The sequence below is a fragment of the Lampetra fluviatilis genome, chromosome 30 (genome assembly GCF_964198595.1).
Source record: "Lampetra fluviatilis chromosome 30, kcLamFluv1.1, whole genome shotgun sequence".
NCBI lineage: Eukaryota > Metazoa > Chordata > Hyperoartia > Petromyzontiformes > Petromyzontidae > Lampetra > Lampetra fluviatilis.
The window spans coordinates 11,314,068-11,435,162 of record NC_136304.1 but is presented as its reverse complement, the minus strand read 5'-3'; the positions used below and the strand labels follow the sequence as shown (position 1 = coordinate 11,435,162).

Below are 121,095 nucleotides of genomic sequence, written 5' to 3'. Positions count from 1 at the left end.
GACGATTGCTTGTGTTGCGATCGAAACGTCCTAGTTTTTTGTTATTTTTGTTATTTTCTATGAACCTATCTACGTGACTTTACCGAAAAACCCAAGAATATGCTCCTAAATCCCCAAAAAAACTAAAATCATTCTCTTTTCCTCAAACAAAAATCCAGTTTCATTCTCGTCACCTGTTACGAAAATCAGAAACAACATGATTGAACAATCGGAGTGCTTCAAATACTTGGGTTTACTGATTGGTTTGAAACATATTGAAACTATATATTCATCACATTTCAAAGATAATCAATAAAAATAGAGTTTGTATACAGAAACAATTTTTTTCCCATTCGACTGCACCTGGAAATTGTTGAAGCTACCATTCTACAACTTTGACGATGTGACGCTGCTTGCAGATCAGCTACTAATAAAACACCAAATAGACTAAACCCGTTTTATTATTCTGCTCATCGATTAACATTATATGTACCATACAGTAGAGGTCACCATTGTGACCTCTACTTGTTTTTTGTTATTTTTGTTATTTTCTATGAATCTATCTATGTGACTTTCCGAAAGACCCAAGAATATGAATTCCTGCAGTCACGAAAGCTTTAAGTCACGATCCTCTCTCTCGATTGTGCACCACTCCGCCCACCCGCCTACCGCCTGGTGCCACCGAGTAACCACATCACGATTTGGTTGTCTATTTTATTTTTAAATCGCATTGACAGAGACACATGGTGGGAAGAGAGTGGGATGTGTCCCATCGTGGGTTTTGTGCACGCACAATGCACTGGTTGCAGTTTCTATCACCCGCATACAACAACATCCAGTTTATAAATAGAGCCTCGAACGTGCAACCTGATCCACGTATCGTGAGCATAATCGATTTTAACCAATGAAGGGATGCTCTCGTATCGATGAGATGCAACTGTCAAGTAGCCATTCTAAAGCTCGTTTGGTTTTACATTGTTATTTTCTTTACGTTCGTTGACCCAGGGAAGTCTCACTGAGGCTCAGTTCCCTCCCTTTCAGGAGGGTCCTGCCAAGTTGTTGCGATGTTGCAGCTGCTGCGTAATCCCAATTGACTGATTGCCAGCATTGAGATATTTGGCCCAATACCAGTTGCATTGTGTTGTTTTTCTCTTAGCTTTGGGAGGAAATTGGAAAATCCAGAAGAAACCCACGCAGCACAGGGGGTAACATACACACTCCACAAAAAGTGTCGCCCGAGTCGAGGATCGAACCCAGCCTCTTCTCGCTGTGAGGCACGAGTGTTCATCACTGCGCGCACGTTGTTTGGTCGTGTGGGAGGAGGGGGCCTCGTGGTGGCACTGTAATGGGTGGCTTTGTGTGGGGAGCGGTGCTGTAGCAGTTCGCGTGCGCCGCTACGAACCCGGCGATCCGAGTTCGATTCTCGCTCACGGCCAAAAGATCAGTGACGATTATCTGAACCGGTTATGGGCCTCCCCTAGGTCGACTCGGCCTCAAATGAGTGCCTGGTGCGGTGTGTGAACATTGCCACTGGGGAGACAAAGACGGTCGGGCGTGGTGCTAGCCACCCACCCCCTCGTGTACCGTTCCAGCCATCATAGGTGCTCGCTAACAGCAGTTGGCGCAACAGTCGCTTGAGGCTATAGGGGGGATCTTTGTCTGTCTTGTGTACGTGAGTGAGGAGCTGCCTATCTTTTCTTGAGGTGATATCCTTGTAGTGGATATGCATAGTGAGGTGACTCTGATGCACCACACTCACGTCCTACACACACCACAAATCAGCTCCGGCAGGTGACAGAAGGATTCAGCAAGAGTGCGGTGTACGGAACAGCATGCGTTTTCAGTGTGCAGGGAGAGTGAACAAATTTAGAGTAGGGATGGCCACACAGAAGGCACTTGATTTAACCGAGGCTTGAGCTGATTAATTAGTTTATAAATAACAATGTTTATTGTACAAAAAGCCCGCTCCGTGTACAAATAATATTGACACGATAATAAATAAATGATTTCAACACAGTTTAACACGTAGGCTTTCGCGACCAATATTATTCATAATAAAGGTATTTTGGGTAAGATCGCGTAAATATAAATGTGCCATTAACCTACCACCACCCAACACAGCCAATTAGTAAGGTGTGTTACGTAAAAAAATGTCAATTAGTTACTTCAGCACAACGGTGTGTTTGAGAGTAAACCCACAACATTTACAATTGGAGTACGACGTTTTGCTGGAGTGTACAACCAGCATCTTCAGGTGATTTGCAATAATTGTCAATAAGTCTTCCAGTTTTCAGTCTTAAATAGAGCAAGGTGATGTCATCACTGTGAGCCTATCAGGTGCGAAAATCAAATTGTAAATGTTGTGGGTTTACTCTCCAACACACCGGCGTGCTGAACTAGTGACTAATTGGCACGTTTTGTTTACGTGACGAAGTCCTCTGTAAGTCTTCATCGTATCTCACGGTTCTGAAATGCGACAATCCGCTGAGCACCTACACACGAGTCGACTCCATCGCTCCACCTCCTCGGTGGACGTCCTCTCAGATGCGTTCCATTTCCCGGCCGCCACTCCGTTACTATTCTCGACCGCCGGACCATCATCTCTTGTAGCCGTCAACAATAGAAGACTTACCCGTTTTGTCTCTTGACGAGTTTTTTGACGCGTGGCGACCGCGAAGTTATACCCATGGCAGGCACCTCGTGGTGATGCGATCCTCTCTGACCCCCCCCCTCCATCGCAACTGTCACGGTGCGCAGTGCACGGGGCTACAGGTTCAAAGAGGAGGAGATCGAGATTGCGAGTGTCCGTCGCATTAACAAGCTGCTGAGGCCCTCCACCAACAGGTGGAGAGGTGGGCGCCGTCACTCGCCGCCCGTCGCCTTTCCTCCAGCGGCGGTGGCGGCGGCCGGGCACCCAGCGAGGTGTCGGCTTTTGCCACGGCTCGGCAAGTGCGTTTGCCCGGGTCGCCCGGGGTAGCCGGCACTTTATTCTGCTTGTCCTGTCGCCGTCTCTTTGCTGCTGACTTGCAGGACGTGCAGATGTGGCTGAAGCAATATCGACGGCGACTGGGGGTGGTGGTTGTAGCGACGCGTGTCGTGATGCGTGCTTGCAAGCGAACGAGCGATCGCTGGGGCCCCTCTGGGGCCGTCCATAAATGACGTCACGCGATTTTGGACGATTTTTGACACCCCCCCCAATCGTCACACAACGTCACAAAAAGTCAGACCCACCCCTCAAATATGACGTCACAAAGCTCTGCCCCCCCCCCAAAATAAAACATACTTCAAATCGCTTTAAACTATTTTCATTGTAGTGCGTATTTAATGTGCCGCTGCACTCTGATGTTGTAGGAGAAAACATTTATTAAAAAGTCTATTTAATTAAGTAGAACGTGTTGTCTATATTTATTTAAAGTTGCGCATTTTGATGTGACGTCACACTTCTCAAACCCCCCCCCTCGTCACACATCGTCACAAATGTCTGATCCCCCCCCCCAGGTGCGTGACGTCATTTATGGACGGCCCCTCTGTGCACGCGATGCCTTTCTGCAGACCAAGGAGGACCTCCTGGACGACGTTCTCAGCGGGGAGATGGCGCGACGGCGTCTGCCAAGATCGCCTCCAGGATGACCTCAGGTGTGTACCGACGACGCCCTCCGTCATCGTCGCAACACAAACCTGGACGGGCGCGACGGCGTCGTGCGCCGGTGGTGTACAGTGCACGTGCCGGGGCAATGTCGGTGCGCCAGGCAACAGGGGTATCATGGTGCCGCTGTGTGTGTCGAGATGGTCATGAGGAATTAATCTTTCATCGTAATTACTGTTAAATGTAAAAACATAAGGAATCGGGAAAAATATTTACTTTTACATACTGATTCCCGGTGATCTGATTACAGCAGCGTGTACGGCTGTATTTACATGATTACAGCACGTGATGCGCTAATCTGATTACACTGACCATTACAGTAGCGTGTCCCTGGTCGGTGGTGGTGACGCACGTAGCCTGTACTCCAGAACGTTGGAGGCAGCGAGGGGTGGTGGATCAGAGGGAAAATGTCATGAAAATCCCTTCCTGTGGGCATCGATGAGGAGCCGTACACTGGCTTGCCAGGAGAAGGGCAGTGTACAGCAAGATTAGACTTCACCTGTTCTATCTGTATGGGATGGAGCACTTCACCCTCCCATGCTTGGATCTTTTACGGATCCTCCATTTTTCTCCCACATGTAAGCACTAATTTATTTACCGATAACACCTTAATGTATAAAGGATCGCAGAGCTTGGGGTGGAATTTGGCGCCAGCTGACCGGATGGCTGCTGCCTTCCCGCTCATCTGTGGATCCTTGCACCTCTCAGTTGTCCTCTCTCTACGAGAGTGAGCGAATACTGTGCGATGCCACATTCCAAGTTTACATGATTATTATGTTATTATTATTACTTCCAACACACCTGCCCCACTTCTGTTTGGAGCAGAGGTCACTGAAATTGATATCTGAGGTAGCTCCGTGCCACCTACTTCTGTGGCCTATGCTGTTCTAACATGAAGGGGTCCGCACCGCTCTGCGAGATGCGTTGTGGATTCCTCGTATTGTGAGGACATGTGCCGGTAGCAGTCGGGGATGACCCTGGCTGGGCGGTGCGCATTTAAAACCGGGCGTCGCCGCTCCACTCTGTGTCCACTAGACGCGAAGTTCCACATCGCGCTGCCGTCCATCGCCAAGTCGTTTGACTTCATGAAGGAGCTGCAGAAGGAGATCCGGGAGACATGAGTACCCGAGTTATTCCTCCGTGCTCTCTGCCTGCGTTTGTGATTCTTTCCGACGCTTAAGATTGACCTCGGTGCTCAAAATCGAGTGTTGGGGGGTGGGGGGATTAGGGGTCATGGTAACTCTTGTAAAGACATTCAAAACGTAAATAATCCAAATTAAATTTCAATACAAAGTTATGTCGGTCGTTGCCCGCGGCGCTGTGCCTTGACTAGCGATGCTTTGTGATGTCGCACACACCATGGCGGTCTTCCCCTCTATTAGCATTGGGCAGCCATAAATTACCGAGTGACATCCACTTCAGTGCTCACAACACGAGCCTCGAGTCTCGTGCGTTATTTGTTTGCACATTGTTTGCAAATTTTAAATGCAATGTTTAGGCCGGTGGACCGAACGAGGCTGTGCCAATGAGTCGGCGGGTGTGTGTCGGCACACGGCTTATGGTCCACTCGGGGTGCGTGCCTGTCGGGCTCCGTCCACAGCTGGAGTAGCTGTCGAGTCGACACGCTGGCAGCTCACACTGGCTGCGGCACCCACATTGGCAGGGTTCAATGGGTCAGGCTCAGTCTGCCGCAGTGTGCATGGAGGCCACGTCGCCAGATAGCGCTCGCAGCTCGTCCGCTGGGTGGCAGCACGTCACCCCATTTGGCACCAGGCACGGTTGTTCGTGCATCATGCTCGACCCACGCTGGAGGGTGCTCGGGGCTGCCGAGTCAGCACGCTCGTGGTTAGCTCTTAGCTGCTGAGCTGCACGTTCGCAGATTATCTGCACTTCCGGGTCGATCAGCAGTCAAAATAGTCTGTGGCCACGTTGCTCCTCATTGCTTGTCAGCAGTAGCTTGCTTCGCGCGAGCACCCTTGGTGCCCCTCCCTCCCACAGGAGGGCTCCTGCTGTGCGCCGCCCAGCACTGCTCCTCGCTCACTATCCAAAACTCATAAAAACTTTTATCATCAGAATATCAGTCACTTGGACAACGTAACTTTTCCAGCCTATAGCTTGGACAAATTTTCATGCATTCCCGATATTAGTGTATCACAGTATTATGTGAAAATGTATTCGCACACCTATTAGCTTCTCACAACTCTTACAGTGAGGGAAAAAAGTATTTGATCCCCTGCTGATTTTGTACGTTTGCCCACTGACAAAGAAATGATCAGTCTATAATTTTAATGGTAGGTTTATTTGAACAGTGAGAGACAGAATAACAACAAAATCCAGAAAAACGCATGTCAAAATTTTTATGAATTTAATGAAAATGTTATTAATTGATTTGCATTTTAATGAGGGAAATAAGTATTTGACCCCTCTGCAAAACATGACTTAGTACTTGGTGACAAAACCCTTGTTGGCAATCACAGAGGTCAGACCTTTATTGTAGTTGGCCACCATGTTTGCACACATCTCAGGAGGGATTTTGTCCCACTCCTCTTTGCAGATCTTCTCCAAGTCATTAAGGTTTTGAGGCTGACGTTTGGCAACTCGAACCTTCAGCTCCCTCCACAGATTTTCTATGGGATTAAGGTCTGGAGACTGGCTAGGCCACTACAGGACCTTAATGTGCTTCTTCTTGAGCCACTCCTTTGTTGCCTTGGCCGTGTGTTTTGGGTCATTGTCATGCTGGAATACCCACCCACGACCCATTTTCAATGCCCTGGCTGAGGGAAGGAGGTTCTCACCCAAGATTTGACGGTACATGGCCCCGTCCATCGTTCCTTTGATGCGGTGAAGTTGTCCTGTCCCCTTAGCAGAAAAACACCCCCAAAGCATAATGTTTCCACCTCCATGTTTGACGGTGGAGATGGTGTTCTTGGGGTCATAGGAAGCATTCCTCCTCCTCCAAACACGGCGAGTTGAGTTGATGCCAAAGAGCTCCATTTTGGTCTCATCTGACCACAATACTTTCAACCAGTTGTCCTCTGAATCATTCAGATGTTCATTGGCAAACTTCAGACGGGCATGTATATGTGCTTTCTTGAGCAGGGGGACCTTGCGGGCGCTGCAGGATTTCAGTCCTTCACGGCGTAGTGTGTTACCAACTGTTTTCTTGGTGACTATGGTCCCAGCTGCCTTGAGATCATTGACAAGATCCTCCCGTGTAGTTCTGGGCTGATTCATCACCGTTCTCATGATCATTGCAACTCCACGAGGTGAGATCTTGCATAGAGCCCCAACTGTTGTCACCTTCTCACCAAGCTGCTTGGCGATGGTCTTGTAGCCCATTCCAGCCTTGTGTAGGTCTACAATCTTGTCCCTGACATCCTTGGAGAGTTCTTTGGTCTTGGCCATGGTGGAGAGTTTGTAATCTGATTGATTGATTGCTTCTGTGAACAGATGTCTTTTATACAGGTAACAAGCTGAGATTAGTAGCACTCCCTTTAAAAGTGTGCTCCTAATCTCAGCTCGTTACCTGTATAAAAGACACCTGGGAGCCAGAAATCTTTCTGATTGAGAGGGGTTCAAATACTTATTTCCCTCATTAAAATGCAAATCAATTTATAACACTTTTTGACATGCGTTTTTCTGGATTTTGTTGTTGTTATTCTGTCTCTCACTGTTCAAATAAACCTACCATTAAAATTATAGACTGATCATTTCTTTGTCAGTGGACAAACGTACAAAATCAGCAGGGGATCAAATACTTTTTTTCCCTCACTGTAGGTGCTCTATGGTGTAGTTGAGGACTCCTAGGGTAACTGTGACCTCCTCGCTCTGTGACACCAAAGACCTTGAGTTGGTTTTCTCGGCTCTCGGCATCAAGTTGAATGCATCCTCTAGCTCACATATGTCAAACACAAGACCCGCGGGCCGAATCCGGCCTGCCAGGCCGTTTTATGTGGCCCTCGCAGAGGTGCTGGCTGGGGAGATCAAAAGATCTCCCTGCACCACCAGCAGCTCTCTCTATACCCACAAACAAGCAAGTAGCGCGCCTCTTGCGCTACCTGCAGTTAGGGGCATCGGGGTTTACGTCTACAGGGCGCCCGTCGATCACCGTTTGAAAAATAAACAGTGAAGTCCCGCCGCTCCTCCTCCTGCCCTCCTCTTTTCCGGCCCTCCTCTCTTCAGAGCCGGCTCCTAGAATGTTTTTTTACCGCGCTGAGTGCCGGGTCTCACGTGACAACCCGGCACTCAAAGTGAAACCATCGCGGAACACAGCGAAATTTTTTTGCTGATTTATGTGGGTCGTGCCTTCACCATATTCACACAGAAAAACGTTTGGCTTCATCTGCTACCAAAACACTGGTATGTTTAAGAAGCTGCATTGTCTATCAATATTCTGTAAATATTGTGTGTTGTGTATGAGTGTGTGTCTGTGAGTGTTTGTGTGTCTGTGAGTGAAAAGCTACTTCGGATGGCCACCTGGAATGTTCGAACGCTCACTGCGGAGGAGAGGCTGCCACTCCTTTGTCGAGAACTGGACCGGTACCGCCTGGATCGCTGTGGCATTCAGGAGGTCCGGTGAACCGGTTCTGACTCCTGCCACCATGAGGGGTGGACAGTCCTCTACTCGGGGCAGGAGACTGCCAAACAACAGGGCGTGGGTCTTCTTCTCAACAAAATAATGAAGGGGGCGTGAGAGCGTGACGGTGAGGTGTGGGAAGCTGTAAGCCCCAGGATACTTTGGGCTCGCCTTCCCATCAACCGGAGGCGAGGAGTGGTGGTCGTGGTTACTTATGCCCCCACCAAAGACGAACATCCGTGGAAGGATGCAGGCAAAGCCGATGAGTCAGATGCCTTCTATGACCTCCTGTCACAGGTGCTGGCTAAAGTGGCCACTCGGGACAGAGTCATCTTGTTGGGTGACTTCAATGCCCGAGTTGGTCATGATGTTGGCACCTGGTCTGGAGTGATTGAAGGGCATGGGCCAGATCAGCTCAATAACAACGGTCGGAGGCTGATAGATTTTTGTGCAGCCCATGGGCTTGTAATTACCAACACGCTCTTCCGGCATCGGTGCATCCACACAACATCAGCGATGCATGCCGGGTAAAAGCAAGAACATCTGCTGGACTACATAGTGACGGACCAGCGGATGCGAGCCCATGTCCTTGACACCAGTACCTTCCGTGGAGCTGATCTGCCCTCTGACCATCGACTAGTCATCTGTAAGATGCGCCTGCCATTCTTACACTCCGGTGGTGGGTGTACACCCAGGACCCCATTGCAACCTAAAGTGGCCTGGTCTCAGTTAGCTGATGAAAGTTGCAAGCGAGAATTTCATCATCGCTTGCAGCTGGGGTTGGCATCGTCCCCCACTCCTCCTGATGTCGAGGGTAAATGGGCGAGGTTTAGGACTGTGACTCATGCAGCTGCAATGGCTGCTTTGGGTACGCGGTCCAGACCTCCCTAGATACCCTGGCTGACAGAGGAGGTGTTCAGGATAGTTGAGAAAAAGCGACAGGCCCACTCTCATCGGCTACAGCATCCCACGTCAGAGAATGAGGAGGCTTACCGCAGCCTTCGCTCGGAGGTTTGGAAAGCCGTAAGGCACTGCAAGGATGGGTGGTGGTCGAAGGTTGCTGAGGAGATGGAGTCTGCCTCAGTGGCACGCAATCACAAATCACTATTTAACTCCATCAAAAAAGTAACCTGCAGCGCCACACCAATTACCATCATTAGAGGAAAAAACGGTGATCCAATCTCTGACCCCCAGGAACAGGTTTGCAGATTTGCTGAGCATTTTTGTGAGGTCCTGGGGGAAGGGAAATCCCTCAGCCAGGAAAACATCATGGCACAAAGTGGGGATGACCCTGCTGAGGCTGCAGTGCCTCAAATATTGGAAGAAGTCACCCCCTGTGAGTGGCTGGATGAGGTGCCATCTGTTGAGGAAGTACTGAAGGCGATCCGGAGTCTGAGACCAGGAAAGGCACCGGGCAGAGATGATCTCCCAAGCGAAATGCTGAGGGAGGGTGGCGTTTGTGCACAGACTGCCCTATATGACATCATAACAACAGTCTGGACCACTGGACGGGTTCTGCAGGATTGGAAGGATGCCCTGGTAGTCCCCCTCTTTAAGAACGGGAACCGCACAGACTGTAACAACTACAGGGGCATCTCACTTCTCAGTGTGCCGGGAAAGGTCCTGGCAAGGATTATTCAACATCGCCTTGCTAGGCACGCTGAAGAGAGGCTTGCGGAGCCCCAATGCGGTTGCAGGAAAGGACGGTCCTACACAGATGCCATATTTTCTATCTGTCTGCTACAGCAGAGGTGTAGGGAATTCCAACAAGACCTACATCTCTGCATAATAGACCTGGTCAAGGCCTATGATACCATCAGTAGGCCTGGGCTCTGGGTTGTTCTTCATGCTTTCGGAGTCCCTGACCCTCTGCTCACGACCATTAAGGACCTTCATGATGGTGAGCGGGCCCGGGTAAAACTACGTGGCCGGGAGTCAGAGCCATTCCCTGTACACCTTGGGGTGCGACAGGGATGTCCTCTGGCTCTCACATTATTTAACATCTATTTTGACCACGTAGTTCGTGAAGCCTTCAATAGCTGTACCTGGGGAATTTTGTACCATTGGACACTCCACCCACACAACTCCCAATCGGTGATTGGGCAGTTGTGGAGAGAGTAGAGAGTTTCCCATACCTGGGCAGTGTGCTTATGACCGGCTACAGTTTAACAGCAGAGGTCTCACTCCGAATCAGTCGAGTGGCAATATCTTTTCATCGGTTGCGTAACTCTGTGCGGAAGCTACCAGGTCTGTCGCTCCGCACGAAGCTTCAGGTCTTTTCGGCCATGGTCATTCCCTCCCTTCTCTATGCTTGCAAAACGTGGACCCCCCTAATGGAGCATATTCGCCGGTTACAAACATTTAGGCTGGCTTGCCTACGATTCATCCTGGGTTTAACCAGGCTGGATTGTGTGAGGAGCTCACAAATCCTTGAAAGATCTGGGCAAAGCCCCATCGGTGAGCTCCTCCGGCAGGCAACGCTGCGTTGGCTGGGTCATGTAGCCCACATGGCAAGCCACCGCATGCCTAAAAAGCTTTTATTCGGCCGGATCGAGGGGACTAAACGGGCACAGCATGGACTAGAGAAGAGATGGAGTGATGTGGTACAGGAGGACGTAGAGCTGAGTGGACTTGCCGATGACTGGTACCAGCGGTGTCAAGATCGGCCTCTGGGGAGGAGGCTCGTGAAAGACGCTACTGGGCAGTTGGAGGCAGCCGCCCTCCAACAACAACGGAGGGCGGAGGAGCGACTCTTACAACAACGAGCGGAGCGCCGGGTGACTAAAGCACAGCAAGTTGGCACAGTAGGGGGCACAGGTGGTGCATCAGTCAGTCATCTCGGTCATCTCAGTCAGTCTACCTGTGGCACCTGGGTCTGCCCCGTGACATCCTGCCAGCGGGCGTTCGACACTTCACGTGGCCTCAAGGTGCACATGGCCTGGCACAAGGGTCATGGTGACATCACCGCTACTTAGTGGCGAATGGCGGTTGTTGTTGTTGTATCAGTCACTAACACACAAGCTCACACTAATACACGCTCACTAATACATACACAACAAACACACACTCACATAACGCTCACTCATACACATTCACTAATACACACATACAGTGGCGTAACTACCATGGTTGCAACTGGTGCTGTGGATGTATGGCATGTGGTAGTTTCACGTGGTTGCCTGGTAGTTTAGGGGGGCCCACTGGTGTCTCGTTACACCTCTGGTCACGTCACGTGACCTCCCGGCGCTCAGGTCCCGTGACATGCGCGGTAACACGGGGAGCATAGCTGCACGAAATAGAGAGTCTGAGAGGAGCCCTGTCCTGCCCTGACTAGGAGAAGACATCAGGAGATGGTGGATGAAGTACAAATAAAGCATAGAAAAAGTAAGTGCTGCTGCGTATTGGTAAGTCTGGTGGTCAGATTGGCAAGTCTGAGGGTTAGATTGGCAAGTCTGGGAATGCATTGGCAAGTCTGAGGGTCAAATTGATAAGTCTGGGAATGCATTGGCAAATCTGGGAATGCATTGGCAAGTCTGAGGGTCAAATTGATAAGTCTGGGAATGCATTGGCAAGTCTTGGAAGGCATTCGCAAGGTATAACACTGTGATGCTCACAGGGCTATACCTAATACATATGTAGGACTTGAAATGACACGCGTTTGGTTGCGCTAATTAAGGGGTGAGGTCGTTAAGAGACGCCGCAGGTGTTACGGGCAACTGAGGACGCAGGCCGGTGATTGGTCGAGAGGGTGAGTGGTTGTTGACTGGCGCCGGGCTGACTACGATAACAGGATCACGCGAGGCTGGGGGCCTGGAGGCGAGTGGCAAAGCGGGGGATGAGATAATTAATTGGGGCTGATTGGTTCGGGTATAAAGGCAGAGCGTAGCAAGAGACGGGAGTCTTGGTGAGTGTTGGAGTCGGAGCTGGAGACGGTGCCTGGGACAGAGACGGAGCAACAGAGATTATAGTATAAGGTAGCAGTGAAACAGAGAAGTATAGGGTAGCAGTGAAACAGAGAGTATGGTATAAGGTAGCAGTGAATAAGAGAGTATAGTATAGGGTAGCAGTGGATAAGAGCGTCTAATATAAGATAGCAGGGGACAAAGAGAATACAGTATACGGTAGCAGTGGATATAGAGAGCACGGACAGAGTAGCAAGGACGGAGCGAGTACAGCGTAGCGAGCAGCAGAGTATCAGACCTGAGTGGAGGGAGAGAGAGCGAGCGAAGCGGCGAAGCGGAGCGAACGAACGGAGGAACATTGAACGATGCTGTCGGCGATGTGAACTATACGCGGAATAAAAGGAACGAGAAAGACAAAGAAGTTGTCGCGTCAGTAGCAGTCCTACAAATATAACTGAAAACTGAAATGAAAAAATTAATATCTGCTTGCTATTATTTTTCCTAGACTTCTGCTTTCAGAGTTAGTTATTACTAAAACCAGTAATAATCGAATGCAGAGGCAATTATTTAATATGATAAAGAGTAGATACATTTTATTGGTTCTTTCGGTAAAGTCACGTAGAAGGGAAGTAATAAAATAATAAAAATAAAACATAATACAATTATTCTCACGACGTTTCGGCCACAACGCAAGTATCCGTCCTCAGGTGAAAACCAGGTCTGTCGAGGCGACAGCATCTGAATGAGACGCTGTCGCCTCGACAGACCTGGTTTTCGTCGTAAGAATAGTTTTATTATGTTTTATTTTTATTATTTTATTACTTCCCTTCTACGTGACTTTACTGAACGAACCAAGAAGATGAATACCTGCAGTCACGAAAGCTTTAAATCGAAAAGTAGATACATTTATATAGTCTGATAGATACAACCGACCCTTTGAGGGCACCCATAATGACGATGCGGCCCAAGATGAAATTGAGTTCGACATCCCTGCTCTAGCTCATTGAGTTTGGCGTTATTTGTTTTGCTGAACTCCCCCTGTTCTTCGAGTGCCACCTGGAAAGATGTCATCATAGAATCTTATTTCTCCACTCTCTCGCTGATGCCACTTAACTTTTTATTGAGGACTCGGAATAGGTTGGTATTTTCCTCCGTAAGTTGACTAATCTTCCGAGTATATTGTGGAAAGTTTATTGACTTTTTTGAGAAGAGCTTGTAGCATCCCACGAGTTCCTCCATGAGGGGTTTCAGGTCTTTCCGTAAATGGGGAGGTGAGTGGAGAAGAGGCCTTAGATATTTTTTGCGCGGGGCTCTTTCCGCGATTGAGCACGTGGAGTGTGGAGCAGACTAGCACAGGCCTCGGCTTTAGTTTCACGAAGCAGGCCCGAATCCAGACGTGCAGGTTTCTGTGCAGAGGGGAAGGCATGTTTAAAGTTTAAAGTCCGGGTTGCCCCTCTGGTGCTGTGAGTCTAAAGAATAGAGGAAGTGAAAAAGCAAACCAAAAACCCGTTTGTAACCTAATACAGGGTGTTTAAAAGGATGGACTCAATTTCAAAGCAGTATATTTCACGATGGCAACATGTTACAATTATACAAAAAGTTACAAACGGTTTAATGAGTTATCAGGTTTTACTAACCATTTCATAAATGTTCTATGTGCCCTCCACCTGCTGTACGGACAACATCAAGACGGTAGTTTAATTCGTCCCAAACGCCTCGCTTCTCACGTTTTCCTCTGAGGTACGTGGTCGCCCTGTGCTCTTCCCCTTACATAAGCAGGCTGTTTCCTCAAATTGTCGGTACCAACGACGAATGCTCTTTGACATTAGCGGATCAATGCCAAAACGCCGTTGAAACGCACGCTGCACCGCAATTACGGATTCAGTCTTGCTGAACTGCAGAACGCAAAACGCCTTGTGTTGCGGGGTCACCATCTTGCGAATGACTGAGGCTAGGGGCTGTTTATGCGCTGAGAGAGGCATCTATCGGCAATCTTTTGAAACTCTATGCCCCGCCCTTTCAAGTGGTAAGAGTTTCATTCATGGGCGGTTCGTGGTTGCAGAGATATAGCGATTTCAAATCAGGTCAATCAATTTAAAACACCCTGTATATTGAGTCGAATAGGTCTGTTTGAGCGCTTCTCATTCACAAAAATACGTTAAAGGCTACATGGGGATCTTTGTTATTTGTCTTTCACTTGCATCAAACAGGACAAAAGGGAGAAGAGGATCAAGACGTAGAACTTGTTTGATGTGTTTGAGGACATCAGCCTCATGATGCTGGACAGCATCATGAAGTGTGCCTTTAGCTACCGCAGCAGCTGCCAGACGGACAGGTGACCCGGCGGGGCACGCGGAGGCCATGCAGAGCTGGAAGCACTGCGGCATGGGGCAGGGACTGGCAGCTGGCAGGCCTCGACATTGGCATTCAGCTCCTGGACACGTGGCTGTTGCCATCGTGCATTACAATAGAGCGCCAATTTGAAAAGCACTTGTGCAATCAAGACACTTCTCACACCTGCAGCACGCAAATATGCTGAAACTGTAATGCCCAGCTAGACCTGGCTACGTCCTGTATAACTCCCAGTTAACCATCATCACCAGCTCGACGTCTCAGGTGCAAATGGCCCAATGTGAGTTTCATTCCCTATGCCTCTGCCCAGTCCATAAGCATAGTGATTGCATAATGCAGAATGACCTTGGCAAAGTGTGATGCATGACCTTACGCTAAACCATTAAGATGTTTCTACTCACTGCACAGGCATCTACACGCCCCAGTCTCATGATCCAGGTTCTTAAATTACCTACAAATGTAATAGCAACCTGCGATTTTCCATATCGATTCTCTTCAACCGAATCATATGTTTGCATAAAGTACAAAACATATGTCCAGCGGTCCTCCCCATATTACCAGCCGTCTGTCACGTGCGCTAATAGCCACTGAGCGGCGTCTTGTAACTGGCGTGACCTCTCTTGCCCGTGCCCCGCTCTGGGTGGCCAGTGACAACTCCTATGTGTCGGCGGTGTTTGATCTGACAGAAATGGTGCGCCGTCGGAGCCGGCTCTTCCCGTACCACTTTGATGTCAACCTCAACCTGAGTCCACTGGAATTCCGCTTTCGCAAGATGTGCAACATCGCACACATCCAAACACGCGTATGGTGGGTGCACATGCATGCCGACTATCACATGCACAGACTAAGATACCCCGTTTAGCATAATATGAGAGGGTGAGGGTCACAGTGCAGTGTGCCAAAAGCCGTGTCTCCGCTCTACTGATAGACAGCTTAAAAATAAAACCCTTGCCTTTATCTGCCAGAAAATAGGAACCCCGTAAACATAGAGGGTGACCAGTAAAGTGCAGGTCACAACCCTGCGAATAACATGAGTCACAGAAGTCTAAGGCTAAATGTAGAATATTCTTATTGTACATGTGCATGTGTGTTCTGCTAATTAGATAAAGTGATCAAAGAACGCAAGGAGGCCTTGCGTGCGGAAGAGGAACTGGAGAATATCAAAGCAAGGCGGTACCTTGACTTCCTCGACATCTTGCTCAGTGTACGGATGAGCGTCCGATCATGAAGAGCATAGATGGCATGGACATTGTGGCCTCTCGATTGCACGTAGGGTCACAATAGGTATGAATAATAATAATCTGCAACGACCGGCTTCCCCACTTGTCAGGATGACAAGGAAAATGTGCTGACCGAGGAGGACATACAGGCTGAGGTGGATACCTTCGTGTTTGCTGGCCATGACACTCCAGCCAGTGACCTGGCCTGGGCCCTACATGCCATGGCTCACAACCCTCACCACCAGGATGCCGGCCATGCCGAGGTCGCAAGCCTGCTTGCAGGCCGAACCTTCCTCACCTGGTGAGAGGTTTGGTTTGCGACATGGAAAGCACTTTGCACGCTCTCAACTTAAGAGAACACAAGGTTTATTTCTGGAGATGACTCCTGAAACTCTCCAGGAGAATGGTTTTAAAGCTGATTTTGTCAATCAGTTGGACTTATTTTCTCTCAACCCATAAATTTCTCCTTCTTGTTAGAGGCTGATGGCAAAACAATATTTGCAGTAGCAGAATCTGTTTTACTGGGTCAATGTCAACCGACCGCCTGGACTAAATATTTACTTGGATTGCTTCATTTAGAGCAAAAGTTATAAACTTTGTTGGCGTGGTGCCCCAAATCAATACCACTGTTAATAAGGCACTTATTTAATGCTTTGTCTCTGGAGTTTTGTGTTCGTGAGTCATGTGATTCATGTTGTGCATGAGTTAATTTGCCACCACAACAGGATACTGACATTCCCTGTGCACGTTCGAAATAGTTCCTGCACTTTTCTTGCATGGTATCCATGCCACAGCGTGTGCCACCCCAGGGGAGCACGACCCACAGGTTTGAGAACCACAGATATGGAGAAACATTTCAGAAATATACTTTTGTCTACACGAAGGAACTTTTATCAAGACGTCTGGCCATCGTGAGAGAGAAGGCCTGGGAGTGCACTCTAGAGCAGCCTCTTCTTCCTTTCACTGGCAAGTCCACCTCAGCTGTACTTAACTCAGCTCACTTGGTTTCTCTAATCAAGGACATCTCACTGTCTCCGGATGATTTGCTTCTCAGTTTCGATGTAGTCTCTCTGATCACCAATGTACCTGTACTTGACACCATTGCAATCATTGAAGACTTAGTCCAACAAGGACTGAATCCAGATGTACCAACTTTGGTAAGGCACTGTCTTACCAACAAATACTTCACCTGGAATGGTACATTCTACAGACAAAATGAGGGTTCCATAATGGGTTCTCCCTTATCGCCAGTGGTAGCAAATGTTTTCATGGAAAAATATGAGACAGATGCCATCCAGACATCCACCTTACATCCTTCCTTCTGGAAGAGATACTTAGATGACACGTTTCTCATCTGGCCACATGGCCTGCCAGCATTGAACCAATTTCTCAACCACATCAATTCCATACACCCGTCTATCAAATTGACCATGGAAGTGGAAAAGGATGGAAAGCTACTATTCCTGGATGTTTTGATCGAGAAGAGACCTGATGGCTCGTTGGGACATTTGGTCTACAGGAAAGCCACCCACACGGATGCCTATCTAAAGCCTGACTCCCACCACCATCCAGCCCAGAAGAATTCCCTCATCAAAACACTTACACCATAGGGCCCGTTGCATCTCCGACCAGCACCACCTAGCCAGTGAGTTGGAGCACGTACACCAAGCTCTCAGAATGAATGGATACTCGGACCGTACAATCCGCAAAGCTGTCTCCCCAGCCATGCGGAGACAACCTTCTAAGGTTCCAACCAAAACCCTCACTTTACCGTACATAGCAGGGGTTACCAAAATTTTTCCTAAATCCTAAACAAACACAAGATCCAGGTCTGTTTCAATACAGTATACAACCTCCGTGATTTAATCCCATCTGTAATAGATGTGATTCCTGACATGCAATACCCTGGTGTCTACAAACTGAGCTGTGGTTGCGGCAGCAGTTATATTGGGGAAACGAAACGACATGTGTCGGACCACGTCCGTCAACACAAGGCGGATCTGAAACACGGCTAGGACCAATACCTCTGCCATTGCCGATCATTGTTTTAACGCTGTGGGCTCACGCGAAATTGACTTTTCCAAACCTACCGGCTACGTTCAGAGATTTGTTCATGAAGCCATCCAGATATATAAACACAGACACAACTTCAACCGAGAGGATGGGTACAAACTGAGCAATCATTAGAAGGATGTTATTAACCAGGTAAAGTCTTAACTGACTGTGATGTTTCCATCCAACCTGCATATGTCAACTGTTATTTCGACTATCTATGTCTCTCTCTCTATGCCTATCTCTTAGATCTATCATGCTCACATGTCCGTTGCATTGCACTCTTATGCCTTTGGATTGCACTCTCATGCTCACATGTCTTTTGGATTGTACTCTCATACTCACATACCCTTCGGATTACACCCGTTGGGTTGCACTCCCTCGTCGAGGAGGTCACTCTTCTTCTCCTTTTCTACAGTTACATGCTAATTTCTCACATTAACATCATGCTAATCTCTCACATTAACATAGCCACTTCCGTGCCCTATAATTTCTGACATTAACATCATGCTAATCCCTCACATTAACATAGACACTTTCGTGCCCTCGTCGAGCAGGCCGCTCTATCTTACAGTTACATGCTAATTTATATCCCTTGAGCTACATCCATTTCAAACCCTTTTAAAACAGTCTGCTTCAGCAGCAGACCATGCTTTCCCACCTGATGATGGACGCTTGTGTTGCGCCCGAAACGTCGTGAGTTATTTTATTTTATACCTACGTGACTTTACCACGAAGGAACCTTCATCAAGACGTATGGCCATTGTGATAGAGAAGGCCTGGAAGAGCTCTCTAGAGCGTATGAACTGCACTCACCTGGCCTCTGCATTTGACCTGCACGTGCAGATTCAATACATTCGTAGCCCCTACATGTGTTCACATTCCTTCCAGGCTGAAACAAATATAGGCAGAGCATGACAATTTTAGGATATTTTCATGATTTTGAATAACAAATACAATGCAATTGTGACGATTTGAAACTTAAGCTCCACTTGCAGAGTTATTGAAAATAAGATGAATATTGACTTTGAAGGAAGTAGGTTTGGGCTTGAAAAATGTATTGCCCGATTAATGAGACTGGTGATGGAATTACAGCCAAAGGAGAGAACGTAGTGATGCAGCTCAGCGGTAGTGCGTTTGCCGCTTGTTGCATAAGTTATTTTTGTGTTTGTTTGTTATCCTTCCCCGGACGTCCGATTAGCACAGTTGACTATGTACGGTAAGAAAGAAGTTGAACATACATTAATCGTACATAGATTGGAGGTGCGGGGGAAGGACAACAAACTAAACACAAGAAACTGTCCTCAAAGAATACATTTCAATCTAGTTTTAAAAGGAAGAGCGTTCCAGACGGCCGCAGAAGCGCATTTGAATGCGTGTTATGCAGTGGATATACAAAAGCCACTGCGAGGATGACCAGAGTTTGCATGATGGTTTATGCTCCTTGACGAGATCAACAAGATATTGTGGTTAATTTGTAGCAAGCACTTTGTGTGTAATGAGTGCGATCTTATATGTATTTGTTCAGCAACCGGAAGCCAATGCAGCCCAGCGAGCACCGGACCAACATTGTTGGATTTTACAGTGCCTGTCACGACACATGCCAAAGAATTTTGTATACGTAGCTTGCTAATGTTTTTGTCAGACATCCCGTAGAGTAGTGAGTTGCGAAATAAAGCCTTGTCAATACTATGTGTAACGATTCAGAATAGCAGGGTTTATGGGGAGTGTGATTCCTTGGGGAGGGATGTAAGACACCAGGCGGGTTGGTCGTTTTGCCACTCTTTTTTCGGTGATACTTTCATGCACACTTATAGGCAGAACCCCACAAGTATTGTCTGAATTGTGTGCTCTATATGGAACTTAATAAAGAAAAGGAACCCGTCTTTACACGCAATGCACCCGAACGACTCCATCACCCTTATACACCTACAAGCACGCCCGTTTATAGGGTCTCACGGTCCTGTGTGTCCCAGTCGGCCTGCAGCAATATGCGAAGCTTTTCGTGCCTTCTTTGGGGAGGTGTCTCCACAGTCCAACAGTAGGTAGAGCACTGGTGGCTCCCTTGGTGTGGTGTGTCCACACTGCACCTATAGACAGAGCAGGTGGCTCCCTTGGTGTGATGTCTCCACATCAACAGTATGTAGAGCAGGTGGCTTCCTTTGGGAGTGGTGTCTCCCCACCAACAGCACGCAGAGCCCTGCTGCCTCCCCTTGGTGTGATGCCTCCACACTCCCGCGGTGGGTAGAGGCTTCCAGCTCCTGGCTGCTGCTGCTATTTTCTGGCCCCACTCCCTTCTGCTCACGTCAAGTGCCTCCAAACCCCTTATTTTTCCCCTTTTATGGCAGGTAAATTTGCATAATTGGGCTTCCCCACACTCATACTCCTAAAATTGGTCTCACCAGCTTTATAACTGCCACAGAGGGAAGCCATGAGTGTGACCATCAACTTTCGCCTCGTCACACTATGCTACACGCCACCGTGTCGGCGATGTCACGACTAAATATTGGCTGAATGTGTCATAGAACCCTGATATGAAAATTATTGGACCTTACTAGATTTTGCACATGGTGATCAAAGGACATAATCTGGTAGAGTATGATGCAGAGGCTCATTAGTTGAGTAGACAACTGAATCCTGGAGTCTGCGACCACCACCCCTGGTCGTCTCACAATTGTTTTCACCTGAGCCCGAGTGCCAACCAGCAGAACCTCCGAGTTTCCTGGATTAAGCATCATTTCATTTTTTGCAAACACATGTGCACTGCTCGCGTGTATTTTTAGAGGTTATCGATGCACTCCATGTCTAACTTTAACTTAAATGTCGAGTCGGCAATCGTTGATCAGATAGTGGATCAATGCAGTCTTGTTGACTAGGGAGCGTGCATTTACAAATCCAAAGTTGAGCTCTGGTCCATGGTTTGGCTCGATACCTGACATCAGCAGCAATATGGCGATGAAGGCACTCTTTCTGGATCGTGTGGATGTAGGGTGGAAGAACTGACCAGATCTGCAGCATAATAATGTAGGATGCATTGCAACAAGTGACGAACACGGTCAAATAGGGGTCTCCATTTCCACAACAGATCGTAGCACAGTGGGTGCAGAACTCGAGTCGTTTGACTTGGAAAGTCGACCAATAAGCACTCCCTTCTGTTGGTGAGTGCCACCGCAGTACTGGAGACATTTGGGTGAGACAGAATTAATTTGTCGATCCAAGCAAAGAGAAGTTCTCGGCATGGTCCCCCATTCTCCAGGGACTACATAGTGACGGACCAGCGGATGCGAGCCCATGTCCTTGACACCAGTACCTTCCGTGGAGCTGATCTGCCCTCTGACCATCGACTAGTCATCTGTAAGATGCGCCTGCCATTCTTACACTCCGGTGGTGGGTGTACACCCAGGACCCCATTGCAACCTAAAGTGGCCTGGTCTCAGCTGATGAAAGTTGCAAGCGAGAATTTCATCATCGCTTGCAGCTGGGGTTGGCATCGTCCCCCACTCCTCCTGATGTCGAGGGTAAATGGGCGAGGTTTAGGACTGTGACTCATGCAGCTGCAATGGCTGCTTTGGGTACGCGGTCCAGACCTCCCTAGAGACCCTGGCTGACAGAGGAGGTGTTCAGGATAGTTGAGAAAAAGCGACAGGCCCACTCTCATCGGCTACAGCATCCCACGTCAGAGAATGAGGAGGCTTACCGCAGCCTTCGCTCGGAGGTTTGGAAAGCCGTAAGGCACTGCAAGGATGGGTGGTGGTCGAAGGTTGCTGAGGAGATGGAGTCTGCCTCAGTGGCACGCAATCACAAATCACTATTTAACTCCATCAAAAAAGTAACCTGCAGCGCCACACCAATTACCATCATTAGAGGAAAAAACGGTGATCCAATCTCTGACCCCCAGGAACAGGTTTGCAGATTTGCTGAGCATTTTTGTGAAGTCCTGGGGGAAGGGAAATCCCTCAGCCAGGAAAACATCATGGCACAAAGTGGGGATGACCCTGCTGAGGCTGCAGTGCCTCAAATATTGGAAGAAGTCACCCCCTGTGAGTGGCTGGATGAGGTGCCATCTGTTGAGGAAGTACTGAAGGCGATCCGGAGTCTGAGACCAGGAAAGGCACCGGGCAGAGATGATCTCCCAAGCGAAATGCTGAGGGAGGGTGGCGTTTGTGCACAGACTGCCCTATATGACATCATAACAACAGTCTGGACCACTGGACGGGTTCTGCAGGATTGGAAGGATGCCCTGGTAGTCCCCCTCTTTAAGAACGGGAACCGCACAGACTGTAACAACTACAGGGGCATCTCACTTCTCAGTGTGCCGGGAAAGGTCCTGGCAAGGATTATTCAACATCGCCTTGCTAGGCACGCTGAAGAGAGGCTTGCGGAGCCCCAATGCGGTTGCAGGAAAGGACGGTCCTACACAGATGCCATATTTTCTATCTGTCTGCTACAGCAGAGGTGTAGGGAATTCCAACAAGACCTACATCTCTGCTTTATTGACCTGGTCAAGGCCTATGATACCATCAGTAGGCCTGGGCTCTGGGTTGTTCTTCGTGCTTTCGGAGTCCCTGACCCTCTGCTCACGACCATTAAGGACCTTCATGATGTCCTCTGGCTCTCACATTATTTAACATCTCTTTTGACCACGTAGTTCGTGAAGCCTTCAATAGCTGTACCTGGGGAAATTCCATTTGGTACAGAGATACTGTAATGGGAGGCTGATCGATGCCCGGGTGCAATCAAAGGATGGCTCCCTATTGGTCAACCACTTTATGTATGCCGATGATTTGGGAATAGCTGCTCATTCAGAGGAGGAGTTGGAGACGCTGCTGCTGAGACTGGAGCGTGCCACTAAGAGGTGGGGCCTTACCATCAGCCCCACCAAAACTAAGCACCTGCCTGGGTATTTTGTACCATTGGACACTCCACCCACACAACTCCCAATCGGTGATTGGGCAGTTGTGGAGAGAGTAGAGAATTTCCCATACCTGGGCAGTGTGCTTATGACCGGCTACAGTTTAACAGCAGAGGTCTCACTCCGAATCAGTCGAGTGGCAATATCTTTTCATCGGTTGCGTAACTCTGTGCGGAAGCTACCAGGTCTGTCGCTCCGCATGAAGCTTCAGGTCTTTTCGGCCACGGTCATTCCCTCCCTTCTCTACGCTTGCAAAACGTGGACCCCCCTAATGGAACATATTCGCCGGTTACAAACATTTAGGCTGGCTTGCCTACGATTCATCCTGGGTTTAACCAGGCTGGATTGTGTGAGGAGCTCACAAATCCTTGAAAGATCTGGGCAAAGCCCCATCGGTGAGCTCCTCCGGCAGGCAACGCTGCGTTGGCTGGGTCATGTAGCCCACATGGCAAGCCACCGCATGCCTAAACAGCTTTTATTCGGCCGGATCGAGGGGATTAAACGGGCACAGCATGGACTAGAGAAGAGATGGAGTGATGTCGTACAGGAGGACGTAGAGCTGAGTGGACTTGCCGATGACTGGTACCAGCGGTGTCAAGATCGGCCTCTGGGGAGGAGGCTCGTGAAAGACGCTACTGGGCAGTTGGAGGCAGCCGTCCTCCAACAACAACGGAGGGCGGAGGAGCGACTCTTACAACAACGAGCGGAGCGCCGGGTGACTAAAGCACAGCAAGTTGGCACAGTAGGGGGCACAGGTGGTGCATCAGTCAGTCATCTCGGTCTTCTCAGTCAGTCTACCTGTGGCACCTGGGTCTGCCCCGTGACCTCCTGCCAGCGGGCGTTCGACACTTCACGTGGCCTCAAGGTGCACATGGCCTGGCACAAGGGTCATGGTGACATCACCGCTACTTAGTGGCGAATGGCGGTTGTTGTTGTTGTATCAGTCACTAACACACAAGCTCACACTAATACACGCTCACTAATACATACACAACAAACACACACTCACATAACGCTCACTCATACACATTCACTAATACACACATACAGTGGCGTAACTACCATGGTTGCAACTGGTGCTGTGGATGTATGGCATGTGGTAGTTTCACGTGGTTGCCTGGTAGTTTAGGGGGGCCCACTGGTGTCTCGTTACACCTCTGGTCACGTCACGTGACCTCCCGGCGCTCAGGTCCCGTGACATGCGCGGTAACACGGGGAGCATAGCTGCACGAAATAGAGAGTCTGAGAGAAGCCCTGTCCTGCCCTGACTCGGAGAAGACATCAGGAGATGGTGGATGAAGTACAAATAAAGCATAGAAAAAGTAAGTGCTGCTGCGTATTGGTAAGTCTGGTGGTCAGATTGGCAAGTCTGAGGGTTAGATTGGCAAGTCTGGGAATGCATTGGCAAGTCTGAGGGTCAAATTGATAAGTCTGGGAATGCATTCGCAAGGTATAACACTGTGATGCTCACAGGGCTATACCTAATACATATGTAGGACTTGAAATGACACGCGTTTGGTTGCGCTAATTAAGGGGTGAGGTCGTTAAGAGACGCCGCAGGTGTTACGGGCAACTGAGGACGCAGGCCGGTGATTGGTCGAGAGGGTGAGTGGTTGTTGACTGGCGCCGGGCTGACTACGATAACAGGATCACGCGAGGCTGGAGGCCTGGAGGCGAGTAGCAAAGCGGGGGATGAGATAATTAATTGGGGCTGATTGGTTCGGGTATAAAGGCAGAGCGTAGCGAAGAGACGGGAGTCTTGGTGAGTGTTGGAGTCGGAGCTGGAGACGGTGCCTGGGACAGAGACGGAGCAACAGAGAGTATAGTATAAGGTAGCAGTGAAACAGAGAAGTATAGGGTAGCAGTGAAACAGAGTATGGTATAAGGTAGCAGTGAATAAGAGAGTATAGTATAGGGTAGCAGTGGATAAGAGCGTCTAGTATAAGATAGCAGGGGACAAAGAGAATACAGTATACGGTAGCAGTGGATATAGAGAGCACGGACAGAGTAGCAAGGACGGAGCGAGTACAGCGTAGCGAGCAGCAGAGTATCAGACCTGAGTGGAGGGAGAGAGAGCGAGCGAAGTGGCGAAGCGGAGCGAACGAACGGAGGAACATTGAACGATGCTGTCGGCGATGTGAACTATACGCGGAATAAAAGGAACGAGAAAGACAAAGAAGTTGTCGCGTCAGTAGCAGTCCTACAAATATAACTGAAAACTGAAATGAAAAAAATTAATATCTGCTTGCTATAATTTTTCCTAGACTTCTACTTTCAGAGTTAGTCATTACTTAAGTTATTACTAAAACCAGTAATAATCGAATGCAGAGGCAATTATTTAATATGATAAAAAGTAGATACATTTTATTGGTTCTTTCGGTAAAGTCACGTAGAAGGGAAGTAATAAAATAATAAAAATAAAACATAATAAAATTATTCTCACGACGTTTCGGCCACAACGCAAGTATCCGTCCTCAGGTGAAAACCAGGTCTGTCGAGGCGACAGCATCTGAATGAGACGCTGTCGCCTCGACAGACCTGGTTTTCGTCGTAAGAATAATTTTATTATGTTTTATTTTTATTATTTTATTACTTCCCTTCTACGTGACTTTACTGAAAGAACCAAGAAGATGAATACCTGCAGTCACGAAAGCTTTAAATCGAAAAGTAGATACATGTATATAGTCTTATAGATACAACCGACCCTTTGAGGGCACCCATAATGACGATGCGGCCCAAGATGAAATTGAGTTCGACACCCCTGCTCTAGCTCATTGAGTTTGGCGTTATTTGTTTTGCTGAACTCCCCCTGTTCTTCTAGTGCCACCTGGAAAGATGTCATCATAGAATCTGGTTTCTCCACTCTCTCGCTGATGCCACTTAACTTTTTATTGAGGACTCGGAATAGGTTGGTATTTTCCTCCGTAAGTTGACTAATCTTCCGAGTATATTGTGGAAAGTTTATTGACTTTTTTGAGAAGAGCTTGTAGCATCCCACGAGTTCCTCCATGAGGGGTTTCAGGTCTTTCCGTAAATGGGGAGGTGAGTGGAGAAGAGGCCTTATATATTTTTTGCGCGGGGCTCTTTCCGCCATTGAGCACGTGGAGTGTGGAGCAGACTAGCACAGGCCTCGGCTTTAGTTTAAAGTTTAAAGTCCGGATTGTCCCTCTGGTGCTGTGAGGCTAAAGAATAGAGGAAGTGAAAAAGCAAACCAAAAACCCGTTTGTAACCTAATACAGGGTGTTTAAAAGGATGGACTCAATTTCAAAGCAATATATTTCACGATGGCAACATGTTACAATTATACAAAAAGTTACAAACGGTTTAATGAGTTATCAGGTTTTACTAACCATTTCATAAATGTTCTATGTGCCCTCCACCTGCTGTACGGACAACATCAAGACGGTAGTTTAATTCGTCCCAAACGCCTCGCTTCTCACGTTTTCCTCTGAGGTACGTGGTCGCCCTGTGCTCTTCCCCTTACATAAGCAGGCTGTTTCCTCAAATTGTCGGTACCAACGACGAATGCTCTTTGACATTAGCGGATCAATGCCAAAACGCCGTTGAAACGCACGCTGCACCGCAATTACGGATTCAGTCTTGCTGAACTGCAGAACGCAAAACGCCTTGTGTTGCGGGGTCACCATCTTGCGAATGACTGAGGCTAGGGGCTGTTTATGCGCTGAGAGAGGCATCTATCGGAAATCTTTTGAAACTCTATGCCCCGCCCTTTCAAGTGGTAAGAGTTTCATTCATGGGCGGTTCGTGGTTGCAGAGATATAGCGATTTCAAATCGGGTCAATCAATTTAAAACACCCTGTATATTGAGTCGAATAGGTCTGTTTGAGCGCTTCTCATTCACAAAAATACGTTAAAGGCTACATGGGGATCTTTGTTATTTGTCTTTCACTTGCATCAAACAGGACAAAAGGGAGAAGAGGATCAAGACGTAGAACTTGTTTGATGTGTTTGAGGACATCAGCCTCATGATGCTGGACAGCATCATGAAGTGTGCCTTTAGCTACCGCAGCAGCTGCCAGACGGACAGGTGACCCGGCGGGGCACGCGGGAGGCCATGCAGAGCTGGAAGCACTGCGGCATGGGGCAGGGACTGGCAGGCCTCGACATTGGCATTCAGCTCCTGGACACGTGGCTGTTGCCATCGTGCATTACAATAGAGCGCCAATTTGAAAAGCACTTGTGCAATCAAGACACTTCTCACACCTGCAGCACGCAAATATGCTGAAACTGTAATGCCCAGCTAGACCTGGCTACGTCCTGTATAACTCCCAGTTAACCATCATCACCGGCTCGACGTCTCAGGTGCAAATGGCCCAATGTGAGTTTCATTCCCTATGCCTCTGCCCAGTCCATAAGCATAGTGATTGCATAATGCAGAATGACCTTGGCAAAGTGTGATGCATGACCTTACGCTAAACCATTAAGATGTTTCTACTCACTGCACAGGCATCTACACGCCCCAGTCTCATGATCCAGGTTCTTAAATTACCTACAAATGTAATAGCAACCTGCGATTTTCCATATCGATTCTCTTCAACCGAATCATATGTTTGCATAAAGTACAAAACATATGTCCAGCGGTCCTCCCCATATTACCAGCCGTCTGTCACGTGCGCTAATAGCCACTGAGCGGCGTCTTGTAACTGGCGTGACCTCTCTTGCCCGTGCCCCGCTCTGGGTGGCCAGTGACAACTCCTATGTGTCGGCGGTGTTTGATCTGACAGAAATGGTGCGCCGTCGGAGCCGGCTCTTCCCGTACCACTTTGATGTCAACCTCAACCTGAGTCCACTGGAATTCCGCTTTCGCAAGATGTGCAACATCGCACACATCCAAACACGCGTATGGTGGGTGCACATGCATGCCGACTATCACATGCACAGACTAAGATACCCCGCTTAGCATAATATGAGAGGGTGAGGGTCACAGTGCAGTGTGCCAAAAGCCGTGTCTCCGCTCTACTGATAGACAGCTTAAAAATAAAACCCTTGCCTTTATCTGCCAGAAAATAGGAACCCTGTAAACATAGAGGGTGACCAGTAAAGTGCAGGTCACAACCCTGCGAATAACATGAGTCACAGAAGTCTAAGGCTAAATGTAGAATATTCTTATTGTACATGTGCATGTGTGTTCTGCTAATTAGATAAAGTGATCAAAGAACGCAAGGAGGCCTTGCGTGCGGAAGAGGAACTGGAGAATATCAAAGCAAGGCGGTACCTTGACTTCCTCGACATCTTGCTCAGTGTACGGATGAGCGTCCGATCATGAAGAGCATAGATGGCATGGACATTGTGGCCTCTCGATTGCACGTAGGGTCACAATAGGTATGAATAATAATAATCTGCAACGACCGGCTTCCCCACTTGTCAGGATGACAAGGAAAATGTGCTGACCGAGGAGGACATACAGGCTGAGGTGGATACCTTCGTGTTTGCTGGCCATGACACTCCAGCCAGTGACCTGGCCTGGGCCCTACATGCCATGGCTCACAACCCTCACCACCAGGATGCCGGCCATGCCGAGGTCGCAAGCCTGCTTGCAGGCCGAACCTTCCTCACCTGGTGAGAGGTTTGGTTTGCGACATGGAAAGCACTTTGCACGCTCTCAACTTAAGAGAACACAAGGTTTATTTCTGGAGATGACTCCTGAAACTCTCCAGGAGAATGGTTTTAAAGCTGATTTTGTCAATCAGTTGGACTTATTTTCTCTCAACCCATAAATTTCTCCTTCTTGTTAGAGGCTGATGGCAAAACAATATTTGCAGTAGCAGAATCTGTTTTACTGGGTCAATGTCAACCGACCGCCTGGACTAAATATTTACTTGGATTGCTTCATTTAGAGCAAAAGTTATAAACTTTGTTGGCGTGGTGCCCCAAATCAATACCACTGTTTATAAGGCACTTATTTCATGCTTTGTCTCTGGAGTTTTGTGTTCGTGAGTCATGTGATTCATGTTGTGCATGAGTTAATTTGCCACCACAACAGGGTACTGACATTCCCTGTGCACGTTCGAAATAGTTCCTGCACTTTTCTTGCATGGTATCCATGCCACAGCGTGTGCCACCCCAGGGGAGCACGACCCACAGGTTTGAGAACCACAGATATGGAGAAACATTTCAGAAATATACTTTTGTCTACACGAAGGAACTTTTATCAAGACGTCTGGCCATCGTGATAGAGAAGGCCTGGGAGTGCACTCTAGAGCAGCCTCTTCTTCCTTTCACTGGCAAGTCCACCTCAGCTGTACTTAACTCAGCTCACTTGGTTTCTCTAATCAAGGACATCTCACTGTCTCCGGATGATTTGCTTCTCAGTTTCGATGTAGTCTCTCTGATCACCAATGTACCTGTACTTGACACCATTGCAATCATTGAAGACTTAGTCCAACAAGGACTGAATCCAGATGTACCAACTTTGGTAAGGCACTGTCTTACCAACAAATACTTCACCTGGAATGGTACATTCTACAGACAAAATGAGGGTTCCATAATGGGTTCTCCCTTATCGCCAGTGGTAGCAAATGTTTTCATGGAAAAATATGAGACAGATGCCATCCAGACATCCACCTTACATCCTTCCTTCTGGAAGAGATACTTAGATGACACGTTTCTCATCTGGCCACATGGCCTGCCAGCATTGAACCAATTTCTCAACCACATCAATTCCATACACCCGTCTATCAAATTGACCATGGAAGTGGAAAAGGATGGAAAGCTACTATTCCTGGATGTTTTGATCGAGAAGAGACCTGATGGCTCGTTGGGACATTTGGTCTACAGGAAAGCCACCCACACGGATGCCTATCTAAAGCCTGACTCCCACCACCATCCAGCCCAGAAGAATTCCCTCATCAAAACACTTACACCATAGGGCCCGTTGCATCTCCGACCAGCACCACCTAGCCAGTGAGTTGGAGCACGTACACCAAGCTCTCAGAATGAATGGATACTCGGACCATACAATCCGCAAAGCTGTCTCCCCAGCCATGCGGAGACAACCTTCTAAGGTTCCAACCAAAACCCTCACTTTACCGTACATAGCAGGGGTTACCAAAATTTTTCCTAAATCCTAAACAAACACAAGATCCAGGTCTGTTTCAATACAGTATACAACCTCCGTGATTTAATCCCATCTGTAATAGATGTGATTCCTGACATGCAATACCCTGGTGTCTACAAACTGAGCTGTGGTTGCGGCAGCAGTTATATTGGGGAAACGAAACGACATGTGTCGGACCACGTCCGTCAACACAAGGCGGATCTGAAACACGGCTAGGACCAATACCTCTGCCATTGCCGATCATTGTTTTAACGCTGTGGGCTCACGCGAAATTGATTTTTCCAAACCTACCGGCTACGTTCAGAGATTTGTTCATGAAGCCATCCAGATATATAAACACAGACACAACTTCAACCGAGAGGATGGGTACAAACTGAGCAATCATTAGAAGGATGTTATTAACCAGGTAAAGTCTTAACTGACTGTGATGTTTCCATCCAACCTGCATATGTCAACTGTTATTTCGACTATCTATGTCTCTCTCTCTATGCCTATCTCTTAGATCTATCATGCTCACATGTCCGTTGCATTGCACTCTTATGCCTTTGGATTGCACTCTCATGCTCACATGTCTTTTGGATTGTACTCTCATACTCACATACCCTTCGGATTACACCCGTTGGGTTGCACTCCCTCGTCGAGGAGGCCACTCTTCTCCTTTTCTACAGTTACATGCTAATTTCTCACATTAACATCATGCTAATCTCTCACATTAACATAGCCACTTCCGTGCCCTATCATTTCTGACATTAACATCATGCTAATCCCTCACATTAACATAGACACTTTCGTGCCCTCGTCGAGCAGGCCGCTCTATCTTACAGTTACATGCTAATTTATATCCCTTGAGCTACATCCATTTCAAACCCTTTTAAAACAGTGCTTCAGCAGCAGACCATGCTTTCCCACCTGATGATGGACGCTTGTGTTGCGCCCGAAACGTCGTGAGTTATTTTATTTTATACCTACGTGACTTTACCACGAAGGAACCTTCATCAAGACGTATGGCCATTGTGATAGAGAAGGCCTGGAAGAGCTCTCTAGAGCGTATGAACTGCACTCACCTGGCCTCTGCATTTGACCTGCACGTGCAGATTCAATACATTCGTAGCCCCTACATGTGTTCACATTCCTTCCAGGCTGAAACAAATATAGGCAGAGCATGACAATTTTAGGATATTTTCATGATTTTGAATAACAAATACAATGCAATTGTGACGATTTGAAACTTAAGCTCCACTTGCAGAGTTATTGAAAATAAGATGAATATTGACTTTGAAGGAAGTAGGTTTGGGCTTGAAAAATGTATTGCCCGATTAATGAGACTGGTGATGGAATTACAGCCAAAGGAGAGAACGTAGTGATGCAGCTCAGCGGTAGTGCGTTTGCCGCTTGTTGCATAAGTTATTTTTGTGTTTGTTTGTTATCCTTCCCCGGACGTCCGATTAGCACGGTTGACTATGTACGGTAAGAAAGAAGTTGAACATACATTAATCGTACATAGATTGGAGGTGCGGGGGAAGGACAACAAACTAAACACAAGAAACTGTCCTCAAAGAATACATTTCAATCTAGTTTTAAAAGGAAGAGCGTTCCAGACGGCCGCAGAAGCGCATTTGAATGCGTGTTATGCAGTGGATATACAAAAGCCACTGCGAGGATGACCAGAGTTTGCATGATGGTTTATGCTCCTTGACGAGATCAACAAGATATTGTGGTTAATTTGTAGCAAGCACTTTGTGTGTAATGAGTGCGATCTTATATGTATTTGTTCAGCAACCGGAAGCCAATGCAGCCCAGCGAGCACCGGACCAACATTGTTGGATTTTACAGTGCCTGTCACGACACATGCCAAAGAATTTTGTATACGTAGCTTGCTAATGTTTTTGTCAGACATCCCGTAGAGTAGTGAGTTGCGAAATAAAGCCTTGTCAATACTATGTGTAACGATTCAGAATAGCAGGGTTTATGGGGAGTGTGATTCCTTGGGGAGGGATGTAAGACACCAGGCGGGTTGGTCGTTTTGCCACTCTTTTTTCGGTGATACTTTCATGCACACTTATAGGCAGAACCCCACAAGTATTGTCTGAATTGTGTGCTCTATATGGAACTTAATAAAGAAAAGGAACCCGTCTTTACACGCAATGCACCCGAACGACTCCATCACCCTTATACACCTACAAGCACGCCCGTTTATAGGGTCTCACGGTCCTGTGTGTCCCAGTCGGCCTGCAGCAATATGCGAAGCTTTTCGTGCCTTCTTTGGGGAGGTGTCTCCACAGTCCAACAGTAGGTAGAGCACTGGTGGCTCCCTTGGTGTGGTGTGTCCACACTGCACCTATAGACAGAGCAGGTGGCTCCCTTGGTGTGATGTCTCCACATCAACAGTATGTAGAGCAGGTGGCTTCCTTTGGGAGTGGTGTCTCCCCACCAACAGCACGCAGAGCCCTGCTGCCTCCCCTTGGTGTGATGCCTCCACACTCCCGCGGTGGGTAGAGGCTTCCAGCTCCTGGCTGCTGCTGCTATTTTCTGGCCCCACTCCCTTCTGCTCACGTCAAGTGCCTCCAAACCCCTTATTTTTCCCCTTTTATGGCAGGTAAATTTGCATAATTGGACTTCCCCACACTCATACTCCTAAATCGGTCTCACCAGCTTTATAACTGCCACAGAGAGAAGCCATGAGTGTGACCATCAACTTTCGCCTCGTCACACTATGCTACACGCCACCGTGTCGGCGATGTCACGACTAAATATTGGCTGAATGTGTCATAGAACCCTGATATGAAAATTATTGGACCTTACTAGATTTTGCACATGGTGATCAAAGGACATAATCTGGTAGAGTATGATGCAGAGGCTCATTAGTTGAGTAGACAACTGAATCCTGGAGTCTGCGACCACCACCCCTGGTCGTCTCACAATTGTTTTCACCTGAGCCCGAGTGCCAACCAGCAGAACCTCCGAGTTTCCTGGATTAAGCATCATTTCATTTTGTGCAAACACATGTGCACTGCTCGCGTGTATTTTTAGAGGTTATCGATGCACTCCATGTCTAACTTTAACTTAAATGTCGAGTCGGCAATCGTTGATCAGATAGTGGATCAATGCAGTCTTGTTGACTAGGGAGCGTGCATTTACAAATCCAAAGTTGAGCTCTGGTCCATGGTTTGGCTCGATACCTGACATCAGCAGCAATATGGCGATGAAGGCACTCTTTCTGGATCGTGTGGATGTAGGGTGGAAGAACTGACCAGATCTGCAGCATAATAATGTAGGATGCATTGCAACAAGTGACGAACACGGTCAAATAGGGGTCTCCATTTCCACAACAGATCGTAGCACAGTGGGTGCAGAACTCGAGTCGTTTGACTTGGAAAGTCGACCAATAAGCACTCCCTTCTGTTGGTGAGTGCCACCGCAGTACTGGAGACATTTGGGTGAGACAGAATTAGTTTGTCGATCCAAGCAAAGAGAAGTTCTCGGCATGGTCCCCCATTCTCCAGGGACTACATAGTGACGGACCAGCGGATGCGAGCCCATGTCCTTGACACCAGTACCTTCCGTGGAGCTGATCTGCCCTCTGACCATCGACTAGTCATCTGTAAGATGCGCCTGCCATTCTTACACTCCGGTGGTGGGTGTACACCCAGGACCCCATTGCAACCTAAAGTGGCCTGGTCTCAGTTAGCTGATGAAAGTTGCAAGCGAGAATTTCATCATCGCTTGCAGCTGGGGTTGGCATCGTCCCCCACTCCTCCTGATGTCGAGGGTAAATGGGCGAGGTTTAGGACTGTGACTCATGCAGCTGCAATGGCTGCTTTGGGTACGCGGTCCAGACCTCCCTAGAGACCCTGGTTGACAGAGGAGGTGTTCAGGATAGTTGAGAAAAAGCGACAGGCCCACTCTCATCGGCTACAGCATCCCACGTCAGAGAATGAGGAGGCTTACCGCAGCCTTCGCTCGGAGGTTTGGAAAGCCGTAAGGCACTGCAAGGATGGGTGGTGGTCGAAGGTTGCTGAGGAGATGGAGTCTGCCTCAGTGGCACGCAATCACAAATCACTATTTAACTCCATCAAAAAAGTAACCTGCAGCGCCACACCAGTTACCATCATTAGAGGAAAAAACGGTGATCCAATCTCTGACCCCCAGGAACAGGTTTGCAGATTTGCTGAGCATTTTTGTGAGGTCCTGGAGGAAGGGAAATCCCTCAGCCAGGAAAACATCATGGCACAAAGTGGGGATGACCCTGCTGAGGCTGCAGTGCCTCAAATATTGGAAGAAGTCACCCCCTGTGAGTGGCTGGATGAGGTGCCATCTGTTGAGGAAGTACTGAAGGCGATCCGGAGTCTGAGACCAGGAAAGGCACCGGGCAGAGATGATCTCCCAAGCGAAATGCTGAGGGAGGGTGGCGTTTGTGCACAGACTGCCCTATATGACATCATAACAACAGTCTGGACCACTGGACGGGTTCTGCAGGATTGGAAGGATGCCCTGGTAGTCCCCCTCTTTAAGAACGGGAACCGCACAGACTGTAACAACTACAGGGGCATCTCACTTCTCAGTGTGCCGGGAAAGGTCCTGGCAAGGATTATTCAACATCGCCTTGCTAGGCACGCTGAAGAGAGGCTTGCGGAGCCCCAATGCGGTTGCAGGAAAGGACGGTCCTACACAGATGCCATATTTTCTATCTGTCTGCTACAGCAGAGGTGTAGGGAATTCCAACAAGACCTACATCTCTGCTTTATTGACCTGGTCAAGGCCTATGATACCATCAGTAGGCCTGGGCTCTGGGTTGTTCTTCGTGCTTTCGGAGTCCCTGACCCTCTGCTCACGACCATTAAGGACCTTCATGATGGTGAGCGGGCCCGGGTAAAACTACGTGGCCGGGAGTCAGAGCCATTCCCTGTACACCTTGGGGTGCGACAGGGATGTCCTCTGGCTCTCACATTATTTAACATCTATTTTGACCACGTAGTTCGTGAAGCCTTCAATAGCTGTACCTGGGGAATTTCCATTTGGTACAGATATACTGTAATGGGAGGCTGATCGATGCCCGGGTGCAATCAAGGGATGGCTCCCTATTGGTCAACCACTTTATGTATGCCGATGATTTGGTAATAGCTGCTCATTCAGAGGAGGAGTTGGAGACGCTGCTGCTGAGACTGGAGCGTGCCACTAAGAGGTGGGGCCTTACCATCAGCCCCACCAAAACTAAGCACCTGCCTGGGTATTTTGTACCATTGGACACTCCACCCACACAACTCCCAATCGGTGATTGGGCAGTTGTGGAGAGAGTAGAGAGTTTCCCATACCTGGGCAGTGTGCTTATGACCGGCTACAGTTTAACAGCAGAGGTCTCACTCCGAATCAGTCGAGTGGCAATATCTTTTCATCGGTTGCGTAACTCTGTGCGGAAGCTACCAGGTCTGTCGCTCCGCACGAAGCTTCAGGTCTTTTCGGCCACGGTCATTCCCTCTCTTCTCTACGCTTGCAAAACGTGGACCCCCCTAATGGAGCATATTCGCCGGTTACAAACATTTAGGCTGGCTTGCCTACGATTCATCCTGGGTTTAACCAGGCTGGATTGTGTGAGGAGCTCACAAATCCTTGAAAGATCTGGGCAAAGCCCCATCGGTGAGCTCCTCCGGCAGGCAACGCTGCGTTGGCTGGGTCATGTAGCCCACATGGCAAGCCACCGCATGCCTAAACAGCTTTTATTCGGCCGGATCGAGGGGATTAAACGGGCACAGCATGGACTAGAGAAGAGATGGAGTGATGTGGTACAGGAGGACGTAGAGCTGAGTGGACTTGCCGATGACTGGTACCAGCGGTGTCAAGATCGGCCTCTGGGGAGGAGGCTCGTGAAAGACGCTACTGGGCAGTTGGAGGCAGCCGTCCTCCAACAACAACGGAGGGCGGAGGAGCGACTCTTACAACAACGAGCGGAGCGCCGGGTGACTAAAGCACAGCAAGTTGGCACAGTAGGGGGCACAGGTGGTGCATCAGTCAGTCATCTCGGTCATCTCAGTCAGTCTACCTGTGGCACCTGGGTCTGCCCCGTGACCTCCTGCCAGCGGGCGTTCGACACTTCACGTGGCCTCAAGGTGCACATGGCCTGGCACAAGGGTCATGGTGACATCACCGCTACTTAGTGGCGAATGGCGGTTGTTGTTGTTGTATCAGTCACTAATACACAAGCTCACACTAATACACGCTCACTAATACATACACAACAAACACACACTCACATAACGCTCACTCATACACATTCACTAATACACACATACAGTGGCGTAACTACCATGGTTGCAACTGGTGCTGTGGATGTATGGCATGTGGTAGTTTCACGTGGTTGCCTGGTAGTTTAGGGGAGCCCACTGGTGTCTCGTTACACCTCTGGTCACGTCACGTGACCTCCCGGCGCTCAGGTCCCGTGACATGCGCGGTAACACGGGGAGCATAGCTGCATGAAATAGAGAGTCTGAGAGAAGCCCTGTCCTGCCCTGACTCGGAGAAGACATCAGGAGATGGTGGATGAAGTACAAATAAAGCATAGAAAAAGTAAGTGCTGCTGCGTATTGGTAAGTCTGGTGGTCAGATTGGCAAGTCTGAGGGTTAGATTGGCAAGTCTGGGAATGCATTGGCAAGTCTGAGGGTCAAATTGATAAGTCTGGGAATGCATTGGCAAATCTGGGAATGCATTAGCAAGTCTGAGGGTCAAATTGATAAGCCCGGGAATGCATTGGCAAGTCTGGGAATGCATTCGCAAGGTATAACACTGTGATGCTCACAGGGCTATACCTAATACATATGTAGGACTTGAAATGACACGCGTTTGGTTGCGCTAATTAAGGGGTGAGGTCGTTAAGAGACGCCGCAGGTGTTACGGGCAACTGAGGACGCAGGCCGGTGATTGGTCGAGAGGGTGAGTGGTTGTTGACTGGCGCCGGGCTGACTACGATAACAGGATCACGCGAGGCTGGGGGCCTGGAGGCGAGTAGCAAAGCGGGGGATGAGATAATTAATTGGGGCTGATTGGTTCGGGTATAAAGGCAGAGCGTAGCGAAGAGACGGGAGTCTTGGTGAGTGTTGGAGTCGGAGCTGGAGACGGTGCCTGGGACAGAGACGGAGCAACAGAGAGTATAGTATAAGGTAGCAGTGAAACAGAGAAGTATAGGGTAGCAGTGAAACAGAGAGTATGGTATAAGGTAGCAGTGAATAAGAGAGTATAGTATAGGGTAGCAGTGGATAAGAGCGTCTAGTATAAGATAGCAGGGGACAAAGAGAATACAGTATACGGTAGCAGTGGATATAGAGAGCACGGACAGAGTAGCAAGGACGGAGCGAGTACAGCGTAGCGAGCAGCAGAGTATCAGACCTGAGTGGAGGGAGAGAGAGCGAGCGAAGCGGCGAGGCGGAGCGAACGAACGGAGGAACATTGAACGATGCTGTCGGCGATGTGAACTATACGCAGAATAAAAGGAACGAGAAAGACAAAGAAGTTGTCGCGTCAGTAGCAGTCCTACAAATATAACTGAAAACTGAAATGAAAAAAATTAATATCTGCTTGCTATAATTTTTCCTAGACTTCTACTTTCAGAGTTAGTCATTACTTAAGTTATTACTAAAACCAGTAATAATCGAATGCAGAGGCAATTATTTAATATGATAAAGAGTAGATACATTTTATTGGTTCTTTCGGTAAAGTCACGTAGAAGGGAAGTAATAAAATAATAAAAATAAAACATAATAAAATTATTCTCACGACGTTTCGGCCACAACGCAAGTATCCGTCCTCAGGTGAAAACCAGGTCTGTCGAGGCGACAGCATCTGAATGAGACGCTGTCGCCTCGACAGACCTGGTTTTCGTCGTAAGAATAATTTTGTTATGTTTTATTTTTATTATTTTATTACTTCCCTTCTACGTGACTTTACTGAAAGAACCAAGAAGATGAATACCTGCAGTCACGAAAGCTTTAAATCGAAAAGTAGATACATGTATATAGTCTTATAGATACAACCGACCCTTTGAGGGCACCCATAATGACGATGCGGCCCAAGATGAAATTGAGTTCGACACCCCTGCTCTAGCTCATTGAGTTTGGCGTTATTTGTTTTGCTGAACTCCCCCTGTTCTTCTAGTGCCACCTGGAAAGATGTCATCATAGAATCTGGTTTCTCCACTCTCTCGCTGATGCCACTTAACTTTTTATTGAGGACTCGGAATAGGTTGGTATTTTCCTCCGTAAGTTGACTAATCTTCCGAGTATGTTGGGGAAAGTTTATTGACTTTTTTGAGAAGAGCTTGTAGCATCCCACGAGTTCCTCCATGAGGGGTTTCAGGTCTTTCCGTAAATGGGGAGGTGAGTGGAGAAGAGGCCTTATATATTTTTTGCGCGGGGCTCTTTCCGCCATTGAGCACGTGGAGTGTGGAGCAGACTAGCACAGGCCTCGGCTTTAGTTTAAAGTTTAAAGTCCGGATTGTCCCTCTGGTGCTGTGAGGCTAAAGAATAGAGGAAGTGAAAAAGCAAACCAAAAACCCGTTTGTAACCTAATACAGGGTGTTTAAAAGGATGGACTCAATTTCAAAGCAGTATATTTCACGATGGCAACATGTTACAATTATACAAAAAGTTACAAACGGTTTAATGAGTTATCAGGTTTTACTAACCATTTCATAAATGTTCTATGTGCCCTCCACCTGCTGTACGGACAACATCAAGACGGTAGTTTAATTCGTCCCAAACGCCTCGCTTCTCACGTTTTCCTCTGAGGTACGTGGTCGCCCTGTGCTCTTCCCCTTACATAAGCAGGCTGTTTCCTCAAATTGTCGGTACCAACGACGAATGCTCTTTGACATTAGCGGATCAATGCCAAAACGCCGTTGAAACGCACGCTGCACCGCAATTACGGATTCAGTCTTGCTGAACTGCAGAACGCAAAACGCCTTGTGTTGCGGGGTCACCATCTTGCGAATGACTGAGGCTAGGGGCTGTTTATGCGCTGAGAGAGGCATCTATCGGCAATCTTTTGAAACTCTATGCCCCGCCCTTTCAAGTGGTAAGAGTTTCATTCATGGGCGGTTCGTGGTTGCAGAGATATAGCGATTTCAAATCGGGTCAATCAATTTAAAACACCCTGTATATTGAGTCGAATAGGTCTGTTTGAGCGCTTCTCATTCACAAAAATACGTTAAAGGCTACATGGGGATCTTTGTTATTTGTCTTTCACTTGCATCAACAGGACAAAAGGGAGAAGAGGATCAAGACGTAGAACTTGTTTGATGTGTTTGAGGACATCAGCCTCATGATGCTGGACAGCATCATGAAGTGTGCCTTTAGCTACCGCAGCAGCTGCCAGACGGACAGGTGACCCGGCGGGTCACGCGGAGGCCATGCAGAGCTGGAAGCACTGCGGCATGGGGCAGGGACTCGCAGACTTCGACATTGGCATTCAGCTCCTGGACACGTGGCTGTTGCCATCGTGCATTACAATAGAGCGCCAATTTGAAAAGCACTTGTGCAATCAAGACACTTCTCACACCTGCAGCACGCAAATATGCTGAAACTGTAATGCCCAGCTAGACCTGGCTACGTCCTGTATAACTCCCAGTTAACCATCATCACCGGCTCGACGTCTCAGGTGCAAATGGCCCACTGTGAGTTTCATTCCCTATGCCTCTGCCCAGTCCATAAGCATAGTGATTGCATAATGCAGAATGACCTTGGCAAAGTGTGATGCATGACCTTACGCTAAACCATTAAGATGTTTCTACTCACTGCACAGGCATCTACACGCCCCAGTCTCATGATCCAGGTTCTTAAATTACCTACAAATGTAATAGCAACCTGCGATTTTCCATATCGATTCTCTTCAACCGAATCATATGTTTGCATAAAGTACAAAACATATGTCCAGCGGTCCTCCCCATATTACTAGCCGTCTGTCACGTGCGCTAATAGCCACTGAGCGGCGTTTTGTAACTGGCGTGACCTCTCTCGCCCGTGCCCCGCTCTGGGTGGCCAGTGACAACTCCTATGTGTCGGCGGTGTTTGATCTGACAGAAATGGTGCGCCGTCGGAGCCGGCTCTTCCCGTACCACTTTGATGTCAACCTCAACCTGAGTCTACTGGAATTCCGCTTTCGCAAGATGTGCAACATCGCACACATCCAAACACGCGTATGGTGGGTGCACATGCATGCCGACTATCACATGCACAGACTAAGATACCCCGCTTAGCATAATATGAGAGGGTGAGGGTCACAGTGCAGTGTGCCAAAAGCCGTGTCTCCGCTCTACTGATAGACAGCTTAAAAATAAAACCCTTGCCTTTATCTGCCAGAAAATAGGAACCCCGTAAACATAGAGGGTGACCAGTAAAGTGCAGGTCACAACCCTGCGAATAACATGAGTCACAGAAGTCTAAGGCTAAATGTAGAATATTCTTCTTGTACATGTGCATGTGTGTTCTGCTAATTAGATAAAGTGATCAAAGAACGCAAGGAGGCCTTGCGTGCGGAAGAGGAACTGGAGAATATCAAAGCAAGGCGGTACCTTGACTTCCTTGACATCTTGCTCAGTGTACGGATGAGCGTCCGATCGTGAAGAGCATAGATGGCATGGACATTGTGGCCTCTCGATTGCACGTAGGGTCACAATAGGTATGAATAATAATAATCTGCAACGACCGGCTTCCCCACTTGTCAGGATGACAAGGAAAATGTGCTGACCGAGGAGGACATACAGGCTGAGGTGGATACCTTCGTGTTTGCTGGCCATGACACTCCAGCCAGTGACCTGGCCTGGGCCCTACATGCCATGGCTCACAACCCTCACCACCAGGATGCCGGCCATGCCGAGGTCGCAAGCCTGCTTGCAGGCCGAACCTTCCTCACCTGGTGAGAGGTTTGGTTTGCGACATGGAAAGCACTTTGCACGCTCTCAACTTAAGAGAACACAAGGTTTATTTCTGGAGATGACTCCTGAAACTCTCCAGGAGAATGGTTTTAAAGCTGATTTTGTCAATCAGTTGGACTTATTTTCTCTCAACCCATAAATTTCTCCTTCTTGTTAGAGGCTGATGGCAAAACAATATTTGCAGTAGCAGAATCTGTTTTACTGGGTCAATGTCAACCGACCGCCTGGACTAAATATTTACTTGGATTGCTTCATTTAGAGCAAAAGTTATAAACTTTTGTTGGCATGGTGCCCCAAATCAATACCACTGTTAATAAGGCACTTATTTAATGCTTTGTCTCTGGAGTTTTGTGTTCGTGAGTCATGTGATTCATGTTGTGCATGAGTTAATTTGCCACCACAACAGGGTACTGACATTCCCTGTGCACGTTCGAAATAGTTCCTGCACTTTTCTTGCATGGTATCCATGCCACAGCGTGTGCCACCCCAGGGGAGCACGACCCACAGGTTTGAGAACCACAGATATGGAGAAACATTTCAGAAATATACTTTTGTCTACACGAAGGAACTTTTATCAAGACGTCTGGCCATCGTGAGAGAGTAGGCCTGGGAGTGCACTCTAGAGCAGCCTCTTCTTCCTTTCACTGGCAAGTCCACCTCAGCTGTACTTAACTCGGCTCACTTGGTTTCTCTAATCAAGGACATCTCACTGTCTCCGGATGATTTGCTTCTCAGTTTCGATGTAGTCTCTCTGTTCACCAATGTACCTGTACTTGACACCATTGCAATCATTGAAGACTTAGTCCAACAAGGACTGAATCCAGATGTACCAACTTTGGTAAGGCACTGTCTTACCAACAAATACTTCACCTGGAATGGTACATTCTACAGACAAAATGAGGGTTCCATAATGGGTTCTCCCTTATCGCCAGTGGTAGCAAATGTTTTCATGGAAAAATATGAGACAGATGCCATCCAGACATCCACCTTACATCCTTCCTTCTGGAAGAGATACTTAGATGACACGTTTCTCATCTGGCCACATGGCCTGCCAGCATTGAACCAATTTCTCAACCACATCAATTCCATACACCCGTCTATCAAATTGACCATGGAAGTGGAAAAGGATGGAAAGCTACTATTCCTGGATGTTTTGATCGAGAAGAGACCTGATGGCTCGTTGGGACATTTGGTCTACAGGAAAGCCACCCACACGGATGCCTATCTAAAGCCTGACTCCCACCACCATCCAGCCCAGAAGAATTCCCTCATCAAAACACTTACACCATAGGGCCCGTTGCATCTCCGACCAGCACCACCTAGCCAGTGAGTTGGAGCACGTACACCAAGCTCTCAGAATGAATGGATACTCGGACCGTACAATCCGCAAAGCTGTCTCCCCAACCATGCGGAGACAACCTTCTAAGGTTCCAACCAAAACCCTCACTTTACCGTACATAGCAGGGGTTACCAAAATTTTTCCTAAATCCTAAACAAACACAAGATCTAGGTCTGTTTCAATACAGTATACAACCTCCGTGATTTAATCCCATCTGTAATATATGTGATTCCTGACATGCAATACCCTGGTGTCTACAAACTGAGCTGTGGTTGCGGCAGCAGTTATATTGGGGAAACGAAACGACATGTGTCGGACCACGTCCGTGAACACAAGGCGGATCTGAAACACGGTAGGACCAATACCTCTGCCATTGCCGATCATTGTTTTAACGCTGTGGGCTCACGCGAAATTGATTTTTCCAAACCTACCGGCTACCTTCAGAGATTTGTTCATGAAGCCATCCAGATATATAAACACAGACACAACTTCAACCGAGAGGATGGGTACAAACTGAGCAATCATTAGAAGGATGTTATTAACCAGGTAAAGTCTTAACTGACTGTGATGTTTCCATCCAACCTGCATGTCAGCTGTTATTTCGACTATCTATGTCTCTCTCTCTATGCCTATCTCTTAGATCTATCATGCTCACATGTCCGTTGCATTGCACTCTTATGCCTTTGGATTGCACTCTCATGCTCACATGTCTTTTGGATTGTACTCTCATACTCACATGCCCTTCGGATTACACCCGTTGTGTTGCACTCCCTCGTCGAGGAGGCCACTCTTCTTCTCCTTCTTTTCTACAATTACATGCTAATTTCTCACATTAACATCATGCTAATCTCTCACATTAACATAGCCACTTCCGTGCCCTATAATTTCTGACATTAACATCATGCTAATCCCTCACATTAACATAGACACTTCCGTGCCCTCGTCGAGCAGGCCGCTCTATCTTACAGTTACATGCTAATTTATATCCCTTGAGCTACATCCATTTCAAACCCTTTTAAAACAGTCTGCTTCAGCAGCAGACCATGCTTTCCCACCTGATGATGGACGCTTGTGTTGCGCCCGAAACGTCGTGAGTTATTTTATTTTATACCTACGTGACTTTACCACGAAGGAACCTTCATCAAGACGTATGGCCATTGTAATAGAGAAGGCCTGGAAGAGCTCTCTAGAGCGTATGAACTGCACTCACCTGGCCTCTGCATTTGACCTGCACGTGCAGATTCAATACATTCGTAGCCCCTACATGTGTTCACATTCCTTCCAGGCTGAAACAAATATAGGCAGAGCATGACAATTTTAGGATATTTGCATGATTTTGAATAACAAATACAATGCAATTGTGACGATTTGAAACTTAAGCTCCACTTGCAGAGTTATTGAAAATAAGATGAATATTGACTTTGAAGGAAGTAGGTTTGGGCTTGAAAAATGTATTGCCCGATTAATGAGACTGGTGATGGAATTACAGCCAAAGGAGAGAACGTAGTGATGCAGCTCAGCGGTAGTGCGTTTGCCGCTTGTTGCATAAGTTATTTTTGTGTTTGTTTGTTATCCTTCCCCGGACGTCCGATTAGCACGGTTGACTATGTACGGTAAGAAATAAGTTGAACATACATTAATAGTACATAGATTGGAGGTGCGGGGGAAGGACAACAAACTAAACACAAGAAACTGTCCTCAAAAAGAATACATTTCAATCTAGTTTTAAAAGGAAGAGCGTTCCAGACGGCCGCAGAAGCGCATTTGAATGCGTGTTATGCAGTGGATATACAAAAGCCACTGCGAGGATGACCAGAGTTTGCATGATGGTTTATGCTCCTTGACGAGATCAACAAGATATTGTGGTTAATTTGTAGCAAGCACTTTGTGTGTAATGAGTGCGATCTTATATGTGTAATGCGGGCGTAAGCGACCTTCCGGAGGTGACGTCACGGGGGGTGGAGTCATGTGACGTGGGGGTAAGGTTCGGGGCTTTAAGCGGGTAAACCGGAAGGGGAAGGTAGTCGGGGTGTGAGCGGAAAAGAGTGAGGCCACGCGGGCAAGTGTGGAGAAGGGGGGGCGCCGACGGCGATCGGGAGCCAACCCCGAAGATAAGAGCAAGCTGCGGAGTGGTGTGCAGCTGGGGAGGAGACAGCCAGGAGGGCTGCGAGTTAGAGGCAGCGGTGTGGCTGCCAGGAGGAGCTGCGGAGAGAGAGAGAGAGGGGGCTGCTTGATAGAGGCAGCGGTGTGGCTGCCAGGAGGAGCTGCGGAGGGAGAGAGAGAGAGAAGAAGCTGTGAGAGCTGCGGAGGGAGAAGAGCAGCAGAGAGTACAGCCAAGGGGGGCTGTGTGAGAGGAACAGCAGCGGAGCTGCTGTTGGGGATCGGGCCGACATTGGAGTCAGCACCGTGGAGAAGCTACAGAGTAAAGACAGCCGTGTGGGTGTACAGCACGAACCGAATAATAAAGGACACTGAGCCAGACATCGTGGTCCAGTCGTTTATTACACTGGTGTCGGAAGTGCAACGGCATGTCGAAACAAGTGAGGAAGAAAGTTAATCCGGCGCCTGCATCGGCTTCTTCGTCCGACGACGACGAACTCCCTCCAACCACGGATCCTGTTGGGGTGGTGGAGGAGAGCCAGGCTGAGGCGACCACGGGAACGGGTGTGGAGGATGTTGGCGCGGTGGCGGGTCCGTCGACATCATCAGACGCGGATCAACGATGGCAAGCGATGGCGGTACAACTGGAGGCACTTCAGGACGTCCTGGCGCATCTATGCCATCTCGTCGCGCCAGGGACGATGGATGATGCAAGTGGTGCTCCGCGGGCCGCCACGTTGCCTGTCCTGCCGCCGCCATTGCCCACGCGGCAAGAGGCCGCCATTTTGCGCGCTCCGTGGCGCCAAACCGCCATCTTGGCCACGCCGCGGGCCGACGCCATTTTGAATTTGCCATCACAACCACCACCATTGGAATCCGGCGGGAAGAGGAGTCGGAGTCGCCACCTTACAACAGTTAAAGAATTTTCCGTCGGTGGGGACTGGAGCGCGTTCGCCTGCCGCTTCTTGGCGGCGGTACGCACAGCAAGATGGACCGATGCGGAGGCTTTGGAGGTGTTGCCGACTCTTCTGGACGACGAATCTGTCCGATTCTTCCGTTCCATAGCGACCGATAAGAAGGCAACTTTATGTGGTGTTTTTCAAGAAATGGCCGATGCTTATGAGCCACCAGATGATGCGCATCGGCGATTCGCTCAACGACAACGAGCACCAGAGGAGTCGCCCGTGGCGTTCAGGGGTGCGGTGCTGGAGCTGGCCATGGCAGCTTATCCTGAGACGCCACAGGACCTGCTTGAGCCTCTCATATTAGGGAAAATGTTGGAGCTGTCTCGGGATCTAGGGATCCCCATGCCTGTGTGTGGGCATGAGAAGCTAACTTCCCGGATGGCTGCTAAGTGTCTCGATGCGCAATTCAACCTCCGTCGCTGGAAACAAGTGACGGCGTGGACGGGGGGGCCCGTCAAAGATGGGGATGCGCTGGGATGGAACCCTGCGCAGGCCGTCTATGTTCCGGATGACCGGGGCCCTCAACAACTGACGGCCGCCTCCGCTCCATGGACGGGACGCGGCGGGCCGAGACCGCGCGCGGTGCTACCAGAACGGGGCCGTCAGGAGGCGAGGCCTGCGCTTCGGCGCAACGAGGCCGAATGTTTCCGCTGCGGGCGTAGGGGCCACTACGCCAGAGACTGCTGGGCCCGCTTCCCGGCTCCGCCGCAGCAGGAGGCCTCGGCACCGGTCAAGTCGGCTAAAGATCCTCCGAAACAGGCATGTCGGCACGCACCAGACACTCGGCAAGGCTTTCCACCTCACCCACCACCTGTGTTGCGCGATCCTATTGTTGTTGTTAAAGAAAGGCCATCGACGGGGCCTTGTCATTCAGTTACGCAGTGGCGTAAGTTGGCACGGAGAGTTGTCGCGGCCGCTACGGGTTCGTCCACTGTACCGGGGTCCATACAAGGTGTGGACGTGCGCATTTTGGTCGACTCGGGGGCGTCTGCGACTATTATATCGGATGTCATTTTCCATCTGTTGGGCATTCCGTCGGGGGCTGTGCGTCCGGTTTATGGGTCGTGCGTCGCTGCGAACGGGGGTAGCATGGGCATCGTGGGTCAGGTGGATGCTAAGATATCTATTGGGGATGTGTCGGCCTCGGGTGTTGTGTTGATATCGAGATCTTTGGCGGTTCCTTGTTTGTTAGGCACCGATTTTTTGGCTAAGATGCCCATTTTGATCAAAATCAATGAGAATTGTATTGAACTGCCGGGGGGCCGTCAAATCTCGTTTCTGCCGTCGCCCTGGGGGCGACCTGCTTCGGCCGTACAAGTGCAGGCGCTGTCCGTCGCATCTGTGGACATCCCACCTGGTACACAGATGCTTATACCCTTGCGGTATCGGAAGCCCCTGCCTGATCGGCTAGGAGCAGTAGGGGTCTTGTTGTCACCGTCCGCCACGATAACAACCGGGTTGGCGTTAGTGGGGGCACAGACCATCGTCCGGCCGGATCAATTACCGTTTTTACAGGTGCTTAATGCGGGGGGAGAAAACGTCCGTGTCCCGGCCGGTACGGTTGTGGCACATGCCACTACGGCGTTTGCGACCCATGATTGTCCACATAGCCGGGGAGTTGTTGCTGGGGTTTCCGAGCCAAGGAGTTCGGATGATCGTTGGGTTGCTCAATTATGTGACGAAAATTCTTCCCTGTCCATGGAGCAACGTGGTGCGCTGCGTAAATTGTTGTTGACATATTCCGATGTGTTCAGCTCCGATGATTTGGATTTGGGCCGCACTTCCTTGCTTTACCATCACATTGAGACGGGCGATGCTGCCCCTATTCGATTAAATTCGCATCGGATGAGTCCTGCGGAGCGAGAACACGTACGGGGGGCAGTGGAAGACATGTTGGCTGCGGACATTATATCGCCATCTAACAGCCCATGGGGCGCTCCAGTCGTCTTGGTTAAGAAGAAGGATGGCAAATTGCGATTTTGTGTCGATTTCCGCAAATTGAATAAGATATCGGTGGCAGATGCGTACCCTCTGCCGCGTATGGATGACTCCCTCGACGCATTGTCGGGGGCTAAGTTCTTTTCCACACTGGACCTCTCTTCGGGATTTTGGCAGCTTCCCCTTGACGAGTCCTCACGGGAGAAAACCGCATTCCGTACGCCTCAGGGGTTATTTCAATTCAACTGTCTCCCGATGGGATTGAATGCGGCCCCTGCTACATTTCAAAGATTGATGGAGCTCGTTTTGACGGGGTTGCAGTGGGAGACATGTCTTATATATTTGGACGATATCATTGTCTTCAGCCGCACATTCGATGAACATTTGACGCGGCTGGAGACAGTGTTTACGAGGATGCGTTCTGCCAAATTGAAATTCAAACCAAAGAAATGTCACCTACTGCAACGGTCCGTCCGCTATTTGGGGCACATTGTGAGCGCTGAGGGAGTGTCCACGGATCCGGAAAAGACGGCGTGCTTCCGGGATTGGCCGACTCCGGCCACCGTGGGGGATGTTCGGCGGTTTTTGGGATTTGCCTCGTATTACCGAAGATTCGTGCCGGGTTTTGCGACGATTGCGAGGCCCTTGCATCTCCTTACGGGTAAAGGACGGAAGTTTGTTTGGGGACAGCCGGAGGAGGCGGCCTTTCGGAGTCTGCGTGATCTATTGGCCACGGCCCCAACATTGGATTATCCCGATTTCGATCACCCATTCATTCTTGATACGGACGCGAGTGACACAGGTATTGGGGCGGTGTTATCACAGTCTAAAGGGGGTGTAGAGCGTGTCGTGGCGTATGGTAGCCGAGTCTTGTCTCCTGCGGAAACCCGCTACTGTGTCACTCGCAGAGAACTATTGGCGGTTGTTTTTTTCCTACGGCAATTTCGACCATACCTCTACGGTCGTTCTTTTATTGTGCGTACGGATCATGCGGCCTTGCAATATGCCCTTAAAATTGACCAGCCATCCGGACAGTTGGCACGTTGGTTGGACACGCTACAGGAATTTTCCTTCCAAATTCAACATCGGAAGGGTGTGCGCCATGCGAACGCTGACGCACTTTCCAGATTACCGCGGCGCGGCCCTTGTAAATGTGAGTCGGGGACGCATAGGTGTTCGCCGATTCCAAACCCCCCTCAGCCGCTCACGCTGGCCGTCGAGAAGTCGGACACTCCGATGGAACCGGGACCGGCTGACGGGGTTTTGAATCTGCCGCGGTCTGTCTGGATCCGGGAACAGATGATGGATGAGTCATTGGTGTCCTTGCGGAAGCGGTCTGCTAAGGACAATGGGAGTCCGAGTACGGCTGTGGGGCCGCAAACCGCTCTCCGAGATGGTCTGCTTATGTGGCGGGAGGGGTTCCAGGAACGTTGGCGCCTGGTGGTACCAACGTCCTTGCGGTTCGAGTTGATTAGAACCCTCCATTGTGACACTCTCTTACATTTAGGGGTGCAGAAGACCTTGTTGACGTTGCAACGTCATTATTTTTGGCACGGCATGGCGACAGATGTCGTAGGGCACGTGCGCGCGTGCCCTGCGTGTGCACAACGTAAGCCGCCGAAACATCCTTACGTGCCGCCTCTCCAGTCGATTCAGGTGTCTCGAGTCAATGAATTGGTGGCACTGGACATATTGGGACCTTTTCCACCATCGGCGAGGGGTAATAAATATTTGCTGGTAGGGGTTGAGTACCTCTCCCGTTGGCCGATGGCCTGGCCGTTGCCCGATCAGTCGGCCGCGGCCATTACCGACGCCTTTTTGTTTGGGTATATTATGGATAAGGGGGCGCCTGAGAGACTCCTCACGGACCAGGGCAGGAATTTCTCTTCTAAATTATTGGCGGAAGTGTGCGCGGGCCTTGGGACTAAGAAAGTACGGACATCCCCATACCATCCGCAGACGGATGGTATGGTTGAACGGCTGAACAGGACATTGTCTGCCATGCTTTGCCATACCGTGAGTGAACAACAATCAGATTGGGATCTGCACATCCCCGGGGTGCTTTCGGCGTACAGGATGACGCCTCATGCGGCTACAGGATATTCGCCGTTTTACCTTATGTATGGTCGGGAAAACGTGCCGCCGGTGGATGTGCAATTGGGAACTGGGGTGAAGGGACCTCGGAAACCACTTCCTGAATACATCCAGGACACGGTTCGCCGAGTCACGGAGGCGCGGGAGAATGCCCGCGTGGCTACGGCCAAAGCCCAGGCCCGGAACGAGCGATATGCGCGACGGTCTGAGGGGGAGTGCCCTTGGAAGGTTGGGGACCTAGCCTGGCTTCATTGTCCACAGGTACGTCCGGGGACCTCGCCGAAATTGCACAAACCCTGGCATGGTCCCGTACGCCTCATTGCGGTTCCCAACCCACAGACAGCACGCGTCCAGATTGGGTCTCGTCGCTGGGTTGTGCATACGTCGCGCTTGAAACCATATGTTGCTCCCTTACATGATGCGTCATCCCCCAATATTGCCTTGCCGGGGTCTGTTGCTGCTGACTCTCCCCTGCCTGCGTCCATTGATCTCGCTAGAGCGCCTGTCGTACCTGTTCCAGACAGGCCGGCCGTGACATTGCGGGGGACGAGGGGCCCTGTTCGGAGGACGCCTGCCAGGTCTGCGGGACCTTCGAGCCCTGCAGCCCTTCCGACCCAGCTGCGGGCACGGTCACAGGACAAGCCCAAGACTAACTCTTTAGAGACACGGGACGGCGGTGGACTTCCAGCTGCGACAGGGGGATTACCCCCTGTCGTTCCTCGACTTTCATCGCGTTCCCGTTCTGCGAGTGGGCCGCCGACCGTCCGGGACGGGCCGGCGACCCGCACACGTTCCAAATCGCTTACGTTTCGTTGATTGTTGCTGTCTTGTTATTTTTTTCTTACAGTTGTATTTATTGCATGCTTTTGTACGATCGTTGATGTTGATTGCGTTGTTGTTGTTCTTGCTGTTACATTATATGCTTAGTGTCCTTTAGGGGGGGAAGCTCGGTTCGCCGCATTACGATTTGCTATTGGTCAGCCGAGGTCGGCTGGGATTTTTCTACGGGGGAGGGTGGTGTAATGCGGGCGTAAGCGACCTTCCGGAGGTGACGTCACGGGGGGTGGAGTCATGTGACGTGGGGGTAAGGTTCGGGGCTTTAAGCGGGTAAACCGGAAGGGGAAGGTAGTCGGGGTGTGAGCGGAAAAGAGTGAGGCCACGCGGGCAAGTGTGGAGAAGGGGGGGCGCCGACGGCGATCGGGAGCCAACCCCGAAGATAAGAGCAAGCTGCGGAGTGGTGTGCAGCTGGGGAGGAGACAGCCAGGAGGGCTGCGAGTTAGAGGCAGCGGTGTGGCTGCCAGGAGGAGCTGCGGAGAGAGAGAGAGAGGGGGCTGCTTGATAGAGGCAGCGGTGTGGCTGCCAGGAGGAGCTGCGGAGGGAGAGAGAGAGAGAAGAAGCTGTGAGAGCTGCGGAGGGAGAAGAGCAGCAGAGAGTACAGCCAAGGGGGGCTGTGTGAGAGGAACAGCAGCGGAGCTGCTGTTGGGGATCGGGCCGACATTGGAGTCAGCACCGTGGAGAAGCTACAGAGTAAAGACAGCCGTGTGGGTGTACAGCACGAACCGAATAATAAAGGACACTGAGCCAGACATCGTGGTCCAGTCGTTTATTACATATGTATTTGTTCAGCAACCGGAAGCCAATGCAGCCCAGCGAGCACCGGACCAACATTGTTGGATTTTACAGTGCCTGTCACGACACATGCCAAAGAATTTTGTATACGTAGCTTGCTAATGTTTTTGTCAGACATCCCGTAGAGTAGTGAGTTGCGAAATAAAGCCTTGTCAATACTATGTGTAACGATTCAGAATAGCAGGGTTTATGGGGAGTGTGATTCCTTGGGGAGGGATGTAAGACACCAGGCGGGTTGGTCGTTTTGCCACTCTTTTTTCGGTGATACTTTCATGCACACTTATAGGCAGAACCCCACAAGTATTGTCTGAATTGTGTGCTCTATATGGAACTTAATAAAGAAAAGGAACCCGTCTTTACACGCAATGCACCCGAACGACTCCATCACCCTTATACACCTACAAGCACGCCCGTTTATAGGGTTTCACGGTCCTGGGTTTCACGGTCCTGTGTGTCCCAGTCGGCCTGCAGCAATATGCGAAGCTTTTCGTGCCTTCTTTGGGGAGGTGTCTCCACAGTCCAACAGTAGGTAGAGCACTGGTGGCTCCCTTGGTGTGGTGTGTCCACACTGCACCTATAGACAGAGCAGGTGGCTCCCTTGGTGTGATGTCTCCACATCAACAGTATGTAGAGCAGGTGGCTTCCTTTGGGAGTGGTGTCTCCCCACCAACAGCACGCAGAGCCCTGCTGCCTCCCCTTGGTGTGATGCCTCCACACTCCCGCGGTGGGTAGAGGCTTCCAGCTCCTGGCTGCTGCTGCTATTTTCTGGCCCCACTCCCTTCTGCTCACGTCAAGTGCCTCCAAACCCCTTATTTTTCCCCTTTTATGGCAGGTAAATTTGCATAATTGGGCTTCCCCACACTCATACTCCTAAAATCGGTCTCACCAGCTTTATAACTGCCACAGAGGGAAGCCATGAGTGTGACCATCAACTTTCGCCTCGTCACACTATGCTACACGCCACCGTGTCGGCGATGTCACGACTAAATATTGGCTGAATGTGTCATAGAACCCTGATATGAAAATTATTGGACCTGACTAGATTTTGCACATGGTGATCAAAGGACATAATCTGGTAGAGTATGATGCAGAGGCTCATTAGTTGAGTAGAAAACTGAATCCTGGAGTCTGCGACCACCACCCCTGGTCGTCTCACAATTGTTTTCACCTGAGCCCGAGTGCCAACCAGCAGAACCTCCGAGTTTCCTGGATTAAGCATCATTTCATTTTGTGCAAACACATGTGCACTGCTCGCGTGTATTTTTAGAGGTTATCGATGCACTCCATGTCTAACTTTAACTTAAATGTCGAGTCGGCAATCGTTGATCAGATAGTGGATCAATGCAGTCTTGTTGACTAGGGAGCGTGCATTTACAAATCCAAAGTTGAGCTGTGGTCCTTTTTTTGGCTCGATACCTGACATCAGCAGCAATATGGCGATGAAGGCACTCTTTCTGGATCGTGTGGATGTAGGGTGGAAGAACTGACCAGATCTGCAGCATAATAATGTAGGATGCATTGCAACAAGTGACGAACACGGTCAGATAGGGGTCTCCATTTCCACAGAAGATCGTAGCACAGTGGGTGCAGAACTCGAGTCGTTTGACTTGGAAAGTCGACCAATAAGCACTCCCTTCTGTTGGTGAGTGCCACCGCAGTACTGGAGACATTTGGGTGAGACAGAATTAGTTTGTCGATCCAAGCAAACAGAAGTTCTCGGCATGGTCCCCCATTCTCCAGGGAAGAGGGGAGGCATTGCTTGTTCACACCGCTTGACTCGCTCAGCCGAAGTCCAGCGAGCGTGGGGCCTGGCCGCAAGCACCCGGGCAGCAGGAGAATTGGGTTTGTGCACTTCTCTACACACCTGGTCACCTGGGTTAGATTCCTGGCCGCATCAAGAAAGGAGTGCCTGAACCTGTCCTGGATCGCTCCTATGTCAAGTCAGCTGTAAATGAATGCCCAGTGTGTTATCATCAGCACTTGGGTGGGTAAAGGTAGCACGGCATGCTGGTGGCCACAGAACCCCCGTTTGTGCCAGGCTGGCCTAATCAAGTGCTGGCTAAAGAGTATTTGCCAACTTGCCTCGCCACCAGCAACAATTCCAGGATTAACCCCTGGACATCCACACCAGAGGTGATTAGTCTCAGTAAACTTAAGAGACCTGGGCCCTCCTCAGGTTTACTGATGGTAATTCTGCCGTGCGTTTGTCAGCGTCAAACCTGGGAAACTTATGTAATAGACGAGACAACAGATTACTCACTTGCAGCAAACATACCAGCAGACAGTCAAGGAAGTAGGAAAATGCCTCCCATTGGTGCAGAGAGGCCTCCACAGTGATTGCTTGGGAGGCGAGGTTCAAAAGGATTGGAGGTGGAGGTTCAAACTGAAGAAGGCGGGAAGCGAAGGTTGAGCGTTGAGGCGATGGTTGACAACCGTTGAGGGAAGAAGGACGATGAATGGCCGAGAGCGGTGTGGAGTGTGAGGTAAGCGTATAGAGAAGGGACTCGAAAGATATAAAAGGGGAGAGCACAAAGGGAGGGTACTAGCTTCAAAAGACAAGCAAAGTAGCCGGGCCTAGTGTTGGTGCTGTGTCAAATCAAAGGCTCCCGAGTGCAACATGTGAACCTTATGGCGGTACCCCAGGGCACCATAATACACCAGCTCCCGCATAATGTCCGTGATGCAGTCATTTTAAGTCTGTCGATGGCCAGCGATGCGGCAATCGACTCATCTGGACGAGCTGTACGCGATGCACTATTCAAAGTGTAGTGGTGATACGCGCTGGGGGTATACGTCGTGTGCCAGCGCGTATGTACGGGTGTGTGTGTGGTGACGCGCGCTGACGGGGAGGAGCAGGCGTCAGCGCGGGTGGGGGTAGTGCTGCTGATTGGCTGTGTGCCGGTGACGCGCTGAGAGGGAGTGATCGGGTGGCAGCGCGGTGTGATTGGTCGATGAGTGGAAACACGCGCTGGGCGGAAACGGATCGTAGAGATAGCGCATGGTGATTGGGTAACTGAGGAGCGGTGCCGACGTTGAGGTCCGCATCCGCTCCGTCTCCCGGGAGGAAGGGATATATAAGGTGATGCACAGAGGAGTAGAGGGGGGGAAGTGGAACCATCTAGGAATGAAGACGAAGGTGCAGAGATAGAGCCCGGAGAGGAGAGAAATGGAGAGTAAGGGAGAGTAATGTAGAGTAATGGAGAGTAATGTACAAGGTGTAGCCAGAGAGAGAGAAAGGTCTACACGAGCCGAGTAATGTACAGTGTGTAGCCAGAGAGAGTGTAAGGTCTACACGAGCCGAGTAATGCATATGGTGTAGCCAGAGAGAGTGTAAGGTCTACACGAGCCGAGTAATGCATACGGTGTAGCCAGAGAGAGTATAAGGTCTACACGAGATAGGTACTGAAGAGTGTGTAGCCGGAGATGTAAGGTCTACACGAGACGGGTACTGAAGAGTGTGTAGCCAGATGTGTAAAGTCTACACGAGACGAGTGAAGAGTGTAGCGGAGGCGTAAGGTCTACACGAGACGAGTAAAGGGTGTAGCCAAGGCGCAGAGTCTACACGAGACGAGAGAAGAGTGTAGCCGAGGCGCGGAGTCTACACGAGGCACAGAGAGCCAGCAGCACAGAGTCTACGGGAGTTGAGAGAAGTGTGGAGCGGAGAGAAGAGGTCACGAGTTGTACTGTTGTATGGTGACCGTACTGTGAAGAAGAGAGGCCACGCGTTGTATCGTTCAAGTCAAGATTTAATAAAAGAAGTGTGTTCCCGTCAAAGGAGTTTCCTGCCGTCATTTCCAATACTTCATCTGGCGTCAGAAGTGAAACGGGCTTCCAAGTATGGAGACAAAGAAGACCCGTAGGACCCACGGGATTGACCGCGAGGAAAACCTGTACGACTCGGGGCCGCTGGTGGCGGGGGGTGAGGAGGACGACTTGCCCACGCTACAGGATCCGTCGACGGCGCCGGGCGAGCGACCGGGGACCGAGGCCGTGCTTCGTGAGGCGCACTCCCGACTGGCGGAGCTGCTACTCGCCGCCGCGTCCATCTTGGCGGAGATCAGCTCGTCGGGAGGAGCGGGGACGGTGGGGGACATTTTACAAGGTCGCCCCACAGATTCCCGCCAAAGCGAATGGGGGATTCCCGCCATTGCGCCTGGGCCTACTTTTGGCGGGAACGGCGAGCGCCACGTGGTGGTGGGGTCCCAAGCGCGCGCATCCACGTCATCGGCGCGTGATGGGGTCCGCCATTTTACGTCTGCCGCTGGAGCCGCCATCTTACACACCGACGGAGAGGCGGAGAGGAACCACGAGGCGGATGACTTCATTTTTCAGCAGCGTCTGCCCACGTTGTCAGCCTTCAAGGCGGAAGGCGGAGACTGGGGCCAATTTCAGCGAAGGTTTTTGGCGCATCAAGAGATGTCCGCGTGGTCCGATGCTACGGCGCTGCGGGCGTTGCCTGCCATGCTGGACGACGACGCGCTCGCGGCCTTCAGGTCCGCACGGAAGTCGGACCGCTCCACGCTGAAGGATGCGCTGGGTCTGTTGGCCAGGGTCTACGGACCACCCTCGGCGTGCCGCCATCATTTCTACGCAAGACGGAAAGCGCCCACGGAGACCGCGCTGGCCTATCGCACGGCGTTGCTGGCTCTTGCCGATGCTGCGTTCCCTCGGATGGACGAGGAGGGCCAAGACGCGATGGTTTTGGAGCAGCTGCTTAAGTTGGCGCAGGACCTGGGGGTCCCTATCAACACAGCTGACGAGATTGATATTTCTTCTTTGAGAGTCGCCACGAGTATTCAAGCGCACGAGGCCCTACAACGGAAACAAGGAGTTGTTTGCAACGCTGCCGTCGTCGCAGCTCCGGGTTCGGTGGTCCCCGAACCCCAAGTCGTCAGCCCACGAGAGGAGGCATTCGCCGCGGGACGACCAGGGGACTGGAGGCCGGGGGCTCGGTCGCCTCTGCGATCGGGCCGAAAGTCGGAGCAACCGAGATCTACTCCGACCCTCGTCACGTGCTATAACTGCGGCCTCCGGGGCCACGTGGCGTCCGGGTGCCGCGCTCCGCGTCAGCGCGCCATGGGGGCTCGGCTGGACGACGACCGAGAGCCCAAGTCATCTCTACAATCCCCGGCAAGTCGCGGCACCTCACACGCTCGGCCTGTATACTCGACACACATGGGACGCCGCATCGCGGCGGAGGAGGGCCGGTTAAGGTTCGGGGATTCGGTTCGGCGAGAGGGGTTCGGCCGGGACCAGGGAGATATTGAATGGGCGGAATTGGGCCATAGAATTGTGGCTGCTTCGGCGGGTTCGTCCGTTGTTACGGGATCTATTGATGGGGTCGAGGTTAGGGTGTTAGTGGACACGGGGGCGTCGGCTACTATTATATCGGACCTCATTTATAATATTCTTCCAGTCCGAGGTCGTCCGCTGCTCCCGGTGGATGTGCCATTTTACGCCGCTAATGGGGGATCGTTGGGCATTATCGGTCAGATTAGGGCGTCCATTTGCATTGGAGATATCAAATTGTCGGGACCCGTTTTCGTTTCGTCTTCTTTGGCGGTTCCTTGTCTTTTGGGCATTGATTTTTTGGCTAAAATGCCCATTAAAATTCTTATCGATCAACGATGCATTGAACTGCCATCGGGTCGCCGGATTGCATTTTTGACGAGCCCTACTGACATTCGGACGGCGTGCGCTACGATACAAGCGGTGGCGACACAGACCGTGCATGTGCCCCCGGGTTCACAGATGTTAATTCCCCTCCGGTTGCGGAAACCATGGGTGAGGGAGGCTTCGGAACAAAGTGTGCTTTTGGGTCCTTCTAACAAGGCTGTCGGGGGTCTTGATTTATCGGTGGCTCACACTTTGGTGCGGGCTGACAGGGATCCGTTTGTAATGGTTTTGAACGCGGGGTCGCGGCCAGCTGTCATTCAACAGGGCACCGTGCTGGCTCACGCGGCGCGGGTCCCTGTGGATGATGGGTTGGTTGCGCAGGTGGGCTCGAGCCCCGCGCAGAACGTTGAGACAAGGGAGGACCTTGAGTGGGTCCATTCGCTATGCGCCGCCTCGGACGATTTGTCGGCGGTGCAGTTGGGTGCGCTGCGCGAGTTGCTCATAGAATTTTCTGATGTGTTCAGTAAACATAAGTATGACATTGGGTGCACGGATTTGTTGTACCACCACATTGAAACGGGCGATGCGGCGCCGGTCAGGCAAAATCCCTTCCGACTGAGTCCTGCGGAGAAGGAACATGTTCAGTCGGCTGTTAACGAAATGTTAGAAGCCGATATTATTTCGCCCTCCTCCAGCCCGTGGGGAGCGCCTATTGTGCTGGTTAAGAAGCAGGACGGGTCCCTGCGATTCTGCGTTGATTTCCGTCGCCTGAATAAGATCTCTGTGGCTGACGCGTATCCGCTCCCCAGGATGGATGAGTCCCTCGATGCATTGTCTGGTGCGCGATATTTTTCGACTCTTGATTTGTTATCGGGGTTTTGGCAGTTGCCACTCGACGAAGAGTCGAAACCTAAGACAGCATTTCGGACTCCAGGGGGCTGTTCCAGTTTAACCGGTTACCCATGGGACTTCACTCCTCTCCAGCGACGTTTTAGCGACTTATGGAGTTGGTTTTGTCGGGCTTGCAGTGGGATACATGCTTGATTTATATGGACGATGTCATTGTTTTCAGTAAAACATTTGAGGAACACCTCCAGCGATTGAGAGGGGTGTTCTTGCGAATGCGATCGGCTAAACTAAAATTTAAACCGGCCAAATGTCACCTCCTTCGTAAGTCGGTTAGATACTTGGGTCACATTGTCGATTCTTCGGGGATCTCCACCGATCCCGCGAAGACAGATTGTGTCGGTTCTTGGCCGACACCTACGTCCGTTTCCGACGTGCGTAGTTTCATCGGGTTTGCTTCTTATTACCGGCGGTTCGTTGAGCACTTCGCCACTATTGCAAAACCCTTGCATGCTCTAACGGCGAAGGGAGTGAAGTTCAAATGGGGACCGGAGGAGGAAGCCGCGTTTCGCTCCCTCCGATACGCCTTGGTGGGTGCCCCACCCTTGTGTTATCCCGATTTTGCGAGTCCCTTTTTGCTGGACACGGATGCTAGCAACACGGGCATTGGGGGGGTGCTATCCCAAGTCGTCGGGGGTGTCGAAAGAGTTGTCGCCTACGGTAGTAGGGTGTTGTCTCCGGCGGAGCAGCGCTACTGCGTTACCCGTCACGAGCTGCTTGCCATTGTCTTTTTTGTGCAACAGTTCAGACCATATCTCTATGGTCGTCACTTTACGGTCCGAACGGACCACGCGGCGCTACAGTATTCATTGAGGGTTGCCCAACCCTCGGGCCAGTTGTCGCGGTGGTTGGAAGTCCTCCAGGACTATCAGTTTACGACTACGTACCGTAAGGGGTTGCGACACACAAATGCCGATTGCCTGTCGCGGTTGTTGCCTTGTAATGAATGCGCGTGTTTGTCGGGATCGGCGCGCTGTAAACCGACGCTTGAGAGGGAGTCGGGGCAGTTGGAGCGCCTCGTCACTGCGTGTAGTCGCAGGGACGCTGGGCGCGTTCGTTTTCTGGAATTCGCGTGTATTGTGTTGTTGTTGACTTTTCTTGTGTTCGTTGTCAATTTGTACATAGTTCTTGTTGTGGTTGTTGTTCTTGTTATGTTACGGGGCACACTGGGGGGTTACGGGGTTTTTTTTTTGGGTTGGGTTGTCGTCTTATCGTTGCGGTTGGTTGTTGTTAGCAGCCGGGCCGGCTGCGAGCTATGTGGGAGGGGGTGATGTAGTGGTGATACGCGCTGGGGGTATACGTCGTGTGCCAGCGCGTATGTACGGGTGTGTGTGTGGTGACGCGCGCTGACGGGGAGGAGCAGGCGTCAGCGCGGGTGGGGGTAGTGCTGCTGATTGGCTGTGTGCCGGTGACGCGCTGAGAGGGAGTGATCGGGTGGCAGCGCGGTGTGATTGGTCGATGAGTGGAAACACGCGCTGGGCGGAAACGGATCGTAGAGATAGCGCATGGTGATTGGGTAACTGAGGAGCGGTGCCGACGTTGAGGTCCGCATCCGCTCCGTCTCCCGGGAGGAAGGGATATATAAGGTGATGCACAGAGGAGTAGAGGGGGGGAAGTGGAACCATCTAGGAATGAAGACGAAGGTGCAGAGATAGAGCCCGGAGAGGAGAGAAATGGAGAGTAAGGGAGAGTAATGTAGAGTAATGGAGAGTAATGTACAAGGTGTAGCCAGAGAGAGAGAAAGGTCTACACGAGCCGAGTAATGTACAGTGTGTAGCCAGAGAGAGTGTAAGGTCTACACGAGCCGAGTAATGCATATGGTGTAGCCAGAGAGAGTGTAAGGTCTACACGAGCCGAGTAATGCATACGGTGTAGCCAGAGAGAGTATAAGGTCTACACGAGATAGGTACTGAAGAGTGTGTAGCCGGAGATGTAAGGTCTACACGAGACGGGTACTGAAGAGTGTGTAGCCAGATGTGTAAAGTCTACACGAGACGAGTGAAGAGTGTAGCGGAGGCGTAAGGTCTACACGAGACGAGTAAAGGGTGTAGCCGAGGCGCAGAGTCTACACGAGACGAGAGAAGAGTGTAGCCGAGGCGCGGAGTCTACACGAGGCACAGAGAGCCAGCAGCACAGAGTCTACGGGAGTTGAGAGAAGTGTGGAGCGGAGAGAAGAGCTCACGAGTTGTACCGTTGTATGGTGACCGTACTGTGAAGAAGAGAGGCCATGCGTTGTATCGTTCAAGTCAAGATTTAATAAAAGAAGTGTGTTCCCGTCAAAGGAGTTTCCTGCCGTCATTTCCAATACTTCAAAAGTATAATTTTTCGATAACGGATTTTTTATGCTGTTTGGCGTTTCGACATCGTGGAGTAGCACTGATTTCGGATAGCTTGGTACCCAAGTCGCGGAGTTAATTACACCTCTGGAAAAAATAGTGTCCCAGAAATAAAATATTTATTTTCCTCGGCCATTTTGTGTTATTTGGTACCCCGGGGTACCGCCATAAGGATCATGTGTCAGCATCCTAACACTTAGATGGCTGGGAATGGAGCTCTGTACCAACCCGCTGTTAACTTAATAATAGGTGCTCGCTAAGACAACTTTGCCCAGCCGGGTAATGGAGATGGAGGTGGTGATCAGTGTGTGCGTACGCATGCACATAAAGTCACTTGATGTGTAAATATATAATTTGACTCACCTGTGCATCTGCCCGCAGGTTTATGACCCTCTGAGATTTTCTCCTGAAAACGCAGCCAATCGCCACCCCTACGCGTTCACTGCTAGCCTGTTCTCTCTCACTTTCCTCGCCTCTCCACTGCTAACCTGTTATCTCTCTCTCCTAGCCTCTCCACTGCTAGCCTGTTCTCTCTCACTCTCCTAGCCTCTCCACTGCTAGCCTGCCTGCCACACCCCACTCGCTTCGCTCTCTCCACTGCTGGCCTACCACTACACACTCTGATAGCTTCCCACCGTACACTCCGCTAGCTTCTCCACTGCTAGCCGTCCGCTATATACTCTGCTAGCTTCTCCACTGCTAGCCTTCGCTTTTTACTCCGCTAGCTTCTCCACTGCTCGCCTTCCGCTATATACTCTGCTAGCTATACGCTCTGCTAGCTTCTCTACTGCTAGCTATACGCTCTGCTAGCTTCTCTACTGCTAGCTATATTCTCTGCTAGCTTCTCTACTGCTAGCTATACTCTCTGCTAGCTTCTCTACTGCTAGCTATACTCTCTGCTAGCTTCTCTACTGCTAGCCTTCTCACACTCACACTTAGGATTCCGCTAGCTTCTCTACTGCTAGCCTGTTCTACCCTCGTCTCTCCAACCTCGGCCTTGCCTCCAGTGCGTGTTTAGCCATCACCGCTGGAGAGGGCGAGGTGTGGAGCGCGGGGCTTGGGACTTCTGTTGTCTTTCCTCTTGTCTTCACTCCGACCAACTCAACAACTCTCTCTCACGCTCCTGTATATGTAATGTAGGAACTTGGCGGGAGACGACCTTACGGGTAGCACACTCTTTTATTAACACCAACTTATTACACGGGTGGCTAACTCCAGCCTTAACCCACGTGGTTCCCCTGGCTACACCCACACGGGCTCTTACGCCCCGTAGCCTCTCGGAACACACCCAGCCGGGGTGTCCGTCTCGACTCTGGGTCCCACAGTCTCGGCCCACATGGACGTCAGACCACGGGTCCCACAGTCTCGCCTCCGAGCCACACAGGGCCCCGGCCCTCACAAGGACAGCGGGACTAGGGGTCTCAGGCCCTACCTCTTGAACTCCGTCTTCGGTCTTCGACTGGTTAACAACTCCCCGAGTGCTCCCGCGCGTCCCCCTTTATAGTCCCTCATGCGGACGTCGCTGAGAGCACCCACCCCAGTTGACCAATCACTGCGCGCTGCCCACGATCCTATTTCCCCCCCTTGTGTCAGCGCGCACAACCACGCACCCCGCGCCGCCCCGTGATCTCTCACTGTCGGTGCGCGTCAACACCACCACTACATATATAACCCCTTCCTCATTAACTCCTCACGCCCGTGGCTTCCGCCATTATCGTCTCAATCTCCCGTCAGCCTGGCGTCTGTTCCGCGCCTATATTTGCAGGCAGCCAATCACTGCTATGCATCTTAATTGGCCGTCTCCTTTCCGTTGCTCCCTCTTGCCGCACCTGGTCGCCCCGATGCGACCTCACTGTCCGTAACTCGCACATGCTTGCACACCGCTTGCAAACCCCCGTGCACGTTATTCCACTACATTTGTGATGATTTATGAGAACCTGCACAGGGGGTGTGTATATTTCATGTTCACCCACGGCTCAGCGATTGAGTGTTGCTGTTGCGCCAGGGTAGAGCGCTGCTGTGAGCAGAAGAGAGCAGCGAGCGAGTCTGTGTGTGAGTCTGTGTGTGCTGGCTCATGGTGAGTCTGTCTGTGCTGCCTCAGGGTGCGTGTGCTGGCTAGCGGTGAATCTGTGTGTGCTGGCTTGGAGTGAGGGTGAGTGAGTGTGCTGGCTTGGGGTGAGCTTGTGTGTGCCGGCTCAGGGTGAGGGTGAGTGTGTGGTTCCACGACCACGGAGCAACTCCGCAAATGCCGCGATCCCCTCCCGGCCCCCGCACTAAAAACACACCCGCACGCAGCGCACCCACGTAGTGTCCTGATGGGGGGTTTCCTGACGCATCGGGGTTTAATCCGAAGGGCCCTAGAGGGAGAGTCCCACGGTTTCCCGGTGCCAGGAGATTGGACAACCTTCACAGGACAGGTTACATTGCGGTGCCTGTCTCGGCCTCGCTGTGCGCTGCGTTGCACCGCTAGCTGAGTAGTTAACCTCGCGTCCAATAAACCCTCAGAGCCAGGGTGAACATCCGACTCCAAACGTCATTTATTGAATTTAACGAGGTAAAACTGGTAAGAAAACAGCACAGATACGGCATCTGTTAATACCCGGAAACACCAACACAATGAATGAACACCACAGCATCATATCATTGTCTTAGATAACATGTTTCTAAACAATAGATCCTGGATGGACCAGGCACCTACATTACCACTGAATAGCTATACAAGAGCATAAGCTACTGTGTTACATAAAGGCACACCGTGTTATCATCACACTGCACCCCAGATGTACAGTACTACACATAACACTGCACTATCAATGAGACATTTCGTCATCCTTGCTCTCCAGATCGCAATAAAGTTACTTGGGTACAAGTTTGACTCGACTTATTAAATTACAAGTAACATTCACAATAAGGAAAGATGCTGGCTTCATTGTTAACTAGGCCTCGTATTTATCATAACAATTTAACAGCATTATAAAGGCATTTACGTCATTATAATGGTCATTCTAACATTATAACAGCATTCCCAGTATTATAAGAACATAACGAACTTACAGACGATGCTTCTTAAAGTCCCACAATGGACAATTACAGCTGGCGTCACTGGGACGCTATGTGTGCTGCCAGCTTGAATTATGGGTGTAATGGCCGACGCCCGCGTGGTTGAGCGGGAATCTTAAATCGCAACTTCCTGGTCACGTGACCAAACTTAGCATCAAAAACAGGAAATTCCTGTGTACATACGCCCCACATCTGCCGTGAGGCAAGACACCTGCCGTGAGGCAGAACAGTGCCCCTAAATTATCTTTAAATTGTTTGGGCGCAAGAAGGTTCTCTGGGCCAACAGCAATGAGGTACAACTCGGAGGGAGAATGGAGGATGGGAGATTGAGCGGGAAAAGCGCGGGAGCCCTTCCAGACAAAGGGACAATGGGGAGTCCGCCGTCGCCCGCCGGCCGCAGCCGCCGCAGCACTCGAAAATGGACGGAGGGTGGCATATTAAATAGGCAAAAGCGCGGGAGCCCGTCCAGACAAAGAAGCCACGGGGGGTCGCCGCCGCCCGCCCCGCCGCCGCAGCACTCGAAGGGGACAGAGGGCTGGCACATAGACAATGGGTCGAGGCGTAACGGAAAATAACGCTCCAGGTGTGGGCGGGGCATCAATTTAAAATCGAAAGGAAGGCATGTGATTGGCTGCGTGGCGCAACGTCCCCCTGGGCCTTTGAAGTTTAGAGCATAAAAAGAGCCAGGGGACGATTTAGTCAGTTGTTTACAACCTCCGGGCCATCACGACCCACTTCCTGTCATCCTGCCGCTCACAGCATCCATGTGATGCCAGCGAGTGCTGCTGCGAGACAGTGATAGGACAAGTCTTTCATCCTCCCTCCGAATCTCTCAGCGTCCGTGGGACGCCGCGTGTCCAGCTTCGAGGTATGTGGTAGGACGTTTGTGTCGCTGGGTTCATAGGCAGAGTTAGGCTATGCTCTCCTCACGAAATATTCCTCCTCCAGGTAGTGTGTATTGGCGCCATTAATAAACTTTAGTTCAGAATATCGGTGCAGTGTGATTTCTGTGTGTGTGGGAAGAACCTCGGGATGGTATCTGCGATTTGTATGTGGTGCGTCTGCACGGGGAAACGGTGTGCGCGAGAGAGCGAGCACGGGGCTGCAGCGTCTGCACGGTGTTGATAATTTGAGAGGTGAAAGTGTATTGCAACATATACGGCCGCCGTCGTTTGCACGTGTTTACGCGCACATGTGTTTGGAAAACGCGCACCTGCAGCGCTGCGTGAGTAATTGGGGCGGGGTTCGATCAACCCGTTCGCCGGCAGTCGCTACACAGCGACAATAGTATCAACGGCAAGGCGTGCGCGCGTATTCGTACCGCCGCCGTTCCTTTTCCTTTAGCATTAGCCTTTGTTTGCACAGCAGATTAAGGCTTCACCACTCGGGGGGGGGGGGGGGGGGGGCGGTATGCGTGCATATTTATATCTGCCGTTGCTTCTTTCTCTTTAGCGCAGGTACGCGCATATTCATACCGCCAGCCTTTGTGAGGGAAATACGCGCCTGCAGGGGCGCGCGCGTACACACCTCTACGTTCGTTTATGTGGTGCTGTAATTTGAGCGCGCGTGAGATAACCCCGGGCGGTGGTGAGCCAGCCGAGTAGCGATGTCCCTCAGAGTACGCTAGCGAGAGGGGGGTGGACATCGCGCCCCGCCCGCTCACGGGGAGCAGGGAGGTTGACGTCGGCCTCCACAAGTTCACCGGCTCGGAGTGAGGAGGATGTGGGAGCTGCTGGGCTCCCTGCTGCTGCTGCTGTGCGCCGCGTGCTGCGCCCTGTGGGTGCTGCGGCGGCGCGCGCGCCCCGCACTCGACGCCTTCCCGGGACCGCCCGCGCACTGGCTCTACGGGCACGCGCACCTGGTGAGTGGTGAACGTGTGGTGAGCACACTGGCTCTACGCGCCCCTGGTGAGTGCGTACCGCGTATGTAGTGTGTGTGTACTGCGTATGTAGTGTGTGTCTTCTGTGTATGTAGTGTGTATGTACTGTGTATGGTGTGTGTATGTACTGTGCACTGTGTAGGTAGTGTGTATGTACTGTGCACTGTGTAGGTAGTGTGTATGTACTGTGTACTGTATGTAGTGTGTGCACTTTCCGTGTACCGCGCGGCCACCTGACGCGTGTTCACGGGTGCCGCGCGTGCGAGCTTAAGGGGCAGCCGGCCCCGTCCGGCCACGTGGGGCCGATTGACGTTGGCTCCTGGCCACAGCCAACACCAATAGCGAGCGATACCTAGACCCATCCTCTGGATATAATCAGCCGTGGCACAGGCAACTTCGTTGCCTGGCTCGGTGATAGTTGCTGGTGGCTCGGCGCTGCCTGTGCGCTCTCTCGTTGCGTGCCCTCGTGTGCGCGGTACAATCGCCCCAAGACTACACAACGGCACGCGGAGCTGTACTACACACACAGCTCTATGGGAACCTGCTGACACATAGAGCACTCAACACGCGAGCAGCACTTGTGCCTGAGAAGTGAATTCGCGATCCGCCGAGCGGCAATTACACCTCTGCTCAGTGGACACTGGCGGCGCTGGTAAAGGAGTTTAATGAAACAAAAACTTGCCTCGTTGTTTCAACTGCCGCACCGGGAGATCAGGGTTGAACCGGTGTCCTCTAGGTTGATTGCAGGTCCAGTGTGTTTACCATTGTAATACACCGCGGCGGATTCCTCGTGTCTACGCAGGAAACATGCAGTCTATGAGTGTATTGCTTAGTCACATCATCTTGCATGGCTGTGTGAAGATGGCTGAGGGGTTAAGGTGCTTTGTGTGGGATTGGAGGGGTCACCGCTCGTGTGCCGTGCCTGCCTTCAAATGTACCCCCTAACAGCACTTGCCCCAGCAGTCTGTTCAAGGCTATACAGGGGGTGTTTGTATTTGTACGTGTTTGTGTGTCTGTCTGCAGCTTCCAGATGACGAGCAGTGGCTGCGGAATCTTTTGAAGCTGTTCCGCGAGTATCGCTACGTGTTTCCCATGTGGTTTGGTCCGTTCATAGCCACATTGCAAATCAGTCACCCGGACTATGCCAAAGCCATCATCAGCACTGCAGGTAAACGGCTCGCGAGGGACAGAGGGCAGCGTTACCGCTCTAGCACTGACAGAACACGATCGGCCAGAAACACTCCTGCTACTCTCAAATCTCTTTTGCACACACAAACTAAAGTGCATTCGTATCTATGGGACCTTTTTTATCAGTATCAAAATGCTGGGGGAAAAGTCTTTATCCTTTCCGGCAATAATACAGGAGGTGTTAAGATGTTCAAACAACAAAGAGATATTTATTGCAAGGATGCAAATAAGCATTAACCAAACATCATGCTTGTGGTAATACATAAAAATATGCTTTGATTACAGTGTACGCATTGTCTTTGAAATTGATTGGCCTAAACCAGAGACTATCTATGGGACCCTTTGTGTCTGAATGAAAATGATTAGTGGCAGGGCACACGTTCCCTGCAGAAACACACAGGGCCAGTGAACTAGACATCCATACAGACACGACAGGGACACGGTCGTAGTGTAGTACTGGAGAGCTTAGTAATGTTAAATACGTTTATATTTTACATGACATGTCTGATAGACTATTATATTTTGAGTAATTGGGATGTAAAGCTACGACACGAGACCACATTGACCAACTTGTGAGTAATGTGACATGGCTTGTGACGTCCACTTCCTAGGAAACGGCATCCTTTGTGAAGGACTTGCCAGTCCACGTGTGTATGAACAGTGTCGGATCTAGGTGGACAATACACCAGATACACAAGGCCTCACAGATATAAATTGCGTAACCCGCGATGTAAGCACATTCGTCCACGGATCTGATTCAGTGAAATACCATCGGTATTTTGCGTCTTGTCTTGGGCCTTGGGATGGGACGCCGTTGTGGCGAGATATTAACTTGCTCACCTAGTATACAGGAGGGGGTGGGTTCGATCCAGACCCTGATGCCTGCTGTATATTTGGAGTTTGCATGTTTTTCTCTCTCTTCGTGATCGTGTGGATTTTTCTCCGGGTCCTCCAGTTTTTCCCTCCACATTCAGAATCAACATGCGTTTCGGGTATTTGGCTGCTGTACATTTCCAGGTAATAAGCCACTTCGTTGAGCTATTGTTGCTAGGTCGCTTATGAAAATGAGCTACATAGCTTAGTGGACCGTACCTGGTAAAATAAAACATAGTTTAGTTTGTAATTGTGTAGTTTATGTTTCATTGCCACTGTAAGATAATATTTACATAAAAGAGCATTGGGTGGTGTGGATTTCCACTCTGATCCGGAGCAAGGGGTGTAAATTCTATATTTCTCTGGTGGGGGTCCAGTCTCAAAATCATTGCGTGGCTGTACCGTTCTCATTCTGTTGTCATGTGCACTGATACTTAATTTTTTTAGGGCAATATTTACACTAAAATTAAGATTAATTGACCACTGTGGACGTCCCAATAAGCGGTACTCACTGCCGAGCTTGATGCGGTGGCATCTGGCACGGTGATTAGAGCGCAACTTCAGACCACGTTAGCGTGGTTCAACTCAACCCTTCGTCGCTCCGGGGTTGATAAATTAAATACCACTTTGTCGGACGTCAGCCGTGCTTGTTCTGTGCAATGGACATGCCCCCGCAATAAGAACATGGATTTGCCACCGACTGCGAAGTAATTCCGATCCTGATCAAATCATATTTCAATGCAAAACACAGCCAACCCCATCACCCAGTCCCACTCGACCCAATACCAGACTGCTCATGCACCCGAAATATTCATACAGGTGTAGTGTCAGTGAGTCGGAGACGAGGTTTGTAGAGGCACCTTCTTTACTGCGCACTCACAATCTCGCCTGCAGACTCTACAGTCGCTAGCCTATATACAACACTAGCCGTCTAACACCGACGGCGCTGACGGAGACAGCCAACAACTATCTAGCAGCGCAATATCGAGCAAATACGGCAGCGACGAAGGTGACGAGATAACAGCAACGACGAGTTGATCGAATCCCAGAACTGGCAGCCTCAACCTCCCGCTCTCGGCTCCTTTTATGCTACCAGCACGGCCTGGCTCCGCCCTGGCAACACCTTCCTTCTCAAACCCACTAGCAGGTTCCAGGGGCTTCCAGATAGGGCCCTCCATGACCTTTGCCCCAGTTCCACCTTCCTGCGGACACACCCGCTCACATGCTCACCAGCGTGTATACTGTTTGTCCACCACATTTGCCGCTGCTGGCCAGCAGCCAGCGCTATTACACTACACAGGCTTATCTTGCTCGACGTGGGTTTGGTTTGTGTGATTTTGCGAATATGTGGCTAACCTTTCAGCCAAAAAAATCGCTCTATGCGGGTTTAATTCACTCAGATGCGGCTATACGGTCAAAAGTGGTACAACATTATTGTTGGTACTGTGTGTACATTACATGCTATTCGGCAGGCCTCATGCCGTGTCGCTTTGTACTCCCTTTTTTTGGAACACATAAACCCCATTAAGTGAGGGAAACATGCACTTTACAGTGTTATACATTTTGGAGCCTGGTAAACAAAGGACACGAATTCATCTTCTGCGAAAGGTATGCGCATGTGAGCAGCAAGTCCATAGGGTGGTTCAAGTAAATTTTTGTTGCTGTGGAAATTCCTGTTTGTTGTACGCACCTCATGTTGTTTTTATTCAGAACCGAAGAGTGACCTCGAATATGTATTCAGCATTCCATGGGTCGGTGAGTTTACAAATCCTGCAAGACACGATAGACCACTCGACAAATTCACTGGAGGCAGCAGACCAGCATCAGAAATGCATTTAGCCTCACCTGAAGCCGTCATGTGGCTTTCAAACTTTGATATACAGCAATCCCTCACCAATCGCAGGGGTTAGTTTGCTGGAAAATGCCACGGCAGGCAAATCCACAGTTGGTATAGTACAGGGCCTATGGGAAATAGGGGGTTAGGTGAACCACAGCTACGGTCAGACTCGTCAGAGCTTAACTACATACCCCATATCAGTGCCTATCTTACTATAGACCAATTTAGACCTTATTGGTCACCCCGTGCCCTTATAAATATCAACGTTCATCCTACAAAGTACCATCTCAAGGGAGAAACACATAGACAATAAAAAAAATGAAAACTCAATTTCCCTGTACAAGAATATGAGGTAAACCTTACAGGGTCACGGGTATGCAATTAAGTTTCCTGTTTATTAACTAAACACCGAATTAAAAACACAATACTTTACACAAGAACATAATAAAACGTAAATAAACATTACATTCACTGTATATATCTTTAATATGAATGACGATGACAATGAGATGTAGTGGCGGAAGGGGTGGTTAGAAGTAGGGGCACAGCAGCCCACCCTCCCCCTCTTCCTCCGGGCCGAAGACGCATCACTCTCACTTTCGCGACTCGCTGCATGAACGCTTCGGATCCATGATCAAGGGCACAATTAACGTGAATGTAGTTGCCGTGCGACATGGTATATGCTCTGCGAGAATCACAGAATAGACGGGCAGCTGATCAGCGTCGCAGCGCCATGGGTTGTGCTGTAAGCGTGGAGAACCACAGCCCCGCGAAATTTGTAACAATGACGTCACGCAATGACGTATCACCAACGTCATGTGACTTAACACCTTGCTTACCCGTGGATACTTAAATTTACAAGCCACGGTTGGTAAATTGGTATATAAATGCAGAGAGCAACTTCCGAGACACGTCGAGTAGAAGGCTTCTTATTTATTTAAGAGCACACTGGGCGATACATCGTGTAACGCAGCTACACATAGGTGATCCTAACACATAGCCCCATCTCCGGCTTCGCTGCATGAGCTGGTCGATCAGCGAGGCGATGGCGACGGAGTCTTCCAGAAGATCAGCCGTGTGGTCAGAGACGAAGAGATGGCAGAGAGCAGTGACGCAGCCAGGACCCAGGACACGTAACAGCCCCGAGCCTCAGGTTTCGGTCCCCCTCTGGCCACGCCCCCTTTCCAGAACCTTCGGGCTGGTTCCCGGAGCTTCTCGACTGACTGTCCTTCACCTTTACCCCAGATACGCCCTCCTATAATAAGGCATTATGCAATGCAGCCATGACCGTAATTACCCCTTCAGGCCAACAGATGTCACCCTGTAATTACACAAATAATAAACAGTGTGTGCAAGAAATCGCGGTTTGCGAATCCGTGGTTGGTAAGGGATTCCTGTAAGTTACTGTTCACTAAGTCACATGAAAGAGAAGACAAATTGGTGTCCTGAAATTTATACATGAACTATTTCAAAATGACGAACTGTATCAACATTTTCCATGAACAGATATTGTGTGGGGAGCAGTGATATCGTGGTTAATACACTGTGCTATGATTCTCAAAACCTAGATTCAATATCCCGTCATGCATATCATTGTCAAGAGCTGTTTACACTAACCGCAAGCATCCAGACTGACTAAACTAGGCTAGTAAAACCCGGCCAACACACGTCATATCTATATGAACACACACACACTGACCCAGCGAGTACATTTCCATCTACACCAACACACACTGACCCATCAAGAAGACCTCCCGTCTACACCGACACACACACTCACCCATCAAGAACACCTCCCATCTACACCGACACACACACACTGACACAGCCAGTACACCTCCATCTACACCAATACATACACTCTGCATGCCGCATCACTATAATCATCAAACTGAGCTTCTAACGTTATGTTACTTGTGGACAGGATTGAGTCTCCTCACCTCATCTGGTCCAAGGTGGTTTCGGAGTCGCCGCATGCTCAGCCCCGGCTTCCACATGGAGATTCTGAAGCCCTACGTGTCTCTCATGGTGGAGAGCACCCAAGTGCTCATCGTAAGCTCACGCAGTTGTCACACACGCCGTGGGCACTTACCCTGCAGTAGCCATGGCAAGGATTATGGTGCTTAGTACTGCACTATGGACAGTGCTGAATCCAAATGTGTAATTTTAATATTCCCACCCCTAAACATGTATGTTGATTTCCTGTTGAGGTGCAATTGCTTTTTCGCTTCCAACATGGACCAGTGTGGACTCTGTGACTGAAGCACACAGCCATGCTCGATGTCAAGCGAAAATCAAGCGAAAGAGGTGAGCCTCAAATGAAAAGGTCAGGGACTTTAAGATTAAACTCTGTGAATATTCAGTAGCAGCGGGGACGAAGAAGACCACAGGGGCTGCCGCGGAGATATGACGCCTGGCAGTGATGGTGGTCCTGGCCCTCGGTGTAGAGAGGAGGAGGAGGTTGTGTGTCGCTCAGCTACTGCTGTGGAGAGTTCCACCGTGAGCTGTTGTGCAGGGTGGTAGGAGAGAGACAAGAGATATGGAGGAAAGTCGAGAATAGAGGCAGGAGACAATGTTGTAGACAACCTTGCTGATGGCGACGATGGAAGCCAGTGGAGAGAGGCGAGGGAATCGGGACGAGGTGATAGGGATAGAGGACAATGCAGGCGAGATGGTTTTGAAACCGTTGGGAGTTTCTTGAGGTCACTCAATGAAGAGCAAGCAAGGATGCAGTTGCGGTAGTGGAGGGGAGACCCGACTATGCTGCAGGCGAGGGTGTTGGCGATCGATCACTGGACGTAAAGGAAGTGGTACGAGCAAGATCTTATAATGTGGTTTGTGTCGGATAAGTATGAGTTGAGAGTGGCGCTGAGGAACTTGACGTGGTCGGAGAATTAGATAATGGAGCACAGCGATTAAATGCACGAAGGAAGCGTGGAGGTGGCGAGTTGCTGTCTAGTGCCGATCAGCATAGTTTCAGATTTGGAGGCATCCAGGGAGAGATCGTGGGCCCAAAGCCACCGGGTGCAAGGTGGCGGCAGTAGTGGCGGCAGCAGCGGCGTTGGAAGTGGTGGCGGCGGTGGTGGCGCGGGGGGCGGGGGCACTCCGGGAGCCTCTCACATACAGATTTGTCATTGGAACCAACTGAGCTGAACTTGCAACAATGTGGAAGACTCAGAGGTCAAACTTCTGGTAAACATGTTATTTTAATTTCGATTTAAAGCTTTCGTGACTGCAGGGATTCATCTTCTTGGTTCTTTCGGTAAAGTCACGTAGAAGGGAAATAATAAAATAATACAAATAAAACATAATAAAATAATACAATTCTCACGACATTTCGGCCACAACGCAAGCAGCCGTCCTCAGGTGAAGAACAGGTCTGTCGGAAAGACAGCGTCTGAATGAGATTGAATGAAACGTCGTGAGAATTGTATTATTTTTTATTATTTTATTATCTCTCTTCTACATGACTTTACCGAAAGAACAAAGAAGATGTTATTTTAAGGTTTTACTTACTCCATGACAGATGGCGCTGAGTAGATTAGAGGGCTGAGCTGGCATTCTATAGTCAGTGAGATTCCGCAACACCCCACCGCTGAGGCTGAAGAACAAACGATACTTGACGTGGCCAAAGCTGACAAGCAGATGAAAGTGGACAAAGCCAGTGGGCCAGACCAGATATCTGCTGTGATTTACAAACATGGAGGACAACACCTGCACTTCTTCATGGCCAGGATCTGGAATGATGAAGACCTTCTCAACGAACTGAAAGATACCATCATCGTGACCATCTTCAAGAAAAGTGACAAGTCAGACTGTGGCAACTACAGAGGAAGCTCTCTCCTTGCCACCGCTGGAAAAATACTTCCAAGAATTCTACTAAACAGACTTGCTGAAAATCTCCTTCCTGAATCCCAGAGTGGCCTCCGGCCTGGCAGGGTAACTTCAGACATGATTTTGAGAAGTGCCAGGAGCAGAGACTACCACTGTACATGGCCTTTTTCAATCTGACTAAAGCTTTCGACTCTGTTACTCATCCTTCTAAGATATGGCTGCCCGACTAAATTTGTTAACATCCTCCATCTTCTGCATGACGATATGAAGGCTGTCATCCTATCAGTTGGTGAAACCACAGAGTCAATCAAGGTATGAACCGGTGTGAAGCAAGGTTGCATTATTGCACCAACTGTTTTCTCTATCTTCCTGGTGGGAATGCTTCACCTGACAGAGGGCAGACTCCCCTGAGGCATGCATATCACATATAGGACAGACGGGAACATATTTCACATCAACCGTTTCAGAGCTAAGTCGAAAACCTCAATCACATTCCAATATGTAGATGATGCCCAAGTCAGTGCCTGCTCAGAAGCTAACCTTCAGGCCATCGTCAAGCTTACAGCAGGATGGGTCTAACACTCATTACCAGGAAAACAAAGATCATCTTTCAACAAGCTCCGAGAGAACACCTACCACCCCCCAAAATCACTACTAACAACGCAATGCTCGAAAACATTCCCAGTTTCCCATACTTAGGCAGCCTTCTCTCCAGCAATGTCTTAATTCATGATGAAATCGAACATCGGATTGCTATAGCTAGTGCTGCCTTTCTCGCAAGCTTAAGAACAGGGGCTTTGAAGACCACGACATTACCACCAAGACCAAAGTTGTTGTTTATAATGCTGTTATCATTCCTACCCTGTTATACAGTGCAGAAACCTGGACCTCCTATCAGAAACACATAAATTACCTCGAAAAATATCATCAATGCTGACTCAGGAAAATACTAAACATCAGCCGAGAAGAAAAAGAAAGACACATTAACAATACTTGCAGTCAAATGCAAACCTATTAGTATATTTTGTTACTGGTAAAGGAGGCCTCATGATGTAGATGCTTACCCCGAGCTCTCATTACTCTGATAGTGCGTTGTCTTTGAACTGTGCGCCTTTGGCGTCATCTGGTCGAACACCATTTGAGACTAGGCTCTAAGAAAAGCTGTCTTTGGTGTGGACCAATCAGTTTCAAGGACAATGCATACATTATCAGATGATTGTTTTTTGTTTGCATTTGACTGCAAGTGTTGTGGTTAATGTAAACATGATTCCTTGCAAAAGGTGTCAGTTTTGTTGCCAGAAAAAAAGTGGAAAAACCCTATTAGTATATTTTGTTACCGGCAAAGGAGGCCTCATGATCTCGGCATCTAGTTGAATGCATCCTCTAGCTCCTTGAGTTTGGCGTTATGTGTTTGCTGAACTCCCCCTGTTCCTCTAGTGCCACCTGGAAATATGTCATCATGGAAACTTGCTTCTCCACTCTCTCGCTAATATCGCTTTCTCCGATACCAAAGTGCTCTGCAAATCTCCCGGGTACTACCAAAGATTTGTAAATGAAGCCATCCAGATATACAAACATAGACACAACTTCAACCGAGAGGATGGTTTTAAATTAAGCAATCATTGGAAAGATGTCATTAACCAAGCCAAACTCTAGCTGCCTTATAATAGTACAGCCATAGTAGTAGTCTTTAAGTTTTGTAGTTTTTTAGTTTTGTAGCTTTTCACACACTGCTTGCCTGCTTGGAATATAACCCACCGGCGAGCATAACAGAAGGCTGCTTAATCCTAGCTTGCTTATCTACTTCTGCCATCTATATCACAAAGCCTCAGCTGCAGCTCCAGGCGTAGCCGTAGCTGCACCACAGGTCGTCGTGCCTCATCACCAGCCCATAACCCCCCCCCACGGCCCATTTTGGCTCCTCCCCCCTCCCCTTAACCAGTAGATAATCTCGTGTCTCTTAGAAGTCTCGTCACTTGATACAGTGATATTTGCTGTGACGGTGCCACCTGAAGACGGAGGCTTGTGTTGCCTTCGAAACGTCGTGATTTAATTTATTTGTTTTCTCTTTTTTAACCTACGCGACTTTACCGAAAAAACCAAAGAGGTTGGTATTTTCCTCTGTATGTTGACTAATCTTCCGGGTAAATTGGGAAAGTTTATTGACTTTTTTGAGAAGAGTTTGTAGCATCCCACGAGTTCCTCCATGAGGGGTCTCAGGTCGTTCCTTAATTGGGGAGGTGAGTGGAGAAGAGGCCTTAGATTTTTTGTGCGGGGCTCTTTCCGCCATTGAGCACCTGGAGTGTGGGGCAGACTAGCACAGGCCTCAGCTTCATATTCATGAAGCAGGCCCGAATCCAGAAGTCCAAGTTTTCTGTGCAGAGGGGAAGGCATGTTTAAAGTCCAGGTTGCTCCTCTGGTGCTGTGAGGCTAAAGAATAGGATAAGTGAAAATAGCAAACCAAAAAACGATGTGTAACCTAATATATTGAGTCGAAGAGGTCCGTTTGAGCGCTGCTCATTCACAAAAATACGTTAAAGGCTATTTGGGGATCTTTAGTCTTTGTCTTTCACTTGTATCAAACAGGACAAATGGGAGAAGAGGATCAAGATACAGAACTTGTTCGACGTGTTTGAGGACATCAGCCTCATGATGCTGGACAGCATCATGAAGTGTGCCTTCAGCTACCGCAGCAGCTGCCAGACGGACAGGTGACCCGGCGGGGCACGCGGAGGCCGTGCAGAGCTGGAAGCACTGCGGCATTCGGCAGGGGCTCGCAAGCCTCGACATTGGCATTCAGCTCCTGGACACGTGGCTGTTGCCATTGTGCATTGCAATAGAGCACGAAAGAAAGCGCCTATTCGAAAAGAACTTGTGCAATCAAGACACTTCTCACACCTACAGGACACAAATCTGCTGTAGCTGTAATGCCCAGTTAGGCCTGGCTACGTCCTGTATAACTCCCAGTTAACCATCATCATGGGCTCGACGTCTCAGTTGCAAATGGTCCATTGTGAGTTTCATTCCCTGTGCCTCTGCCCAGTCCATAATCATAGTGATTGCATAATGCAGAATGACCTTGGCAAAGTGTGATGCATGACCTTACACTAAACCATTAAGATGTTTCTACTCACTGCACAGGCATCCACACGCCCCAGTCTCATGATCCAGGTTCTTAAATTACCTACAAATGTAATAGCAACTTGCGTTTTCCCATAGCGATTCTCTTCAACCGAATCATATGTTTGCATATATGTCCAGAGGTCTTCCCCAAATTACCAGCCGTCTGTCACGTGCGCTAATAGCCACTGAGCGGCGTCTTGTAACTCGCGTGACCTCTCTCGCCCGTGCCCCGCTCTGGGTGGCCAGTGACAACTCCTACGTGTCGGCAGTGTTTGATCTCACGGAAATGGTGCACCGTCGGAGCCGGCTCTTCCCGTACTACTTTGATGTCATCTTCAACCTGAGTCCACTGGGATATCGCTTTCGCAAGACGTGCAATGTCGCACACGCACACACGGGTATGATGGGCGCACACACACACGCCTACTATCACGTGCGCAGACTAAGATACCCTGCTTAGCATGAAAAGACAATAGGGGTGAGGGTCACAGTGCAGTGTACCAACAGCCGTGTCTCCACTCCACTCATAGTCAGCTTAAAAGTCAAACTCTTGCCTTTATCTGCCAGAAAATAGGAACCCCGTTAACGAAGAGGGTGACCAGTGAAGTGCAGGTCACAACCCTGCGAATAACATATGTCACAGAAGTCTAAGGCTAAATGTAGAATATTCATATTGTGCGTGTGTATACGTGTGCTGCTAATCAGATAAAGTGATCAAAGAACACAAGGAGGCCTTGCTTGGGGAAGAGGGACTGGAGAAGATCAAAGCAAAGCGGTACCTTGATTTCCTCGACATCTTGCTCAGCGTGCGGGTGAGCGTCCGATCTTGAAGAGCGAAGATGGCATGGACATTGTGGCCTCTCAGTTGCACGTAGGGTCACAATGGGTATGAAAAATAAAAATCTGCAACGACCGACTTCCCCACTTTTCAGGATGACGAGGGCAATGGGCTGACCGAGGAGGACATACAGGCCGAGGTGGATACCTTCATGTTTGCTGGACATGACACTACAGCCAGTGGCCTGGCCTGGGCCCTACATGCCATGGCTCACAACCCTCACCACCAGGATGCTTGCCGTACCGAGGTCACAAGCCTGCTTGCAGGCCGAACCTTCCTCACCTGGTGAGAGGTTTGGGATGTGACATGGACAGCACTCTGCACGCTCTCAAATTGAGAGAACACAAAGCTTATTTCTGGAGATGACTCGTGAAACTCTCCAGGAGAATGGTTTTCAGGCTGATTTTGTGAATCAGTTGTACTTATTTCAGTGTTCCTCTCAACCCATCAATTTCTCCTTCTTCTTAGAGGCTGATGACGTAACATATTTGCAGTAGAAGAATCTGTTCTACAGGGTCAATGGACTACCTGGATTAAATATTTACTTAGATTCATGTTTACATTAACCACAACACTTGCAGTCAAATGCAAACAAAAAACAATCATCTGATAATGTATGCAAAAGTTATAAACATTGTTGGCGTGGTGCCTCAAATCAAGACCACTGTTAATAGGCACTTATTTAATTATTTGTCTTTGTGAGTCTTGTGCTCGTAAGTCATATGTTTCATGTTTTGCATGAGTTAATTTTTCACCACAACAGGGTACTGACATTCCCTGTTCACGTTTGAAATAGTTCCTGCACTTTTCTTACACGGTATCCATGCCACAGCCTGTGCCACCCCAGGGGAGCACGACCCACAGATTTGAGAATCTACAGATATGGATAAACATTTCATATATCTACTTTTGTCTAAATTAAGGAACCTTTATCGAGACGTTTGGCCATCGTGAGAGAGAAGGCCTGGAAGGGCTCTCTAGAGCTCCCTCTACTGGAGGCTTCTCTGCCAGCAGTCGCGTGAGCTAGAAACTACAGGGCCGTGCCTTTACCTTTACTTTTCACATTCAAGAGCAATTTAATGAAAACGTTTTAGAGATACGGTATATTTATAATGTGGAAAGCCGTTTTCTTCTTCATTGTTTGCAATCCATGTGTACAATAAAATATACATTGCTAGGCAGCGCAACTCAGTGGGCGAGAACAACATTCGCGTTCAAGCATTGAGCCTGAATACGATGCCCAATTTTCAGCTGACTTAGACCTGAGGTAAACAGGACACAATCTGACGTTGGACTGTGATCTGCAATCACCGTGCATGCGTGTCCCCTTGCAGGGACGACCTTTCCCAGCTGTCCTACACCACCATGTGCATCAAGGAATCGCTGCGCTTACAGGCCGTGGTGCCCGCGATCTCCAGGAAGACGAGCAAACCAATCGCCTTGTGCGACGGGCGCGTCATCCCCACAGGTCTTAGCTCCTAGCCTCCTCGGCTTTGGTCTAACTTTAATGAGCTGACATCTTTCGCCTCCCATCCCCTCCCACAGATCCTAACGCTTTACCTAGTCTTCTTTCAACCCCATGTTTGTTGTCACTTTGTGCCGGCTCTGTCCACAGCTGGTGCCAAAGATTCGTTCACCAAGCCATCCATATATATAGACACAGACACAATTTCAACCGAGATGACGGTTTTAAACTCAGCAATCATTGGAAAGATGTCATCAACCACTTTGGGTCATGACTTGATTTGTGTCTTCTTGTCAACCTCTACCGTCAGCAGTGTGGATGGGTGTAGCGAGGTGCAATGCCCCCCCCATCTCTACCCCCCCTCCTCCCCCTATCTCTGCCCTACAGCCTCTCCCTCCTCCTGTCTCTGTCCCCTTCCTTCCCCCCCCATTGTCTGCTCCTACATTACTGGCTGCCCCACCCATGCTGTTTGCTCTGCACATGCTCACCTCCACCCAAGCATGCCGCTTGCGTAGCTCGTGTTGCTTGCACAGCTCTTTTCCCCGCCCACTCACTTTGAAACCCTTATAAGCAGCTACATTTGGAGGCTTGCCCCCCTTTTCTCTCTGCCTGATGAAGACCGCTTGTGTTGCGATCGAAACGTCGTGGGGTTTTTTTTTTGCTTTTATTATTTTCAATTCATAATTTTCATTTTAACGTTTGTTTCTATTTACGTGACTTTACCGAAAGAACCAAGAATACCATACTGTTGTTTATGTATCTTTATTCTTATCTTAGAGGACTGGTCCTTGACTCATGCTGTCCAATCTTGAGGTTCTTCGTGTCGCGTACCATCCCTTAAAGTGGCATCGCAGCATCTTTGTATCTTTGCCTCTTTCACTCCATCTGGACTTCCGGAACAAGGTCTGGAGTCGCAGACCCTTGGCCCATGTGGTTCTATGCTCACTTGCACCATTATGGGGAGCTGTTTGACTACACACTTTAGCAACTCTACATTCATGTATCTTTGCCTCCCACCCCCTGTGCTGTGCAAACGTATAGGAACCCGAGTTTACATCAACATCTACTGCTTGCACAGAAACCCAGAGTTCTGGAAGGACCCAGAGGTTTGTCTCCAACCTCCAAGTGTGCACGCTGCTTCATTGAACTATCGCAGTGTCGCATGTGTGAAATGCACTCACCTGTTTGCATTTGGCCTGCACGTGCAGATTCAATACATTCGTAGCCCCTACGTGAAGATTGTTTTGTCCGTGTTCACATTCCTTCCAGGCTGAAACAAATATAGGCAGAGCATGACAATTTTAGGATATTTTAATGATTTTGAATAACAAATACAATGCAATTGTGACGATCGAAACTTAATCCCCACTTACAGAGTTATTGAAAATAATATGAATATTGACTTTTAAGGAAGTAGGCTTGGGTCTGAAAAATGTATTGCCCGATTAATGAAACTAGTGATGGAATGACAGCCAAAGGAGAAAACGTCGTGATGCAGCTCAGCGGTAGCGCGTTTGCCGCTTGTTGCATAAGTAATTTTTTTGTTTAGTATGTTATCCTTCCCCGGACGTCCGATTAGCACGGTTGACTATGTACGGTTAGAAAGAAGTTGAACATACATTAATCGTACATAGATTGGAGGTGCGGGGGAAGGACAGCAAACTAAACACAAGAAACTGTTATAAAAAAATAATTTTCAATCTAGATTTAAAAGAAAGAGCGTTCTAGACGGCCGCAGAAGCGCATTTGAATGCACGTCATGCAGTGGTGATACAAAAGCCACTGCGAATGTGACCAGAGTTTGCATGGTGGTTTATGCTCCTTGAGATCAACAAGATATTGTGGTTCATTTGTGGAAAGCACTTTGTGTGTAATGCGTGCGATCTTATTTGTATTTGGTCGGCAACCGGAAGCCAATGCAGCGCAGCGAGCACCGGACCAACATTGTTGGATTTTACAGTGCCCGTCACGACACATGGCAAAGAATATTGTACACGTAGCTTGCTAATGTTTTTGTCAGACATCCCGTAGAGTACTGAGTTGCGATAATCAAGCCTTGCAAATACTATGTGTAACGATTCGGGATAGTTGCAGGGTTTATGGGGAGTGTGATTCCTTGGGGAGGGATGTAACACACCAGGTGGGTTGGTCGTTTTGCCACTCTTTTTTCGGTGATACTTTCATGCACACTTATAGGCAGAACCCCACAAGTATTGTCTGACTTGTGTGCTCTATATGGAACTAAATGAAGAAAAGGAACCCGTTTTTACACACAACGCACCCGAACTACTCCATCACCCTTATACACCCACCAGCACGCCCGTTTATAGGGTCTCACGGTCCTGTGTGTCCTAGCCGGCCTGTAGCAATATGCAAAGCTTTTCGTGCCTTCTTTAGGGTGGTGTCTCCACAGTCTAACAGTAGGTAGAGCACTGGTGGCTCCCTTGGTGTGGTGTGTCCACAGTGCAGCTATAGACAGAGCAGGTGGCTCCCTTGGTGTGATGTTTCCCCACCAACAGCACGCAGAGCCCTGCTGCCTCCCCTTGGTGTGGTGCCTCGACACTCCCGCGGTGGGTAGAGGCTTCCAGCTCCTGGCTGCTGCTGCTATTTTCTGGCCCCACTTCTCCTCACGTAACAAGTGCCTCCAAACCTCTTCTTTATTTCCCCTTTCATGGCAGTAAAATTTGCATAATTGGGCTTCCCCACACTCATACTCCTAAAATCGGTCACATCAGCTATAACTGCCACAGACGGAAGCCAGGGGTGTGACCAGTGGCGGCTCCTGCAAAATCTCTCAGGGGGGGCAAATGTCTGGATGATTTATAAGGATAAGGTCCACCCATGCAAAGGATAAATTAACAGCTTAAGCATGTAAAGGCAACTTCACTTCCTTAATATTAATGAAAAATAAAGTGACTCTTACAATACATCTTGTTTGTTTCTTTACTCACTATTAATACAATCCACTCAAGTTTCTTTTATTAAAGATTCCACTAGGTGGCGACAAATAAAATTGTTGACTGAAACGTGCTTACGTATGATGATGTAAGCACGTTAGTGCGAGCCCTCCCGGAAGCCATAGAGAATGCATTGCAGCGCCCCCCGTTCGAAAAAAACCATCTTTGAATGTAAGTCTATGGGAACACTCTGGGCGATTCTCAGCCGGAGTGAAATCGCCCAAAAAGAGGCGGTACTCCACAGAACGTGACATGATGCTGATTGGACTATATCCAGAGGCACAGTGACGGCTAGCGTGACTCTGTGGTTGAATGACATTGGTGGTGCGTCGCCCAATCGCCCTAATGAAGAAACCGCCCCTGGGTGTGATCCTCAACTTTCGCCTCGTCACACTATGCTACACGCCACCGTGCAGAGGCGTAGCTAGGATATTTTGCGCTCGGGGACGAACTATAAAATTGGCGCCCCCCCCCCCCCCCCCCGTTTAATCACATTTTCCTATTACATCGAATAAGGAATAACAATTTAAATTTTAATGAAACATTGTATTTAAAGAAGCAAATTTATAGAAATTATATTACATGGCTCACTCAGTCACTGTCGTAGACTGGTTGACATAGTCTACAAAAGATTATTTTTTCTTGATTTCACTGTCGCAAACTGGTCAATCACGTAATCAAAATCTGTTTTTTCCAATGTTTCTCTTTCAACGCTAAGAAGAGCAAGATCGCTGAGACGATCTTGTCCCTTTGAAGCACGCAAATACGACAAAATAAGTTTCAATTTGCTGAACGACCGCTCAGAGCTTGCAATTGAAACTGCTATTGTTATACAATTTGCAGTGAAATTCGCAAATTCGAAAATATGTCGTCTCCATAAAACACAATAAAACCAAGAAGATCCAAAGGAGTTTCTGGTAGAACTTCATTCCGGTTACTGAGCAGCATTTTGCAATCTCCAATTTCTGTGAAAAGTTCGTGGCCATTGATGTCGGTGTCATAGAAATTTCCAAAATCTGTGCAATTTCCAGCAGATATCCAAAATTTGTGTTCAGGTCTTTTAGTCGTAAAAACCGTGTTGACATCTCCTGTTGAAGTCGATAAAATACGCTCTTCATAACGCGCACAATTTCATCTGCTGAAAGTCCTGCATCTCTTGCCAGTTCTCCTGGCATCTTCCGACGTCGCCTAATTCTTCTGTCCACATCGATCCCCCAGGCTGTGCATCTTGTTTTGGCGTTTTCTACAGCAACTTGGCTCAAATCATCACGAAGCTTGACAAATTCATGCTCCAAAGATTCAAGATCAGTTGCTGCTTCCTTGAAATTCATAGTAGGATCCTGTAAGCGCTTCTGAACACGATCAATTTTTCCAAGAATGACATTCCAGAAATGTAATAAAACTATGAAGTTAAAATTTAATACGCATGCCTGTAACTGTTCTGCATCACTTCTGGTTTCAGGCGTCATAGTTACGTCCTCCGATAATTTGTCTAGCAGTCCTACTAGTTCATCCAGTCCTTCATAGATAGCTTTAACAGCTTCTGATCGTGCACTCCAGCGTGTTTCAGACTTCCGCTTTACTGTGATGGGCACAGCTTTTTTTAACTCTTCCCAACGAATTGTTGAACGAGAGAAAAACAAATATATACTTTCAACTGTTCCAAAAAATGTGACGATAAGTGGATCCTGTTTAGCTGAGTGTACTCCTGCTAAGTTTAAGCTGTGGTTGTCACAGTTGACAAACAATGCTCTGTGATTGTTGTCACATATTCGTTGTTGAAGGCCGGATATATGCCCAGTCATCACAGCAGCATTGTCATAGCATTGTGCCCGACAGTCGGCTAGAGGTATGTTGTCAGATTTCAGTCTCTCGACGATGACTCTTTGTAGGCTTGCTGCATCTTTTGCATGTATCTCGATATAACCTAAACATGATTCTTTGATAGTTACTTTTTTAGTTTGAAAATCCACATCCACAAATCTTATGACCTGAGAAAGCTGTTCCCGATGTCCTATATCAGGAGTTGAGTCAAGTAAGATACCGTAGTACTTGTTTTTCCTGATATCACTCAACAATTGGTTCTTTACAGTCGACGCAAGTATGTGGATAAATTCATTCTGGATTTCCGGTGACAAATAAGAAACTGATCCCGGATTTTCTCCTGCGTGCTGTACGTGTTTTGCTAACAATGGGTCATACTGAGCAACGAGTTTGATCAGCGCGAGAAAGTTTCCAACATTTTTATCCTCATCCGCATTCAAATTTTCCTCATGGCTACGTAGTGCCAAATTTTGTGAAACCAGAAACTTAATACAGGTGAGTATTCAAATATAAGGTACTTGCGACGTACACGTATAAGTGAGCCTTGTAGTAAATGCTGCTAAATGAAGGCCACGCTATTTTGACGTGCGTGGGCTGCTCCGGCTGCTGCAGCCGCCTGGAGCGTGGTGTCACTAATAAGAACTCAAAATAGGCCGTCGTAGTTTCCGCCACCAAAAAACAGGCCAGTGACTAAGGCTGAAAGACTGCGCCTGTCTGTTGTTTGGGACGTTCTTCCATGTAAGTTCTTAATAGGCGCGCGTACCAAAATGTAATTACATGACATGTACGCTGTGTGTGGTGGGATATATAAACTTTTAGGTTGAGGTGTAGATTTGTGCAGTAGTTTCAGGCTGCCGTGCCCGCCGCAATAAGTTATAATGTAACGTTGTAAGCCTCATTTTGGCGCCCCTTTACCTTGGCGCCAGGGGACATATGTACCCCCCTGCCCCCCCCTAGCTACGCCTCTGCCACCGTGTTGGCGATGTCACGACTAAATATTGACTGAATGTGTCGTAGAACCCCGATATGAAAATTCCTGGACCTGACCTGACTATATTTTGCACTTGGTGATCAAAATACATAATCTGGTCGAGTATGATGCGGAGGAAAACTGAATCCTGGAGTCTGCGACCACCACCCCTGATCGTCTCACAATTGTTTTCACCTGAGCCGGAGTGACAACCAGCAGAACCTCCTAGTTTCGTGATTAAGCATCATTTCGTTTTGTGCAAACCACATGTGTACTGCTCGCGTGCATTTATAGAGATTATCGATGCACTCTATATCTAACTTTAACTTAAATGTCGAGTCGACAATCGTCAGAAGAACTGACCATATCTGCAGCATAATAATGTGGGATGCATTGTAACAAGTGACGAGCACGGTCAGGTAGGGGTCGCCATTTCCACAGCAGATCGTAGCACAGTGGGTGTTGAACTCGAGTCGTTTGACTTGGAAAGTCGACCAATCAGCACTCTCTTCTTCTGGTGAGTGCCACCGCAGTACTGGAGACATTTGGGTGAGACAGAATTTGTTTGCCGATCCAAGCGAAGAGAAGTTATCAGCATGGTCCCCCATTCTCCAGGGAAGAGGGGAGGCAGTACTTGTTCGCAATGCTTGGCTCGCTCAGCCGAAGTCCCGCAAGTGTGGGGCCTGGCCGCAAGCACCCGGGCAGCAGCAGAATTGGGTTTGGGCACTTCACTACACACCTGGTGACCTGGGTTAGATTCTTGGCCGCATCAAGTCATCAAGTCAACTCAGCCGTAAATGAATGGCCAGTGTTGTGTTATCAGCAGCACTTGGGTGGGTAAAGGTAGCAGGGCATGCTGCTGGCCACGGAACCCCCTCTTGTGCCAGGCTGGCCTAATCAGGTGCTGGCTAAACAGTATTTGCCAACTTGCCTCACCTACAATTCCAGTATTAACTCCAGTATTAACTCCTAGTTTCAGTAAACTTAAGAGACCTGGGCCCTCAGGTTTACTGATGGCAATTCTACCGTGCGTGTGTAGGCGTCAAACCTGGGAAACGTACGTAATAAACGAGACAACAGACTATTAACCTGCAGCAAACATACTGGCAGACAGTCAAGTAAGTAGGCCAATGCCTCCCATTGATGCAGAGAGGCCTCCACAGTGAGTGGTCCAGAAGCGAGGTTCAGAAGGATTGGAAGTGGAGGTTCAAACTGGCGGGAAGCAAAGGTTGAGCATTGAGGCGACGGTTGACAACCGTTGAGGGAAGAAGGACGATGATTGGCCGAGACGGGTGTGGAGTGTGAGGGAAGTTTCGAGAGAAGGGGCTCGAAAGGTTTAAAAGGGGAGAGCACAAGGGGAGGGTACGAGCTTAAAGAGACAGGCAAAGTAGCCAGGCCTAGTGTTGTGTCAAATCAAAGATGCGGTGTCAAATCAAAGGCTCCCGAGTGCAACATGTGAACCTTATGGCGGTACCCCAGGGCACAGCTCTCACACAATGTCCATGATGCAGTCATTTTCAGTCTGTCGATGGTCAGCGATGCGGCAATCGACTCATCTCGACGAGCTGTACGCGATGCACTATTCAAAGTATGGTTTTTCGATAACGTATTTTTTTATGCTGTTTGGCGTTTCGACATCGTGGAGTAGCACTGATTTCGGATTGATTGGTACCCCAGTCGCGGAGTTAATTACACCCCTGGAAAAAATAGTGTTCCAGAAATAAAATGTGTAATTGCCTCAGCCCATTTTGTATTATTTGGTACCCCGGGGTACCGCCATAAGGATCATGTGTCGTTGTCCTAACACTTAGATGGCTGGGAATGGAGCTCCACACCAACCCACTGTTAACTTAATAATAGGTGCTCGCTAAGAGAACTTTGCCCAGCCGGGTAATGGAGATGGAGGTGGTGATCAGTGTGTGCGTACGCATGCACATAAAGTAACTTGATGTGTAAATATATAATTTGACTTGCCTGTGCATCTGCCCGCAGGTTTATGACCCTCTGAGATTTTCTCCTGAAAATGCAGCCAATCGCCACCCCTACGCGTTCATCCCCTTCTCGGCCGGGCCCCGGTGAGCGTTAAACCCTCCTGCTCACCGCCACCGTCTCCACAGGCAAACTCGGGCCGTTACTACGCAAAACTATGAAGCCCCACGACGCGATCAGACTGCAAGCGACATGGGGGGGAGGCGAGCGACTTGGCAGTGGTTAACGCATTGCACACAAACCCAGAGACCCAAGTTTGATTCCCGAACACGAATAAAATAATTGGCAATACATACCTGTCCCCTTTTCCCCTTCACCAACCCACGTTGGCTAGTTTGTTGAAGTATACACATATATAATAGCCCAGATCTCTCCTTCTGTGACTGTGATTAACGCCCCTGGATTGGTTGAAGTGCGTCACGTGACCGCGAGCCAGCAGCCAACCAGAGGTGCGCCCCTCCCAAACATGTACGCAATCACGGAAAGCTGACGTTTGATCCACTCACACACGGCTCACTAATACACACAACTCACTCACACACAATCGCATGCACCTCAGAGGAGACGGGTGAGTCAGAGTGAGGAAGCTGACGGTCGATCCAGTCACACACGGCTTACTCACACAGCTCACTCACACTCACTCACACACAATCGCATGCAGCTCAGAGGAGACGAGTGAGGCAGAGGCGTGCTCCGTCCACTGCTGCCCTGAGGGACTCTCGTGCTCTCCACTTCTGGCTTGAGGGAGAGCTGCGCTCTCTCCACTGCTGCTCTGAGGCAGAGCCGTGCTCGCTCCGCTGGTGCCCTGAGGGAGAGCCGTGCTCTCTCCACTGATGCCCTGAGGGAGAGTCGTGCTCTGTCCACTGCTGCCCTGAGGGAGAGCCGTGCTCTGTCCACTACATTAGTACTCGAGGGTTTTTGGTGCTTAAATCCACTGCTGGATGAAGGCCCACCGCACGCTGTGCGAGTGGATCGTAAGGATTTACTTGACCAGTCTGTTGGGGGCCGCCGCACGCTGTGGTTGTTGGGGGGTGCCGCAGGCTGTGGCTGTTGGGGGGTGCCGCAGGCTGTGGTTGTTGGGGGGTGCCGCAGACTGTGGTTGTTCAGGGCCGCCGCAAGCTGTGGTTGTTCGGGGCCGCCGCAGGCTGTGGTTGTTCCGTGACGCTGCAGGCTGTGGTTGTTCGGGGACGTTGTTAAATAACTCCCCCACTCCAATGAAGCCTTCATCCGACAGTTGATTTAAAAAAAAAGACTGCGCATTTTTACCTAAAGTAAGTCACGCTGGCGCAGTGGTAACACTTCAGCTTTGCAGCAAGAAGTTTCCAGGGTTCAATTCCTGACTCGGGACAAGAAACGACGACACAATGTACCGGACACTGGTCAAACATCCCAAGGCTAAAACATCTTACCTACAAATTACTCAATTGGCGATTACACACAGGAAGATCATCGCCTCCTTCTGAGTCGTGAGACTCACTGAGGCTGCAAGCATAACCAAGCATAAAATGATTATGATTATTATGAAAGCAGTGAACGTGTCTGAAGCCTGCATGGATGATAGTGCCGGTGACTGCTCTGGATGGGTGGGGAGCTGTGGCACAGCGGTTAGTGTGCTGCGCTATGAACCCTGCAACATAATTTCGATTCCCCCTCATGGCCAACACCAGTGACAATTAACTGAACAGGTATTGGGCCTCCACTAAGTCGACTCAGCCTAAAATGAGTACCTGGTGCAGTGTGTAAGCATCGCTACTGGGGAGACAAAGGCATACTCCTTGTTTTTTTCAGTAAAGTCACGTAGGTAAAAATAACATTAATAAAAAATGAAAACAACTAAATGGCACAGCCATCTTTTAGGCATAGCCATCTCTTAGGCACAGCCATCTCTTAGGCATACTTAAGCGATTGTTCTTTCGCTGTGCTTTGTCCCCACCTGAAGACGGACGCTTGTGTAGCGCCCGAAACGTCGTGATTTAATTTAGTTGTTTTCATTTTTAATTTATTTTATTTTTACCTACGTGACTTTACCGAAAAAAACCCCATAGAGTATGGATCCTTGCAGTCAGGAAAACTTATAATCTAGAGACAAAGGCAGTTGCGTGTAGTGTTGGTGATCCACCAGCCTTTATAGATGCTCGCTAACAGCAGTTGCCCCAAGTCAATTTAAGGCTATAATAGGGATATTTGTCTTGCCTGGATGAGTGAGTGCAGAGAGCCGTCAAATAAAAAAAATTTTTCTTACACACGTGGCGCCTTACTGGCTCAAATCTGGCAATGAAAGAGCCATCACATTAATACTCAATGTAAAAATAGAACATTATGTACAATGAGATCTGTAGGGAGTGATGCTACCCAACACAAACACCTCCCTGGGCTGCACTTGCATCATTTTGAAGAAACATTCTCGCAGAGCGCTGCGTGCCCCGTATTCATTATTTGTCGCATTACAGCGACAGCAATGTTTTATTTTTAGAGCTGGAACATATCCACATAATTGTATAGCACGGCTCTACTACAGACCGCTTTCACGGTTGACATTTGGTAATATGAGTGATGATGACTTGAATCGGCAATGCTAGCGATGATAAAATTGTGATTTCACCCTGCGCGCACCCCCCAGCAACTGCATTGGGCAGCACTTTGCCATGAACGAGCTGCGCGTGACGCTCGCCCTGATTCTCTCGCGGTTCCGCGTGCTGCCGGGCCCCGTGGAGGCGCAGCCTGTGCCGCGCCTCGTCAACCGCTCCACCACGGGCTTCCAGCTGCAGCTCGAGAGAATCTCGCCACTCGCCGAGTAGCAGCAGCGCGCTCCGTCCCCATCTCACATCACACCGAGCGCAGAGTTCTCTCACTGCTTCCCACTCTCACATTCACTCTCTGTGGAACTCTCTTCCCATCTCACACACTCATTGTGGATCTCCCTGTTGCGTGAGACTGATGATGTTGAGATGTCTTTTTTTCGATAGTTCAAACAAGTGCCCCGTGCTCGTGCAACACTAGGTTCTCGTGACTGATGGTATTAGATAACTCGTGTTGTGTAGTATGAGATGGCGACAGCTTTGGAAAGCCTTTATCCAGTAATTAGTAATGTGTTGTTTTCATAGTCATGCATGAAGAAAATCATTAAAAATAAACCATGCTCTCAAACTGTAATTATCTCGGCCTCGCTGTGCGCTGCGTTGCACCGCTAGTCGAGTAGATAACATTGCGTTCAATAAACCCTCGGAGCCAGGATGAACGTCCGACTCCAATCGTCATTTATTGATTTTAACAAGGTAAAACTGGTGAGAAAACAGATACAGCATCTGTTATAATCCGGAAACACCAACACAATGAACACCACAGCATCAGATCATTGTCTTAGATAACAATAGATCCTGGACGGACCAGGCCCCTACATTACCACTGAACAACTAGACAAGAGCACAAGCCGGTGTGTTGCATAAAGGCACATCGTGTATTCATCCCACTGCACCCCAAATGCACAGCATTACACATAACACTAAACTGTGGATGAGATACTTCGTCATCTTTGCTCTCAGGATCGTAACATAGCCACCTGGGCACAAGTCTGACTCGACCTACTAACTCACAAGTAACATCCACAATAAGGAAAGTTGCAGGCTTCTTTGCTAACTAGGCCTCGTATTTACCACAACAACTTAACGGTACCATAAAGGCATTTACATCACTATAACGGTCATTCCAACATTACAACAGCATTGCCAATATTATAGGAATATAAACAAACTTACAGACAATGCTTCTCAAAGTCCCACGATGGACAACTGCTGAACTGCTTCTGGTTTACTAAGACGCGATGTGTGCCGCCATCTTGACTTATCTGTGTAATGGCCGACACCGCGTGGTTCAGTGGAAATCTAAAATCGTAACTTCCTGGTCACGTGACCAAAATTAGCATCAAAGACAGGAAATTCATGTGTACATACGCCCCCCCATCTGCCGTGCGGCACATTCCTGCCGTGAGACAGAACAGTAATCGTGCTTTATTATGCCAAATATCGGGTTTCATAACAAAATAAATTTTAAAAACAAACAACAAAATACAATAAGGGTTACATTTGAAAATACACTAGGACAAAGCACCTTGAAAGCGTGTGATAACAGCAGGTGTCAAACACTGCATGTGCATGTCAGTTATCCTGTATACTGCCTGTCTGGACTACAGCAGCACATCACCATTGTGTACGATAATAGTCACTATTGTGGCTAAAGTCATGCTTTTGCATCGTATGCTACAGGAGTATTTTTTTGTTACACCTGTTTGCGAGTCCAGACCTCTCGAGAGAAAGAGTTGCTCGCAAAACCAGGTTATCAAAACTCAGCTGTGACCAAACGAGGCCAACATCTGAGAAGTGGTTGAGTGGCTCAGGCGGCTAAATGGGACTTTGTCGAGTGATCCAGACTCTGGACTTGTGAGACTGGATTCCAAGAAGTCGCTCGCGATAAAACCATGAGCCGGCAAGGAGCTCAGCGTTGTCAGCAAACAATAAGTATTGAGATTGATTTTGGGCTTAATTCATTCTTGTGCAGCTACTAGAGCTAGTTTCATATTATAACCCAAACTATTCTCACCATCTCTCTTCCTCTGCAAAGTCAAACGCCTCCAGAAATTCAGATTGCAAGCCAAGGCATGGGTACAAATAAATGGTCGAGCCATGAGGAATGCACTTTGCATGTTTAATGTTCATGTGGAAGACATCGGATATCTCATAAACAGACTGTTGTGATGTATTTACACAATTCAGCTTTACAAAAAATGCATAACCATGTTTGTTTCATGTAGCAGTGCGAGCAAATTATTTATTTAATTCGATAATGATCACACCAAGGTGAAAGATTCACACAACAATAAAGATTAAAATAACGGTTTTACAAGTTTATGGGGTGATAATTAAACCTGGCACATTATTGAATGAATAAGGCAGCTATTCTAAAGATACTCCTAAGAAATTCACTTCGAATGAGATGAACAGCAACTTGACCTTCTGAAGCACAGCTTCAAGGAAACGTTACTTTCAAGCAACGTCCCCGTGTGCATAGGGTTTACGTTCACACTAAAAAGAATGTCGCCAAACTCTGCTTGAACGATGAGGTTTCAACTGTTGTGAGCAGTTCTTCACGATGCCCCTCTAAGAGCTTTACTCATTTCAGGTGAAAATACGACATTCTATTTCCGAAAGCTGTTCACACCCTGTCTACAAGATCTGTTGACAGACTACAAGAGACAATATTTATGCCCTCTTGACTGAAGACAAAACTTGTTGGCAACATTAAGATGTGTCAAAGATGTAACATTGTTGTATTCCGTGGCTCACAGCAGTGGTCAAGACTCTTCACTGAGACAATGTGGCACCACAGTGGTGACATGTAAACTACCTTGCTTGGTATACAGGAGGTCGTGGGTTTGATCCCGACACTGACGCCTGTATATTTGGAGTTTGCATGTTCTCCCAGTAGTCGTGTGGATTTTTCTCCGGGTCCTCTGGTTTTTCCCTCCATATTTAAAAACAAGTTTAGAATATTTGGCTGCTATAAATTTCTACGTGATAAGCCACTTCAGCTTTCGTTTGTGGCCAGATCGCTTCTGAAAAAATAGTTAAGTGGGTTTTACCTGGTAAAATCAAAGTTTACTTAGTATTTATTTACGCCTGCTTACCCAGGAAAGTTTCACCGAGTTTCAATTCTATTTCAGGAGTGTCCTACCAGGTTGTGTAATCCCCATTGAATAATCTTAATATAATCTTTCAGAATTGGGATGTTTGGTGATTGTTACATTGGGGAAACGAAACGTCATGTCTCTGATCGTGTCCGCGAGCACAAGTCAGATCGGAAACACGGCAAAATTGAGTCTTCCGCCGTTGCCGATCATTGCTACAACGCTGTGGGTTCCCATGAGATTGTCTTTTCCGAGACCAAGGTGCTCTGCAAACGTTCTGGCTACCATCAAAGGTTTGTACACGAAGCCATCCAGATATACAAACACAGACATAACTTAAACCGTAATGATGGGTACAAACTGAGTAATCATTGGAAAGATGTTATTAACCATGCAAAAAGATTTAACTGCACATATTTGGACCATCTTATTTGACAGGTACTATTCTACTTTACCGAGTGTTGACATCCCCAGCGTTTATCAGCACTCTCCTTTGTTGTATTTGGATTGTCAACCAACATCCAGTAAAACATCAACAAGATGCACCAACTGTTCTCTTTTAGCCCGCCCCCCCCCTAACACGTTCCACTCATTGGCTTCCACATTCAGATAACCCCCTCCCCCTTCCCTCCCCCTTAAACTTGTATTTAAGAGCTTGACTCTTGGAATTGTGCCTCACTTGAGACAATTAATCTAGCTGTGACGGTCCCACCTGATGACGGAGACTTGTGTTGCTTCCGAAACGTCGTGATTTATTATTATATTTCTATTATTATTTCAATTATATTTTTTTTATTTCTTTTTTATCTACGTGACTTTACCGAAAAACCTAAGAGTATGAATCCTTGCAGTCACGAAAGCTTCAAATCTAGAATGTTTGGCCAATACCAGTTTATTTCAACTCAGAGAGAAAAAATCAGAACAGACGGAGAGAGAACATACAAACTCCACGCAGAAAGGCACCCGAGTCGAGAATTAAACCCAGGCACTCTGCCACCCCTGCTGCAGTTGGCCGTTCAGTTCCTCCAGTGTCCTGTCGATTTCCGAGAGCAAAGTGACTGATGTATCGTGGATGTGAGAGATCACATCACTCACAAGCTGTTTATCTGCAAGTGTCGGCACACATTAAATACAAAATATTCAAATACAAAATAGTATTCCCACTTAAATATGACTACGTATTTTCTAAATTATCATCACCAGCCATAATCGGTCCACTGTTGTATGCAGGCATCTCCATATCCTTCAACAATAGTACTAAAATATGTACAGGCTCTCAATTGGTTAAATGAACAGAGTGGAAATGAACTGACCCAATATCTGTTCCTGAGTGCTATCGTCCTGCCCAGCACGAGGAGGCTTTGCTGTGTGTGTCTGTGTACTCCATTCATTCCACAAAACACAACTAAGACAGGGCAAGCGCAGTGGATTAGGGCCTTACTTTACAATCTATATATATAAAAAAGGGAAATTTGTGAATATTTGTGTCTGTTCGAAATATTTAGCATACTTCCCAACATGCAACAAGCTTGAAATTTGGCATGTGGGTAGCTTCCATACTGTACACAATGCAAAAAGTATAAAATTAACCCGTAAAAACAAAGTTTTTTACTATAAATCCTTTATATGCGTGGCAGCTAGAGTCCTCTCGTCCTCTGGCTTGAGATGGCTGCCACCTATGGGTCAGATGATTGCCTGCCACCATTAAGCAATTGGTAATTAAATATAAAACATTTTTTTCTAAAAAGTGTAAAATTTTGGAAAAAATTTTTCACGAAAATAAATTGTCACGCACAACGAGTCTGTGTGCAAAATGTCAGCTCGATTGGATCACGGGAAGTGGGTTAAAAACGACCGAAAGATTTGCACGGTCGTAAGCGTGCAAGCAAGTGAACTTAATATAAAGGATTTAAAAAATAGTATGCACTGCTGCAGTGAAATCAGGTACCACCACAGTATGCACTGCTGTAATCATAGCAGGTACCACCACAGTCAGTATGCACTGCTGTAGTTAAAGTTGATACCACCACAGTTGGTATACACTGCTGTAGTGATAGCATGTACCACCACAGTCGGTATGCACTGCTGTAGTGATAGTAGATACTGCTATCGAGTTGGAAGATACTAATATATAGAGTTAGTAGATACTAAAACAGTCCGCATATACCACTACGGACAGCAAATACTGCTACAGTCAGTAAATACTACTATAAAGTCAGGAGCTACTGCTGGCTCAGTAGATACTACTGTACAGTCAGTAGATACAACTACAGAGCCAATAGATACTACTTACTCTATTGTAGGTAGGGTATGTAGGTATATATACCTACGCGGGGGTAAATATATATTTTTCTATTATTTTCGGTAACCTTTTAGATTAACCATTTACCCTCCACTTTCTATAACTTTTTGGACTTTTGCAAGCCTCTTGTAATTTTGTTGGTGGAGAAATGGACAAACGGCCCACTGGGCTTTCACAATACCTTAGTATCTGTGTATGTTTATGTAAGGGTTTAAAGAGAAGTTTTGAAATATATTTTTCGCCCGGGCAACGCCGGGTACTTCCCGCTAGTTAAGAATAAAGTCCAATAACAACTCAACACGTAACACGAGTGACTCCGTACACTCGGGTGATGAGACACAACCCTATTCGGAGACAATCTAGCTTCGAAGCTCCAGACAACTTGCAGACGATGGAGACGCCCAGATCCCAGGTGACGACACACCAAGCAGCCCCAAGCCTCCGCTCACGCTGCTATTTATGCTCGCCCGCTCTGGCCACACCCGAAGCCTCAATCCTCCTCACCGCACCTGGCCCTGCTGCTCATGTCCTTCTCTGTCATTGGATATTGTCTCATGAATCTTCATTAACTCGTCCATTAGTAACACTTCCCCGCCATCGGCTCCCGTCTCATTAATAGCTCACCCATTATTAACCACTATCCCGCTATCGCTCCGCACTGTCATTACACAGGTGTAGTGGTGATACGCGCTGGGTGTATACGTCGTGTGCCAGCGCGTATGTACGGGTGTGTGTGTGGTGACGCGCGCTGACGGGGAGGAGCAGGCGTCAGTGCGCGGGTGGGGGTAGTGCTGCTGATTGGCTGTGTGCCGGTGACGCGCCCAGAGGGAGTGATCGGGTAGCAGCGCGGTGTGATTGGTCGGGGAGTGGAAACACGCGCTGAGCGGAACCGGATCGTAGAGATAGCGCGTGGGGATTGGGTAACTGAGGAGCGGTGCCGACGTTGAGGTCCGCATCCGCTCCGTCTCCCGGGAAGAAGAGGTATATAAGGTGATGCACAGAGGAGCAGGGGGCAGAAGTGGAACCATCTAAGAATGAAGACGAAGGTGCAGAGATAGAGCCCGGAGAGGAGAGAAATGGAGAGTAGAGGAGAGTAAGGTATAAGTGTGTAGCCAGAGAGAGAGAACGGTCTACACGAGCTGAGTACTGTATAGTGTGTAGCCAGAGAGAGAGAACGGTCTACACGAGCTGAGTGATGTATAGTGTGTAGCCAGAGAGAGAGAAAGGTCTACACGAGCCGAGTATGCATACGGTGTAGCCAGAGAGAGAGAAAGGTCTACACGAGCCGAGTATGCATACGGTGTAGCCAGAGAGAGAGATGCAAAGTCTACACGAGGCGAGTGGAGAGTGTAGCAGAGGCGCAGAGTCTACACGAGACGAGAGAAGAGTGTAGCCGAGGCGCGGAGTCTACACGAGGCACAGAGAGCCAGCAGCACAGAATCTAAGAGAGTCAAGAGAAGCGTGGGGTGGAGAGAAGAGGTCACGAGTTGTACCGTTGGATGGTGACCGCATTGTGAAGAAGAGAGGCCAAGCGTTGTATCGTTACAAGTCAAGATTTAATAAAAGAAGTGTGTTCCCGTCAAGGAGTTTCCTGCCGTCATTTTCCAATACTTCATCTGGCGTCAGAAGTGAAACGGGCTTCCAAGCATGGAGACAAGGAAGACCCGTAGGACCCACGGGATTGACCGCGAGGAAAACCTGGACGACTCGGGGCCGCTGGTGGCGGGGGGTGAGGAGGAGGACTTGCCCACGCTACAGGATCCGTCGACGGCGCCGGCCGAGCGACCGGGGACCGACGCCGGGCTTCGTGAGGCGCACTCCCGACTGGCGGAGCTGCTGCTCGCCACCGCGTCCATCTTGGCGGAGATCAGCTCGTCGGGAGGAGCGGGGACGGTGGGGGACATTTTACAAGGTCGCCCCGCAGATTCCCGCCAAAACGAATGGGGGATTCCCGCCATTGCGCCTGGGCCTACTTTTGGCGGGAACGGCGAGCGCCACGTGGTGGTGGGTTCCCAAGCGCGCGCATCGACGTCATCAGCGCGCGAGGGGGTCCGCCATTTTACGTCTGCTGCTGGAGCCGCCATCTTACACACCGACGGAGAGGCGGAGAGGAACCACGAGGCGGATGACTTCATTTTTCAGCAGCGCCTGCCCACGTTGTCAGCCTTCAAGGCGGAAGGCGGAGACTGGGGCCAATTTCAGCGAAGGTTTTTGGCGCATCAAGAGATGTCAGCGTGGTCCGATGCTACGGCGCTGCGGGCATTGCCCGCCATGCTGGACGACGATGCGCTCGCGGCCTTCAGGGCTGCACGGAAGTCGGACCGCTCCACGCTGAAGGACGCGCTGGGTTTGTTGGCCAGGGTCTACGGACCTCCCTCTACGTGCCGCCATCAGTTCTACGCAAGACGGAAAGCGGCCACGGAGACCGCGCTGGCCTATCGCACGGCGTTGCTGGCTCTTGCTGATGCTGCGTTCCCTCGGATGGCCGAGGAGGGCCAAGACGCGATGGTTTTGGAGCAGCTGCTCAAGTTGGCGCAGGACCTGGGGGTCCCTATCAACACAGCTGACGAGATTGATATTTCTTCTTTGAGAGTCGCCACGAGTATTCAAGCGCACGAGGCCCTACAACGGAAGCAAGGCGTTGGTTGCAACGCTGCTGTCGTCGCAGCCCCGGGTTTGGTGGTCGCCGAACCCCAAGTCGTCAGCCCACGAGAGGAGGCGTTCGCCACGGGACGACCAGGGGACTGGAGGCCGGGGGCCCGGTCGCCTCTGCGATCGGGCCGAAAGTCGGAGCAACCAAGATCTACTCCGACCCTCGTCACGTGCTATAACTGCGGCCTCCGGGGCCACGTGGCGTCCGGGTGCCGCGCTCCGCGGCAGCGCGCCACGGGAGCTCGGCTGGACGACGACCGAGAGCCCAAGTCATCTCTACAATCCCCGGCAAGTCGCGGCACCTCACACGCTCGGCCTGTTTATTCGGCACACATGGGACGCCGCGTTGCGGTGGAGGAGGGCCGGTTAAGGTTCGGGGATTCGGTTCGGCGAGGGGGGTTCGGCCGGGACCAGGGAGACATTGAATGGGCGGAATTGGGGCATAGAATTGTGGCTGCTTCGGCGGGTTTGTCCGTTGTTACGGGATCTATTGATGGGGTTGAGATTAGGGTGTTAGTGGACACGGGGGCATCGGCAACTATTATATCGGACCTCATTTATAATATTCTTCCAGTCCAATGTCGTCCGCTGCTTCCAGTGGACGTGCCATTTTACGCCGCTAATGGGGGATCGTTGGGCATTATCGGTCAGGTTAGGGCGTCCATTTGCATTGGAGATATCAAATTGTCGGGACCCGTTTTCGTTTCGTCTTCTTTGGCAGTTCCGTGTCTTTTGGGCACTGACTTTTTGGCTAAAATGCCTATTAAAATTCTTATCGATCAACGATGCATTGAACTGCCATCGGGTCGCCGGATTTCATTTTTGACGGGCCCTACTGACATTCGGACGGCGTGCGCTACGATACAAGCGGTGGCGACGCAGACAGTGCAAGTGCCCCCGGGTTCACAGATGTTGATTCCCCTCCGGTTGCGGAAACCATGGGTGAGGGAGGCTTCGGGACAAAGTATGCTTTTGGGTCCTTCTAACAAGGCTGTCGGGGGTCTTGATTTATCGGTGGCTCACACTTTGGTGCGGGCTGACAGGGATCCGTTTGTGATGGTTTTGAACGCGGGGTCGCGACCAGCTGTCATTCCGCAGGGCACCGTGCTGGCTCACGCGGCGCAGGTCCCTGTGGATGATGGGTTGGTTGCGCAGGTGGGCTCGAGCCCCGCGCGGAACGTTGAGCCAAGGGAAGACCTTGAGTGGGTCCATTCGCTATGTGCCGCCTCGGACGATTTGTTGGCGGCGCAGTTGGGTGCGCTGCGCGAGTTGCTCATTGAATTCTCTGATGTATTCAGTAAACATAAGTATGACATTGGGTGCACGGATTTGTTGCACCATCACATTGAAACGGGCGATGCGGCGCCGGTCAGGCTAAATCCCTTCCGACTGAGTCCCATGGAGAAGGAACATGTTCAGTCGGCTGTTAACGATATGCTAGAAGCCGATATTATTTCGCCCTCCTCTAGCCCGTGGGGAGCGCCTATTGTGCTGGTTAAGAAGCAGGACGGGTCCCTGCGATTCTGCGTTGATTTCCGTCGCCTGAATAAGATCTCTGTGGCTGACGCGTATCCGCTCCCCAGGATGGATGAGTCCCTCGATGCATTGTCTGGTGCGCGATATTTTTCGACTCTTGATTTGTTATCGGGGTTTTGGCAGTTGCCGCTCGACGAAGAGTCGAAACCTAAGACAGCATTTCGGACTCCAGGGGGGCTGTTCCAGTTTAACCGGTTACCCATGGGACTTCACTCCTCTCCAGCGACGTTTCAGCGACTTATGGAGCTGGTTTTGTCGGGCTTGCAGTGGGATACATGCTTGATTTATATGGACGATGTCATTGTTTTCAGTAAAACGTTTGAAGAACACCTCCAGCGATTGAGAGGGGTGTTCTTGCGAATGCGATCGGCTAAGTTGAAATTTAAACCGGCCAAATGTCACCTCCTTCGTAGGTCGGTTAGATACTTGGGTCACATTGTCGATTCTTCGGGGATCTCCACCGATCCCGCGAAGACGGATTGTGTCGGTTCGTGGCCGACACCTACGTCCGTTTCCGACGTGCGTAGTTTCATCGGGTTTGCTTCTTATTATTGGCGGTTCGTTGAGCACTTCGCCACTATTGCAAAACCCTTGCACGCTCTAACGGCGAAGGGAGTGAAGTTCAAATGGGGACCGGAGGAGGAGGCCGCGTTTCGCTCCCTCCGGGACGCCTTGGTGGGTGCCCCACCCTTGTGTTATCCCGATTTTGCCAGTCCCTTTTTGCTGGACACGGATGCTAGCAACACGGGCATTGGGGGGGTGCTATCCCAAGTCGTTGGGGGTGTCGAAAGAGTTGTCGCCTACGGTAGTAGGGTGTTGTCTCCGGCGGAGCAGCGCTACTGTGTCACCCGTCGCGAGCTGCTTGCCATTGTTTTTTTTGTGCAGCAGTTTAGGCCATATCTCTATGGTCGTCACTTTACAGTCCGAACGGACCACGCGGCGCTACAGTATTCATTGAGGGTCGCCCAGCCCTCGGGCCAGTTGTCGCGTTGGTTGGAAGTCCTCCAGGACTATCAGTTTACGACTACGTACCGTAAGGGGTTGCGACACACAAATGCCGATTGCTTGTCGCGGTTGTTGCCTTGTGATGAATGCGCGTGTTTGTCGGGATCGGCGCGCTGTAAACCGACGCTTGCGGGGGAGATGGGGGCACTGGCTGCGACAGCGGGCGCACCGATCGTGGATGATTCCACTACCTCTCAGGGTCGGGACTCGCTGCTCTCGCTGTCGCTCAGCGAATGGGGCCGCCTCCAGATGGCGGACAGCTCGCTGCTAGCATTGCGCCGCAAGGTTGGGGGTCCCGAGGGGGACCAGGAGCGTACCGGCTCCTATGTACTTGAGCAGGGCATGTTATTGAGATGGGACAGTTTGTCCCGGCGGAACGCACTCGTGGTGCCTTCCGCTGTGAGGGGGAGGGTTGTCTTGGCGGCACACGAACGCCTCTTGCACTTGGGAGTTAACAAGACGCTTGCCCTGCTTCAGCGTGACTATTACTGGCCGGGAATGGGAAGTGATGTGGTACATATTCTGAAGGGGTGCGTTGAGTGCGCCAGGCGTAAACCACCGCCCGTGGCAGCTAATCCACCGCTGCAATCTATTCAGGTCTCGCGTACCAACGAGCTCGTTGCACTCGATATTTTGGGGCCCTTCCCAGTCACGCCGAGAGGGAATAAATATTTGTTAGTGGGGGTCGAATACTTTACCCGATGGCCTATGGCGTGGCCTCTCGCTAACCAGTCGGCAGCGGCTGTGACGGATGCCTTCGTCCAGGGCTATGTCCTGGACAAGGGGGCTCCCGAACGCCTGCTGACCGACCAAGGTAAAAATTTTTCGAGTAAATTGTTGCAAGAGGTGTGCGATCTGTTGGGTACCAAGAAGGTGCGTACTTCCCCGTACCACCCGCAGACAGACGGGATGGTGGAAAGACTCCACAAAACTTTGACTTCCATGCTGTGCCAGCAGGTGTGCGAGGCACATGTAGATTGGGACCTGCAGGTCCCGGGAGTCCTTGCCGCGTATAGAATGGCCCCCCATGCAGCTACGGGGTTTTCCCCATTCTATTTGATGTACGGTCGGGAAGCTGACCCGCCAATGGAAACGCAACTTGGCCTGTCCGCTCCACGAACTAATTCTAATTTGGCAGAACATATTAAGTTTAATATTCACAAGCTGACAGAGGCGAGGGAGGCCGCACGGCTTAATTCGCGGGCTCGCCAAATTGCTAATGAACGGTTGCGGGCACGGAAGGTGTCCATGCACGAATGGAAACCAGGTGACAGGGCCTGGCTGCATTGCCCTCAGGCACCCTTGGCTACGTCGCCTAAATTGTTGAGACCATGGAGGGGACCCGTGGAGGTCGTGCGCGTTGCACGGCCCCAGTGCATTCAGATAAAGTGGGGAAAGCGCCGTTGGTACGTTCACCCCTCCCGACTGAAACCGTTCTCGCCTCCATATGGCCTCCCCTTGTGTCGTGATGGCCGGGCGTGTGACGTGACCGGCGACCCAGAGGGGGAAATGTCTCTGCCTGATCCACACGTATTTTCGCCTGATCTGCTCCCAGGTGTCTCGGAACTGACAGCTGCCGATCACCGGCGGCCGGATCTCCGCGGCGGGGCCGGCCCTTTCAGGCCCGTTCCGCGCCGTCTGGAGCAGCCGGAACCGCCGGACGGTCGTCAGTGTCCCGCCCCATACGACGGACCAGCCAGACGGACTCGCGCCAGGTCGTGCTACTTTGCATGACCTGCCTCGTGAGGAGTCGGGGCAGTTGGAGCGCCTCGTCACTGCGTGTAGTCGCAGGGACGTGGGGCGCGTTCGTTTTTTGGAATTTTCTCGTATCGTGTTATTGTTGACTTTTCGTGTTCATTGTCAATCTGTACATAGTTATTCTTGTTGTTGTTGTTGTTATGTTACGGGGCACACTCGGGGGGTTACGGGTTTTTTTTTGTTGGTTGTCGTTTTATCATCGCGGTTGGTTGTTGTTAGCAGCCGGGCCGGCTGCGAGCTATGTGGGAGGGGGTGATGTAGTGGTGATATGCGCTGGGTGTATACGTCGTGTGCCAGCGCGTATGTACGGGTGTGTGTGTGGTGACGCGTGCTGACGGGGAGGAGCAGGCGTCAGTGCGCGGGTGGGGGTAGTGCTGCTGATTGGCTGTGTGCCGGTGACGCGCCCAGAGGGAGTGATCGGGTAGCAGCGCGGTGTGATTGGTCGGGGAGTGGAAACACGCGCTGAGCGGAACCGGATCGTAGAGATAGCGCGTGGGGATTGGGTAACTGAGGAGCGGTGCCGACGTTGAGGTCCGCATCCGCTCCGTCTCCCGGGAAGAAGAGGTATATAAGGTGATGCACAGAGGAGCAGGGGGCAGAAGTGGAACCATCTAAGAATGAAGACGAAGGTGCAGAGATAGAGCCCGGAGAGGAGAGAAATGGAGAGTAGAGGAGAGTAAGGTATAAGTGTGTAGCCAGAGAGAGAGAACGGTCTACACGAGCTGAGTACTGTATAGTGTGTAGCCAGAGAGAGAGAACGGTCTACACGAGCTGAGTGATGTATAGTGTGTAGCCAGAGAGAGAGAAAGGTCTACACGAGCCGAGTATGCATACGGTGTAGCCAGAGAGAGAGAAAGGTCTACACGAGCCGAGTATGCATACGGTGTAGCCAGAGAGAGAGATGCAAAGTCTACACGAGGCGAGTGGAGAGTGTAGCAGAGGCGCAGAGTCTACACGAGACGAGAGAAGAGTGTAGCCGAGGCGCGGAGTCTACACGAGGCACAGAGAGCCAGCAGCACAGAATCTAAGAGAGTCAAGAGAAGCGTGGGGTGGAGAGAAGAGATCACGAGTTGTACCGTTGGATGGTGACCGCATTGTGAAGAAGAGAGGCCACGCGTTGTATCGTTACAAGTCAAGATTTAATAAAAGAAGTGTGTTCACGTCAAGGAGTTTCCTGCCGTCATTTTCCAATACTTCACAGGTATCAAACTTATACTACTGGTATTGTAGAATGGTGCACTTAACACCACGCGACCACACAACACAACCACAACACAATCTACCATAGTATGATACACCACCACACACTACATCACATTACCACACCACCTGCACACCACTTCAATACCATTAAAATGTCACTATACCACCACTTAATCCCCACACAACTATACCAACTAACTCTACACGACACCACTTCACCACAATAGCCACACCACTACCTCCACACAGCCGCTCTACGACACCACAACCCTTGTACCCATATCGTAAAAGGATTGCGGCCATGGAACCCAACTTTGTAGTTCACCCTCATTGATTCAAGCAAGACTGACTCTGGATATGTGAAGGAAAGATTGATTATTTATCTTGTTCTATAAAACAGTTGCATTGGCAAAGCGATGTCAACTGTTTAGTTCATGGGCTGTTTAACAACAACATACTCGGAACGTGTTCTCTACTTATGCCCAGCCAGGGCTTGATTGCTCGCTTGATAATATCCAGAATACTGCCTTGGCTGTTTTATAGCAAGGATTATGGTAGTTAGGCACCACCACTAAAGTATAAGGTACACAAATCCATAATACTAATTATTTGTACCCTACGCTCCTATAAGCCAGGATGTGTGTCTGATTGTTTATTACCAGATTTTGTGCGCAATTTGGATGAAGAGCATTTTATGTAACTGCCTTAAAAATTTGGAACAACCTAGTTTTGACTCTTTTCATCTCCATTCTGTCTCTGTCTAATTTGAAGCTATTAAAATGACCAACGTTTAAGTATGAACGTAAATTAACAACATAATTGTAATAGCGGAATGCTTTGATGTTGTCTGCCGGTCGAGTTGCCCTCGAAAAATAACTTCATAGCTCAATGTGCTTTAAATAATCTTCTGATTCTGATGAACAGGTTTATGAAAAACAACCCCGTAGATGACACACGAAGGCGAGAGAGATGCGGCATCATCTGCTCACATAAGTCTGTTTTTTGTGATGATTTATGAGAACCTGCACAGGGGGTGTGTTCATTTGATGTTCACCCACGACTCAGCGATTGGGTGTTGCTGTCGCGCCAGGGTAGAGTGCTGCTGTGAGCAGACAGAGAGCAGCGTACAAGTCTGTGAGTGTGCTGGCTCAGGGTGAGTCTGTGTGTGTGCTGGCCCAGGGTGAGTCTGTGAGTGTGCTGGCACGTGGTGAGTCTGTGTGTGCTGGCTCGGGGTGAGTCTGTGAGTGTGCTGGCTCGGGGTGAGTTGTGGTGCCATGACCGCGGAGCAACTGTGCAAGTGTAATGTAGTAACTCGGCGGGAGACGACTTCACGGGTAACACACTCTTTATTTTATCAAACTTGGTTACAGGTGACTAACACCTACTTTGTATCTCGGGTGACAAACACCCACTTAGCTACTTGGCGACTAACGCCCACTGAGCTACTCGGATGACCAACATCCACTTAGTACTCGGGTGACAAACACCCACTTAGCTACTTGGCGACTAACGCCCACTGAGCTACTCGGATGACCAACATCCGATTAGCTACTCGGCGACTAACCCCACTGGGCTACTCGGATGACCAACATCCACTTAGTACTCGGGTGACAACCACCCACTTAGCTACTTGGCGACTAACGCCACTGAGCTACTCGGATGACCAACATCCACTTAGCTACTCGGCGACTAACGCCACTGAGCTACTCGGATGACCAACATCCACTTAGCTACTCGGCGACTAACGCCACTGAGCTACTCGGATGACCAACATCCACTTAGCTACTCGGCGACTAAGTCTTCAGCTCCGTCTTCGGGTCTTCAACTGGGTAACTCTCCCCGAGTGCTCTCGCGCGTCCCCCTTTATACCCCACCTGCGGACGTCGCTGCGAGCACCCACTTATTCGACCAATCGCCGGGCGCTGGCTACGATCCTCTTTTCCCACATCTCATCGTGCCTCACCACTCACTCCGCGCCGCCCCGTCATCTGTCACTCCCGGCGCGCGCGTCCACACCACGCCCACAACGCGTGCCCAACCCCGCACCCCGCGCCGCCCCGTGATCCATCACTGTCACAGTCGGCGCACGTCAATACCACCACTACATCACCCCCTACCACATAGCTCGCAGCCGCCCCGGCTGCTATAAAAATATACAAACCCCCCCTGTGTGCCCCGTAACACAACACAACAACAAGAACAACAACTAAGCTAACAACACAACACGACGCGAACACTACCATCCGCAACCCTCAACCAATGCCACCGCGACAATAGAACAATATATACAAACCGGCGAGTGACAATAGCAATGTGTATGCAAAAAAAATAAATGGAAATTTTTTTTTTTTCGACTCGTGCAGTGTCCCCTTTTCTTCCGAGCGTCCCTACAACGGGACATTACCCCGGCAGAGGGGAACACCGGGCGAGCTCGGTGTAGAGCAAAAAACCGTCTTCATGAAAATTGTTGAGACCTAGCCCGAGTCCGCCTTGCCGGTCCGTCGTACGGCACCAGACGCGGTTGAACGTCCGGTGGTGCCGGCGGTTCAGGAAGACATCGGCCAGGCATCGAGGACTCGTGCGTGCCCCGGGGTTCAGGCTCTCGACGGTCAGCAGCCGTCAAGCCCGAGGCACCTGGGGGTGGGACAGGTGGAGACACGTGAGGATCAGCCTGCGACACCTCCCTCCCCGAGTCGACGGTCACATCACACGCCCGGTCGTCACGGCACAGAACGGGGTCACACGGTGCCGCATAGGGCTTCAGTCGGGAGGGGTGCACATACCAACGGCGTTTCCCCCATTTAATCTGTATACTCTGGGGTCGTGCAACCCGCACAATTTCCACCGGTCCCCTCCAAGGTCTCAACAACTTGGGGGACGTAGCCAACGGTGCATGTGGACAATGCAGCCAGGCCTTATCGCCTGGTTTCCAATCATGCGTATGCACCCTCCGCTCATGCAATTTCTCGTTTGCAATTTGCCGCGACCGCGAATTCAACCTTGCCGCCTCCCGCGCTTCAGTCAATTTGGCGATATTAAATTTGATGTGGTCTGCCAATTTAGATTTTGCCCGTGGCTGGGAAATCCCCAGTTGGACGTCCACGGCCGGATCGGCCTCCCGCCCGTACATAAGAAAAAATGGGGAAAACCCCGTCGCCGCATGAGGGGCCATTCGATAGGCCGCGAGTACCCCCGGCACCTGTAAGTCCCAATCAACCTGATCGTCGCAGACCTGTTGGCACAACATAGACGTAATCGTCCTGTTCAGACGCTCAACCATCCCGTCAGTCTGCGGGTGGTAGGGGGAAGTACGCACTTTCTTTGTACCCAACAGGTCGCACACCTCGCGCAACAAAACGCTCGAAAAATTCTTCCCTTGATCCGTCAGCAAGCGTTCGGGGGCGCCCTTGTCCAACACATAACCCTGGACAAAGGCGTCCGCCACCGCCGCAGCCGACTGGTTGGCGAGCGGCCATGCCATAGGCCATCGGGTGAAGTATTCCACGCCAACCAGCAGGAACCTATTTCCCCTTGGTGTAACCGGAAAGGGCCCCAAGATGTCCAACGCTACCAATTCGTTTATACGCGAAACCTGAATGGATTGCAGCGGTGGATTAGCTGCCAATGGTGGCGGTTTCCTTTTGGCGCACCCTACGCATCCCTTAAGAATATTCGCCACGTCGTTACCCATCCCCGGCCAATAATAGTCTCGCTGGATTAGGGCGAGCGTTTTGTGAAAACCCAGATGCATGAGCCGTTCATGAGCTGCCAGAACAACCCTACCCCGCATAGCAACAGGCACAAGGAGCACGTGACGCCGGGACATGTTGTCCCACCTCATCAAAAGGCCCTGTCTGCACACCCAGGAACCGACCCGCGCCTCCCCTTCTTCGGGAGCGCCAACTTTCCGACGCAGCGTAAGTAGGGAGCTGTCGGACATCTGGAGGCGGCCCCACTCAATGAGGGGCAACGACAACAGCGAATCCCTCCCCGTGGGGGCGTCCTCTCCCGGGGTGTCAGTGGTGGCGAGCGCAACTCCCGGGGTGCCGGCGACCGGGGGTTTGCACCGCGCTGATCCCAACAAACATGTGCAGTCCGTGCACGGCGGCAACCGCGACAAGGCGTCCGCGTTTGAGTGCCGCAACCCCTTGCGGTAAATCGTCGTGAATTGGTAGTCTTGAAGGACCTCCAACCATCGGGACAATTGGCCCGATGGCTGTGCCACGCGCATAGCGTATTGTAGAGCCGCATGGTCCGTCCGGACCGTAAAATGACGGCCGTAAAGATACGGCCTGAATTGCTGTGTAAAAAACACAATGGCTAACAATTCACGACGAGTTACGCAATAGCGTTGTTCTGCGGGGGAAAGAACCCTACTACCGTAGGCGACCACCCGTTCAACCCCCCCGACCACCTGTGAGAGCACCCCCCCGATACCCGTATTGCTGGCGTCCGTGTCAAGCAAAAACGGTTGTGTGAAATCGGGGTAACACAAGGGGGGAGCCTGCACCAAAGCGTCACGGAGGGAGCAGAACGCAGCCTCCTCTTCCGCCCCCCAGTGAAACCTCACACCCTTAGCCATCAAAGCGTGCAGGGGCTTGGCTATGGTGGCAAATTGCTTGACAAAACGACGGTAATAGGAGGCAAAACCAATGAAACTACGAACCTCCGTGACCGAGGTTGGCGTTGGCCATGAGCTGACGCAATGCGTCTTAGCAGGGTCCGTCGAGATCCCTGAACGACTCACGATATGGCCCAAATACCTGACCGATTCCCGAAGCAGAAAACATTTAGCCGGTTTAAATTTAAGCTTAGCGGAACGCATCCTGAGGAACACCGCTCTCAGTCGCTGGAGGTGCTCCTCGAAAGTCCGACTAAAGACGATAATATCGTCAAGATAAATCAAACAGGTATCCCATTGGAGGCCCGACAAAACCAATTCCATGAGTCTCTGGAACGTGGCGGGAGCGGAATGTAAGCCCATGGGCAAACGGTTGAATTCAAATAGGCCCCCAGGTGTCCGGAAAGCAGTTTTAGGTTTTGACTCGTTATCGAGTGGCAATTGCCAAAATCCAGAAAGCAGATCGAGTGTGGAAAAAAACTGCGCTCCCGCCAAGGCATCCAGCGACTCATCCATCCTGGGGAGCGGATACGCATCCGCCATCGAGATTTTGTTTAAGCGGCGGAAATCGACACAAAACCGCAAGGACCCGTCCTGTTTCTTTACTAGGACAATAGGAGCACCCCACGGACTAGAAGAGGGCGAAATGATATCGGCCGCCAACATATCATTAACCGCCGATTGCACATGTTCCTTCTCGGCCGGGCTGAGCCGGAAGGGATTCTGACGAATAGGGGCCGCGTCCCCTGTAGCTATGTGGTGGCGCAACAGGTCAGTGCAGCCGATATCGTACTTATGTTTGCTGAACACGTCAGCAAACTCGATGAGCAAACCCCTCAATGCTCCCAATTGCACCCCGGACAAGTTAGCAGAACCCGCACACAGCGAGTCCAACCACTCAGTCCCCTCATCTCTTTGAGGATGCGACTCGACAGTGAAATCTGCTTGAGCCACGAGGCGTTCCTCAACGGGTAGCGGCGCGGCGTGAGCCAGCACCGTTCCCTGCGCAATTACGGCCGGCCGCGACCCCGTATTCAGGACCATTACGAACGGCTCACTGTCCCCTCTCACCATGGTTTGAGCAACCGCTAAGTCGAGGCCCTTACTGGCTCTGTTTGACGGCCCCAACAGCACCCCCTGTGCCTCCGCACCCACCTCGAGTGGCTTCCTGAACCGAAGGGGTACTAACATTTGCGATCCCGGGGGCACCCGTACAGTGTGAGTCGCCAGCGCCTGCACCGTCGCACAAACCGTGCGCACTTTGGTAGGGCTCGACAAGAAGGCAACCCGCCGACCTGACGGAAGCTCTATGCAGGCCTGATCTATAAGAATTTTGATGGGCATTTTTGACAAAAAGTCCGTACCTAGCAAAAAGGGAACGGCCAGCGATGATGATACAAAAATAGGGCCCGCTAATTTAATGTCACCAATGCAAATAGTCGCCCGAATCTGGCCGATGATCCCCAGGGATCCCCCATTCGCCGCATAAAATGGCACATCTACTGGCAGAAGGGGTCTACTTTGGACGGGAAGAATGTTATAAATAAGGTCCGAGATGATGGTGGCCGACGCACCCGTGTCAACAAGCACCCGGACCTCAACCCCGTCAATGAACCCCGTTACCACGGACGACCCGGCTGACGCAGCCACGATCCTGTGGGCCAATTCGGACCACTCGACTGCTTGCGGGCCGCGTACGGACCCCCCTCGCTGAATTGAACCCCCGGCACCCAGCCGCGAACCCCCCACCGCGAAGCGGCGACCCGAATGTGCCGTGTTTGTGGACCGAACGTGTGAGGTGCCGTGACTTGCCGGGTTTTGTTGGGATGACTTGTGGCCCTGGTCGTCGTCCCGACGTGGTCCTGCGGCGCGCTGACGCGGGGCCCGGCACCCGGCTGCCACGTGACCCCGAAGGCCGCAGTTGTAGCAGATGACGGACGTCGTAGGTTTCGGTTGCTCCAGCTTGCGGGGCGAACGTGTGGGCGAACGACCTCCCGTTCTCCACTCCCCCGGACGCGATGCAGCGAAGGCCCGCTCCTGCACCGCAGCTGGCTGAGGTTCGGCGATCGTGGCGGCCAGTGCCGCGTTCCCCGGCCATTTGCAGACGACCCCCGGCTTGCGTTTGAGAACCTCGTACGCGTGAATGCTCGTGGCGATCGCCAGGGAGCAGATCTCCATCTCGTCTGCCACGTTGATGGGGACCCCCAACTCGTGGGCCAACACCAGCAGCTGCTCCGTCACCATGGCGTCCTTCCCCTCCTTATCCATGCGGGGAAAAGCTGCGTCCGCCAAGGCGAGTAGTGCCGTGCGGTAGGCTAGCGTCGTTTCCCCAGCCACCTTCCGCCGATCGTAGAACTGGTGGCGACACGTGGAGGGCGGCCCGAACACCTTCGCCATCAGGTGTAGTGCGGCCTGGAGCGTAGAGCGGGACGACCTTGCAGCAGATGTGAAGGCTGCAAGCGCGTCGTCGTCAAGCATCGCTGGCAACGCACGCAGGGCAGTGGTGTCGGACCACCCCGACATCTCCTGATGAGCGAGGAACCTTCGTTGGAAGGCTCCCCAGTCGCCCCCATCCGCCTTGAACGCCGACAGCGCGGGCAATCTTTGCTGGAGGACCCGATCGTCGTCGACGTCGGAGAGATTTTCCCGCGCTCCGCTGGAGTTGTGTAAAATGTCGGCTCGGTTGTCAGGCGCAAAATGGAGGGCTCCGGCGCGCGCTGATGACGTGGGCTGCGCTGCGCGGAGGTGTCCGGCCACGTGGCGTCCGTCTTTCCCGCCAATCGGTGGCGGCCCCCCAAAAACGGCGGCAACTTCCAGACTTTTGGCGCGAAGCGCCTTTTGGCGGGAATCCTCCAACGTCGCTTCCTCCACGACCCCCGCAGCCGTTTTTCCGCTCGCCGGAACGGAGATGTCGGCCAAGACAGCGGCGGCGGCGAGTAGCAACTCCGCCAACCGGGAGTGCGCGTCCTGGAGGCTGGTGTCGGAGGCAAGCGGAGCGTCGGCCATCACCGCGAAGTGCTGCATCGGCGGCAACTCCTCGTCCTCCACTCCCGAGGTCGGTGTCCCCGGTACGCCGTCGTCATCCCGACCTCGCTCGTGGGTACGGGTAGTCTTCCTTGTGTCCATACTTCTTGAAGACAGGTTTACTTCTGACGCCAGTTGTAATGTAGTAACTCGGCGGGAGACGACTTCACGGGTAACACACTCTTTATTTTATCAAACTTGGTTACAGGTGACTAACACCTACTTTGTATCTCGGGTGACAAACACCCACTTAGCTACTTGGCGACTAACGCCCACTGAGCTACTCGGATGACCAACATCCACTTAGTACTCGGGTGACAAACACCCACTTAGCTACTTGGCGACTAACGCCCACTGAGCTACTCGGATGACCAACATCCGATTAGCTACTCGGCGACTAACCCCACTGGGCTACTCGGATGACCAACATCCACTTAGTACTCGGGTGACAACCACCCACTTAGCTACTTGGCGACTAACGCCACTGAGCTACTCGGATGACCAACATCCACTTAGCTACTCGGCGACTAACGCCACTGAGCTACTCGGATGACCAACATCCACTTAGCTACTCGGCGACTAACGCCACTGAGCTACTCGGATGACCAACATCCACTTAGCTACTCGGCGACTAAGTCTTCAGCTCCGTCTTCGGGTCTTCAACTGGGTAACTCTCCCCGAGTGCTCTCGCGCGTCCCCCTTTATACCCCACCTGCGGACGTCGCTGCGAGCACCCACTTATTCGACCAATCGCCGGGCGCTGGCTACGATCCTCTTTTCCCACATCTCATCGTGCCTCACCACTCACTCCGCGCCGCCCCGTCATCTGTCACTCCCGGCGTGCGCGTCCACACCACGCCCACAACGCGTGCCCAACCCCGCACCCCGCGCCGCCCCGTGATCCATCACTGTCACAGTCGGCGCACGTCAATACCACCACTACACAAGCACCACGACTCCCTCCCGGCCCCTGCACTAAACACATACTCCCATCCTGAACGCACACACACCGTGCATCCACCCACGTAGTGTCCCAGCGGGGGATCGCCTGGCACCACGGCTTATCATCCTTAATTTACGATAACAAGTGAGCTGAGTTGAGTACAGCTGAGGTGGTCTTACCAGTGAATGGTTGTAAGGTCTCAGACAGAAATCGGGCCTGTTTGTAGGTGGGTGAGTCAATGGTCGAGACGATAGTGTTGTATATGCCGGGTCTTGAAAAATTAATAAACATTTTTTTAAAAAATTGAAATAGAAAAATGCGTAATTATCCGAATCAATGCTAAGATACGCAATTGTGCGCATGCATTATGCTAATTAGGGATGTGTAATCGTATAAGTTATGCGAATGTATGCGACTATGCTAATGCATGCAGTTACGCTAATTAGGCTTAGCTTTGTTGTCTCGGGTCGTATTATCAATCGGGATAATACAATTATTCAGACCGCAGTCCACTCACTGGCATGACTATATATCTTGTATTCTCCGCAGGGAATGGATTCTTTGCTCCGCTGCAAGCCTCCTACCACCACTCTCCCATTTACATATTTCGTTGCTTCCTCTTAGTACCTTTCACGCGACGGTCAATGGTATAGTGTATAGCAGATTGTATAATAATAAATAGTATAAAAGTATAATGTTTAATACAATGTATAAGGTAATATATAGTATCGTAATTGTATAGTGAATATACAGCAGTGTGGTATACAGTAGGGTAGAATGATACATAGTGTAATATTACATTGTATAGTCTATAAGCATATTAGTTGCTGCAGCTCCATACTATTAACATTCCTTCCCTTTATTAATGCTAACCTTACTCCCTCCCTTTGATGCTACTAATCCTGCATAATGCACGGGCATATTATGACTTTGAAAACCCCGGCCCACCTCCTACGCATTCCACAAGTAATGACTAATCCCATATCTGCATTTCCCATAAATATGCTAAATTCCTCTTGATATGCAAATTATTTTGTCAAAGCTTGCTTCCCCCCTCCATCCCAGCTTAAATAGACGCCCCAAGCCTGGGGTGTTTTCATTCAGACTCTGTCTTCTCGACAGACCTGTTCTCCACCTGAGGACGGCTGCTTGCGTTGTGGCCGAAACGTCGTGAGAATTATTTTTATAATTTTATTATTTCCATTCTACGTGACTTTACCGAAAGAACCAAGAAGATGAATCCCTGCAGTCACGAAAGCTTTAAATCGAGTGTACCCTATTTATAGATTTTTGGTAAGCCATACAATCTGGGTGGTCTAGCAGCAGAGGGTTTTAAGGAAAACCGCTTGGTTGGTTCGATTAAAGATGTCCAATCGGTGATGTTATTTTTGTTTTTTATAACGAGGCGGTTGGTGGGATCTCTTAAAATGTTTGTATAGCTACCATCATTAAGTAAGTCTTGAATTTTGTTATTGTATGTGGTGTTGTCCATGATGACTGTGGCATTGCCCTTGTCGGCTGAGAGGATGACGATGGCATCTCCATTTTTTAATTAAGAAAGTTCAAAGCGCTCATCCTTACTGATGTTGCTAATAGGTGTCTGAGCGTGTTTAAAGATTGCCTCCTGACGACAATCGCTTGTTTTGTGATCGAAACGTATTAGTTAAAACTAATTTTTATTTTCTTTGAACTTATCTACGCGACTTTACCTAAAGACCCAAAGAATATAGACTTCTACCCCTTGCTGAAAAACTCCTTCCTGAATCCCAGAGTGGCCTCCGACCTGGCAGGGGAACTTCAGCCATGATCTTCTCAGCCCGTCAAATCCAAGAGAAGTGCCAGGAGCAGAGACTACCACTGGACATGGCCTTTTTCAATCTGACTAACATAAGTGTCCTGGAGCGATCCAACTCATCCAGTACAGAAGCCATCATTATGAAGCACCAACTTAGATGGGCAAGTCACCTCATCAGGATGAATGATTCAAGGCTTCCTAAACAAATCTTCTCCTCCCAGCTCAGGGATGGATCCAGTGCCCCTGGTGGTCAAAAGAAGCATTTGATCGCAACCTTAAACACACCTCAGGCAAAGCCATATAGAGCCAAACAACTGGGAAATCTATGCCCTTGAGAGACCATCATGGAGGGCCAAAAGCAACAATGGAACTCAACACTTTGAGGCCGAACAAAGAGAATTGATAGCCTGGAAAAGAGCACGCTTCAAAGTACATACACATACACCAGAGACAGAGGCAACACGTCCGAGCTCCAGGATGAACACTTCACGTGGCCTCAAGGTGCACTTGGCCTGGCACAAGCGTCGTGGTGACGTCACCGCCACTTAGTGGCGAATGGGGGTTGTTGTTGTATATGAGTGTGTGTCTGTGAATGACTGTGTATATCTCTGAGTGAGTGTGTATATGAGTGTGTGACTGTGTATATCGCGGGTTGGAAACATTTAGGCTGGCCTGCCTACGATCCATCCTGGATTTGACCAGGCTGGATTGTGTGAGGAGCTCACAAATCCTTGAAAGATCTGGGCAAAGTCCCATCGGTGAGCTCCTCCGGCAAGCAAGGCTGCGTTGGCTGGGTCATGTAGCCCGCATGCCCAGCCACCGCATGTCTAAACAGCTTTTGTTCGGCCGGATTGAGGGGGCTAAACGGGCGCGGCACGGGCTAGAGAGGAGATGGAGTGATGTGGTGCAGGAGGACGTGGAGCTGAGTGGACTTGCCTATGACTGGTACCAGCGGTGTCAAGATCGGCCTCAGTGGAGGAGGCATGTGAAGGACGCTACTGGGCAGTTGGAGGCAGTCGCCCTCCAACAACAACGGAGGGCGGAGGAGCGACGCTCACAACAACGAGCGGAGCGCCGGGTGGCTAAAGCACAGCAAGTTGGCACAGTAGGGGGCACAGGTGGTGCATCAGCCAGTCATCTCAGTCAGTCGACCCGTGGCACTTGGGTCTGCCCCGTGACCTCCTGCCAGCGGGCGTTCGACACTTCACGTGGCCTCAAGGCCAAGTGCACCTCAAGGTGCACTTGGCCTGTCACCGCCACTTAGTGGCGAATGGCGGTTGTTGTTGTTGTTATCTCTGAGTGAGTGTGTATATGAGTGTGTGTCTGTGAGTGACTGTGTGTGGTCATGATGCTGGCACCTGGTCTGGAGTGATTGGAAGGCATGGGCCAGATCAGCTCAATAATAACGGTAGGAGGCTGCTAGATTTTTGTGCAGCCCATGGGCTTGTAATTACCAACACGCTCTTCCGGCATCGGCGCATCCACACAACATCATGGATACATGCCGGGTCCAAGCAAGAACATCTGCTGGACTACATAGTGACGGACCAGCGGATGCGAGCCCATGTCCTTGACACCAGGACCTACCGTGGAGCTGATCTGACCTCTGACCATCGACTAGTCATCTGTAAGATGCGCCTGCCATTCTTCCACTCCGGTGGTGGGTGTACACCCAGGATCCCATTCCAACCAAAAGTGGCCTGGTCTCAGTTAGCTGATGAAAGTTGCAAGCGAGAATTTCATCATTGCTTGCAGCTGGGGTTGGCATCGTCCCCCACTCCACCTGATGTCGAGGGTAAATGGGCGAGGTTTAAGACTGTGACTCATGCAGCTGCAATGGCTGCTTTGGGTACGCGGACCAGACCTCCCCAGAAACCCTGGCTGACGGAGGAGGTGTTCAGGTTAATTGAGAAAAAGCGACTGGCCCACTCTCATCGCCTACAGCATCCCACGTCAGAGAATGAGGAGGTTTACCGCAGCTTTCGCTCGGAGGTTCGGAGAGCCGTAAGGCGCTGTAAGGATGGGTGGTGGTCGCGGGTTGCTGAGGAGATGGAGTCTGCCTCAGTGGCCCGCGATCACAAATCACTATTTAACTCCATCAAAAAAGTAACCTGCAGCGCCACACCTATTACCATCATTAGAGGAAAAAACGGTGATCCAATCTCAGGAACAGGTTTGCAGATTTGCTGAGCATTTCTGTGAGGTCCTGGGGGAGGGAAAATCTCTCAGCCAGGAAAACATCATGGCACAAAGTGGGGATAACCCTGCTGAGGCTGCGGTGCCTCAAATATTGGAAGAGGTCACCCCCTGTGAGTGGCTGGCTGAGGTGCCAGCTGTTGAGGAAGTACTGAGGGCGATCCGGAGTCTGAGACCAGGGAAGGCACCGGGCAGAGATGATCTCCCAAGCGAAATGCTGAGGGAGGGTGGCGTTTGTGCACAGACTGCCCTACATGACATCATAACAACAGTCTGGACCACTGGAAGGGTTCCGCAGGACTGGAAGGATGCCCTGGTGGTCCCCCTCTTTAAGAAGGGGGACCGTACTGACTGTAACAACTACAGGGGCATCTCACTCCTCAGTGTGCCGGGTAAGGTCCTGGCAAGGATTCTTCAACATCGCCTTGCTAGGCACGCTGAGGAGAGGCTTGCGGAGCCCCAATGCGGTTTCAGGAAAGGGCGGTCCTGCACAGATGCCATATTTTCTGTCCGTCTGCTACAGCAGAGGTGTAGGGAATTCCAAAAAGACCTACATCTCTGCTTTATTGACCTGGTCAAGGCCTATGATATCATCAGTAGGACTGGGCTCTGGGTTGTTCTTCGTGCTTTCGGAGTCCCTGACCCTCTGCTCACGATCATTAAGGACCTTCATGATGGTGAGCGGGCCCGGGTAAAACTACGTGGCCGGGAGTCGGAGCCTTTCCCTGTACACCTTGGGGTGCGACAGGGATGTCCTCTGGCTCCCACATTATTTAACATCTATTTCGACTGCGTAGTTCGTGAAGCCTTCAATAGCTGTACCGGGGGAATTTCCATTTGGTACAGATATAATGGGAGGCTGATCGACGCCCGGGTGCGATCAAGGGATGGCTCCCTATTGGTCAACCACGTTATGTATGCCGATGATTTGGTAATAGTTGCTCATTCAGAAGAGGAGTTGGAGACGCTGCTGCTGAGACTGGAGCGTGCCACTAAGAGGTGGGGCCTTACCATCAGTCCCACCAAAACTAAGCACCTGCCTGGGTATTTTGTACCATCGGACACTCCACCCCCACAACTCCCAATTGGTGATGGGGCAGTTGTGGAAAGAGTGGAGAGTTTCCCATACCTGGGCAGTGTGCTTATGACCGGCTCCAGTTTATCAGCAGAGGTCTCACTCCGAATCAGTCGAGCGACAATATATTTTCATCGGTTGCGTAACGCTGTGTGGAAACTACCTGGTCTGTTGCTCCGCATGAAGCTTCAGGTCTTCTCAGCCACGGTCATTCCCTCCCTTCTCTATGCTTCCGAAACGTGTACCCCCCTAATGGAGCATCTTCGCCAGTTAGAAACATTTAGGCTGGCCTGCCTACGATCCATCCTGGGTTTAACCAGGCTGGATTGTGTGAGGAGCTCACAAATCCTTGAAAGATCTGGGAAAAGTCCCATCGGTGGGCTCCTCCGGCAGGCAAGGCTGCATTGGCTGGGTCATGTAGCCAACATGCCCAGCCACCGCATGCCTAAACAGCTTTTGTTCGGCCAGATTGAGGGGGCTAAACGGGCGCTGCACGGGCTAGAGAAGAGATGGAGTGATGTGGTACAGGAGGACGTAGAGCTGAGTGGACTTGCCTATGACTGGTACCAGCGGTGTCAAGATCGGCCTCAGTGGAGGAGGCTCCTGAAGGACGCTACTGGGCAGTTGGAGGCAGTCGCCCTCCAACAACAACGGAGGGGGTAGGAGCGACGCTCACAACAATGAGCGCAGCGCCGGGTGGCTAAAGCACAGCAAGTTGGCACAGTAGGGGGCACAGGTGGTGCATCAGCCAGTCCTCTCAATCATCTCAGTCAGTCGACCCGTGGCACCTGCTGGGTCTGCCCCGTGACCTCCTTCCTCAAGGTGCACATAGCCTAGCACAAGCGTCGTGGTGACGTCACCGCCACTTAGTGGCCAATGGCGGTTGTTGTTGTTGTATCAGTCACTAACACACAAACTCACACTAATACACGCTCACTAATACACACAAAACACAGACTAATACATGCTCACATAATACACACTAATACACACTCACATAATACTCGTGAACACTCACATAACATGCACTAACACACACTCACACACATACACACTCACTAATACATACGCACAAACACACACTCACATAACGCTCACTAATACACACTCACTAATACACACATACAATGGCGTAACTACCATGGTTGCGACTGGTGCTGTGGATGTATGGCATGTGGTGGTTTCACGTGGTTGCCTGGTAGTTTAGGGGGGCCCAGTGGGTCTAGTTACAACTCTGGTCATGTCACGTGACCTCCCGGCGCTCAGGTCCCGTGACATGCGCGGTGACGCGGGAGCATGGCTGCACGAAATAGAGAGTCTGAGAGGAGCCCTGTCCTGCCCTGACTAGGAGAAGACATCAGGAGACGGTGGATGAAGTACAAATAAAGCATAGAAAAAGTAAGTGCTGCTGCATATTGGTAAGTCTGAGGGTAAGATTGGCAAGTCTGAGGGTTAGATTGGCAAGTCTGGGAATGCATTGGCAAGTCTGAGGGTCAGATTGATAAGTCTGGGAATGCATTGGCAAGGTATAACACTGTGATGCTCACAGGGCTATACCTAATAAATGAAACTGAAAACTGAAATGAAAAAAAAGAATATCTGCTTGCCATTATTTTTCCTAGACTTCTACTTTCAAAGTTAGTTATTACTTAAGTTATTACTAAAACCAGTAATAATCGAATGCAGAGGCAATTATTTAATATGATAAAGAGTAGATACATTTAAATAGTCTTACAGATACAACCGGCCCATTGAGGGCACCCATAATGATGATGCGACTCAAGATGAAATTGAGTTCGACACCCCTGCTCTAGCTCATTGAGTTTGGTGTTATGCGTTTTGCTGAACTGCCCCTGTTCTTCTAGATGCCATCATGGAATCTTGTTTCTCCACTCTCTCGCTGATGCCACAACTTTTTATTGAGAACTCAGAATAGGTTGGTATTTGCCTCCGTAAGTTTACTAATCTTCTGGGTATATTGGGAAAGTTTATTGACTTTTTTGAGAAGAGCTTGTAGTATCCCACAAGTTCCTCCATGAGGGGTCTCAGGTCTTTCCTTATTTGGAGAGGTGAGTGGAGAAGAGGCCCTAGATATTTTTTGCACGGGGCTCTTTCCGCCATTGAGCATGTGGAGTGTGGAGCAGACTAGCACAGGCCTCGGCTTCAGTTTCACGAAGCAGGCCCGCATCCAGAAGTGCAGGTTTTCTGTGCAGAGGGGTAGGCATGTTTAAAGTCCGGGTTGCCCCTCAGTGGCGTAGCTAGGATATTTTGCGCCCGGGGACGAACTATAAATTGGCGCCCCCCCCGTTAAATCACATACCAAAATGTAATTACATGACATGTAGGCTGTGTGTGGCGGGATATATAAACTTTTAGGTTGAGGTGTATATTTGTGCAGTAGTTTCAGGCTGCCGCGCCCGCCGCAATAAGTTATAATGTAAAGTTGTAAGCCTCATTTTGGCGCCCCTTTACCTTGGCGCCCGGGGACATATGTACCCCCCTGCCCACCCCTAGCTACGCCTCTGTTGCCCCTCTAGTGCCGTGAGGCTAAAGAATAGAGTAAGTAAAAAAGCTAACCAAAAACCCGTTTGTAACCTAATACAGGGTGTTTAAAAAGATGGTCTCAATTTCAAAACAGTATATTTCACGATGGCAACATGTTACAATTATGCAAAAAGTTACAAAAGGTTTAATGAGTTATCAGGTTTAACTAACCATTTCATAAATGCTCTATGTGCTGTACGGACAACATCGAGACGATAGTTTAATTAGTCCCAAACGCATCGCTTCTCACGTTTTCCTCTGAGGTACGTGGTCGCCCTGTGCTCTTCGCCTTACATAAGCAGCCTGTTTCCTCAAATTGTCGGTACCAACGACGAATGCTCTTTGACATTAGTGGATGAATGCCAAAACGCCGTTGAAACGCACGCTGCACTACAATTACAGATTCAGTCATGCTGAACTGCAGAACGAAAAACGCCTTGTGTTGTGGGGTCACCATCTTGCGAATGACTGAGGTTTGTGCGCTGGGAGAGGCATCTAGCGGTAATCTTTTGAAACTCTATGCCCCGCCCTTTCAAGTGGTAAGAGTTTCATTCATGGGCGGTTCGTGGTTGCAGATATATAGCGATTTCAAATCGGGTGAATCATTTTAAAACACCCTGTATATTGAGTCGAAGAGTTCCGTTTGAGCGCTTCTCACTCACAAAAACCATTAAAGGCTACATGGGGATATTTGGTCTTTGTCTTTCACTTGCATCAAACGGGGCAGAAGGGAGATGAGGATCAAGACGTAGAACTTGTTTGATGTGTTTGAGGACATCAGCCTCATGATCCTGGACAGTATAATGAAGTGTGCCTTCAGCTACCGCAGCAGCTGCTAGTAGGACAGGTGACCCGGCGGGGCACGTAGAGGCCATGCAGAGCTGGAAGCACTGCGGCATGGGGCAGGGGCTCGTAGACCGCGACATTGGCATTTAGCTCCTGGACACGTGACTGTTGCCATCGTACATTACAATCGAGCATGAAAGAAAGTGCCAATTTGAAAAGCACTTGTGCAATCAAGACACTTCTCACACCTGCAGCACGCAAATATGCTGCAGTTGTAATGCCCAGCTAGGCCTGGCTACGTCCTGGATAACTCCCAGTTAACCATCATCACTGGCTCGACGTCTCAGGTGCAAATGGCCCATTGTGAGTTTCAGTCCCTGTGCCTCTGCCCAGTCCATGATCATCGTGATTGCATAATGCTGAATTACCTTGGCAAAGTGTGATGCATGACCAAACACTAAACCATTAAGATGTTTCTCCTCACTGCACATGCATCCACACGCTACAGTCTCATGATCCAAGTTCTTAAATTACCTACAAATGTAATAGCAACCTGCGATTTCCTATTGCGATTCTCTTCAACCAAATCATATGTTTGCATAAAGTACAAAACATATGTCCAGAGGTCCTCCCCAAATTACCAGCCGTCTGTCACGTGCGATAATAGCCACTGAGCGGCGTCTAGTAACTCGTGATACCTCTCTTGCCCGTGCCCCGCTCTGGGTGGCCAGTGACAACTCCTACGTGTCGGCGGTGTTTGATCTCACGGAAACGGTGCACCGTCGGAGCCGGCTCTTCCCGTACCACTTTTATGTCATCTTCAACCTGAGTCCACTGGGATTCCGCTTCCGCAAGGCGGGCAACGTCGCACACGAACACACGGGTATGGTGGGCGCACACGCACTCCGACTATCACGTGCGCAGACTAAGATACCCCGCTCTGCATGATAAGATGATAGGGGTGAGGGTCACCATGCAGTGTGCCAACAGCCGTGTTTCCGCTCTAATCATAGACAGCTTAAAAATAAAACCCTTGCCTCTATCTGACAGAAAATAGGAACCCCGTAAACGTAAAGGGTGACCGGTGAAGTGCAGGTGACAACCCTGCAAATAACATGCGCCAAAGAAGTCTGTAAGGCTAAATATAGAATATTATTTTTGTGCGTATGTATACGTGTGCTACTAATCAGATAAAGTGATCAAATAACGCAAGGAGGCCTTGCGTGGGGAAGAGGAACTGGAGAAGATCAAAGCAAAGAAGTATCTTAACTTCCTCGACATCTTGCTCAGCGTGCGGGTTAGCGTCTAATCGTGAAGAGCATAGATGGCATGGACATTGTGACCTCTCAGTTGCGCGTAGGGTCACAATGGGTTTGAATAATAATAATCTGCAACGACCGGCTTCCCAACTTTTCAGGATGACATGGGCAATGGGCTGACCGAGGAGGATATACAGGCCGAAGTGAATACCTTCATGTTTGCTGGCCATGACACTACAGCCAGTGGCCTGGCCTGGGCTCTACATACCATGCATGGCTCACAACCCTCACCACCAGGATGCTTGCCGTGCCTAGGTAACAAGCCTGCTTGCAGGCTGAACCTTCCTCACCTGGTAAGAAGTTTAGGATGCAACATGGAAAGCACTCTGCACGCTCTCAAGTAAAGACAACACAAAGCTTATTTCTGAAGATGACTCTCCAGGAGAATGGTTTTCAGGCTGATTTTGTGAATCAGTTGGATTTATTTCATTGTGTTCCTCTGAACCCATAAATTTCTCATTCTTGTTAGAGGCTGATGACAAAACAATGTTTGCAGTAGCAGAATCTGTTCTACAGGGTCAATGTCAATAGACTGCCTGGATTAAATAATTATTTGGATTGCTTCATTTATAGCAAAAGTTATAAACATTGTTGGCGTGGTGCCACAAAACAATACCACTGTTAATAAGGCACTTATTTCACGCTTTCTCTTTGTGAGTTTTGTGTTCGTAAGTCATTTATTTCATGTTGTGCATGAGTGGATTTGTCACCACAACAGGGTAATGACATTCCCTGTGCATGTTTGAAATAGTTTCTGCACTTTTCTTGCACGGTATCCATGCCACAGCCTGTGCCACCCCAGGGGAGCACGACCCACAGGTTTGAGAACCACAGATATGGAGAAACATTTCATAAATCTACTTTTATCTACACGAAGGAACCTTTATCGAGACGTCTGGCCATCGTGAGAGATAAGGCCTGGAAGGGCATTCTAGAGCTCCCTCTCCTGGAGGCTGCTCTGCCAGCAGTCGCGTGAGCTAAAAATTGCAGGGCTTGTGCTTTTACCTTTTTCACATTCAGGAGCAATTTGATGAAAACGTTTTAGAGATACAGTATATTTAAAATGTGAGAAGCCGTTTTGTTCTTCGTTGTTTGCAATCCACGTGTATAATAAAATATACATTGCTAGGCAGCGCAATTCAGTGGGCTAAAGCAACACTCGTTTTCAGGCATTGAGCCCGAATACGATGCCCAATTTTCAGCTGACTTAGACCTGAGGTAAATAGGACACAAACTGACGTTGGACTGTGATCTGCAATC

General features: G+C 49.9%; 1 protein-coding gene and 1 pseudogene across 1 annotated transcript; both read left to right on the top strand.

The window, feature by feature from the left end:
• Nucleotides 1-64,275: 64,275 nt before the first annotated feature.
• Nucleotides 64,276-88,220, top strand: LOC144943333 (cytochrome P450 4B1-like). The gene is made up of 12 exons (XM_078870709.1): nucleotides 64,276-64,480; nucleotides 65,522-65,666; nucleotides 68,270-68,314; nucleotides 70,321-70,448; nucleotides 74,817-74,941; nucleotides 75,600-75,751; nucleotides 76,059-76,165; nucleotides 76,286-76,476; nucleotides 77,526-77,659; nucleotides 78,698-78,762; nucleotides 85,400-85,482; nucleotides 88,017-88,220. The coding sequence occupies exons 1-12, from the start codon at nucleotides 64,340-64,342 to the stop codon at nucleotides 88,192-88,194; spliced, it is 1,494 nt and encodes a 497-aa protein (XP_078726835.1). The 5' UTR covers nucleotides 64,276-64,339; the 3' UTR covers nucleotides 88,195-88,220.
• Nucleotides 88,221-117,312: 29,092 nt separating this feature from the next.
• Nucleotides 117,313-120,090, top strand: LOC144943364 (cytochrome P450 4B1-like; annotated as a pseudogene).
• The last annotated feature ends 1,005 nt before the right edge of the window (nucleotides 120,091-121,095 follow it).

Coding starts and splice junctions, on each gene's coding strand:
- LOC144943333 (XM_078870709.1), top strand. CDS start 64,340: ATGTGGGAGCTGCTGGGCTCCCTGCTGCTGCTGCTGTGCGCCGCGTGC. Junction 76,477..77,525: donor GGCCGAACCTTCCTCACCTG/GTGAGAGGTTTG, acceptor GTCCCCTTGCAG/GGACGACCTTTCCCAGCTGT. Junction 77,660..78,697: donor CGGGCGCGTCATCCCCACAG/GTCTTAGCTCCT, acceptor GCAAACGTATAG/GAACCCGAGTTTACATCAAC.